Consider the following 121,896-nt stretch of genomic DNA (forward strand, 5'->3'; position numbering starts at 1 on the left):
GCAAAATCCCCCTTTGTCTTCGGTTTTTAGAGAAATGTGATCTGGACACGTTTCATGAAGTTGGCCATTGTATAATAGTTAAAAAACTTCGAGCACAGAGCTGTCAACACTGCAGTAATTGCGATGTTTTCCACTGAGTGTATTTTTACATGCTCAGGGCTGGAGTCTCAGGTGCATTCGACTGCTCTACAAAACACCCCCCCTCCTCCAGCAGCACCTGTAACACACCTGCCGCATGGAAAACAAAGAGCCTCTGTTCTGCCCCACGGCGTCGGATTCCACTGGGAATCATGTCCATTCTCAGCTCAGATTATACCTTGATTCTCTCCATATGCTAACCTGAACCCTCCTTCTCCCCACTGTCATATTGCACTTACTTTGTGCCTGGAATAACTCATGTTATGTTTTATTTTGTTGTTGCTGTATCAGGAGTAGGGCTGCTGTGTGCATGCGTGTGCGTGTGTGTGTGTGTGTGTGTGTGTTTTGATTATAGACATCCACAGTTTCATTGCCCCCATCCCCAAAGAGAGATACCTAAATAATAGATATGGGCAAGGGCAGGGAAACTGTCATCTACTCGCAGGAGAGGAACAACGGCGCTACATCCAGCTCATTGCATCTGTTTCCCTCTGCAGAAACGAGAAACCAGCAGCACACATAAATCCTGAAAGCAAAACCCACACAACCTCTGACAAATGTAAGTATACTGGACCTCCCATGAGTTCAAATATAAATACTTAATAATATCCACCTTACACCTACACACACACACACACACACACGCACACACACACACACACACACACACACACACACACACACACACACACACACACACACACACACACACACACACACACACACACACACACACACACACACACACACACACACACACACACACACACACACACACACACACACTACATTACCTGAGTGAAAAAAAGTATACTTTATTGTATTTGAAATATGTTTTTCAATAGTACACTGCAAATATACCAACAAACATTTGTACTATCTTTAAATATATTAAAAGTATATTAGCATCATGCTTTTACCTATTTTCACTATACAACTTTTAACACAATTTAAAATAATTTTACTTTAGTATATTTTAGAAAAATATATTTTAGAAAAATATACTACAAGTGAAAATTCATTTTTTTTTTTTTTTTTTAAGTGTATTTATTTGCACTTATAAAAATAAATTTTAGGTCAATTCTAACCTGCTGGAAATTATCATTGTAACAAAGTATACTTTCAAAATACATTATAGTATACAGTATTTTTGTGCAAAGTATAGCTAAGTATTATTTGTCTATTAATGTCCATCTGTTATTGAAGACAAAGTGTGCACTTTGTAGTATACACACACAGTCTGTGCCGATAGCCTCGTGGGCAAGTGTGCCGATGTAGCGTCATTGTGGAGACTTCGGGAGACTTGAGTTTGAGTCCCGGCTCATGGACCTTTTTAACACACACACAAAAAAAAGGGTCGACTGATTTGATACATCAAGAAGAAACTGTCTTGGGATCTTTAAATGTCTGCAACACCAAACAAAATTATGATGGATTGTTATCAAACAGGTTTCTCAAACACTCCCCCCATTTACCATTGTTCAGCAAGCGGATCCTTCCAAAATGCAAAATATTCCATAAATTCATTATACTACAGTTTAGTATATCGGAGAGTTTCAACTTGTTCTCTTGAAATGGATGAGATGGAATTTAAATTACAATTTTTCTTTCTGTCTGTCTGTCTGTCTGTCTGTCTGTCTGTCTGTCTGTCTGTCTGTCTGTCTGTCTGTCTGTCTGTCTGTCTGTCTGTCTGTCTGTTTGTCTATCTATCTATCTAGCTATCTATCTAATCTCAGAAGTAGTTCTGCAGTGCTAAAGTAAGTATCGGTTCCTCGCATGCAGTGGCTTTGCACGCACAGGTAACATTGCTTTTTCAGAAACTCAAAAGACTTTGATCATCTTTGGATGGAAGGACACACTGAGCCAGGACACTGCCAACTGAATGCCTGAATGGAATATTGATCTGAGTGACTCCTATTAAACGATTAGATAAGAGGAGACGTGTTGACATTGTGCTTTGCTGCCCTGCGTTTACAATGAATGCGGAGATCACAATTTTTCAGACATTCTTTTTGGCAGGCCGCCTTTGCAAGCACACATACGCATCAGCTGACGCTCTTGATTTATGGCTTCCATGTGTGGTTTCGTCTATCATTTGCTATGCACTGTTAAGCTGTAAACCTTTGAGTTGTTTTTTAACTACATGCATGAAGTAGTTGCAAAAGCAAATATTTCCTAGAATTTTGTGGTAGTGTGAGGGTGGTAGAAGTGGATGTGCATGTATATTTAATGGCAAACATCCCTCTGGCCCAGCAGAACTGTAGATGCTAATGAGGACTGGCAAGTTGAGAACAGAAAGTGCCACTCGTCTCTTCCCTTGATACACACCAGAGAGAGAGAAAGAGCGAGAGAGTTTAAAGAAAACATCTATGCCATCGACGCACACAAATCCCGCTACAGGGAGAATCCAGACATCAGTTGAGAATAAAATCTTTGACACGTGAACTGCAAAGCTGTTTACCACCATGTAGGGAACAACCGTATCAATGGAGTTTTAAAAGGGATAGTTAATCTCAAAATGAAAAATTTGCTTGATATCTGGCATTGTTTCAAACCATATCACTTTCTTTTTTCTTTGGAAAATGTCCAAGCTGACTTGGTGCTGCATTCATATTCAAATGTGGAACATACTGTAAAAAGAAAAACACATCATGCCATTGATATAAATGACACCAAAGCCATTGGTTCTTGGATTCTGAATTGTCATGATGTGCCAGTTCAGAATATGGGAAATTGCACATTAGATTTGAGAGCAACAGTAGAAGGCAGGATTTTCAATGAACAATAACTTAAATTTGAGTGTTTTTAGGCTGAAAAGTATGACATAAATACATTACTGCTGTAGTATTATTATTATTATTGTATAGATTTTTTTTTCTTAAAATATTTTTTAACCCAGTTTATTGTTCATTAGGCCTACTATTAGTATGCCATTCATGCGTTTATCTCCCCCAAAAGTTCAAACATTGAGGAGGCGTTTACACAACACAGTTGTGCAATTAAAAACTGAACATTTTATAGGTGTTTTGGCCTTTAATTTACATTAAAACTGCATTTTGGTGGCCTGTAAACTCACATTTTTGAAAATGTGCTTCAAATTTAAGGAGTTTAACTTCACATAATGGAATGATTTTCTATTTAACTACGTTCAAATTTTTTTTTTACTGCAAATAAGTCAATTACAGTGGACATGTAATGGGTTTTTTTTTCACTCAAGTTAATGTATGGATTAAATTAATGAGGTCTGAGTTTGCCTCTTAAGAAGAGTTTTAAAAAAAAAAAGTCTGACCATCCATAAAGAGAAACTCATTCTGTTTGTTAAAACATGAAAGGGATTGCTTGCAATTTTTTTGCACAGCTTATACCGAACATGAGAGCTACGGTTTCATTGTGATTTCACGACTTTGTTCTGTTAGCTTTGATATACTAGCAGCAAAATGAGATTCAAACACAATTACAATATTAAAGCTAACAATTGTCCCACTAAAGCTAAGCAGGGTTGAGTCAGATCAGTACCTGGATTGGAGACCTGTGCTTCCTTCGAGACCTTCGAGCTGTGTTCGAAACCGCCCCTGACTCTCTATGGTCATTACAAATCCATGGCACTTCTCTTAAAGATTAGGGGTGTAACCCCGGTGTCCTGGACAGATTCCCTCCATTCAATGATGGCCTCCTAATCCCCATCCCTTAAAGCCATGGCTCTATCACTCTCTCTCCTCTCCACCTATATGTGTGTGTGTGAGCGCACTGGTGGCGTTGTATCATCCGGGTGAGGAGAAACCCCTGATATGATTGTGAAGTGCTTTGGGTGCACAGTTAATAGTAGGATAGTAGTAACGGGGATAAAGGCACACCCGCAGAAAAAAAATTGTTTCACTACTCCAATAGTGCATGATTGCAGAAAAAAAACGTTTGTATTGAACAACATGGAGCAACAGATTTTGTATGAAATTAACTCATAAAAGTGGATTTTTTGTTTGTTTAAAATGGTTAGGTCAGGCAGCTTTTTATTATTATGTAAATTATTGTGCCTTATTATTGTTAATTATTGTAACAGCAGGGGTGCCTTTTACCCCAAATACCATACTTTTACATATTCGTCCATTATTGAAGAACTGTTGCTTTAATTAGATTGAACAAAACTGAAAATCATTAAGAAGACCATTGTCCAAAAGACACTGAACAAAATTAAAAACGCAACACTTGTGTTTTTGCCCCCATTTTTCATGAGCTGAACTCAAAGATCTAAGATCTTTGTACACAATATGTACACAAAATCCTATTTCTCTCAAATATTGTTCGCAAATCTGTCTAAATCAGTGTTGGTGAGCACTTCTCCTTTGCCAAGATAATCCATCCACCTCACAGGTGTGGCGTATCAACATGTTGATTAGACAGCATGATTATTGCACAGGTGTGCCTTAGGCTGGCCACAATAAAAGGCCACTCTAAAATGTGCAGTTTTATCACACAGCACAATGTCACAGATGTCGCAAATTTTGAGGGAGCGTGCAATTGGCATGCTGACTGCAGGAATGTCCACCATGAGCTGTTGCCTGAGAATTTAATGTTCATTTCTCTACCATAAGCCGTCTCCAAAGGCGTTTCAGGGAATTTGGCAGTACATCCAACCGGCCTCACAACCGCAGATCACGTGTAACCACACCAGCCCAGGACCTCCACATCCAGCATCTTCACCTCCAAGATCATCTGAGACCCGCCACCCGGACAGCTGCTGCAACAATCGGTTTGCATAACCAACGAATTTATGCACAAACTGTCAGAAACCGTCTCAGGGATCCTCATCGGCGTCTCGACCTGACTGCAGTTCGTCGTCGTAACCGATAGAAAAACTCTTAGATCTTTGAGCTCATGAAAAATGGGGGCAAAAACAAAAGTGTTGCGGTTATAATTTTGCTCAGTGTTTATTCAATAATTTAGCGATTCTCGTTTGCTACTTAAATCTACAAAATTCTAAAAAAAAATAGATCAAATAGCACAACATCAACTTTGCGCTGCTGCGTCAAGGAACAGTTTAATTTTCACGTGCATATTGAAAGCGGATGTTTTGGAAAGTGTGCAGCGCCATCTAGTGGATTAGAGGAGAATAAAATCAAAGGTGCCTTTTACCCCGTTGTACCCTACATAAGAACAACGCTATATAAATGCTTTATTCTTTCAAATTGCAGATACATTTGCACCCAAAATATTGTAGAATTTGATTGCGCGCACTGCTCTGACATCAACTGTAAAAACTGAAAGACCTATATATTTTGCCATTGTAACTATGCAGAACTATATGGTTAGTTATAATTATTGGATCCACCAGTTCCTCAAGTTAAGAACCAATGCTATAAAATGATCTTGAAGGAATATATTGTTTGTTTCTTCAGCTACATGGCATTCGCAACAAGCGTATGCCATGTAACTGAACAAACAGTGAGTTGTACTCTAGAGAGAGCACATCTGCTGAACCAAAGCACTGACACTGCGAGGAATTACCTAACCTGTCATGACAACTATAGAGTTGTCTCTGCTTACAGGAATGATGGTACAAGGTCTTGTGTAAAAAAAAACTTTGAACAGCAGAACTCACAATTTGTCGTAGCATTTGTTCTTTTTACTGCCATTACTTATAAATACTGAGAATATTTACTGTACATGTAGATATAAAACAGTTGATTGTATCTAGATATGTTCCAACATATTGGCATGTCCCAAAAATGTACAGAGTTATTTCAAAATAATCTCAACCTACAAACCTGAGACACTAGAAAAAAATACAGCAAGAACGTTGCCAAAGCTTTGCTACATAGTAGCAATTATGGCTTCAATGTGTGCATTGGAGCCGATACAACCTTCAAGTCAAGACAAAACCAAGTATACCTTGCACAAAATAAATCTCAGTACAGTGTAGATCCTCATTATACACAATGCAATATCGGCCACATGTGGCTTATCAATATGCACAAGTACAGTAGCTAAGAAAAATGTTTAACATTTATCATAAGATGTCAAATTCAAATAGAGACATCCAGGTGCTTAAGCTTTTCATAATTCCTTGATGCAGTCCTCCACATATTCTTCTTCAGTCCCGATGGTACCATCATAAGTTGCTTCCAGGCAAAATATTGGTGATGGTCCAGTTCTGGCCAGTGCATTTTTGGAGGGTCAGCTGATATCCGAACTCATTGTCATTGTTCTCCACGAGTTCAAGGCATCGCTTTGACTTTGTATTCTGGATGGAGCCTCCCTGAAGAGCAAGGAAAGAAAATAGATATATTTCATTACAGACTCCTCCGACTGTCCCCAGGCATGTTCCTGTATGGATGGAGCTGTCAGGGCTTCATCCATCTTCCCCCAAAATTCCCTTTCAATGAGGATAACCTTTCACAATTCATGATCAGAAAAATCTCATCTCATTACAGTGTGATCTCATAAGAAAATGCAGTCATTCATACACAGCTTACACATACATATTTGTGTTTGTGATGCTGAAATGTAAGATTTGGACAAAGTTACAGCATTTAAAAGGTAATGTACAGACCTTTTGAAATCTTTAGCACAAATGTATTTCTATAGGCACATTTTACAATTATGTCAATATTTTTGAGCCCCTAACCTCAGGCCTAAACCACTTCTCAGCTATAAAAACATACATTTACAATTGACAAAAGAGATGAAGTTGAAAATCATCCCCAGATCTTGTCCGCCAATGTAGTCACATCTCATTCATGGTATTAAGATGCGTTTTGGTCGATCGGATCATAAGCAGACGAGGAAGACAAACTCCTGTTTACTCCTGGTGTTTCAATCCGACTCTTTTGTCGACTTTCAACCAGTTTTGTCATGATTTCTTCGAGGGGAGGGTCTATGGGCGGGTTAATGTGTGGGCTTTTTTCAGATCTTTCGATCTAAAGGACAAAATAAGCTCACGCAATTTACATATGAACATGACCAGAGACGCCAGAAAAACATACAGAGAGCACGCGCTTTCGTTTCTGCTCTGGATCCGCAAGACCAGCCAAACGCTGTGAGTGTGTGTATTAGACATCAGGAATGGTGAGATAACATGGTACGTTTTCCGTCTTCAAACCAAACTCTGGTCTCCAGCCGACAAAGTTTAAATCCCGTCAAGCTGGAGCTCTTTCCAGAGCTTCTATAGGAAGCTGATAGATTTAAGATTCCTTCTATAGGAAGATAATGATTAGATAATGTAAACATTATCTTCCTATAATGTTTACAAATTAGATCAGTAGACGGAGAGAAGATGGTCGTTTGTGGCTGTTTGAACACATTCGACCACATGAGCGTTTACACTACGAAAGCAATCCGGTCAAATGTGTTTTCAACCTCTGGAAGTGGTCAAAAGTTTACTTACGATCGGTCTACTTGTGCTCCGATCAACAAAAACGCAGCTTATTACCAGGTGTAAACAGGGCCAAAATGATTTGAATGCCACTTTGTCAAAAGTTGGACTGTTGCAGTTGGTCACAAGACACGCATGAGCCAATGTATGTGATGCCATTTACATCAAGCCTGTGGTGTAATGTTTGAGGCTGCAAATGTTGACCATTTCAATTAATGCACTGTTTGAGTGGGCTTGAGTGAAGTGGATATTGAAGATTAAATTATAGGCTCTGGTTACACTTTATTTTAAGGAGTCTTAGTTACAGTGTAATTATACATTTATGTACTGAGTAATATTAATCAACAACATGTATTTACTACAGGGTTAGGGTAGGATTAGGGCTTGGGGTTGCATTTTACTTTACAGTATGTGCACTTACAGTGTACTTAGCTTTGAAAATACTGGTAATATAAGGTAACGGCATGGGGTTAGGTTTGGGGTTAGTACTAGTTATTACCCAGTTATTGAAATTACTATAATAAGTACATAGTATGTACATGGGAAACAGGACTGTAAGATAAAGTGCTACTGGGTTTGGCATAGGGTTAGTTGCAAATAATTATGCATAATTTACTGTTATTACTACAGTAAGTACATGTAACATATACGTACAAAGGGCAGTGTAAAATAAAGTGTTACCAGGCTTTTTAGGTAAGTGCATTACATTTGATGACAACGAACACATCTGTCACCGATAAAAATAAACACAAAAATAAACCTTTTAAACCTAACATGATTCATAACATTTCACATCTCTAGTATTGTTAATCTGTCAAATTAGTTTAGATTCTGTTGATACATTAAACATTAATTTCAAATTGGCTCATGAAGAGAATAAAATGAGCCGGTTGAAGGTTTGGGTCAAACTTTAGAGACATCAGGCACATCAAATTCATATCCATCTTTCATGTCCTCCTCTGAAAAGGGCTTGATAGAGTCGCAGCTGGTGTATCTGCGAGGGAACAGCAGCGCTGCAGGCTTAGACATGAGAGAAGAGGCTAAAAGCTGGAGGAAAGCATCCGCACTGATCTCAAGCCGGGGAGGATGGGACTGCAGGACTGAGATAGGGTGGCTGAGTTTTTTCCACTGCCAGCATTCATTTTAACCCGCTTTTCACAGAAGAGAACGCCTGTGGCCTTAAGACCCGGGTTTATGCGCTCTCAGTCCCACAGACTCTTTGAGAGGTGCTCAAGGCGTCTGACACAGCTGTGGTCAGGAGGTCTGCAGGTAGAGGCTTACATTCACTATACGTTTCTTTAAGAAGGGTTATCTGAAGCCATACTGTGCTGCCTCTAAGTTTACGAGAACAAGATATAAAGCTACAAGCATTAGAGTTTAACAGGTCAATAGTATCCGTGCTATGTTATCCCTGTGAAACCTTCCCGAACAACTTGTGGTGATGTAGGTGCTGTCTGATTATTTGTTAAGGCTTTCTAACCCCAAGACTCAACTATTTTCTACAATTCTCTGATAGTCTTTGGCCACTCAAACTTTCCTCCTTGCCGTGCATTAAAGGGACTTTATTTTATTTTTCTACTATGGAAGTCAATGGGACCAGTTAACTGCTTGGTTACTGACATTCTTCAAAATATCTTCCTTTGTGTTGTTCAGCAGAAGAAAGAAATGAATACAGGTTTGAAACAACTTGAGGGTGAGTATATGATGACAGGATTTTCATTTTGAAGTGAACTATCCCTTTAAGACAATATAGACACGTCCTCTTCCTGGCAGATTAATAACATCTTTAGTTGATTGGAACTTCTTAATTATTGCCCTGATGGAGTTTTGTGAAGCTCAACAATCTTTTGCAAGTGCAAGACACCAGAACTTTCTGGTAGAACTATATTCTTTGGTTTTACTCATTGTGACGGATGATTTATAATATATTTTGTGTTACCTCATATTTATACTCTTGTGAAACAAGAAGTCATGGCTGGATAATTTTATGCTCCTAGTCAGCCTGGTGTGCTAAAAATTGTAATTATGAAAGAAACTATACTTCAGATATATTTTACTCATAATAATTCCTAGGGCATGTGTATTAGAGAATTTTTTTTTTTTTCATAATGTGATTCCCTCCCCCACATTCATTATTTTACTTGAATGAAAGATTAGACTTTTGTGATAAAAAAAGAAAAAGATCAAAGGGATAGCTTTCTTTGATCATGTTAACCAAGGATGCCAATAATTCTGACCACAATTGTGTGTGTGTGTGTGTGTGTATAATTGTATTTCAAGTAATGAAAATGTTTTATGGTTTTAGTTAGATAATAACACTGGCTACAACTTCTGAAATAAACTATTTTGGATTGACTGTTCTAGTGTCTATTTTAAGTGCTAAATTCTCTTTCCCAGTTCTTCCTTTACAGATAAAACAACTTCTATTATTATTATGTTTTAAATTACAATGAACACCTGTAAGTCAAAGATAAAACCAGAAAAAAAAAAAAACTGGCATGCGACTTCAGTGTATCTCATGATGCTTTCTTCTGACATTACAGTCTTTAAAGTCCCAATGACTTTTGATAAAAAATGGCAAGACTCAGAATAATTCATAAAACTTGGCAAGAAGCCTCAGACGTAATAAGTAACGTCGCCCGTTGACAGTTTATTGATTCTGCTGACAGTTGAGCAGCTGAATGCTTTGAAAGTTATTGATTTCAAAGAATTATCCTCAACTTTGAGCTTGAATCATCAAACTTTTTGAGGAACTGGGGGTAATTTCATCATTAAGGGTTATTTCTGACGGCTATTTCAACATCTGAGGGTTTCTTCATTGTTTTAATTTTCTTTCTTGACAAATGCAATGACACTTTAGGGGCCCTATCTTGCACCCAGCGCAATTGACTTTGTACGCCGCCGCATGTATCATTCCTATTTTGCAGCCGACGCACAGCAGACTATTCCCTCCACAGACGCACGTCGGTAAATTAGGGAATGAACTTGCGCTCGGAGGGCGGTTCAGTGAAAAGAGGAGGCGTGTTCCGGCGCAAACGTTCCCTGGTGATATTTTGCAGTTCCAGAAAACAATGCGTTGCGCGTGTTATTTATATGGTATTTTAAGGGCGCATGCTTGGCCATAATGTAGCGTGTGCACAACGCGCATACACTTTGATTCTTCTAAACAGACGCAGCAGTTTTCATTTTTGCAAATCATACATTATTTCAAGGAAAAATATTACCACAAAAGGGAAATCATTATTGTGTCCTTGAAGATGTGAACAAATAAATCTAGCTTACACACTTACCCAAATTATTATATGCCTGTTTAACCGAAGCTAATTTGTGTGGGTTTCTCCCATCATCCCCAATGTCACTTCTCTGTGTTTTACGGCCCTGACGAGAACGTCGGTCTCCTCGGCTGTGAACCGCTCCTGGCGTGCGCTGGCAAATCCGCCGTTATAATAGCAATCCGCCATGGAACAAGCGCGTCTGCTCTTAAAGGGAATGTGAGAGGACGCTCTGATTGGTTTATAGCACGTTACGCCCAAACCACACCTATGAATAATGAAGCGACTTCAGACCAACCCCTTTTAGATTTGCGTCGGGCGCAAGAGGCATTTATCCCGCCGGTATAATAGCAACAGCGCCCGAGATCCGCCCACAAATTACTTGCGTGTCAGATCGTTAAAATAGGGCCCAACGAAACAACACTAGTTAAAGTTGTCTTTGAAACTAATGAAATAAGCACAAAGCAAGATGTTTTTTATATTGTTTTTGCATATTGAAAATGCTCCTTTGTTTGTTCTCTGGAAAGAGTTCATCACTTTATCCTAATTTGTCATGGGCATGTGCTCTTGTCTTTGTACATCTGCTAAAGCTGCCCGAGGCACAAATGTTCCACTCATAATGGTGCATAAAAAGTGTGTTAAAGGTTACAGGTTTCCAAAGTCTTTAAAGTGATTCATTCAAGCATGATAAATGTAATGTGGCAGTGTGCATCCAGCTGTGGGCACAGGGTAAATATGAAGGGCAATGCTAAATCAGCCCATCACTTGAACTGTTGCGCATCACTGGCTGATGTCGACATGAATGATCTCTCACAATCCCAGAGACCCAGGCCTGTTTCCAGACCTACTAATCAATTCAAGATAAAGATTTGGTCAGTTGGCTGTTTTGAGAATAGCCCTGTACTCTTATATTAGGTCTAAGAAGTCGACCAGCATGGGAATTTGATATTGATCTGGCCTATTTCAGTGATGATGTGTGCACAAGCGTGAGACTGAGATTATACTGGAGCATTGCCTTCAGCCATAGCTAATGTGAGGTACATACATACATACATAAACACAAAATGCAGCAGAGATATTTCATCATTGGAGAAAGGAGTTACAAATGGCAAGCGATAAGACTAAAACTAATTAACGGGAGTAACTGACACACATTTCAATGAGTAACATCATCATCTGTCCTATAAAAAGCGAAAACAATTCTAATAAACACACGCTCACACTGAACTTTATGCATCTCATACGAGCTGGTAAAATCAGTATTATTAAAAGTAATCCATCAACCGTTTATTTCTAGCCCCCTTCTTGTTATTAAAGAAAATGGCTTTTTAAAAGTTATATTAAAACTGTAAAACACAATGACTTTTAAAAGTGTAAACAGCCGCCACAAAGTACAGGTTCTGTATAGACCCCGACATATAAGCCGCTGATATTAAAATCTATAGTTTAATTGCTTAAACTTACATTTTTAAATAAAATCAAAGTTCAGTGCATTTTTTGTCTACACTAAATTCAATTAATAATGAATAAAGTGGAATAAAAACTATTTTCCTGAGAATAAATTACATTGTGAATGGCAAAGCGAATTACATTTTTACAAGTGTATGAAATTACAATAATATAATGTAATATAATATAATATACAGTAGTCAACATTTGAAGTGGATAAAAATAATAAAATACTATAGTGAAAACCTGTTGTGTGGTTGACAGTAAGTTTCCTCACTATATACAGTGAAAAACTGTAATAAATCTAACAGGACATTTCATGTAATTTTTGTACAGTAAAATACTATTAAATTTACAGTTTGGGTGGAAAGTGGAAAACCTAAAATGTTGCTACCATATTTTTTCATAAGTTTTTTGTATTTTATGTATTATGATTATGATTATAGAAGGCTGCTATATTGTGAATATATTGCTCCAGCTTTCTGCTAGAAGATGATGGCTGCTCCTGAAACCTCAGGCAACTGTCTTGCTGCCTCACTTCCCTGTCAGTCAATGAATAAACAGTAAAACTGCTTTCAGACATCAGGCTTCCAAGGCACCATAACGTCATACTGATCTAGAACAAACTCAAGAGCTTTAGAGATAACAGAGAAAATATTTATAGACTACAATGTTTTGTTCTTGTCAATTGTTTTCTGGTAGATCCAGATTCAGGTGTGCCACCTTTTTACCATTGTTGTTTTAATCATATTTATATACAGTACTATTACAATTTTCAGTAATAATTTTTTACGTTTTCATATTATTTTAACTTTTTTTTATTTTGCTATCTGCTTTTATTTTTATTTTAGTTTGAATTATTTGTATTTTTTTTTCGCACAGTAACTAACTTGAATTTCAGTTAGCTGACGAGGCAACATTTCAAATTTTTCATTTAATACTCATGTTTTATTTCAGCTTTATTTTATTAATTAACACAATGTTTTTAATTGTTTTAGCATTAATATTCCTGCTTCTTATCTCCGTTTACTGCATGAAAGCTTTTTGTACATTGCAAAGAATGGCTTTAGATGTCAATAAAATACTGATAATAATATGTTATCATGTTTTATTATCATACGCCTGAATCACTGGATTACAGTCCTCACCAATCCAGTCATCAAGTTTGATCATCAGTCTCTCAGCGGTATACAGTACATGATATTGTATACTAGTCTATTTACTGTACACATGGAGATCTTGTGCACCTCACTGTTTTTTAGCGTCTCACGTCACATAAGTGTTATCAACACATAAGTGTTGTGTTTTTAAATATTTATTTAGGGGGGATCATTCATTTGCATTGAACCACTTTTTTTATAATTAATCACAAAATTGACACATTAAAGTGCCCTAGTTTCTAGAGAAATTACTTTTAGCTGTGAAAATAGCATCTGTCATATTATAAAATATGTACGCATTTTGTCTCCGGATCTCAGAAGAGCCCTTTAGTTTGATGTGCCACTTATTTTGTTTGGGAGAGTTTGAAAACACAACTCTTTCGACTATTTACTTATCCAGCAACCAAAGACTAAACCAGACCTGTTGACCGTTACCATCACGGCTTATTTACATCATATAAACATGTGAACTGCCATGAAATCACAGGATTTAGGAAAATAATAGAGTTGAGAATGCTTTTGTGAGGAATGTAAAGGTTGTGATGCAAAGGACATCAACATTATTTTTTATTTATTTATTTGAAGCAGTGGTTAATATTTTAGTCTTCTCAAGGCAGTTTCTGCCTATTTAAAATGCATCAATTAAATGATAAAAGTGAAAACTAAAACCAGATTAACCATTACATTATAGAAAACTATGCATAATATGTGACAAAATTGAAAATGAAATGAAATGTTGTCAAAGTTGAGTGTTTAACTCAAGTACTCTGCTCGACTGAATTGTTGTGTTTTGTTAGCATTTTCTTTTCTTGGCTGGATGACTAAAACATGAACCTTATCAACATCAGCTTCAATCATGGCAGTCACTCTTCCACTTCACAAACAAGCGCTGCAATGTCCCAGACAAAACATGACATCTCAGTGGAGCAGACGTACAGAGACAGCAGCTTAAAACCGCAACCTTAAAACGGCAATGTTGCTTAGTTAAACAAGAAACTTATATCCCAGTGTGCCACCCCTACCTTTTCAGAAACATAACCATTTGTATTTGACCTTACAGCAGCATTTACTAAACCAAGGGCAGGATATCTATCTATGTTCATCAAACAAAATGTCACTGCTCCTGTTATTCAAATAAAAATAAATAATCCACAAATAAGATGTAGTCAACAAGTATCTTGGATGAAGCCAATGAGCATTTAGTACAGATAGAAATTCATGAAAGAAATGAGCCAAATGTCTTGCTCAATTTCTTTTACTTTGAAGAACACAGCCATAAAAACTCCATACAATCATCTAAATTGCATCTAGTGTTAATGAAAACTGTCCAAACCCACAAGCTTTATTAGTGTTTTTTTTGTGTGTGTGCTTGACAGACAAAATGGCACACAGCAATATAACCGTCACGGATTCATCCCTCATAAGGTAAATAACAAGTTGCTGTTGATTCCCTGATGATATGAAAATTTAAAACAGTTTTTACCCCAGGAGTGAGACGCTGTTGTGAGAACGCAGACTGTATTACCTGAGTATAATGCCAGTGGAGCTTCATGCGTTTAGCCGCGGCGTAGCTGCACTCAATGAGCCGTGGCCGGCCGTTCACATCCACCAGGCACTTGTTGTCATCATCGTCGATGGTGGGGCTCAAGATGCCCACGAATAACTGCTGAGTGCTGGTGTAGTATACATTCTGCAATGACAGAGCACACTCGTGAATGAAACCAGGCTACAGAGTAAGCTTGTGAAAGAGCACATCTTGCAGCAAATAGTCACTTTACATTTATAAGCTACTGTGGAAGATTACAAGGACAGGCACTTGAAGCTTTCAGTAAGATCAACATCGAAATCTCATGTCCTGAGACATGATCTCCACGCAGCAGACCATGACATACACACGCTAAACGTGTGATTTCAAATCAACCCCAGACAGAGGGCACATTTTTATGCTTTTAAACTTATCCGTGAAGCATTCTGGTGCTGTGCACTTTGCAAATTAAATTAAGGGAATTTAATTTGCAAAGAAAAAAAAATCACTCAGAAAATTGCTATCAAATTTTACAAGTAATTAGAAAAGAAACTGCAAGTAACACATTGGTTTAAATGCTTTCTTACTGTACTCCGTACTACTCTTTGTTTTATTTACCTCAAAATTTAACTCTGAAAAAACAGAAACATGCCTTAGCAAACACACAGAACTCCCTAACAAAACCTTAGCAACTGCCTTACAACCACATAGTGCCCGGTTTTGCCACAGCAAGCACCACTTACATTTATTCAGAAAATAGTTATTATTATTATAAACATTGTAGTTTACATATATGAGTTGCAAATAAAATGAAGGGAAAAGGGACATAAATAACAGAGCACATAAAGAATGACTCAGTCGTGCAACTCATATAGCCTACAGTATGTAAAACTTGGCACTATGTGGTTGTAAGGCAGTTGCTAGGGTGTTGCTAGGTGGCTGTTAGGGAGTTCTGGTTGGTTGCTATAAAGGCATTGCTAGGGTGTTCGGAGCGGTTGCTAGGGTTGTAATATGTGGTTGCTAGGCTTTTAATAATAATAATAAATTATTATAAAAATACACCTTGCATTCTTTATAGGACACTTTTTTTTACTGTTTGCTGCATTTTACGCATTTTGATTTTTCTCAATTCACAGTTTGCAAAGCATTTATTTGCGTGTTAATGGTTTGATATATTTCACATCTGGAAGCTCTAAATACTGTTCATTAATCATTGAATAAGGTTTGGGGATATGCTAACAAACTTCTTCCACTGTTTGAGTGCCAGGGTGCCTTTGTGGTTTTTTAGTTTTTTGATTTGCCATTCTAGTATACTTCTGTTTGTTGACTAAACAGTGCATTATTCATGGTATACAAGTGAGAGCCAGCATTACGCATTAGACACACTCGAACAGAACCTCGCCGCATTAACACTTTAGAATAAATGGTCACATTTAACCTCTACTAAGTGCCTAAAACTTTGCAGAAAAAAACACACCTTTATGTGGTATTGAAGGGGTCATGTATTTTTCATGTACTTTTCCCCATGCGGTTATAAACATTAATCCAGGGAAATGTGCAAAAAAAATTTGTTTAAATCACAATATAATTTTTATGACCATCTTCCAACATCTGTCTGGCCATTTGAATTGAAAAGGGTATTTTCTGAAACGCAGGATAACTAAAAAAAATTCTTAAACACTTAAGCAGTTTCAAGCTGAAGTGAACACTAGAGGCAGTAAATCAGCAATAGAGCATTGCCACAATGCAATAGAGCATTAACCTTTTAGCACTGTCTCAACTTATGAACTGCTGTGTTAAAAAGCCAATGCGTAACTTGTTTCCCTTTTTTTGTGAATTGGTGGCTAATTCGTATGAATTTGTACGATCTCATGCATATGTTTTCGTACGATCTACACACAACCTAGACAGCTACATAGTGTTGGCCCAGATCCGGCCCACATCTGGTAAGCGTGGAATCCACATGGACCAGATATGGCCCGGATCTGGGCCGAGACTATGTTGCTGTCTGGGAAAAAAATTGGCTTTAAAACAATTTTCACTCAGAAAATTGCAAGCAAATTTCACAAGTAATTTGAAAATAAACTATATTAAATAGTATTTTCGGTTACACTTTATTTTAAGGTGTCATTGTTACAGTGTAATTATATATTTAAGTACTGAGTAATAATAATTAACTACATGTACTTACTATAAGTTTAGGGTAGGATTAGGATTTGGTTTAGGGTTAGTTGCATGTAATTATGCATAATTTACTGTTATTACTCTGGTAAGTACATATTACTTGTACTTACCAACACTGTAAAATAAAGCGTTACCGTAATTTCTTGTAAAATGTAATCCAATCTTTTGTTTCTCTAAATTTAACTTTGAAAAATCCGTTTTTACAGTGTACTTACAGCCCAGTGAAGGTTGTTTAGGATTTGATCTTCATGCTTACTTTTTGTCTAAAAATAATGTTTTCTTATGATTCAGATTGTACAAATTAATACAAAATGATCACCTCGTAGTTATGTTTTCCTGTGAGATCGGGTTATAACCCTCACTATCAGTCTCTCTACAAGACCTGCATTATCTGGACCGGATCACAATATAATCCAGGCTGAAATGTGGCGCACAAACTGTTATGATCAGACTGAAATAATCAAGGAGTGTTAAAAAATAAACTTCAGCCTTTCCTTAAGTTGGAAATCTTCAAAAGCAGTAGAAGCTAATAAATAAACTGACAACTGACAAGGAATGAACTAATCGGATGGTTTCAGGTTTTAATTTGACAGGAAATGACTATTGTGTCACGGAGGCCGTGCCAAATCTGTCCAGGATCCAAAAGGAAGCACTGCTAATTGTGTTGTTGATGTAATTTCCTTTGATGGGACGGGTGTCGATGTGTGAGCCAGAAACACCAGTGGCATCTGTCTGAAGAATCACCGGCAGTCACTCCAGATGGCCCTTCACTGACATGTATGATGAAGAGACTTAGCGTGTGTAGTGCATGTTTCTGTGTGTGACTGAACGTGTGTAAAGAGAAGGTGAGCAGAAGGAGAGCAGCCGAGGGGCTGAGGAACATCTGGCAGACGTGTCAGGCCTGTCTCTTCAGGGCTAGTTTGGCCGAGGCAAATCGCTGTTTAAGTCACAAACTTAACATTGCTTGCTGGCTCATGCATAAAAAAAAAAGAGTTCACCCATGAATGAATTCTTCAAATGTGTCACTCTAATGGAAGCTCTGAAGCACAAGCGGAGTTGAAAAGTGTGGAGCGCTCTATTTGTTGCTCCGCGAGTTTGCAGAGAACCGTGAGAAGCGGATTGTGAGGTTTCTCCTGAAGGATTCTCACTTCGAGAGTCCTCTGGCCAGCTTTAATTTCAAAAGATAACATTACCAATGTTTTCTGGTGTAAAACTCTTTCTTTTGATGATATTTGGTTTGAGAACAGTACTTCAGGCATTTAAACTATAGTCCCAGGTGGGTACTAAGCATTATTATACACATTAAAAGCTAAGAATTGTTGGATGTAAAGAAAATGGGTTAAAGGGCACCTATTATGGAATTTTTAAATGTACCTTTCATTCGGAGTCATTTTTATGAATCGTTAGAAGACCGAAGCTTTTTCTCTGACTAGATGACGTCAACTTGTCAAGTTATTTGAATACGATACGCCCACTTATTGCGCTCCAAGGCCAGGGAAAATATCATGGCGACGAGACGCTGTGTTCTGAAGTGCGACACAAAAGCCAACTTTTTTCATCTGCCCAAGGAGGAGCATATGAAGACTAAGTGGCTACAATTCATATATACAACTATACCACAGAAGTATAGTCCGAGCCTTGTGCTTTGTTCGCGCCATTTTGAAGACGATTGCTTTACCAACTTCAATGCAATCAAACTTGGATTCGCGAGCTGACTGATATTGAATGCACAGGATGAAATGAGGGAAGGAACTAGACACAGGTGGAGGAAGATCAACTAATGAGGGACTATCGAGAACAGGTGCAGACGAGACAGAACATAATTGTGACAGGAATTGAATAGTGCCCGAGTTTTTGAGGCTCCAAAAAGCGCATCCATCCATCATAAAAGTAACCCATACGGCTCCAGTGGATTAATAAATGCCTTTTGAAGCGGGTTTTTGTAAGAGAAATATCAATCTCTTCAAAATCATTTTACATTTTTCTTTAAAACTTCTCATTTTAGACTTTTAATTTGTGACAAGTGTTTTGTTTTGCTCTGTCCTCTGCTCTTACGTTCGTCAATACGTAATGTGTCACGGTCACGCGGGAACTCAACTCTCTCGTGAACGTGCGTCCAACCATTACCAGAAAGCAGTGATTATACTTTATAAAGTTTTAAATATTGATATTTGTTCTTAAAGAAACCCCATCGCTTAACTTCAGAAAGTATTAACCCATTGGAGTCATATGGATTACTTGTATGCACTTTTTAGAGATTCAAAAACTCTAGGAGCTGGGAAGAGCCAGAATATGATTTAATATAACTCTGATAGTGTTCGGCTGAAAGAAGATATAATAATAATATACACATATGGCTTGAGGGTGAGTAAATTATGGGATAATTTTAATTTTTGGGTGAACTATTCCTTTAATCTAAAAGTTTACAGCAATAATAGGCAATCGCATTAGATTTGAAAAGGAAGCATTGCCAATAAATTTTTTTTTACCTTTTTGTTCATTATAATGATCAATGAAGAAAAATACATGTACAGAGAGGTAAATCTGAAAGTCAAACAACAAATTACACTATCATGAAGATTAATGAAGAGCACAGCCATTTATGTAAAATCCCTGCCCTGATCTAGAACATTCTGGGAAAAACAAGGACAGCAAGTCATTGCAATTTCATAGCAATTATCATGCTGGTTGGAGTCATATTCTCAATCCAACAAGTAGATATAAGGCCTACATCATTATGGCAAAAATCATAATTGGTAACTCTTTTCCTTTGTTAACTGCAATTTTCAAAACATTCAAAATATTTTCTGCAATAGAACGTTTTAATGGAAAGTATCTTCATGCAACCGTTCAATGCCATTAAATACCTTTTAAGAGTGTGGCTTATTAGTTACTTATTGGCAAAGTTTAATTCCTGATTTGCTGCTACATGTAAGCACTCAATAGATGTCTGTGATTGGTTACGCCGCTCAATCTCTGAAAAAAAGAACATTTGAGTCAACGGTAGTAGAACTAAATGCAGTCTAGTACACATTTATATTAAATTAATCGCAGAAGCCATATTCATAATCTCAAATAGTATTTAAGTTAATTGTCAAGCAAATGCCAGCATCAAAAACTACTGCAGATTGGGTAACATTTTAGTTTACAGTGTCCTTGTTACATATAGTTACTATAGTGACTACCAACTACTATAAATTGTCCATAATTACATGCAACCACATCCTAATCCTCCTAACCCTACAGAAGGTATATTATTACTCGGTACTTAAATGTATAAATTGCACTGCAACACGGATACTTTAAAGTGTAACCGCAGGTTACCTAGCACTGCTGTTTCACAAATCTTTTCTGAACAGTGTGCTATTCTCCGAACGGCGGGAGCGAAGGGTCTGAAATAATCTCCTTGGGAACAGCTCCGTCTCGCAGTTTTCTACATGTTCAGTAGTGTGTTCATGTGTGCATGGATTTGAGACATTTGCTAAGAACGTCCTGTTTTTGCTAGGACTCCATTGTCAAAAAAAACCCCCAAAAAACCCCCATCCCTGCTTTTTCAAAGAAAAGAAAAAAAAGTCTGCCTGCACTGACTTTTGCTTATACTTCAGAAGTTAGGAAGGCAAAACCTTGGGAGGACACCAGATACTGTTTTTAACAAACATGGAGTGTACCGTATACAGTACGTATACTCAAACTTACTGTATATTCACAGTAATGAAGAGGTGTTGTAGTTGAAGGTCCATCGTATCTGACATTATGACTTTGGCAATAATGCTATGAGGCTAACGACTTGAAAGTAAGCTAGCCAGCGTCAGCATTTTTGATCATATTCACAAAAGTTTCATAGCCCCCAGAATATTTTGTTGTAAGAATATGTAAACAGTCAATAGTACATCAAAAGAAAGAACATAGCCTCTGCTTTTAAACAAACACATTTTTTTTTACATTTCAACACTTAAATGTGAGTGTTTCATAAAAAAAGAAAAAAAATTCAAACAAAAAGCCAAAGCTTGCGCAGTCTTATATCTCTTAATGGATTTGACATTTAACTTGGTAACGTAAGGCAGATTTGATGTATATGCTAAATGTTTGATGGTCACGTTAGCTTGTGCGTGAGCAACTTCAATCCACTCCTTCTGGTTTACGCAGATCTTTTTGGATCGAGATATTCGATACTCTTTCAGGTTATGCGTAACATCATATAACAGTAAAAACACGGATTGCTGGTGTAACTCCTCCGGTTCTACTCGCTCTGCTCTGAACGGGATTCGAACCGGTGTTTCCAGCATGGGAAATAATAATTATAATCGAATAATAATTAAGTCTAATAATTATACATAGACTAAAACATTTAATTATTTCCCCCCCCCTTCAAATTTTCAAAACCAAAAGGTTTCCTCAGATAAATTGTAATTATTGGGGTTCTTGGTTAAATATAGCTATACTTCCTCTAGTTTTGTTTGTTATTTTGAACTTACAGAAATGCTGAGGTTTTTCCACAATCAATAAAGCAATAAAAACAAGTGTACTGGGAGTTTAAAATGTACACTTTTGTAAATCTGGCTCTATTACTGAATTATCTATGAACACTGAAAATGCATTAATATGTGTTGATGAAATGTAATATTCATGGTTAAAAACACACACAGTATCTCTCCATGGTATATTAATGTGTCAGAAGTAAACACATTTACACATCTATTGTGTTTGTAGGTTGCACTACAAATAATTATGACCCATCATTTTGATGTATGGGTTTTACAAATATCATGTATGCTTTATTATTCATGCTCTAACTGTGATAATTAAATCTTTTGTCATTTTAAATCATATGCTGCCTTAAAGTGCACATGGGAAACTCTAAGTTGGAAACATACAGTATGGAAGGAGCCATATATTGAGAACAATAAACCCAAATACTATATCTGAATTTAAAATGATGAATATTATTGATTTATATCACTTATTTATACACAGTATGAAAAATAAACGTTTGTTATACATAAAAGCAAATTGATAAAGTTGAGTGATTATCTTCGATATGTCGATATATGTGTGACGTGTGTGTGTGTGTGTGTGTGTGTGTGTGTGTGTGTGTGTGTGTGTGTGTGTGTGTGTGTGTGTGTGTTTGAAGAGCTTATAAAATGTGTAAAGGGTCAAAATAGGACCAGGAATGCCTCCGTTACACACAAATGAAGATCTGCTGCAAAGGGACGGTGTGTATATTAATTTACAGTTAACATCACCGCCATGCATTAACAAAATATTCTATAACACATTGTCACTCAAACATTAATAAACACCGTTGTTATAATTTCATATTTTGCTGTGATGTTTGGCCAGCCTCTGACTACCTCCAGAGTCTCAGAGATATTGGTAGAAAGCTCTGGAAAATCAAACAGCCACCCCTGCACAAAAACACTTATGACTGTCATCCCAGCCCACTCTATTGCAGCACTATTGTGTCTGACTCTGTATAGTGTGTCTCATATAAAGGAAATGTGCAGTTTCACTAGTTTTAATACTCATAGTACACAACAAAAATAAAGCAATAACCACCCAGAGGAACATTTTTATTGCCTCATTATAGCTCAAGAGACTTAATGGAGTTCTCAGTTACTCCTCATTTCATCTAAGACATGTCTAAATAACAATAATAATAATAATAAACCTCTCAAAATAGTTTTAGCATGTAAATGAATATGCCAATTTTAATGTATTTAGTCCTGGGGGCTGAGCATCTAAGATATGAAAACGTACAAAAAAAAAAAAAAAATCCCATAGCAGATCTAGGCAGGTGGAGCTGGGGAGGTGGAGGGTTTCAGAGTAACTCTGATAGCGTGCTGCACGACTTACCCACAGCAAACACTGAACCAGACTAAAAGTTGACTTTAAAGACTTTAAGATTTTGAAAGTTGAGTAAGAAATCTCATTGGCTGCAGAGGCAAATCTGCTTGTTCCATGTAGTTAATGATGTGATTGACAGAAGATTGCATCTAAAGGACCTATCAGCCTGTGAGTTTCATGACTTATATGCCATGTTCACACAGCAGCAGAATACAGTTGTCAGTCCTGAATTTGAGTCCGTAATATGGTTACTTTCACCCAAAGTTCAGTTATTTAGGGAAAATCACATTCTATAACAAACACACCCATACATTTTCAGGACTCATAACCGCATTTTTGGAAATCCCATGTTGTGTGGACAGAACTGAATTCGATAGTTGCCTGTCACGTCATACAGTGTGAAAGGGCCTATGGTTACTGGTAAGAGAATATGGGCTTGACTCCCATTGCAAGTTCATACAGACAGTATTCGAGACGCTACTGTAAGTTGCTGTTTGAACAGGACATTTCGTGACTCACACCTCTAAGTAAATGCTGTTGTCAATCCCCAAAACTGACAGTGTGAATGTAGTCACTGTGCATTTTTTATAATACTGCACCCAAATCTATTGTTTCGTTTGTGCTTCCATAACCTCTTCCCTTTCTTATTCAGCCTTTTCTCTGCTGGGCTCAGGTATGTGAGTGGCATCATCAGCTCTAGTGCTGTTCTCTGACTCTCTCTCTCTCTCTCTCTCTCTCTGAGGATATGAGTGCACTGTACGTCCCTTCAGGTCACATCTAAAACCTTTTTAGTTTACTTCCCACCTAAATATATCATCTTTCTTTTATTAATATAACCATAACGTTTAGTTAATCACTCTTGGTCTTCAATGTTTTTTGGTCAAAATCACTGTCTCCTGACAGAAGCTACGATAAGGATTTGCAGGGTGTTTTTGAAACAAGTTGGCCATGTCAAGACAACCTGTACTCTACTGAACTGCCTTCCTCAGCGGATGGACGAGTGAGAACATAATTACAAAGAGCGATTTCCCAAATGTGTAACAAATCTGTGATATATTTGAGTGCACCATTGCCTAAAAAAATTATTTTGGAGTGTTTTTTTTTTTTGCATTTGCTGTTCTTTCTTCAAGGAAATCTGCTTATAGATAGTTTTAGAATTCAAAACTAAAACAATTTAAACATACATAAGTGTCAGTGTTTTAATGTTTATTTTCAATTTTCCTCCTCAACACATTTGTACTTTTATTATTTGTCCGAACACAGACGCAGCCATGTCAAGATCACAGTGGGTCATTAACTCTTAAAGACCTAGAACATTTTTGAAACACCTGACTACTGTTTTTTTTTTCTCTTTTTTTTCTAACCCATTATAGCAGTCAGCATCAAGTGCCATATATCATTTTAAACAGGAGAACTTGAAGTTTTCATCTAGCTCATTTAAATTCCCAATTGTACATTCATTTTGTCTTGGAATGGATGAATTTACCAATTTAAGAAAAACGGTAGCACATTTTTTGTGATTTTTTTTACTCAACTCAAACAAATCCCCCTTAAGTTTGAATTTTTTACTTTAGAAAGTTTTACTTCTGTTTGGCTCAGAGAAACAAACCGCATGGGTTTCTTTGACGAATCAATGCTGATCAAAACCTGATGACGCGATCACATTTACTACGGAGTCTCTGAATGTCCAAACCCGATCAACATAAAAGCCGCAAATCTCCTCTTTACGGGACTTTTTAAAGCATACAGATTGGATTAGCGGTTTGAAAGTAATTAAACATTTAAGAACAATAGTTATTTTTAGCCGCCGACGGCTGTATAGGTCTTTAAGGGTTAAATAATGGTGCAAGACTAGTAAATTAACGAGGGCAAACCTTACTAAATCATGTTTTGTGATTTATATAAATTCTCTCCTCCCAAATGTTGCGTCTGAAAGGGAAATTCCTACAAAAGCTCATGCAATGCAAAAATAACTGTCCACTCCTTTTTATTGCTAATTTTAACAGCGTGTCCTGACAGTAGTTTTTGAACAGCAAAAGAGGGTTTGTACTGGTAAATCTGGCCCTAAACGCATTCAATTGGCAGCCTTAATAAAATACACAGAGAAGAAAACCAATGTCACAGCCACTCCAGTGATGCATGTGAACAGAGCGAGAAAGGCCACTCACCTGAGGTGTCATCCCGTGACAGAGGTAAAGGATGGGAATGTTGTCAGTGTCCGGCCCTTGGTCGAGACACAAGTCGGTCTTCAGAGAGTTTCTCAGCTAAGAGAAAAATGATACTGATGGTTAAGCATCAGGAGAATTAAGTACACAATCAAGTGCATGTCATTCGTTGTTGTTGTCGTCCCCCTCTCTCTCTATGTCTTTTTCTCATACAGTATGTACAACTTAAGGCTGTTTCTCACTTGCATCGTAATTCTCCTCCTAATTACAGGTTGTAATTATAAAATTCATTTTCATAAGTGTATGCACACTCATGAATCATCTAAATTATATTCCAGCCGAAGTCCTTGGCGAAGTAGAAGAGGTGTACTGTCACGCCTTCCACAAATAACTTGAACTCGCCGCGCTTCTGTTTACCTGGTTTTCCCTCCGGAGTATAAAGAACCTATTAGTACAAGCACTTCATGCAGAGCCTCCAAAACTATTTTATTGTAAGTTTAAGTCTAAGTTTATTGTAACTGCTACGTCTAATGAAAATAATGTTGAAACAACATGGCTGTATCAGTGACAACAGAATTCCTAGCGGAGGACTTCAGTGGATCGTATCTCTGTTTTGGCACTTTCCGTTGGATTCAGCCGAACACTGCTGTGTCTTTTATCACTGTGTGCTGAATTTCCAGCCAACATGATTGACAGGCTCATCAAATGCAGTCACTCAGAGTAAAGTAATGAGGGCGAGAGCTATTTCGGAGCCCTTTACTCCCAGAATTCATTTCAATAAGGCTGACCTATTTTCCACAGTTTCTTCCTTTTAAATTGTGCCTATGAAAACACATATGATGAAATCAAGCACAGAAAAGATCACCTCCGCCAGACAGCCTGGTTCTGCATCAGTACTGAGTCAAGTGCATTATTATTTTGTCTAGTATAGGAAATAAAAAGTGAATGAATTGTTTGGACTTGACATGAATGGCTTATATAAACAGTTTGGGTGCGCCATGCTTCACTTTGTCAAGCAAATTGGAAAATCCTCTTCAGACGCCTTGGACGGCACGGCGAGTGGGTGTCACACGTGGCAAGCGCCGCTTCTCAAATCCAGCCTCAATGGTGAAATATCTGGGCATTCACAATGAGCCGTGGCTTATTCAGCACTCACAGGAGCCACGCTTAAAGCTTTAGCTGTGTGGAGAGAAACTGTCTTGCGAACTGCCACTGCTCTGGCTGGACTAATATTTTCACTTGCAGGGTTTTATTACAACACGATCTGATGCCAGATAACACCGCACTGCTGGGAAATGATTTAATCGGACGGAATACACACTGTATTTGAACTCTTTATTTGCTCTTTTCATGTGCTGAGCATTCACGATTGCGTTCGCTTCGTTGGACTTATACAAATACTCACCACTCCATACGCGATGGTGTCTGTGTACATTCTCATCTCAGGGTAAATGTTCACTAGATACCAGCGGAAGGTCTTGCACTGCAGTTTTTTCCTCAGTGCTTTTCTTTCCGTGATGTCACCGATGTCTATCCCTGAGTCCTGATGACACACAAACACAAACATGTATAGTTGTACTCGGTTCGGTTTCATTAGCTCCCGAATCTTACTATGCAGTACATTTTTGTATCATCCCATATGCATTTATTTCTAACAACTGATTGTAATCCTCAAGGCTGATTGGAACTGATTGCAGCACAGAAATGTGGAGAAAATGAAGGCGAAATACCCTTTTTTTTTGTTTTAATTTAGAAATCAAACCTAAACTAAAGAAAAAACATTTGTTCCATTTGTAAGGTAAAAGTGAATCCACATCAAAGCTCAACAACTGAAATATCACCATTCATATTTGAACAACAGTGAGGACTAATGCACAGACCATAACAGACCAAATATAACATGTACTGTAATATTTAGTCTGCAAAGCGTGGAAATAACCGTTTTATTACTGAATTACTGCACATTACAGTTCTGTTTGTATTTCCCAACCATTTTGATGCAGAATTATGGATCAATCCGTTTCTGTAAGGCTGAAAGTCTTCCACGCAGTCTTATTTTATTGTTGAGATATAATTATAGTTTCTATTAATAGTTTGAATTAGTTTTTATAGTTTACATTTACATTTTTTGTAAAAGTTTCAGTAATTTCGTAGTGCTTTTGTCATTTTTTTATGTGTCTATAGTTTATTATAATAACCCTGATTCACAAATCGCGAAACCTAATAATAGCAAAACATTAGCATTCAGTTCAGAGAAAACTAAATAGGCCCATTATTAAATTTCCTTTGAACTCAATGCGTTTGTCATCAGTTGAAGAAGATGAATACGAAGGAGAGTTCAAAAAGAGTTCAAAACCAGTCCTTAACGTGTCCATACAAATCTAAGTAGTTAGTAGTCTTTTATCATAATTAAGTGAATGTATGGGTTCATTTGTAATAAGTAAATGACTTTATTTTGAGCAGATGTTGCTATTTTGCCCGGTCACTGGTTGCTGTGCAATAAATTCTAATAACTACTTCATTAAGATTTTTTTCTTAAGTGAAGATGTTTAATAAAAAATGTTTTAATTGATAATCGATATAAGCTTTTTTCCAGTGTCCTCAATATTTCAGTCTTTTGTAACTTAACCTAAGCCAGTTATTTAAAGGGCTAGTCCACCCAAAAATGTTGCACAACATAAGGATACATTGAAGAATGTTGTTAACTAGACAGTTTTGGTTTTGACTTTTATGGACTAAATAAAATAAGTCAATAGGAAAGTGTTTGGTTATCAACATTCTTCAAAATATCTTATTTTGTGTTCTGCTGAAGACAGAATGCATGCAGGTTTGGAAAGACACAAGGGTAAGCAAATTATGACAGAATTTTCATTTTTACATTACTCTGAAGGAAGTTACATGCAGAAAGCTGAAAGTTATATAGAAATTACAACATACACTCTAGTCTAGAAGAAAAGGTTAGAATCTTAAAGGATTCTGTCAAGGGCTTTATATATATATTGTAGGGGTTCCCGTCCAGTGATCATTTTATGGATTTAGTTTTAATAAATAAATTTTGTTTTAATCCATTTTATATTTAGATAACATTTTTTGAATTAAACAGCTGGTAAACATATCACTTAAAAAATAATAATAACCAGTTAAACATGAAAGTATTGTGCAATAATTTCAGACATTTCTCCTTATATAGAGCCTTTTTGGCATAAAGCCTTCTTTAAAATTGAGTCAAGAGCCCCAGGGTTCTATTTAGAACCTTTTTTTCTAAGAGTGTAGGGATTTTCAGAGTTCAAAAGGCACCGCATTACCGAAATGACATCCTTAATAGCACACTGCACCAGCAATGACCTTTATTCATGACTATATTAATAATATCGCACAAGTGCTTTGTTGTTTAACGTAAAAGGATATTATTGGACTGGAGATATAGACTCAGGCCGATTTGCCATTTATTATTGCGGTGATTTATGAAAATGCAGCATTGAACTCCATATATCACTGGAACTGAAATAGAAACGAGCATCTCAGCTCATGTTGCTCAGCACACTGGAGTCATATCTTTGTTCCTGCATCAACAGTCACTTCCCTTTCTCCCAGTTCCCTCCTCTCAACATTCAGCTTGGGTCTGGGAATCTGCTGCAATCTCACGATGCCTTCCGCTTTCACCCGATCTTAATTGCTGTCTCGCTGATAAATGCACAAGCAGGGCCAACGCTCCCTAAATAAATTGAGCACTGTAACATATGGTTGGAAGCAGAGCGGAGTGCTGCAGAACTATAAATGAGGTAATGGTTGTTTAATAGACAATAACAACTGTATTTCTGTATTCTAATCACTTTTCTACAGGCTTTATAATCAGATCTGCTTTGCATTTATTCAAGTTATGTATGACTGTACAGTATTGACCAGGCATAATTTTTATTTCCAACAATGGAAACAGAGTGTTTATGGGCCACTCCTTTTCTGTGGCACATTTTTAACTCTGTAACAACAACAAAACAAAAATGTATGCTTGTGGATATAATTAATAAAAGTATGCTTTAGAAAAGGGTATTTCAGACTTTCAGAAATATTTTCTTGGCTGCGTCCGAAATCGCATACTCTCTTCACTGTAAACAAAATATGTTTATGATTTGTTATCACAACTTTTAATCTTTTGTCAAATCAACTTCGATAACTAATGTGTGAAGATAACATACTATTTTGAGTTTCTGTTTATCAAACCATTCTTCTTCATTGTATTAACTCAAATTTTGAATTACAACGAACTCAAAATTTTAAGGCAACAAGGTAACTTGCTTTTTTAAGTTAAACCACATTTTTTTTTTACAGTGTTGATTTGGTACTTATTTTGAAGTGATTTCTCGACCGCTAAAAAAGTATGTTCTGTGTAGTAGTATGTGTGTGTAGTATGTATGTAATCCGGACGTATTCGGCATGTTGTCATTATCATGATGTGACCCACTAGCGTCAGTTACGCCGCTACACTGCCATTCATACATCCTCTTCCATGGCCTCATGGGATAGTAAAAGTGTTCATCGTATGCAAACTTGAGAATCTCGCCAGAAGTAGTAGGTCATCCGGGTACTTTTTGCCTACTCTTTTATATGCACATGAGTATTACGTGTTCAGTCTAGAGGCGCATATTGTTTCTTTACAAAGTGACATCACCAACTAAGGGCCTGGCAGCGTTTTTAGTCGTTTTTGCGGATCCGTGTGAATATTTTTTTCTGTACGTGAAAAACACAAAAGGAAAAACTTTACTGTTTTTAGTATCTCATTGATGTGTAAAAGTAGTTTATGATTCCGTTGTCCTTGTTCATTAGTTGCCATGGTTTTTGATTCACCTGTGTCTTGTTAATTATCTTGTTTAGTCCCTAGTGTTTTACTTTGTATATATAGCCCTCATTTTCAGTTGTTCTTCATTTCTTAGTCATGTTTGCTGGTTGTTCTGTTTGCATTTTGAGAAGTTTTGAGTTCCAGTGCTTGAGTATTTTACTAATAAAGACTGCTGTGTATAGAACCTGCTTTTTTCTTCCTTTTTCTCAACCAGTGCTGACAATAAGTGCGGAGATTAAACAACTACAATGCACTCTTTAAAGTATTATCAGCAACACCTATCAAAAGGTAAAGCGGATTTAGGACACATCCTGTTTAAGATATACCGTATTTTCCGGACATTAAGTCGCACTTTTTTTCCATAGTTTTGCTGGTCCTGCGACTTATTGTCAGGTGTGACTTATATATCAAAATTAATTCATAATGACTGAGATGAATCTTTAATTGATAAGGATATCTTAGTAAATTAAGTAAATCAACTCTTGTCATCTCAAGATTGGACTCCTGCAACAGCCTGTTGTCTGGCCTTCAGGCATGCAGTTACTCTACAATGATCCAGAAGGCAGCAGCACACCTGGACTTCAGTGAACACAAAAGAGCTCCCCACCCACCTCCTTTGTCTCGCTACACTGGCTGTCAGTGTCTATCCACATCAGATTTAAGCCATATAAAATCTCCACCGTCCCACATACACCCACTTTTACACGTCTATGCTTCTCTGAGACTGCTGGGGTCTGTGCTACCATCGCAATGAGGAACAAAATAAATTTCTAGTTCATTCACATTCACTGATGTTGGAATATTGCAAATGTCCCCAGAACAACCCTATAAATCCTAGACTTTGAGCACGTGAAACTTCTATGAACAATGTAAAGGTTTACCCACTTTACTGCTATGCTGCAATCCTGCAGATTTAAGAGGAAAGAGGAATAATTCAATTTTTCCCTTTTACAAAGTCTTGATTTTATTTTTGGGGTCTACTAGAGTAGTTTTTTATGCTTGAATGTTCAAAAACACATTGTTTTTCACATGTTGTACATTGTGGCAGCTCCTCTCTCTTCCCAGTCTGTCAGTAACGCTTTGCTCACTACGAAGGCACTAATAATAGCAAAAAATGCAATGGGCTCTGATAGGTCGGCTGGATCAGTATGTTGTGATTGGTCAACTGCTTCGAGTGTGTTTCAGAAATGCCACGCCCCTTACCATGACAGCAGGTTTCAACACACTACTAACGCAACTCAACTCAACCAGGCCTCACCTCACCTTTTTTTTAGGTGTATTGTGACATGGATCTTAAGACTACAATCCAGGCACATCCGCATATAATTCCCTTTGAAATGGACTTTGTGCTTTGTAACTATACAGACCGTTTTTATGCTCAAACAGCAACATTTCACACTAAATAGAATAGGCCTTCTTTAAAGTTTACATTCTTTTAATTTAGCTAAGAGGTCCTATTGGTCAAACGTCTTCACATGATACAAATTCGCAGGGCAGAGTTCACCAAACTTGAACTTTGGAACGCAGTGAAATTCGCATAATTTAGCCTGTCTCACGCATTCGCATGCATATGAATGAAAGTCAATGGAATGAAAAGTGTATTGTGATCGCCCCTTAAATCTTTTAGAAACATCTGAAAACACGACTCCTCCATGAACATTTTATTCAACTTTACTGACACAAATTAATTATAATATAAACAATACTATAATATTTTGTAAGTTTTGGAACTTGTATTGCAGATTTTCTAGTGTTACTGTCTCGTTTGGATGAGTTGTGTTTTATCATTCCTTATTTATAAGACAAATTTCTAGCGGTATGTAGCTGACATAGACTCACCTCTTGTGGAATGTTCCAGGCCATGTAGACGTGGCTTTTAAACTCATCCATCCACACTTCCGCCACCCTCAGAGCATTTCTGCGCACGTGGGCAGTAAGATCCTCCGTGTAGGGTTTGTGGGCGCGCTCGATATGAGCGATTCGGGCACAGGGCAACACCTCAACACTTCCTCCACACTGCCACACCTACATACACACAGACACAAAAGAGTCTAAATAAAAGTACATTTTCACACTGAGAAATAGAACATGCAATTCTTGGCAAGAAACATCTACTCTCTGGCTCAGACTGAGGAGCTAAAAAGTGCAGATGCTTTGTATCTTGCATAACAGTTGTGTCTTTTAAGAATAACGCTAATTTGGGCATCTTAAGGACACCCAGACCCCCATGAGACCCTGAAAGGGGATTTAATTTATGGCATGTGCAGTAAATAGGATACATTTAAAATACTGATTCATCTCAAGGGGAAAAGATAATGCATGTGTCCTTGCATGTGCACACACACACACTCGGTTCCGAAACCTAGTGAGACAGCGTCTTCTATGGCTGTTTCCTAACACAGATGGAACCTCATACGTGACTGATTTGGAAAAACTCTACATAGACAGCAATATAATTCAAATAGATTTCCACATGTGAAGCACATGGGAGACGTGAACCACATCTACAACAGAGTTTAGAGTTAGCATGTTGCTAAGCTAACCATCAGCCTGTCAGGCAAAAATCAGAGCACACTAACAAATACTGCTTACATGGTCAATTTGAATTAAGATTGAACTTTTTTTTAAATATTTCTTAGTACTGAATAGTGCTAAGCAACGATTAATCGCATCCAAAATAAAAGTTTGTGTTTAGCCTACATAGCCAACTTTTATTTTGGATGCAATTAATCGTTGCCCAGGACTAGTACTGAGTGCACTTATTACAGAAAGAATGTACTGAAATGCAAACAGAATGTAAACTTTTTTAGACACTTAAAGTATATTAATTGAAATCAAATGACAATGTCGTATAGTTTGAATTCAATTATCAATGTTGCTTCAATCTTTTGGAACAGTATTCTCGTTGGTGCTGCACATATGATGTCTCAAAATGGCACCTCCATTGGCAGCCAGGTGTTGAAATATAACTTACTATGTCTTGATGAAAAGACCAGTGTGAATTATGACCCGTGCTATTCCAACGCATTCTCATCCTAGTGTGTCATATACTGACACTTGTGACAAATTGTCTACATCCAACACACATGGCACCCTTTAGCGTCAATATGACACGCACAGTTATGGTTGGGTGTAGGTCTGGGGTAGTGTTAGAGTTAGACCGCTAGGAGGCGCCTTCTGGCCCATTTCTATCTGCGTGTCATATTGACGCTAAAGGGTGCCATGTGCGTTGGATGTAGACGATTTGTCAAAGCGTCAGTATATGACGCCTTGGGATAAGATCGGGCTGGCTATTCACCAGCAAACATATTTGAAAATGTTGGTTGACCAATGAAGTCTTAGTAATTTATTTAAGAAGCATGGTGAGGACTAGCCTGGCTCCGCCCTCCTTCCGTTCAATTTTCATTTTCCTTCAGTACTAGGTCTGGGATTGTGGTATATTCTTGGGTTTTCTACAGTCAATTTTTTACAAGCTATGCTGTTTTGTATTTTTTTTTTTTTTATTATAAAGCTGCATAGGGCAAAAAGCTCTTGCAGCAACTAAAATAAGGACCCTAACTACTATCTATATGTAGACAACATTTCCTTACTTTTTCAAGATTAGAGCTGCATTTTGAAGCCATTGTTATGGTCAGCCAGTTTTCAACAACCACGGTCTGTGGAAAAGTATGACAATCTGAGAGGTCAGGACTTCGCTTTGAAGCCAAAGGAAAGATTTAAAGATTGTCTGGAGTTTATTTTAAGGCTGAGCAGAAGAAGCTATCAGGGATGCTCGATATACGCTTCACTCCAGCAGGCACACTCTGCTCTCACTGTGGGGAGGAAGATGAAGCTGTCATTATACCTCAAACAGGACTCACTATCACTGTATTGCTGGCTCTTAAAGGGGCGTTCACACTGACAGCGAATCCAAGTGACAAAGCCACATGAAGTCACTCATTTTCAACGAGAGTTGGCAGTTCCCAGAAACATGAGTGACTGTTGGAGTTTCAAAATAGTTACCCAGCAAAAGTCTGAAATAATTAAGATTTCTTTAAAAAAAATGTGAAAGATGTCTCTAATGCTCACCAAAGCTGCATTTATTTAATCAAAAATACAGTAAAACTAATAAAAGCAGTAATATTGTGAAATATTATTACAATTTAAAATAACTTTTATTTTAAATACAATTTATTCCTGTGATCAAAGCTGAATTTTCAGCATCATTACTCCAGTCTTCAGTGTCACATGATCCTTCAGAAACCATTCTAAATGCTGATTTGCTGTTCAGTAAACTTTGGGGTTACTCTTTTTTTTTTTCAAGAAATTAATATTTAACAAGAACACACTATCAGGGTTGAGTGGTTGCAATGAAGCGCACGACGATAAGGATATAACATACTGTATATCCTTTAATATTACGAAATATGTCTATTTCAAATCAATGCTGTTCTTTTGAACTTTCTATTCATCAAAGAATCCTGAAATTCGTCAGAGAAATGTATAATGTTTTTCAAAAAAATATTAAGCAGCAAAAACTGTTTTCGACATTTATAATAGAACATTAATAATTGAGCACTGATAAGAATTGATAAGAATTGAGCATCAAAACCAACATATTAAAATGATTTCAGAAAGATATGTAATGGCTGCTGAAAAATTCAGCATTTCTAGAATAAACTATATTTTAAAATATATATAAAAAGAAAACAGTTTTTAAAATTGTAATAATATATCAGAATATTTTTATTGTAATATACTTGCATAATATTTTACTGTATTTATGATCAAATAAATGCCTTGGGGGAGAATACGAGACTTCTTTCAAAAACATACTAAAATATGAATTATTCCAAGTGTGTGCAAATGAGAAGTAAGAGGGAGTTGCTGTATACAGTTGGATACAGCGATCGAGTGTGAACGCCTACTAGCAGCCAGCAGCACAGAAACACTGTGACCTCCAGCCATTCAATCGCTGTCAGTGTGAACACACAGTTAAGCGAACAGGAGATTTGGTCAAGCACACATGCCAGTCACTCTCGTGAGGGGACCTGTGTGTATAGAAGTAAGTGGCTCTATGATGTGCTCGAATGGGTCGGTTCAAATCTAAAGTCACACCAGGCTACAGTTATAAGCAGGAGCACAATTATGCCTTGCTTTGAATATGGGGAGTCAATTATAGGTAGCCCTCCATTGAAATCATCAGTTTCTATGACAATGGCACACCAATGACATGCAGACATGGAAACAGAAACCGCATAAAACATCTAGTCCCTTGGTGATGTCTGAAAGCAAAAGGTCCAAGGACAACTGGCTTGGATGGTTTCCCAGATCAGAATGGTGCAATTAAAAGCACTTACTAGTATATAATAAAGCAGCAGTTGTTAAATTGAAAGAAACGATTCTCGGTGTGGGTAGAATTGCTGTTGTCATGGTTTATTGTCGTTGTTGACCATAGCATACATTAGCAGTCGCGCTGCCCTGATATTTACTCCTGTATAATTTATCCTTGTCAGACTCTATGTTTGACAAGTGAGTAACATGCGCAGTGAACTGAGTAGTGGGTGGTTTAAAAATGTCTGCGCGTGTATATGTGTGAATGTGCGACCGCCTGCTTTTATCCCTCTTTTCTGCCTGCCAATCCTCCCACGGACACACACGGTTCCCCGAAACTAGAGCAGCGCTGACGCTTTCAGTGCTAAATTTTGTCTTCCTGTTTTTTGTGTGTTTTTTTATACTCCAGTGTGCTAACATTTACTCCCAAATGATCATCCGAACGCTTGAATTTGATCGACTGTGATGACACTGATTGGAGAGTACACTGGTTCATATTAACCCAAATGTCATTCATTTCCTGGTGCAAACATTTGTTCAAGAGTGCTCCATTTGGAGTGCACCCACTCGCCATCGCAGAGAAATGTTTGGGATAGCAAGAGTGGCAGAAAGCTAATCAAACAATGACCAGGTCTGAAATAATATATTAGTGTATACACTGAATATTGACTACTATTTAAAAAAAGAAAATAGGGTATTTTTGTGATTATGACTTTCTGGCTATACATTATCCTGCTTATTATACAGCAACTTTCCAATTAAATTGGCATTAACTACTAATTCGTTTCATAATGTGAGAGGATTATTATGAATATTTAACATTAGATTGTGGTGACCAATCGAAATTTAGGTTAGAGAACTGCATTATTAATTCTTGGACATCCTTTAAAAAATAGTCATGAGAAAAATGTGTTAAATGATCATCAACAATCGTCTTGCTATATGTTTGGTGTCTTGTTAGGCGGTTTAAGGTGTAAGGGTCAACAGTGTAATTATAGATGCAATTAGAGAAATGAATTACAGCTGTAATTACATGCAGTACTGTATACGGTAAGTACAATGTAAATATGTACACAATAAGTGCATTGTATCAAGTCATTGATTGAAATATTAGTACATAATAGTATAAAGACACTTAATTTAAATTGGGACTGTTTTTCTCAAAGAGTATAGATGCTTACTAAAGAAATAGTATGTGTAATTATCCATTTCCTCTTGTTTGTCAAGTCTTAGACAGTGCACAGAAATCTGGCATCAACGCTACAGATAACGCCAACATACTGTGATGCGCATGCTTTGCACAAAGTATTTTTGTATCTAATTTGCAACCCTGCAAACCTCTAATGAAAAGGACTCACGTGGATGACATGTCTATAAATACCTCCTCATAGTTTATGTCACCTGAACTGCATAGCAAGTCAACAATCCACATCTGAAAACCTGAGCCATTGTTCACTGTGTAAAACCAACAGGATATGGGAATGTATGTAAAACAACATGAATTAATTACTCTCCAGCAGCCTCGGACCTTTGATAACGACAGCAGAGTGTGCTGACATGACTCTTTATCGTAGCTAATGGTAGCTATGTTTTATTCCAGACTAGAAAGGCCATCTGTTTCAACTTCTGAGGTGCTCCATCAGCAAAGCCTCATTCCCTTCGGAGAAGAACAGAAAGAGCCCTCACACAATGCTGCTCGATGCCCTTCAGACCTTGGCCTACTGCAAAAATACCTGCAACACACTCTCATTTTCCTTCATCCTTTATCTCAATGCCCTCTTAAAGGAGAGTATGTACTAAACATGCTATGAGTTTACGTACCAAAGTGCAGAAATGTTCTCTGATATTATGAATGAATCGATAGAGTTTAATTTACTTAAGTAAGCAAACAGTGACTCATGAGCAGAATAGCAGAATCCAGGTGGACTTGAGTAGAACTAAATGAAGAATAAATTTGAACGTTACTTCTATTTTATACTGCTACTCTGGGGTGCGTTTCCCGAAAGCATCGTTAGCCAACTATGGTCACAAGTTCCGTCGTTATCAGCATAGTTCAACGATTTGGTGTTTCCCGAAACCATCGTTCCAACGAACGTTCGCAAACAGCATCGCAAACTTGTGTGGTTGGAACGACAGCTCTCGAGCTGTGGTTAGAAGCATAGTTTCTAGTTTACATGAGATGTAGACTGAATAAATCCTTATCTTTAGCAAAATAAGCAAGCGGACATTCAGTACAACCTGTGTTATTTATTTGGAATACATACAAATGTAATTTACGTCGTTTAGTTTGTCAAGAGATTTAAAGCACCGTTTTTGAAGACTGCGCATGTGCGAACGTGCTCTACTATGTAAGAACGAGCCAAATATTGAGTCTGGTAATAAAGCAAAATAACTAGAAAAAATTTGAAAAATTTGAAATGGTCTTCAGATGCCATGTCTGTAACTTATATGACAAAATCTAGCGTTAATTCGATCTCAAACAGATTAAATAAAATAAGTTATTAGTCCACCACGTGCGAGACGTCATAAACCAACGTGGTTGAACGATACTTTGCGACATACGGTTTCGGGAAACAGTCGTGACTAGCTAGTTTATTTCTCCAACGATGCATCGTACTATGGTAGTGAAGCAGCGAGCTATAGAGTTGTACGGGAAACGCACCCCTGGTCTGAAACGTTGTGAACACGGGCAAGTGGAGGGACACAATCAGTGAAAAAACAGTCTAACTGTTTATAATATGGAAGATTAATTCCACAAAACCATAAAATGTGTTCAGGTCATGTTTCAATCTATCTATAATAACGAAAGGACAAAACAAGAAATTATATTTTGGATAAAGAAATATATATTTTTTCCCATGGGAGAAACAAACTAAAACACTAAAAACATCTTTATGGTCCAACAATTGTCTTCTTTTCTTCATGCAAACTTTAATATTGCAAGTCGTGTTATCCCACCTCTCCCAGAAGTTTTCTTTGGATTTTAGGTTGGAAAATTGACATTTCTAGACCACCCAGTTAATGCTTGTGGGCCACAATAGTCTCTTTGAATGTTTTATAACGAACCATCAAATCTCTGCATGGCCTATTTATTTTATCTTGTACACTGTAATTCGCTTACATGTTCCACATAATGTCCTTTATCATTTTTTTCTTCAAGTGATTCAGTGTATGAGAAGACTCCATCTGCATATTGCATAAATGCTTGATGAGCTTTATCACACAACGCTCTAATCTCCGTTTATCACCTCAGAAGGTTTCAGACATGTGATTCATTTGCTTTTCACCAATTTAGAATTTAACGACATTATTACATTTACCTTTATATAGAACAGCAAACATATTTCTATTTGAAACTAATCTTTGATATGCGTAGATTCGAAAATCGTTCTCTCTTTTGAGACTTTAATCTGCAGACACACAACTCATCATCTCATTGTCGGCGTAGTGCTGCTGTAATCCACTGCAGACGGATGAAACCTACTGGGAATTATGGGTAAAGTGAGGTATAGCGCCTCTAATCTGACTAAAACACCTCAGCAGCCTGTCTTTTCATTGCTTTTACCATAATCTGGAATAAACAGACATGAACAAATCTAGCACACTGTGTCTCTGCGTGCCTTCTGGTGCAATCAGATGATTCACTTTCCATTTATCCACAAACCAGTGAGGGACAGTGAAAAAAGTATGTCTCTGAGAAAATTGTGCATGCTTTCAGAGAAGAGCAATCAGTGGTCCATTATCAAGCATAAAAATCTTAAAAGCATGCCATTCACTGAGGGAAAATTACCAGGGAGGGAAATGCCACCCTACTCTCCTCTCGGCTTTAGCGTGATTGATGATTATGTTTCACTGTGCTTGGAGAGACTGGTCATAGCTTCGAAAGTCAAGCCATTTTAAGGCCGTGCTGACTCACGGATAGAGGACAGGTAGGGACAGCAAGTTTGCCCTCTAGTCTCTGAATTTGATATATTATACTAAAAAAAATGATGTGTATTTTTATTCTGTCATCAGCAATGCCCAATGTCAGTAATACATTTTTAAGTGTGGCTTAAGTGTCCAAATACTTTTTGTGGACACAGTATGCTTGAAGGTTATTATTGTCTTCCTTCAGGGATTATAATGGCTCTCTTCTCAGGTATACGGCATATTCATTACGCCTGTGCTGGGATGGAGAAACAGACATATGTGAATAAACCGGAAAATAACTGCAACTGTGTAAAAGTAAAGGAAAGCAAACAGGGTCCGGAGTGCGACAGTCATACACACTACTGGTCAAAAGTTTGGAGTAATTAATATTCTTTAATGCTTTTGAAAGAAGTCTCATATGTTTACCAAGGCAAAAATGTTTACCAATTTAATTGAGTAAAAAATACAGTTAAATAAATTAATATTGTGAAATATTATTAAATTTTAGATAAAATTGTTAATTATTAAAAATTCAGCTTTGCATCACAGGAATAAATGACATTATAAAATATATTGAAATAAAAAAAAAGTTATTTTAAATTATAATATTATTTTACAATATTACAGTTTTTATTGTAGATTTGATACAATAAATGCAACCTTGAGAGATTTACAGACTCTTAATCATTTTGACTAAATTACAAATCCAAAATTGGTATTGATATTTTTATTCCTAGCACAGCAGCTTCAATTTAAAGAGATACTTTTTTATGCCACACGATATTCTTTATGAAAATGAGCTGAAATATGTATTCAGGCCCACATGTCCAGCAGATTAAAACTAAATTCTCAAACACTCGCTAGTGAATCAATTAAAAACCACACATTTTCTAACTGAAAGCCCAAAGGGCACTGGGGCTTACAGTTTATAATGAGTCATTATTCAGGTTGTAAGTTTGAAGGGCATCTCTGAAATGAATACTAAAGAGATATTCTGTGAAGTTAGACATTAAGTAAAACAAATACATAAGTAAGAACAACAATAGCGAGTAGTGTTTGTAATGTCCCAGCAGGCAATGCTAGTTCAATTATAGAGAAATGGAAGCTGAATCAAACCACCCAGACATTGCCTAGGAAAGGTTGCCCTAAGAAACTCCTTGCTCAAACAGCAGGAGACTTGTGAAAGCAGCCACATAAAGGACAATGTTCGCTTTGAGAGTTCAGTATCTGAAAACAGAGTAAAGGTGCAGCAGTCGACCATATCAGGAAATCTGTATAACACTGGCCTGTATGGGATTGTGGCACAGGAAAAAAGAAATATGTGAAGCAAATGTGCAGTGCAAATCTAACACTGCTCAAATCTAACACCTTAAAAAACACCATACCTTCAGTGAAAGTGGTACACTCTAAAAAATGCTGGGTTGTTTCAACCCAATTTTGGCTAAAATATGGACAAACCCAAACATTGGGTTAAAAATGTAATGTAAAAATGTAACCCAAGGTCTGGGTTTGTCCATATTTTACCCAAAATTGGATTGAAACAACCCAGCATTTTTTAGAGTGTAGTTTTCATGCTGTGGGGCTGCTTTTCATCAGCAGAGACCCGGTTTTGTGATTTTTCAATATTACATTTAAGCAACAATAAAAAAAGAAAGAAATAAAAAGAACAGAGAAAAGGTCTGAACATCTTTGCAAAGCTAAATCTAACAATTCACTGGTATAGAAAAAAATATTGATAAAAATGTAGTGTTATAAAGGCATGGAATGCGTTGATGTGTCACTCTTTATGTTAGCAAATGGTATACCAGTCTAACTGGTGTTCATTGCTAAGACACTTGAGCCATATTCAACCAAGTCTCTACCTTTCTCACACAGAACAACTTCCTGGACAACAACCTGGTTTCAAAAGTGGCCACTCAACCGAGACTGCCCTGCTCTAGGTTATGCCGAGTTCACACTGCACTATTTTAGCGCCGACAGGTATTGGGAAATCACAGACAAATGCCCGAAATCATAGGAAAATCGGTGCTCGTTCACTCGAGTGACAATCACACAGTGTGAATGATCAAAGACGCGATCTGAGAGAATCGCAGATGAGTCGCAGACGCCCGTGAGATTTTTGGCATGCTAAATATCTGGACCTGTCTGCGATTCAAAATCCTGCTTTGTGAATGTGTTATGACTGAAAACTACAACGGCGATGACCTACAGCCAATAAGAGAGCAAGAAACAGGACAGCGGGATGTTCGGGGAGGAGTTAGACCAGAATATCAGTGTTTTAATAGATATATCAAACAGAGACAAACCACAAACATTTGCTTGACCAGAAGAAACCGCAGCACATTGCTAAATTATTTATTTAGCCCAAACTATCTTTGCAGAACACACAGTCATTGCTCCCCTCATCTCCCCAACCATTTCCTCCTGCATAATCTGTTTTTCTTTTTCTCCTTTTCGCTGCAAATCAGCCCACAGAAATCTTCTTGCAGGTTATCATATTTAATAACAATTTCAGTCTCACGCACGTGTAATCTTGCGTTATTTCCTTTGCATGTGCATTTGGTTGTGTAACGTAGTTTGCGGGCCAGACAGAAGTTGTCTGCGATTCATTCTTTTGTAAAGTCATGCAGTGTGCAACTTCCTGTCGCTGATCCATCATGCAGTGTGCACACACCAGCAACTGAATGTTACCGCAGAAAGACATGCGGTGTGAAAAGAACAGTGACTTTACTACTTTAAAAATCGTGCAGTGTGAATTCTGCATTATTGAAGCTCTGAGACTGGCAAGAGCAGCTTCCAAATCTTCAGTACTCATCTTGCTGGATCTGTCTGCTGCTTTTGACACAGTTAACTACCAGTTTCTCCTGTCAACCCTTATGACAAAGGGCATCTTAGGAACTGCACTCCAGTTGTTCAAGTCTTACCTCTCAGGTACAGTAGGTCCTTCAGAGAGTCTTGGAGGGGTGAGGTGTCTTAGTCGCAACATCTAGCTACTGTAGTGCCCCAGGGCTCATTGCTTGGACCGCTTCTCTTCTCCATCTACATGTTATCACTAGGATCTGTCATTCAGAAACATGTTTTTCCTATCACTGCTGTGCCGATGACACAAAACTCTACCTCTCATTCCAGCCAGATGATCCGACAGTAGCTGCTCGCATCTCAGCCTGCCTGACAGACATTTCTTGCTAAATGAAGGACCACCACTATCAACTCAACCTTGCAAAGACAGAACTGCTTGTGGTCTCAGCCAACCCAACACTTCCTAACACATTCTGATAGGTTCATCAACCGTAACTTCATCCAGGACAGCAAGGAACCTTGGAGTTATGATCGATGATCAGTTAAACTTCACAGACCATATTGCTAGAACTGCCCGGTCCTGCAGATTTGCATTATACAACATTAGGAAGATCAGGCCCTTCCTAGCAGAGCATGCTACACAACTCCTTGTCCAAGCGCTTGTTCTATGTAGACTGGACTATGCAGGCCTTTAAGAATGTATAAGATCTATACTGTCAAACCTCTGCAACTGATCCAGAATGCTGCAGCAAGATTGGTCTTTAACAAGCCGAAGAGAATGCACATCACACCTCTCTTCATAAACTTGCACTGGTTGCCAAATGTCACTCGCAACAAATTCAAGGCACTGATGTTTGACAACAGAACAACCACTGGCTCTGCACAACTATAACTTAAACTCACTACCTCAGACCTACGTGCCCTCCAGAAGCTTGCATTTTGAAAGTGAACGGTGTCTTGTGGTGCCATCCCAAAGGGGAACAAAATTACTTTCACGGACCTTTACCTGGACTGTTCCCTGCTGATGTCCTAAAGATGCATCTTTTTTGTCAACAATTGAACCATTAATACTAATACTGGTACTTACTATTCTATTTCAATTATAAAAAAAAAACATTTTATTTAAAAAAAATTGTGCTATGTGTACTGTGCTAGACTACCTGAGACTTGTCACAGTACTTACATATTGTTGCCTTAGTGTTGGTTTTATTACTTGTATTGTTTTCCTCATGTGTAAGTCGCTTTGAATAAACGATTGAATACAAATGTAACTAGATAATTTATTAATAAAACATTGAAAAAATAAAATTGTATTGTTAGTTAACCAAAATCAGGGGGCAATTGGGGAATGTAATATTTATATTGATAGACTAATAAAAAAATTTTTTTTAATAAATAACAATCAATAGATTAATAAATAGGAAAAAAAATATTGTTAGTAGCAGCCCTAAATTCACACAGTGTCTTTTCTTTCTATACTTCATCTGAAACAATTTTGAGCATGTTATGCATAACAATTACAACCCGATCAAAAAATGCGTTTTGACAGGGGATGCCGTAAATGGTGCCAACTTGAACTTTCCTGCCAAGAAAGGAGGGCCATTAGAGTCATTAATCCTTCAAGAGTGCATCCATTATCTTCATTACCCCATAGCCTGTACAGATTGATATAGTTTCTCACCCTCACACCCAGCTCCACATTCTCTCCTCCGTAAATCTCCATGCCTTCATCCAGCAGACCGATCTCTGCGAAGTACTGCCTGTCCACCACAAAGCAGCCAATCAGCGCAGGACTCCTAAAGATGTATATTACATAATTACATTCATTGAATATATATTTATATCAGCCAAATCATAAAATTAATTAATGAAATAAATAAATGTGCATTTCCAAATAAATACATAAATAAATGTGCATTTGCAAATAAATACATACATAACTGTGCATTTTTAAAACATAAATAAATAAATACATACATGCATACATACATAAATAAATACATACAAAAATAAATGGATGGCTGGATGGATGTGCATTCCAAAATATATTTAACAAAATACCTGATTGGAGCAGTGCTGTTGTTCAAGTTCCACCAGGATTTTGGTGGGTTCAGATATCGGCACCACAGTTCCCAGTCATAGCCCTGAGCAGAGAGTGGGTACTCCTCAATCTCAAATGTGTCATATTTGATATTGTCAAAAGATGGGGATATAATCCTGGTTCTGTCTTCTTTGATCCTTTGGAGAATGGGCTCTGCCCTGTAGACATAACAATAAAAACATTTACCATGCAGTCAACATGCTTTGTTCCAAAAAAAGAAAAAGAGAGAGATTTGAGTATGACACGTGAGCCTGAACAGGCAGTGTGTTCTCAACATGATTAAATAGAGACAAACAGACCGAGCCTTTTCAGACAGTTCATCCTCTGTACTATTTTAGGACTATTTTAGAAAGATGCAAATTGAGCAGTACAGTACAGCTTTAAAATCACATCAAAGCTGATTAAAGGCAGAAAAATTCTGGGCGTTATTCAAATTGCACTGACATATCTGGGTCAGATTGTTATGAGCCAAACCATGGTGTGCCAACTGTAAGATCCAGAAATTCTTTTGATGATGAAGGGCATCTATATGATCTGTGTTCTAAAAGAACCAGGATCGTTAATAGAATCGTTCATCCAAGAATGAACTTGATATGTCGCCAAGTTTGAAAATGAAGCATGAATGAAATTTGAAAGCTAGTGTTATATGTTCCCTATGTCTTGTTTGGGACATTTTGGTTACTTCCTGTCCCGAGTGCCATGTTTGTTGTTCGTTGTAGTTTTCCCAGGAGTGTCTTGTTAGCTTGTTACTCCCTTGTGTAGAGGTGCGTTCACGCAATGTTGCAATTCCCCTAATTACGAGAGTTCAACCTGTAAAAAGCTTTCACGTCCTCGTAGATCATGTAACTTTTAAGCTTGGAATTTCCTGAGAGATCCTACTTGTACCACCTGTACCACCTGAAAAGCTCGGAGTAGAACGTCACATGATGTCATCTCAAAATTACGGTAATTACGGCATGGCGTGAACGCAGCATATACTGTAGCTCTTGTATTTCTCATGTTCAGGGTCTGGTGTTGTCCTGTTTAAGCAGTTTCGTGTAGAGATGCACCGATTGATCGGCTGGTGACTGGAATTGGCCGATTTTCACGTGATCGGCCATGAGCGGCCGGAATCGGCACTCAGCCGGTCAATCGGTCAAATGCACTCGGGCGCCGCATGATTAACATCGCGCAACATCAGCATCACACATGCACACGGAACGCACATGAACTCGTGAATTACGGCCGTTTCACACCGCAAACGTGAGCGGTGCATATTTTTTCCGCCGTGCATGTTAATCAATGTATTCACACCGAAGCGGGGGTTTCGGCGCTGAGTCTATTTTTCCTGCACTGCTCACGCTCAATTAAAGCGAAAGCACACTTTTGATGAACAAAATAAATATGATTTCACACAAAAAGTGACCAAAATGCACAGAATTTGCATAGTGTGTTTTAACAAGAACTGGAGTAGGCTATGTAAAAAATGTTTTTCTCTATTTATAGAAAATGTACCCATTTAATGTACCCATTTCAGTTTGGGTAAAAGTATATGGTGTTTTATTTGTGTGTGCTGTAAAGTGGTTAGCAAAAATGAAATTGGTATCGGCAGGTCAAACTCAATGGAAATTGGAATCGGCCTAGAATATTATAATCGGTGCATCTCTGTGTTTCAATTCTGTTCCTGGTTCAGAGTTTTCCCTGTTTTGAGTGTTTTATTTCCTTCAATACATATTCTTTACTGTTTTGGATCCTATTTTTGCATCCTCATCACGTTACAGCTGGAGAGGACTTAAGTTCGACTTCAGTTTCAGTCTGTTCTTCACATTTACAACCCCAAATCATTAGAATGTGCCTGTGCCATTTCTCTAGAGTAAACAAAAGTCGGCACACTGCCACTGCTGCTTCCGAAGAATCGATTTATTGAACTATACAATGTTTCGACCCGAAGGTCTTCATCAGGGATAAAAACAAGTACACAGCAAGGTATCAACGTAATCCATCACACCTGATCTGATTAAACAACTCATTAACCCAAACATTAATTAAACTGAGAGAAAAAATACTAAATAGCCACCCATATATAAATATTAATTAAAATACAAAATAGTAACCAACATTCAGATCAGGTGTGACAGATTATGTTGATATAAATCATACCTTGCTGTGTAATTGTTTTTAAGCCTGACAAAGACGAAACGTTGTATAGTTCAACAAATTGATTCTCTGGAAGCAGTGTGCCGAATTTGGATCTGATCGCGCACCTGCCTGAAGTTTTCTGGATGTGCGCACACTACCTTTGAGTGTGGAGACATTTCTGCAAAATGATTTTAAGTTGCTTCTTGCATGTTTTGCAACACTATAGTAAAATAGATGCAGCACATTAAGTCTTCATATGGATATAATATATATAAATGGGCAGTCTGCCTAACCTGGAGTGAAGTGAACATTCAAAATTCCTTTTTTGTTCCACGGAGGAAAGATACTCATACACATTTAGATGGGCTAAAAATTATTTTCAAACCTTTTTAGGAAAAATGCCTGCCACTGCTTGAACAAGAACAGTGATGCTTTATAGAATTCGATTGAAAGAAGCAGTAATTACAGTCTGCCCATGAAGCATAGGAATAGCCAGAGTTCTCATATCACCCACCAGCCAGTGTTGAACTCTACGTGGGCGTCAAACAGGGCCACCACAGGGGCAGAGGCAGCTCTCCAGCCACTCACACGCGAGCGGATCAGGCCCTCCTGCTTACTGTGCCGCACCATTTTAATGAAACCGGGCTGCTTGGCGTTGGTGTCCTTCACAAAGTCCTGTAATTTCTCCTTTAACTCGTCTGAGAGGAAGAGAGAGAGACAGAGAGAGAGTGAGAGAGAGAGAGAGAGGAAGAGCTATAACATTAAAATGGCTCCTAAAGGACTGTCCTCATTATCCCTGGTCACAGCAAAGAGGATGTTGTTTCTCTCTCTATCTCTGTGTGTGTGTGTGTGTGTGTGTGTGTGTGTGTGTGTGTGTGTGTGTGTGTGTGTGTGTGTGTGTGTGTGTGTGTGTGTGTGTGTGTGTGTGTGTGTGTGTGTGTGTGTGTGTGTGTGTGTGTGTGTGTGTGTGTGTGTGTCTGCCAATCTTGTTCAACTTGAGTAAAACACTGTGCTCTCACACCAAACAATACAACATACAGAGTTCATCACACCTGACCTCGCTCCATTCAGCACCTAAACAATGTACTGTGTGTACAAAGATACAATGACTGATCTGGTGACCTATTATTATTACATAACTGGTGCTCAATCATTAATCCATCCCCAAACCTTTGAATGAAAGTGTATCAAGGTTATCATATTAATATTAAGCTGCAAAACTGTTTACAACATTGATTTATAAAATCTTCTTGATGTTTCTTGAGCACCAATTCAATATATTAGAATGATTTCTGAAGGATCATGTGACACTGATGATTGGAGTAATGATGCTGAAAATTCAGCTTTGACATTACAGGAATATTTATATAGAAAACAGTTATTTTAAATTGTTATAATATTTCCAAGAATTGTTGTTTTACTGTATTTGTGATTAACAAACGCAGCATTGGTAAGTAAGCATAAGATACGTATTTTAAAAACATATTGTTTAAAAAAACAAAACGTAATTATTCCACACTTTTGACCGGTAGTATATAACTAGAAGTGCAAATGTAAATAATTTTTACTTGTGGTCTTGATTGTATATCACCATTAAGAACCACCAACCACAATGTCAACGCCACTAACATCTACAATATTGATAAAACTTTAACAATCTGGCAAAAAGTCAAAATGAAGGTGCCTCACATGAATATATAATGCAAACCAAGACGCAGTGTCATTAAGTTTTCATTTGGGTCCTCTCATGTCTTACGCTTCACTGTTAAATTGAATTCCTATGATTTATTTTTAATTTCACCTTTTTCTCCCTCTCAGAGAAGAAACTGGTGGAAGAGAAGATGAGATCTTGAAGAGACGGGATGTTGATGTGAAAAGGATAAAGACAGACTCTTTCACATTTCATACAATGTGTTCATTACTGTAAGTCAGACATTGCTGGTGTACAGACTGCAATGAATCTATTTGCAAATGTATTTCTCTAGATATCCGGCCTCTATATTCCCTTCCCAGGGGATGTCACAATACTTGTTTGGAACAGTTGTACATTTTCATCAGGGCAGCCGTAGTAAAAGAAAAAAATCATAAACACTCAAAATAGTCATCAAGGACTAGAATCATGGGCTCCGAGAGCCAAAGCTTTTTTTTTGGCAGTATTTACCAAAAAAAAGGGAAATATATATTCCAACTGGATATTAATATAAAAAGGTAAGATCATGGGCCCTATCTTGCACCCAGCGCAATTGACTTTGAACACAGACGCATGTATCATTCCTATTTTGCACCCGCGCACAGCGGACTTTTCCCTCCACAGACGCACGTCGGTAAATTAGGAAATGAACTTGCGCTCGCGGGGGCGGTTCAGCGCAAAGAGGAGGCGTGTTCCGGCGCAAAACTTCCATGGTGCTATTTTCCAGTTTTAGAAAGCAATTGCGCCACTGAACAGGAAAAAAACAGTCTAAAGACAGTGGCGCGTTGCGCGTTAGTGATATGGTATTTTAAGGGCGCGTGCTTGTCATAATGTTAACGCGCATCCACTTTGATTCTCTAATATAAACAGATGCAGCAGTTTTCATTTTTGCAAATCATACATTATTACAAGGAAAAACATTAACACACGAGGGAAATCATTGTTGTGTCCGTGAAGAAGTGAAAAAGATCTATCTAGATAAAAAAAAATAAAAAAAAATCTAGATTAGGCTACACATTTACTACCCAAATTATACGGCTGTTTAACCGAAGCTAATTTGGGTGGGTTTCTCCCATCATCCCCAATGTCACTTCGAGAACGTCGGTTTCCTCGGCTATGAACCGCTCCTGGCGTGCGCCGGCAAATCCGCCGTTATAATAGCAATCCGCCATGGAACAAGCGCGCCGGCTCTTAAAGGGAATGTGAGAGGACGCTCTGATTGGTTTATTTCACGTTACGCCCAAACCACACCTATGAATAATGAAGCTACTTCAGACCAACCCCTTTTAGATTTGCGTCGGGCGCAAGAGTCATTTATCCCGCCGAGAAAATAGCAACAGCGCCGGGATCCGCCCACAAAGTTACTTGCGCTTTGCACTTTGACACTTGCGTTTCAGATCGTTAAAATAGGGCCCCATGTGTTTTATTGGGCTTTAAAAAAAAAAAAAATTATTATTAATATTATGCATACTATTATTACATTTAGACACTTATGTGCACAGAGAAGGCATTGGGACTGAGAAAACATACAGGGGGAGCAGGGTTTATCTCATGAGGAAAGTATGGACCATTTTTATATTTTGCTCAAAGTAATAAACTACTAAAAACAAACATACATAATATAATAATCAAAACCCTAATCATGAGCAAAAAAAGTTAGTTATTTCAACGTTTTTTTGTCTTCCCTTGCCATCTCTAAATAATTTTCCAAATTATAACATTGTTTATTATGAAATGCTCAAAATATGTTTGTTAATAATGCTAAATGTGTGGAAAAAAGAAAGCTGCCACACCTCACAAACCTGGTTTAGTTAAATAGTTGTATTTGCTGAATTCTCCTTTTCTGTTTTTGTTGGTGTTACTCCTTTGTTTTGGTCATCGACATCGTTCTGAATCCGTTCTGAATGAAGTCTTAGAAAAAAACTTGATTTTCTCAGCTTTTTGCTCAAAATGTTGCTTTTTTTTAAACTTACCCACATTTAAGTGTTGATAAAAAAAAGAATGCATGAGTCTAGAATAAAACAGTTTTTTTAAAAGGGTCCTATTATACCCTTTTATAAAGTCTTGATTTTGTTTTTGGGGTGTACTAGAATATGCTTTCATGATTGATTGTTCAAAAAACACATTATTTTTCAAGTTTTACGTTATTATAGCACCTCTCTCCCCAGTGCGCCATCTAGTTCGTCTTTCGATGAAGCCCCTCCTTCCGAAATACGAAATGTTCTGTGATTGGCTAGCTGGCTCAATGTGTTGTGATATCAAGGGTAAATATCACAGCCCTTTCCATAACCGTAATTTTCATCTGCTCAGATGTAACTATTAAGGATGGTTCAAACCAATCCAAGCCTGATTCCGACTTAAGAATATGTTAACAAACAAGAGGATTGTCCAGAACGAAATTCTCGGACTTTGCAAGTACGGATTTCACAGGATGTTTCAGAGTGGTTATTTTCTTTTTAGAAACATTTTAGATACGTTAAACACAATTTAATCATGATATTTGTCAGAAGACTATGGTAATACATACAGTAATGTGAACTGTTTCACAAAAGTGAGAGGTTACAAATGCTACAGTAAACACTATATCAACACTAATGTTGGCTAGTAGGCGAACAGAGGCAAACAGCGTTGCCCTATATTACATTTCTTGCTTACCCTTTTCTTTTTTAGGAACTACAACAATGGTATTGGCATGTTTTTTTATATACGTTTGAATTTTTGGGGAAAAAAAAGGTATCCAAATAAAGTAGTGTGAATCATTTAGTTAAAAAAACATGGTAATACACCTTAAAGCATCACTGGTACCATGTTACTCTTTGGTAAGGATTTGTGTCGTTTATTCAGTCGACGGCCTAATCTTCTAATTCCCTGTTTGCTGAGGCTAAATTGACTTTCTATTAAGTTCGCATGATAAACATGTTTGATGATTTTGCAGATGGTATAGCCACAGGACAGGGAGAAAATGAATAACACCAACTCAATTATCTATTGCTGTTAAAACAAATAAATGATCACAAAGACTTCAAAAACAAAACCTCATCCAGACAAGGCCCAGTGGTACACAAATGTTTTTAAAAACCTTTTAACGGCGTAATATAGGCAAATGGCTCATCAACTCTTTGAGTAGAAAATTAGTTTCTGCACATGGCAGGATTTAGTTTTTCCCCCCCTTGGCACAGTCCCTTAAATAACAAATTCATAAAATTATAAGTTGTGACATCAATTCTGCTATTTGAGTTTCAAATCAGGTACAACTATAACACGCATTACGTGTCCCTTCCACTTTCAGATCTATCCTAAAGCTCTTTTAAAAAAAATATTTGTAATTTTTACAGACAAAAACTGCTACAGTAAAATCTGTTATTGGTTAACTGTAAGTTCCCTTTCGGATAGGAAATTTGACGCTGCGTCATAGCATTGATGCTATAGGGACGCTTCCGTGTATTTAACCAGTGGCTGATTTGTTGTTGATTTGTTTTAGTCTATTCAACAAGTATCTGTGCAAGTGTTGCACAGCCTTGATGGGTAAGCATCCCCCTCAGCGTGGCGCCATTGCTATAGTCGTTTCTATAGCTTTAATGCCATGGCGCAGCGTCAAAGTTTCTTTTCAAAAGAGGCGTTGCGTCCTTGATACAACAGAATCTGATGGCATGTTTTTCAGGCATCATTTAGTCATGTTGACTCGCTACGTAGCGACCAAATGCCAGCTAATCAAGAATTGGCGTTTACACACATGCTTCAGACACCGGCTCACTGTAAGCGTTTTCATTCGCTATGATGCTGCGTCCCGTTCCCTCTCAGGGAACCAGGTTGCATATGTAACCGTACCATACACAGGGAAGAACTGCAAATGGTTTAACATAGCATTATATGTAATTTTATTGTACAAATTTATTTTACTGTAAAATTGTATTGTCAAACTATGAATTGACTTATAATTTACGGTGGGGAAAAAAATAAAAAAAATTTGTTAGTTCAAGTAGATTAGTATATTAACTTCATATGAGTTATCAGTTGTAAAATATACAGACACCAGCATGCTTTCCCGTAATACCTGAAACAACATCAAACATTTTTGCCAACCAGAATATTTCAGGATATTTTTAGGGGCATAAGCGAAGAATGAAATCCCTGATTGAAAGAGATGATGGTGTAACTAAGTATGTTCTTCACACAGAATGATTCCAGTAGGTGAAGATTGACCGAACTTGTAATACTGTAATACCAATTGCAGTGATTGTTATCTGACAGTTTTTTTTTTCTCAATTGTCTTGCTCTTAATGTTCATAACACTGTCCACAGGTATGACAGAAGCTAAAGGTCACTTCTTTTTGCCACAATGCATTTCACCTTGCCCTTGAGTGGGATGTTGTGTTCAGCCAAGCTCATGCCTACAGAGTTTATCCTTGAGCGATCACTGTCCCTCATCGATCACTGAGATTACACAAGTGAACGTGAACAGAATGTCTCTTTCAAAAGCCAGAGAACATTGGATATGAACAGCTTGTGGCTCGACAAATTGCTCTAATGCTTTACCCCCGCCTGCAAATATGAGTTTTATGATTGAACCGGGAGACACTAAACGAAATCTGTCTTCTGATTTTATTTGACAGAAAAAATTCTCCCTTTATCTTCAACCTCACTTTCTTCAAAGCTTATTAGAACATAACTTTCATCTCTGTCAAAAATTCCTGATTGAAAAAAATAACAAATAGCAATTGATTGGGAAAAAAATAAATAATAATAAAACAAAAGCAAAACAGGTCCATTATCTCAGAACTGTTCATGACTGAACGCATCAATCTTTCATCACCATTATCTCAAGTGCATTTCTTGTTTCAGTCGATAGAAAACACTAAGCTTGTCTGAATCTACAACTACTAGCCATTTTAATATGAAGGAAGACTGACAAGCTAAAGGTCTGTAAGCAATCTTATTGGGTATCAAAGCTTTAGAGGAAACATTTTAATTAAGTTCTTGGTGTTAAATGACTTAAACCGATCTTCTGTCTTTCCCTCTGCTGAGAGAAGCAAGTGTTTTTGTACGGTTTGGTAAAACCTAAGAATTGAGTCTCTTTTCATTTCTAAGTTGGAATTTGAATTGTATTGGCCAATGCAGTATAGTATAGATCCATCCATCCATCCATCCATCCATCCATCCATCCATCCATCCATCCATCCATCCATCCATCCATCCATCCATCCATCTATCTATCTATCTATCTATCTATCTATCTATCTATCTATCTATCTATCTATCTATCTATCTATCGTTCATCATAAACAAGACGTACTGTATACAGGTGAGAGGTATATATAAACACCTCCATTTAATACATCTCTTGAAGGACAACCTGTCTTCTCTGTCAATCTTATAGAGACCCGTTGGTTTATGGGTTGCCTCTTTTGGAAGATGTCCTCATTTTCCCTAGGCTTAGAAAGAGAATAATTTAATCTTTGCGTATGTCAATATAGACTCTGGGATGGCTAAGCTGTATTGAACTGAATGTGAAGCTCTCAGCCAATATAATACAACATTCATGAAATCAATCCATCACTCCTTCTAACAGCTCAAAACCCACAATGCCCAGCAAGGACAGCCTTACAAAAAAAGTACTGTGGCAGTTCTTTAGGCTGCATGTACAGATGGTTCCATTACTCCAGATTTGCACAAAACTTTTGCAATATTTTCTAAATGTCGATAAAAAACTATTGTGAAATGACGGCGTTTCCATTAACCAATGTTATGCGACTAAAACATAATTTTTCCTTTCACGAAAAGTCATTCCAAAAATCATGGCGACGGATGTTGGCAGGTTTATGTATATTGCAGCCACCACACTAGCTATTATTTTTAATCGAAGGAGACGTACATGTGTTATCCAAGCATTATTGGCAGTGGCCACGTATGAGGTGTTTCTGGGTGTTTCTCCGCCATATCTGCTTCGAGGACTTCATGTGACATTTACGTAAGCCAGTTGACTTGTAAATGCGAAAAAACAGTTTCCACTGCAGTTTTGCTAAATATTCCCTTTTCAAATTGCCTGAAAAACCACCTCTTGCGAGCGTAAAAACTTTTGTGCAATATATGGGAGTTTTCGCAAAATTTACGTGTTTCCATTGGACACATTTTCAATTCGCAATTTCAATTTGCGTAATTTGAAGGGTAATGGAAACACAGCTAATAATAATAACAATACATTTTATTTGTAAGCGCTTTTCTGAATACTCAAAGAAACTTTACATAGAATCATAAAAGCAGCAAAACAACATCAAGAAGTAAAAACACTAAAAACACAAGCTAAACATTAAAAGCAATTTTAAAAAGGTGAGTTTTTGTCAATGATTTAAATGTTGGAAGGTCAGTGCAGTCACGGATTTGTTTGGGAAGAGAGTTCCAGAGGGAGGGGGCAGCAACAGAGAAGGCTCTGTCACCCCAGGTTCGGTGCTTGGTCCTGGGAGGTGGAGTCAGGAGGTTAGCATCAGATGAGCGGAGGCTGAGAGACGGGTTGCGGTGGTGTAGCAGGTCAGTGAGGTAGGAAGGGGCTGGTTATGGAGGGCTTTGTGTGTGAGGAGAAGGATTTAGAATTGAATTGGTTGTGGGACCGGGAGCCAGTGGAGATTCTTTAGAACAGGGGTGATGTGGTCACAGGTGCGGTTGTGGGTGAGCAGACGAGCAGCAGAGTTCTGGATGTATTGGAGTTTGTTTAAAGTTTTGGATGTTGTGCCGTACAGGAGGGTAATGGAAGGTAATGGAAACACTTTGACACATGCAGTCATGAAATCTGTGACTCTCATGCATGCTACACTAGCTGAAACATATATACATATAAAACATATATAATGAAAAATAAACTTAATTCAGTATATATACTCCCTGAAAACAAGTCTCATTTGTGTATGCAGTTCTGCTTCTAAAGTTAATTTATCTTTCATTTTTGGCTTAATATTTGAATTCACAACTATCTACAATGATAAATGTACTTAATTGATGTGTTCTCTGAAAACACATCTAAATAAATGATGCAATTTAGCTTTTTATGCAGTGTAAGTCATTTATCTCTCTCTCTCTCTCTCTCTCTCTCTCTCTCTCTCTCTCTCTCTCTCTCTGATGATAAGATGGTTATTCATCAGTCGTCAGCTGAAGAGGCAAAGAAATTCTGTCAGCTCATTCTCAGGTTTTGAGAAGAACGAGATTACATTTTCTTTGGCCTTCACTGAAGGTTGACAGATTCTCTGTTGGTCCCACTGTTGACATAGTCTCATGTTGAGTGTAAAGATAAAACTGTCAGAATTCTCATGATTATTGCAGCTAAAAGAGTGGGCCACTGATGCTCAAAATGGTACAATTAGTGAGGAGTCACCTGGGTCGCTTTACTCTCTTTCTCTTCATGTCAGTCACTGTGTCTGCAGCAGTGTAATATAGAGTAAGCTGAACCCAGAAGTGGCTCTCACATTAGGAAGCGATGTTGAGAGATACTCAGCTAAAGAACCAGGCAGCCTCTGCAGAGCCGTGGGGGTGACGACAGTTAGTGGCGATAAGACTGCCGATTCTAGCCGTGATGATGACACAAGTAAATCAGTTTCTTCAACAGGATTGACACACACTATGCCCTGACACACATGATTGAATGACAATAAAAAATGATGTATATTATGTATAAAATAATGTATTCTTGCAGATAATACAATATTAATGAAATAAAAGGCCACTTAACTGTACTTTTAAGTATACTTTCATTTATGTTTTCTAAACACAAGGTAAACTTTTAAAAGTGCACTTTGTAGTTTTCACATTAAAAAGTTTTATATTACAGTAAAGTACATTGTTTAAATAATATTTTGTCATGATTTAAAGTATTATTGACTAATACTAAAGCACATGCTGTTTTGTTTTACTGATATTTCATTTAAAGTACATTTTAGTATTTTATTACAGAAGTAATTATGAAATTATATAATGTACTAATTAAGTCCTACTTAAGTGGGTCAAAACATCACTCTAAAGTTCATCTAACTGCATTTAACTCTTTCCCGCCAACGTTTTATTTTTTTTAAGTTGCCAGCCACTGCCAGAGTTTTTGATAATTTTCACAAAAGCTTCATAACCCCCAGAATATTTTGTTGTATGAATATTTGAATATGCAATATATTAGAAGAAAGAAGAGACCCTCTGCTTTTAAACAAACAAACAAACAAATAAAAATAAAGATGTATTCTAGTTTCATGCATTCTTTTTTTATAAACATTTGAAAGTGGGTAAGTTTCATTAAAAAAGCAACAATTTGAGCAAAAATCGGAGATCATATTAAGAAAGATCATCAAAACATAGATCGAGTCCATCAACACCCCTAATGCTTGCACAGTCCTATAGCTCATCCTGAATCCACATTTAATTTAGTAACATTAGGCAGTTTTGATTTAGATGCTGTTTAATGTTGATGATCGAGATATTTTACATATGCATTTGATAACACATGATATCGCTTGTTTCTGCGTCTTCTTCGCACATGTTTTTCTTCATAGCACCCCCTACCGTAAAACACTGAAAACACGGAAAGCCGCAAAGCGTTGTTTCACAAATGGCGCAAATTTTCATCCATACAGGGGGAAAAGTGAATCTCACTTTATGAACCAATGTCTTTGCTGCTGACCTCCGATGATCCAACTCAACAATACGAATAAGCAAATCTGACTTTAGTTAAACATCACAATTGTGTTTCTTTTTTTTTTATTGCATAAGAGTGTGTCCTATTCCTCTGTGATCCAGAATGTGAGCACAGCTGAAAGATTTGTTTGAGCGGCGCCCTCAACTGTACAGACGTGAATATGCATTTCCTTCACCCTGAGGCTTATTCATTTCACTTTGGTGTGAAAGGGCCTTTACATTTGCCAAAAATATTGCGTTTGGGAGTGTATAGATAAACATTAAAGTGAGTGGTGGTTGACCGAGTTTTTAACCACTGAAAGTAGAAGACAGCGGATATAATTTAGATATATTATATTTAATATAATTCAACTTATTAATAAATTGGGAAATGACTTTCATAGCATTGCTGAAATTAATACTTATTTCACAAAATATTAACATAAAATAATTGGACAATTGATAAAGAAAAAAAAAAGAATGGTGGAAATAATGCAATACGGAGCAAGACACATATAATATGCTTTCTATTAAAGGCTAGCAGACAAATCCACTAAATGCATCATCAGTCCAGAGCATGAGGCACATGGTGTCGGGGAAACAAAGCAATTCATCACGTTTCTTAGGTTTAATCTTTCTGGGGTAAATATTTCTCAGTTTTCAGCTGATTAGTATTCTTTCACCAATCACTTTAATCCATTGAGCAAAGCAGCTAATTAAGCAGACGGAAGGGTTAGATTAAAGACAGAGCGTTGAGAAGCACATTCAGCGCTAATAATTAACACTATAAGCCCCACACGGAGAACTAGCTGGTCCAACACAAGAGAAAACTAAAAGGAAATGAATGTTGTTGCCGCAGCTTAAATGTGTTCCAGTCTCACAGGAAGTAGTTACACCAATCCTTCTCATTAATGGCAAACACAATACAACAAACAAACATGTTAAGCGATTTGTGCTGTGTGTAAACGTACCGTTATTGCTGTTGTCATCTACCAGTATGATCTCTTTGAGCAGCTGGTGGGGGGTTCGGTTCATGGCCGAACGGATGGAGCGTAGGATGACTGAGAGCGCCTCATTCACAAAGATGAAGACTATACTAACCTGCGGGAGGTTGGACGGGTAAGACATGTTTTTGCACCTGCGGGAACAGATGAAACAAAAATGTTAATATGGGAAGGCATTTCCAAGAACAGGGAAAAAGTGCTGTCATGTTAGTTTTTAAAACACAAATCCCATGGAAGAATTGTTAAATAAAGCATTACTAAAATGAACCAAGCTAGTTTTAAATAGCCTACATCAAATGTATTTTGGGCCAGTCTCGCCTTAGAGGTCTTGACTTTCTCAAATGTATCCAACCATTACAATTATTTAGAAACTACATTTGAAAATATATTAAATTAAAATTTAATTAAATAATCAAATTAATTTGATCATGCCTATCCATTCAACCCTGTTACTCAAGTTGTAACTGCTGTGTAAGTGGGGGTAACATGATCAATAATTATTTTATGGGAAATATAAGTTTATCAATAAGTACAATTCAGTATTTTGGTCCCCCCTTTTTAATCTGTATACTTATTATAATATGTATACTTAATATGTATACTAAAAAATGAAAATAGCCCGATGATTTACTCACCCCTCAAGCCGTGCTAGGTGTATATAGTCTTCGTTCAGACAAATACAATAGTTATATATAAAAAAAAAAAATCCTTGCTAATCCAAGCTTTATAATGGGAGTAAATGGCTGGTGAAAATTGTAAGCACAAAAAAGAGCATCCATCCATTATAAAAAATATTCCACGTGGCTCCGCTGGGTTAATAAAGGCCTTCTGAAGTGAAGCCATGGGTTTTTCTAAGAAAAATATATTATTTATAGCTTTATAATCTAAATAACTAGCATTCGCCAGATGACCGTATGCATACTAGGCAAGTGGACTTGCACCACAAGAGTAACCTGTGACGCGTGTATGACTTACGATGCCTCTCGCGGTTTAAACAAATAGAGCTGTGCAACAAACTGAAGCTTCTCTTCTATTAGTACAGAAACCCTCCGACATTTCTCTTCAAAATTTCTAATCTGCAACCGGTACGTTTTGTTTTGCTCTTTCCTCTGAGCTTCTGCATTCGTCCTTATGTCGTGCGTCGGGTCAGGAGTTAGTCTTCCACTGTAAATCGATGTGTACGGCCGTCTGCCGGAAGCTAATATGGGTATTTTCCTTACACAAACGCATGGTTTCACTTCAGAAAGCCTTTATTAACCCCCTGGAGCCATATGGCTTCACATTTTCACCAGCCATTCACTCCCATTATAAAGCTTGGAGGAGACAGGATATTTTTTAAATGAACTCAGATTGTATTCGTCTGAAATACTTATATTTTTAATCTTACAGTTAAATCCGGCCTCTAGTTCATAACCGCCAGAGGAGAACTGGCCCCCGACTGAGCCTGGGTTCTCCCAAGTTTTTTTTTTTCTCCATTAGGTCACCTGATGGAGTTTTAGGTGTCCATTAGGTCACCTGATGGAGTTTTAGGTGTCCATTAGGTCACCTGATGGAGTTTTAGGTGTCCATTAGGTCACCTGATGGAGTTTTAGGTGTCCATTAGGTCACCTGATGGAGTTTTAGGTGTCCATTAGGTCACTTGGAGTTTTTCGTTTCCGTGCCACTGTTGCCTTTGGTTTGCTCAGTTGGGGATATTCAATTTAATTAATCAATGAATAATACTATTGATTAGCATTACCAAACATGGATGTTTTATTATTAGTTTAATTTAATACTGTGAAGCTGCTTTGATACAATCTGTATTGTGAAAAGCACTATACGACTTGACTTGACTTGACTTGACTTGACTTGACTTGACTTAAGAATGTCATACACACCTGGTTTGAGGGTGAGTGAATCATGGGCTAATTTTCATTTTTGGGTGAACTATCACTTTAAATGTTCTAAGTGTTGTGTATTTAATTTTTGTTAATTTAAACATTATTGCTAGAAAATAACAAAATCACACAAATCAGTGTTTGAAACTGTATTTAGACATTGAGACACATTTTAGTGACAGATTTGCAGAACTGCAAACCTCATGCAAAATGTATTTTAAAAAAATAAATAAAACAGCCCATATAATATTTAGTTTGACCTCCTGAGGTTTACAATCAGCATTTTATTTCTTTGCTGACCACTTGTTTTAAAATGACTAAGAGTATTCTGCTTTCTTTACGTGGCAATGCATTGAAATACAAATGAAAAAGACAAAAGGCAATTAGAAAAACAAGACCTTTTTGGTAAATATGGAGGTCTTTTACAATGATAGGCAATGTTTTGATGTTCTTGGCAGACTGGAGTTGATAACAAGTGGGTTTTCAACGTTTTCAGACCCAGGTACTCAATAGCAATTTGGCACCACGGAGAGAAAAGAACAGATGTGATCAGATGTGAAGGAGTTCTTTATGTTGCTGCCAGCAAGACACATCCAGTAATTACAGGCTATGGAGTAATTATGTTTTTCCACACACACCTCTTTCAAAGCCTGTCAAAATAGAGTCGGTTGGTGTAAACTGTATGTTGCCATGCTTTCAACCCATAACAGACTGAAAAAAAAAAGTAAAAGTTGAAAAAATAGATTTTTTTTCCCCAGTTACAGTACACATGCAGAAACGGTAGTTTATATTCACATATCATACACAAAGTAGTGGCCAAAAGTGATGTTCAGTCTAAGAAATTTGACATCTTCCCCTTTTATTTAAATAAATATTATTAAAAATTGCGATTTTGTTAGGATATTGCGTAGCTGCATCCCGCACAGGCTTAGACACAATAACGAGAGAGAGACGGATCAGTTCAAACGGGTTATTAGCGACAGCCGAATTCACAGGTAAGATGTTCAATATAATGTAGAGAAGTGCAGCACTGGTAGTCTTGATAGTAATGTTGATCGTATCCTACAGGTTTACTGATCACACACACACACACACACACACACGGGAGAACTATAGTGAGTTACAACTAGTTGAGTATCACATGACGTTCTAGCGGGTAATTAGCAAGGTAAGTGAATCTGTTGAATAAGGACGAGGCCAGAGAAAGTCTGAGGTTGTGTGTGTGCTTATATGTGTGTCAGGTGTGTGTGATTCATTCACCCGTGTGGGACGGAGAGCCTGGCGTGATCGTGACAAGTTGTGCTTGGGGTCAGTTGTTTCATTTGTGATCATTTAATGAAACATGCCAAATTGTGCAGACATACAGTAATTGTTCACCAGGCTGTCATACAAAGAAATTATGCACACAGGCAAAAACAAGAGAGAACCAATGAAATATTAATAACCGATTATGCTGTACTCAATGTATGTTTTTTTTTCTCCTGTGAGCTTTTTGTTTTTCTATGCATTTTTATGTATTTTCTTTCAGATAAATAACTGTTTAGTGCTTTGTTTTTCCTTCATATAAAAAATATTAAATATATATATATATATTCATATTTTGACCGTTTAATCGACCTTGTGGCAAAAAAAAAAACTCGGACATCAGTACTGTCTCTGTATGTGAACTGTGCATTACAAATTATTATTAATTGCCAATTGTTTTTAAGTATAGACATCATTTTATTCAAGTTTTCCAGTAAATATTTGCAGGACATCTGCTGACTGCAACTATAGACTTGTGCTCAACAATCACATTGGTTTGCACAGGCATTTGCTGTGACAGTGAGTAAAGGTAGTCTTAAGTCTTGTCAGCAATACACTCACCCATTAGGCCTGTAGTCTGGGATGGGTCTGTCCATGGAGAGGCGGTCGCTGAGATAACCGTTGTAGCCGTAATACTGAAACATCTTGAGGGCCACTCGACGGCTCTCTGGTCCCAGATCCTGGCCCCAGTGGTTGAACAAAGACGAGTCGGCAAAAGATCGATCTTCTTGATTGTCATCTCCTTTCAGCGGGGACTCTGTGAGGGTCAGACAGAGAGACGGTTGGCATTCCCCTGATAGTCAAACATGTCAGAGTCTATAAAAGGAAAATAACAGGGTCCATTTACATGCACAGTCTTACACCGATTGTGCTCAACAACCCGACAAGTGTTTAAATGCCTTCACTGGTGTTCTATTTTCAGCTAAACCCTCTGTGGAAAAAGAAGTATGCTTAGTTATATTGAACTATTAAAATCATAAAAGTATCATTAAAAAAAAATGGTACAAATAATATAACATTAATGAAATAAAAGGCCAACTTGTTTGCAACTCTGTATAGGGAATGACTAAAAAGACGTAAATTACATTTGTATGTATTCTAAATAAAAGATACAGATTGTACTGAATGTCAGCTTGCTTATTTGGCTCAAGATAATGATTTATTAAGTTCACGTCATGTAAACTAGAAACTATGCTTCTAACCACAGGTCGAGAGCTGTCCTTCAAACCACACAAGTTTACGATGCTGTTTGCGAATGCTCGTTGGAACGATGGTTTCGTGAAACACAGACTCGTTGAACTGCTGATAACGACGGAACTTGCGACCATAGCTGGAAAACGATGCTTTTGGGAAACGCACCCCTGGACAGTCGTACTACTTTGTTGAGCTTTAAAAATATATATATATATATATTAGGGATGCACCGATATGAAAATTTTGTCAGATACCGATAACCGATAATTATTTATATTCGAAAGCCAATAACCGATATATTGGCCGATAAATCAAGATCCAAATTTTTATTCTAATTACTGAGAGTCTAATTACAAAAATGAATGTCTCACCATTAAAGTACCCAATTTTAATAAGTGGGGATTAGTCATATTTGTGTCCCAAGCACACAAATATAATGTTCTCATTATAATTGTATGCAGCCTATATGACCGCACTTGTTGCACTTAACTGTATTTTCTTCTTTTTTTACTGATTCCAATCATGTTTCAAGCAATTCAAGACCATCATGACAACCAGTACACATCTGAAGTGTCTCAGCTGCTGGAAATAATGCATTATTTATCGGCTGTAATATATCGGCCAAATGTTCCTATCGGGCAAATAAAAATAATATAAAAAATTAACATATATCGTCCGATACCGATATGGTGGCCGATATATTGTGCATCACTAATATATACATATATAATTATATATATACACACACATCCTACAGTACATACATATTGTTTGGTAACAACTGCAATCTTGTATATGTTATGCTGCCCCTATCCTAGATTAAAACAAATTGAAAATCCTAAACCATTCATTTAAATAAATAAAGCTAAATTTCAGTGTGGTCTCAGACTTTTGTAAAACACTGTACATGTATTGCTTCATTGACACATTGTAGGTAATATTTACAACGTGCCAAATTCAGTGCAGAAGTAACCACCCCTACAGTATAATAGAATAACTGCTGCGGTGGAACAATGATTTGCAAACCTGAAAGACAAAATAATCTACATGAAAATGAAAACAAAATCTCAGGAGAACATTATATTAAGGGAAACCAATGTTTCACAGAAACAATGTCCTTACATAACGCTCCCATTGTGAATTGTGTATCAATGTCACTTTGATTGACCTTTGTGTTTGACTGTCGGTTGCGACCTTTCCATGTCTTGCAGCACGAACCACACGCTAACATGCAACAGTTTATAGATATAAAATAGAAATCAGAGCTGCATTAATACCAATATTTCATTAACACCAACTATATTAAAAACAAATAATTACACATTAAACTGCCCCTATTATTCTAATTTAAAAGTGCCTCATTTGTTTTGGAGATCTCCTACCATTGATTTACATGCATCCAAGGTAAGAAAAACAAATCATAAAATACATTGTACATCACCTCATAGAGTCTGAAACCGGTAAGTTTGAAGATTCAGTCTTTCTAAACCTCAACTTTGTGCAAGCCTACTCTTCTTAGATTGGTCAGATGCCTCAGTTTGTTGTGACTGGTCTACTCAGCTCTGATTGGTCAAATGACCCAGTCTGTTGTGATTGGTCTACTCTGCTCTGATTGGCCAGATGACCCAGTCTGTTGTGATTGGTCTACTCTGTTCTGATTGGCCAGATGACCAATCAAAGTGTATTCACAGTGCAGAAAACGGCGTCTTCTCAACATGTCAACAACATAAACCAAACTCCTCCAGTCTCAGCTACAGCTACAGTGTTTGAGGAGCGGGACAAAGTAGACTTTTTTAGTGGGAAGCCTGGCTGGCATTATGCAAATTTGTTACATTGTTACGTAGGAACGTAACAGGAAGTGAGACTGTAATTGCTGATGAATCATTTCAGGCCGTTCAGAATCTATTATTTTTCTTAGGGGACACTAACTTTATTTGTCGTGCACCATTCACAACAAGAACTTGTCACGAACACACACAGGAACAGGTAGATCCAAGAGCAGTATTTATTATAAGGGTAATCCGTACTCACAATCAGTCCAGGCAAAGGTCAAAATCCATACAAAGGCAATCCGAGGAGAAACAGGACAACAGGACAACAGGACAACAGGACAACAGGACAACAGGACAACAGGACAACAGGACAACAGGACAACAGGACAACAGGCTCAGAAGCATAACGGAAGTGTGGGGACAATATACAAGGACTCCGTGACAAACACTGAAACAGACAGGGTATATACAGTACACAAGTGCAAACAAGGTGACGAGAAACAGCTGAAGGAAATGAACAATCAGTGACAGACAGGATTATGGGAAATGTAGTGAAAATGCCTAGACACCGTGAAAACTGAGACCTCTAATGTTAAACCCAGGGAACCACCAGACACTGTGACAGAACTACAACGATAACTATATTAGCGTTTCCCTCAATGCACGATATTCCATTTATGATAAGCGTGCTGCAGTTTTGTCACCCGCCGCATTAAATGCTCGAGCTCTTTTCTATTCAGATTGGCTGTCAATGTTTTTATCATTCATCAAATGGAAAAAATATATATAATTCTGAAAGTAATTCCAACGATGTTGTTTTTCTGTGCCAGTATCATTATACTTGTGGAGTGGAACCTGCTATTCTTTTACATTTTAGAATGATTTTTAGAACTATATCTTTATCTTTATTGTTATAGTTATCGTCCTTGGTGTGAATGGCCTATATACTCACACAGGCCTCGTATTACAACTCAAGTCCCTATCTCAAATAATGTTCACACTCCTCCTTAAAAACAACCCTTCTACAATATTTCAGGCTGTGGGAACTGATCGCAAGAAAGATAGACGGAATGGGGAAGTGGCATTGTTGGGAGCAACAGCATTGCAACCTGGACCTGTGTGAAATCATGACTACAGAGTCCCCAGTCAGAAAACTGATACTGAAGGGGTCAGTCTGGATCACTGACGGAATCAAACACGGCTCTGTTGGATACTGGCTACCAAGAGGGTGAACACCCACCCAAACGGCAGCTCTGAATAAACACTGGAGCCGCGCTGCTAACACGCCACAGGCTGCAGCGTGTCTAAGCACCAGTGCAGGAATGTGATTTATTGGACCCTGCGCACAAGCACGCAACATCTGACTGCTGAGATGGAATATCAATATTCGGTATTTCTGCTTGCTGATTGAAAATGAATTCTGTTTCATGTATTTCACTTTTACCTATTTTCCTTATTAAGGCCTTTTGATATAATTCTCTTAAGACATTATATAAAAGGGATCTCAAAATCAATCTCGCATGACCTGGGGATGCAAGGCAAGGGGTGTTCTCAACAAATACAAGTGGTTTTACAACCAAGAATTTAACTATATGCAACTATTGGTGGAGTTATAGTTGTTGATACATGGACAGGCATTTTTCAAGCATAACAAATGCAGAACATTAAAAATGATTTGTAGCTACTCTATCCTGGGGGGCAAAAGTTTAAGACCCTTGAGGGTTGTATACTAGCACTTAGATACAAGTTCCACAATAATATTATCCCTTGTGAAAAACAAGATGACTTGATCATACTTTTAAGAGTACTTGCAGTATACAATACGAGCTTTAAAGCATGACAAGATTAATAAAACAATGATTTGAAATGTACATCAAAGTACAATTTTTAAAGATTTGAAGTGCACTAAGTATTCATTCAAATACAATTAAGCGCACTTCTTTTTCACAAGAGATAACTGCTTTGTAAGACATTGTGTGCTTGTCAACAGATCAGGGCTGTGTTTCCCAAAAGCATATGTCTAAGTTGATTGTAGAACAATCGCCACCAATGGTGTCTACGATCAACTTGGCTCACAATGCTTTCGGGAAACGCAGCCCAGATTGGGAAATCAATTAAGGAATAATAAAGGAGTACAATATACATCAATAAATGGCTTGCATTTAGGTGACACGTAGCTAATTTATCTGAGCTCTCAAACTGGATGGTAACATCTGCTGCTGTAATGTGCTGGCTAATAAAATGTGCAACTGTCATTTGGCAAATGTATGATTTGGCTATTTATGCATTATTCTCTCAGCAGAGTAATTGCTTTGACAACCAAAATAATAGATGACTGGCCTTGTTCTGAGAAATATGCTATGTGCCATGAAACCAGAAGCAGCATGAACACAATGCCTTGTTAAAATGCTTTTCACCTGGCTTGCAAATTTATTTTGGCAGTGTTTGGTGTACAAGATGGACTAAATGGAGAAATGGTCATTTTAAAAGCAGTCTTTGCACACCGAGCGTGAAACGGAAAAGCATTTTTGTTAGGCAGCTTTAATGAAAGATACACGCCATATTAAAGTAACATTTATATAGATAATATTTCATGACAATATATCATGTTTAGCCAATGCCTGATTCTTTCTGAAGGCTCTTAAAAGCACAAAATGCACTATGTCCCTGCCTTTCACGTCACAATGTGCGTGACCAATCATACATTTTAATAAATCATGATAATTTGGAATGGTGATAAAATAGTCAAATAAACTATAAATGTGCATATGTATGATATTGCCACATCAAATCATGTTGCCGAGTCTTTTTTTTTTTAAAGTTACAACAATAACCTGCCAAAATGAAAAAATGAAAACTTCATCAATTACTCACTCTCATCGTGTCTCTTCAGAAGACTTGGATTAAACTGTTCATATATATATATATTTATATAGATATATTTTTTTACAATCTCATACTTCCAATGGAGGGACAGAAATCCCACAGATTTCATTAAAAACATGAAGATGAACAAAAGTCTTATTGGTTGATGGGTAATGATGAAATAATTTTTTTAAGTGAACTATCCCTTTTAAAGGCTCACTGAAGTGCCTTGAAACGTGCAGTATTACTCAATGTATCAACATAATTTCCACTGAAACAGGAAGACACGGGGCGGCCCATATCGAACAGCTCCTCCTTTTTTTTGAAATAGCCAATAGAGTTCAATTTATGTCACAGCTCGGCCAGAGCCAATGAGCTCAGTAAAGCACTCAGTTTCCTCTTAATCTCTAACCGTTTCTCCTCCTAATCTCCTCCATATCGCTTTAAAATACAGCAGTCTGTGCTGAATTCAAATGGATACGTTTTCTGGTCTGACTCGTGTAAATGATCCGCTCTGTGCTATCGTGTCTCTGGACTGGAAACATGAAACCAGACTTTATTCGACCCAATGGAAAAGCATATTTACACTCTCTGAACTGTTCCATAGCCACTATATCAGGGATAGGCAACTCCGGTCCTGGAGGGCCACTGTCCTGCAGAGTTTATCCCCAACACTAATTAAACACACCTGAACAAGGCCATCAATGTTTTCAGGATTACTAGATAGATACAGGCAGGTGAGTTGTTATCAGGGCTGAAGCTAAACTCTGCAGGACAGTGGCCCTCCAGGACCGGAGTTGCCCTGCCCTATATAGTGCACTATGTGCAATTCACCATAGAAAATAGTACGTGTCAACAAGTGACCGAGTTCAGCCACAGCTTCAGCGTCTGAAATTATGTCTCTTTATAATGTAGGGGGCGGGGCTTCAGATTTGAGCATTTGATTGGAAAGAAAATCTGATTAGAAACTGAAGTGCAGAGCAGATTCATCAAAATCATGGATTCATATTGGCGGAAGTTAGAGACTGTACGAGTGAATGCTTATATCTTCTAAATGTCATTGTTTTTGGAGCACACTAGATTATAGATAACATTCTAACAAACTTCATTTTTTGATTTCATGGGTATATTAAATGAGAATATTTTAATAATGGCACGATCATAAGCATACACATCCCCATGATATGTGCCTGAGGGTCAGTGATGTGACAGTATGTCTGGCTATTAATTAGAAACCACGCTGGTACGGTCAGGGGTGGCTTTTGTAGACTTCGTAACCTAGGCAACATCTAGTGGCTCAGCCTGCTCAGCATGTTGTCCCAACGGCTCTTTGTTGATAGAGGAATTCAGTCCGCAAGCATGCAGGCCAGCTATCAGAGCCTTTCAACTCAACAAAAGAGACATAGGGCTTCAAGTAATGGAAGTCCTTTCACAGATATTAAACGCAGCTTTGAGAAATGGCAGAATTTCATAAGCAGACTGAGAATGACCCTACATCAGTGTGTGCTGAGCGCATCACAGCAAGTACACATGAAAAGGTCAGGAGTTCTGCCGCAGCCAATATGCTGCATGACAGCGATGCATTCTCGAGGATAAAATCAACGTTAAATGGCTTTCTCATCCCATTTCACTTCATAATGTAATGAAAATGGATCTTTTACTCAAGGAAAAAAAAGTAGGATAGGCTGTAGGTCAAGTTATTTGCTTTTACCGCCGCTTCATTGATTACATTAACGTTATGTTGTTAAATGACTGCATTCACTGCTGGCATTTATTCGTCAAAAGTTTTATATAACAAGTCTGTAACGCTCACCAAGGCTGAATTTATTTGATCAAAACGACAGTAAAAAACAGTAATATTGTAAAATATAACTACAATTCCAAATTACTTTTTTGACTTTTAACATATTTTAAAGGGGTGGTTGATTATGATTTGTCTTTTCTAATTTTAGTGTGCAATGTTGCTGTTCACGCATAAACAACATCTGCAAAGTTACAACGCTCAAAGTTCAAAGCAAAGAGAGATATATATATATATTTTTTTTTAAACTGCTGTGAAAACAACAACAACCTTGCATCACAATAAGTTGGTAACTTATTTTTATTAAGTTTACTGACAACATGTTACAATGTTTAGCTACATGGTTACAATTACTGGCAGGTTACGGTATTTATTATTGCTTGACATCTTGATTCAATATCGATTCATTTTGATAATTATTAGTTACGGTAGATACATGTTAAAAAATAAATCACTAATGCTGTAAACTTAGAGAGCCCAAGGTTATTTTTTATTAACTTAAATGAAATATAATGCGTTCTTTATAATAATAACAACTTTATAATATTTTAATGATATAAGTAAAAATATAATATGTAGCCTAATATATTGGACATATTTAACAAAACTCTATAGCTAATTTTTCCAGCCTATAAATGGTCATTAAATTGCTTTCCTGATGTAAATGTAACTTATGTGACATTGATATAGCCGACCTGTTTTATTGACTTCTTACCGCGGTTGAAAAACACTGATTGATCCGAGGCATATACATTTCGGTAAGTTCGGGTTTATTTACTAATAGTAAAGAAGAGCAGAGCTGAGAAGAGTTAGAGTTGATCGGTTCACATGTCGCTTGAACTGAGGCGCTACCGAGATCTGTCACGTCACATTTACAAGCGCCAAACCGGTATTTATTGTTTGAATTGCGTAATAAAATTGACACAATCTGAGAGCTGATAATTTATTTTATATCAAAAGTAACCTGCTTTGTCTTGTCTGTCGTTGTCAGTGTCCTCTTTGCTTCGCAATTTTTTTCTGCGTGAGAAAATGGAAAGGGCCAATTGTGGGCCAACAGCGTGAGTCTCACGCTCAATGCGTGAGAGTTGGCAGACCTGACATAAATTCATCAACTAACCATGCAGAAATGTCCTGTTGCATTCTACATGTTGTCACTTCTTTTTGAGTCTCTCCATCATTGTCTGACTCCGGTTTGAACATAAAAAGGCTAAAAGTGTTTGAAATTTTCAGTGCGTGTCTGTGTGAGGTAAAAGGACACAAGCTGTTGAAGCTCCATACGGGACTTGCGACTGCAAATACACACACGACACGCTGCTGTGAGTAAGACATGTACAATATAGCGTACATGAATTACACGTAGCAGCTCTAAACAGGTGGAGCTGGGGAGGGTGGAGGGTTTCTGAAAGTGTGCTGCACTAAATGCTAACCAGTATTTGAAGGTTGAGCAGCGAGTTCATTGGCTACTGATACAGCAGGAACCAATCAGCTGTGGCCTATAGAGAATGATGTGATTGCAAGCAAATTGAGTGAATGACCTATTAGTCTGTGCCATCTAGAGTTTCATGACAGAACTTTGTATTTCAGAATATTCTTCAAACACAAAATTGTAAAAAAAAAATATTATTATAATAACAGAAAACACCTGTATCTTGACATATACGTGCACTGTGATGTAAAATTAGTCACTCTCTATTAAGTGTCTTTGTTTAGTATTTAGTATTTCAGGACACTTTATATAAAGAGGCTCAAAAACTACTAGTACAGTTATATAAGATTTGGGCCATACCATCCACCTCCCAGAACACACATACTTGCCCTCAGATAAACAGAGCACAGCCCTTCCTGAAGAAGACGGGACACAAGCACCGAGCGAGGCCCAGAGGAAGCCAATGAAACAAATGTGACTTCCTGAATCAGAGTATGGAAACAATAAGAACCGTTTCACAGAAGGAGGAAGAAAGTGTGTGAGACTTTACGAAAAAAATTACGAAATGCATATTTATAGATACCGTAGATCAAGGATAATTGCTGCAGGATGAAATTACACCACAGTGAAGGGCCGGTTCATATCCGAGCTCCTGTGACTGCTCTGCGGTGTCAATCAGATTTCCACACTGATGGCTTCTCTTGTTCTACAGGCTGTAAAGCCCCGGTGGCTCTAAACACATGCTCTCTGTCAGGTACATTATCAAACAGTCAGGTTGGCTGAAACAAGATGAACTTCTACAAAAGGCCTCCTGCATAAAGAGACATGTCTGATGAATGGGTGCCCAGATTGATTTGCCTTCACACAACTAATGTGCTCACAAAAGAAAAATCCTTACATCCATTGTTTTAAAAATCCTATTCCACACCTACATATAATAACTCATATGAATTATATTAACGTTTAAATTTGTTTGAATTTTATTTCACAGTAATTCATTCAACCTTTATTTTTGTTTAGCTGGCCATAAATATCCATCTATTTTTAGTGCTTTAAACAACATTGATAACTTTTAAAAAATTGTATTTGCATAATGACTTCAATGAATTGGTTGGACATGACTTGATCTTAACTAGAAGATATATAATAATGTTTTATCGCTCTGAAAAAACAAAAAATATTAAAAAATATATATATTTATATATACAGTACATTCCATACTGATTATTGCCTGACAGATTTTATTTATTAGTGATGATCAATATTTATAGTGTATGCATTACAGCCAATATTGAGTATTTTATTATATTTGATGAATCTAATATTACATTTAGATTAACTTCGCACCACAGAACACTCAAAGTTAATCTTTAAAAACACGAATAGTTTATTAATACTGCTAAATGTACTCTAAACTGTAATCTAATCTAATCTGTAAGAAAATCTCAAAATTAATATACATTATAATGTTAAGAAGCCTAAATTCACTTCAGCCATTTTGTGAATGATCTGATTATTGGCTTATCACATGTCCCAGAATGTTCATATCAGTGCTTTCCTATTACTCATTACTTTTTCCTCTCAAATGCATCAGTGGACTTTATAAATGTATCACTGTGAGACATTAAATTAACAGTGGGGGGAAATAATAGGGTGAATTCAGGTTGGTTGGACTACTCCAAGTCTTCAATCCAATTCATCTCAAATGTAAAAAGTGTCCCACTACTCTGAATTCACCCTAGCTAGAGAAAGAACATTTGTAGCAGTGCATGGCCTCTTCCTGCGAATGTTTCACACTGGACACACAGAAGCAGACAGCTCTGGACATGCAGTTTAAGAGGCGGGATGTTACGGAGAGTTTATCGTGCTGAAAGAGGTGTCAGGGTGCAGGGAACACAGCGGCTGGTGTACCCGTACTGCAGGAACATGTGACCAACTTCATGTAACCAATAATAAGCGCACACAAAGCATGCTGCCAGATCACTTCCCACACAGGCGTATTAATAACATCTGCTGTGCAGGGAGCATTTTATACTGCGCTGCGAAAACAAAGGCGTTCGCCAATGTTGCAACACGTTCATCATACCTGTTCACGGACGAGAATGAGAAGAATGCAAGCCCACCCCTAACTCTCTCTCTCTCACGCTATCCACTTTTCCAAATGTCCTTCCCTCACTCTTTTCCAGTGAAAGGAAAGAAAAGGATGTGATGTTCATGCGCTCTCGAGAGCCTCTCTTCCGTTCAATGACACATAAAATGAATGCTTATACAATATTCAGGATAATGCCGAAAGAGCTATTCTGTACTATAATATCAATGAATAATGTACAAACTACAGTCTCACATAACCAGATCTATAGTCTATAGTCTCAAATATACTTTTTAATCAAACTATCATAATAGTGTCATGATAATTATACCTCAACAGTCCATTATGCTGCTTGATGTTGGAACTTGGTATTTGTTATCATATTATTTTAATTCATTATCGTATATAAACAATGGTTTGTTGCACAAATTGTTTTATCGTGTATTCACCCATATCAGCTAATAAATCGAACGTCTAGCACATTCACAGAAAATAGTTTATTTCTGCATTGAAAAATAAGATCTTACATATTTCATAACGCCTTCTTTATTATTTCGCTATTAGTACATGAACTGTGTGCATCTTAGAGCCATAAACATGGATCCATATTGCACATCTGTCACAACAAGCCCACTTAAGGAAAAGAAAATGCTGCAGTATTGCAGGTGTTCAGGAAAGTGCTGGAGTGCTGAAAAAAAAACTGTATTATCCGTTTTTCAAGGCTTGCACCTTGGAACTTATTTGATGGTTTGCGTTCTCGAGACACCGGGCACTGTTTTGTGCAAATGAGCGGCCGGATCGCATTAAGGGTTTTCTGTTAGAACGGTGTCGTGTTAGCGGACCCTAAGTTAATAACTAATGATCGTTGTGAGGAAGTGAATCAATCAAAAGCTGGACAATAACCTCATTCTAAAGCTGCTATAAAGCCAAAACAATCGCTGTTACTTTAATTTCATATTATCACTGTAAAGCTGCTTTGAAACAATCTATATTGTTAAAAGTACTATATAAATGAAGGTGACTTGACTTGACTTTTAGTGGTTTTAGTGTTTTAAGAGAAAATCTAATGGGGCTTTTACACCCGACGCCCTTTAACCCCACTGTACCCTATAATATAGAATGGCATATGTGAAGGGCTAAATCTTATAACTATTTTGTAGAGACAAAATTTGGTAATAGTAGATTTATTAAGATGTTCTAATCTTTACCAAAAACAAGTCAAAAATGGCACAAAGACCACTATTTTAAATAAACTTACAGCAAGCACCACACAAAACCATTATAATAATTATCATATCGTCACTGTCGGGCAGAAAACTTGTATGTCCAAAACTGCTACTATTCAGGAAACTTATTTTCAAAAACTTTTAACGCGTTGATTTTGTGGTTTTACATATGGTCCGCCACTTGTGTCTCATATTATTAACATTTCACCAAAATCAAGCTCAAATGGAGCTACAAGGTCTGAAGCAGTAATACGTTCTCATCAAATACAGGTTATAAAGTTTACAGTAGCTATGTGGGCACTTTTTTCTGTAATTTGGCCAAAACCTCACTTCATAAAAGATGAAGTGTTTTGCACAAAGACACTCTTGGCTTTGACTCGACAACACATGCTAGACTCTTCTCCGCTCCTTACTTCAGCCTTTATATAGTGGTTCTTGAGTAAAGACAACAGTAAATATTTTCACTTCGATGCTTTTGAATTATAAATAGTTGCAATTATCAATGTAATAAAACACTTAGTTTGACTAAATCTGTGATGGTGACAAAAACAAAAACAGGTAAAAACATTTGCTATTAATGGATTTTTCTCAATAAATGTGAAATATTAGACTGACTGCACTTAATAACTTCTTTAACAAGGCCATTGTGTGCAGTGAGTATAGGAAAAAACATAACATTTTGTCAAATTGTGTGTCGCAGCATGTAAATAGTGTTTCAAAATAACGAGCAGTAACAATCCTCAACAGAGCAGCCGTAAACTAATACAGTAAGACTCCACTCAGGATCATTACTTATCATTTCTAAATAAGGGGTTTCTGCATGCCTGCACACATATGCATGACAGCACACGCTATGTAACAGTTAAGAGGCAATTAGCATGTTGTAAGGACTGTGGGTGTGCATTCATTTACTCAGAGGCCAAGCACTGAGAGACTGTGTACTAGGGTAATCTTTAAAGGAACAGTTCATCCAAAATGTAATTCTGTTATTTAATCACCCTAATGCACCCTAAATACAAAAACAAAACATCTCGCAAAACATCTCTCAGAACAAAACATCTCACAATTTCACTTTTTATCGCAATACAATTGTGATTCTATAACTTCTATAACGGAAACGATGTGAAGTGAAGAGAAAACGCAAAAGTGGAGTTGCGTTATCACTTTTTATTCTGCGTTTAGACGAGCGTTATGGGGTGGAAATCTGCGTGCATATGGTGACGCAAAAGTGTGTGAAATTTGATGTAGTGTGCACTCCAGGCGGCTAGTGGCAATGTGAAGCACTGAAAGTGAAAGAGAGACGCTGACACTGTTTTTCATGTTTAATACGGTAAAGCTACTGCTGTAACCCTCGGTGCTCTTCACGTGTCGCTCAAAAATGACAGAATTTTTAAAAAAAAATTGTCAATGAAATTAATGCTATATTTTAGTTTGATAATGTTTTTTTATTTTCCTGTACTGGCGCATACCTGTGACGTAAACGCGTACGCAATGCCTTCACTGTCTAGCAGCATTTTTACCCTTTAGACGGGAACGCGATGGTGGAGCGTTTTTAAGATTTCCACTCTGGAGTGTGGTTTCACTTTTTTGCGTTTTTAAGCCCCAAAAACGCCGTCGTCGTGTAAACGAAAGGCACATCCGATAAAATATTTTTACGTTTTCACCCGAGGCAAAAACGGGCTTCCATCTTACACAGATATTGCCGGTAACACTTTACAATAAGGTCTCATTTATTAACATTAGTTAATGTGTTAACTAACATAAACTAACACTGAGCAATACATTTGTTACAGTATTTATGAATCTTTGTTGATGTTTGTTAATAAAAATCCAGCTGTTCATTGTTTGTTAATGTTTGTTCACAGTGAATTAACTAATGTTCAAAAATTCAACATTTGATTTTAATAATGCATTAGTAAATGTTGAAATTAAATAAATGCGGTAGAAGTATTTTTCTTTCTTTATTCATGTTAACTAAATTTGATAACAAATGAAACCTTCATTAGTACATATGTTACCATATGTTCCATTCAAACACAGATTAGTGACCACTAGCTCCAAAAAGACAAAAAAGTCACGTTTAAAGAACCATAAAAGCAGCGTGTGCATTATATTCGAAGTCTTCTGAAACCCTATGATAGCTTTGTGTGAGGAACAGAAAGAAAATTAAACCATTTTTCACTGAAAAAGGCTCCTTCTAAATGCGACGTGCCAGTTAGAAAATGCATAACGAAGAATGGCATTTGAGATCTGAAGCAATCTCAGATTTTCAGTAATAAATTAACATGATTTTACCTTGTTACTCGCATGAAGCATCGTATGACTCCAAATATATTCGTATAGACTATTTATAATGTTTATTTCTCCTCTCCAGAGCTTGACAAGCCCTGGTCACTATGAACTATGAATGCCATTACACTGAAAAGAGCATGAAGATTTTTAAAAAATTCCTCTTTTTGTGTCCCACAGAAAAAAATAGCAGCATTTGGGTTTGGAGCAATGTAAAGGTGAGTAAATAACGACATTAATTTCTAATATTTTGCAGAAGACATTTCTCTCATTAGAAGCAAGAAAAAACCCACAGGGATGGAAACCTTGAGCATGGTTGGAGAGTGTGTCGTCTGTGTGCGCATTCCAGAAAGAGGAAATCAGAAGGAAAGTAGTTGAAACGCTCCATTTTTCCTCATTAAAAGAATAAAAATTAGTGCCTTCAAAGGTAAGAAGTCAATGCAATTCCCTTGCTTTCTGAATTTGGGCCAGTTCATTCTCTCCAGCTCAGAACACAAGGAGCAAAGCACGGGGCGGATGTGGGTGGTCTTCAAGGTCTATTTTCCCTCTGTCCAAAGGCAAAACACCCACTTCAAATCAGATTTTGTTCTAGTACTGAGTGTTACAGTTTTAACTCAGCATGGACAATTGTTTTTCAAAGATCTTTTAAAGCCGAGTTCCCTTTGAATGCTGTGATCGCCTAAAGCACGTGTGAGGGGCAAACTCTCTGGGAGATGGTTAAAAGGTTGCCGCTTTCAGTATTTTTTCTTTCTTCCCAGTTTCTTCTTTCCTTCAGGGCTTTGTCTTTGTAAGCAGGGCCAAAGATATGGTCAGTTTATGAGGGAGAGAACGTAAGAAACCAATCAAAATAACCTAGCAGTGCCCTGAGGGAAACTTCCTTCTCTTTCAAAAATGACAAGACATCACACTGACACCGGCTCATCTCATTAGCTCATCTCATCTGCATGGACAAAACCTGACAAACATGATTATAATGCTATTAAACCCATTCATTAAAACAGATCAAATGAGGCAGATCAAAGGCATGATATAAAACAGCATATTTTACTGCACTTGCCTTGCCTGATATTTTTTAAATAATTTAATATTTATGAGAACGTCATTTCTGGATTCAAAAACAGCTGGAGAAACTATCACAGCAATATTTGACAGTCTTGATTTTGTTTTTGGGTGTACTAAAAAAGGTTTTCATGCTTTTTTCATTATTTTTCACGTTTTACGTTGTTGCAGCACCTCTCTTCCCAGTCTGTCAGTAATGCTCTGAGCTGTGTGTCCCGTACAATGGCATAACTCGCAGATTAACTACCATAGTATGATGCATAATTGAAGAAATCAACTAGCTAGTCACGACTGTTTCCTGAAACCGTATTGTCACAAATGTGTTGTGGAGGTTGTGGAGTAATAACTTATTTTTGATTAATCCGTCTGAGATCAAATTAATGCCAGATTTTTGCCAGAAGTTACGGACATGGTAGCTGGGGACTAATTAAAAATGGTCTCAGTTATTTTGCTTTATTTCCAGATTCAATCATAGGCTCGTTCATACTAAAGAAAGTTCGCACATGCGCACTCTTCAAAAATGACGCTTTAAATCTCTTGACAAACTAAAAGAAGTAAATGACATTATAAAAATATAAAAAATCAGGAGTCATGCAGTGCAATATCTCCACACATCTAACACAAGCTTTACATTTGAGTTTGCACTTTCGGGCAGGTGTACATCCACAAAGATGTTGAGTTAAATATGAGAGAAAATAACAAACATCCCAAAATGCATATGCATGTGGAAGATCAGCAACATTAACATATGCTAATTAATATTCATGAACTCAGCCTTCACCACAGCTCGTCCATCTTTGGCCCTTTCACTGTCCCAGACACAGTCAGGCTCCATTCAAAACTATCAGAAAAAAACTAATTCAGAATGAAATACATTTGTAAATAAGTTTCATCGGTTTCATCTGGTTTTTCAACTGTAACATTTATAGGCATGTTTTTTCATTTAATTTCAAGCCTCATATTTTAATTGGGTACAAGTTAAAACTTCTTCAACTTATCAACTAATGAACCTTGTATGCCATTGAAAATTCAGTGTAAATTGGATGCACAAATTTTCACTTTTGTCAAACATGGCAAAGAAAGTGTGAAAAGACTCAAATCTAAAAGTTTGCTTAAAAAATATCTCCCAGTCAAGTCTTTTGCTGGTTTTAAAGAGAACTTGTCAGCTGATCAAACTGAGAGACCAGCTTGGCTAACTAGTAACACTCAAAACCAGCTAGTCGATTAGTATTTTTATTAGATTTTTTTGGGTAGCACTTTACAACAACCTATCATTTGTTATCATTAGCTAACTAACATTTAAAAGACTAATAAATACTGTAACAAAAGTATTGATCATAGTTAGTTTTAAAATGTTATTTACATTGCGTTTTCTTATATATTTGTATGTTTTAATGCTCTCACTGGCATGCAAACAGTGTGCTCTGCTTTAACTGTTAGACGGTTTGCATGATAAAACTCACTCAGAAAATTTGCGTTTTCAATTCATCCCCTTTAAAGCATATTTGGCTGTTGCCTCTCTTGTTTTTTAAGTGTTCTGGCACGAGTGTTGCATACAAATGTCAAGTTGAACAGAAGACACCTACATTCTAATCAATTTCATCTAGCTGTTTTCCGACCGCAAGAACACGCATTACGTAAAACGGCCCCCAGAAACGTGTCCAATTGCCAACCTAATTATACAGTGCTTCCTGAAGACTGCAAACCACAGACTAGTTGATATGAATATATTTTTGTTCATCCCTAGTGTAAACCTGTTGTACTGTATGTGGACATGCGGTGTCCTTCACAACTGAAAATCTTGATGGATGTGGAGAAGGGGAACGTTCATCACAGAGCAGTTATTTCAACGTGTACTGCCTCCCATTAATAATTCACGAGCAGAGACCGTTTCAACCTCTATGAGAGAGAGAGCTGTTGAGATTCTGCAGGTCAGTCGGAGCTCAAGATGCAAGCGTCATTTATGAAATAAGCATTTCACTGTGCAATGCACCCTTGGCCATGAATCACCTCAAATGCATTAAATAAGACAGAGGAGATGGCAAGTCGCACTTTTTGAACCTGCTTCTGTAGAAGGTGGCGGCAAAACAGCCATTTCTTTCTTTATCTACTGATGGGTTTTGCCTCATTTAGTCCTTAGAATCAAGCACTTATCAGCACTGATGTCACTTCGAAAGCCATTTCGTATAGATGAATTGCGCTGATTAACCTAATTTACCACAAGAATGAAAGATCCACTCAAATGTAATCTTAGAGCTTTCTTCTCCTCAAGTACAGGAACAAGCAGGCCCTCCAAAATAACCTTGAACAGGTATGAAGTTTGCAATCGTGTAAATCTAATTTCTCGGCTTGAGCCCTGAAAGGCTGTCTAAGTCTACCAAATGGATCTTGAAGTGAGTGGGACAATCTGAGCCCTTTAAATGAGCTTTCCATCCTCCCAATGTCACATTGAGCTAGCAGGAAACGCTCTGGTGGCTGTGGATGCTCCCCTGGGAGGGCCCATGAGCACTTCCATTTTCCCAGATGAATCCTCCTGCTTTCCTCAATGAGTTCGCTATCTGCACTCCGAGAGGCCATTAACTCGGTGGCCGGTGACGATGGGAGGAGGAGTTGTTAAGGATGGGCATTACCCGTCCTTTATTGCAGACCTCGCTGAGCATGCTCGATGTGGCAGAACCTCATATGCTTTTCCTAGCTTGAGCAGTCTGGAGATGTCCACACACACCAAACCTCCACCATTACACGGCCCACAGATTTAGCATCAGCAAACTGCAGCATGCATCTTAGCAAAAATAAGTGTGAGATGATAAAAAATGTTGAGGCCTGAAAATATGTACGCTTGTTTTCAGCACAGTTTACAACAACTTATTTGTATATATATATATATATATATATATATATATATATATATATATATATATATATATATATATATATATATATATATAAATCAATTTTGATTTTATAACGGCAATTGAGAGTTTTATGATGACAATTACAATTTGAGAGAATTATGATGAAAAAAAGTCAGAATTGTGAATTTAAATCTTGCAATTCTGACTTTTTTATCATAATTGTGAGAAAATGGGTTGCGAGTTGTAAACTCGGAATTGCAGGAAATAAAGTCAGAACTGTGAGATGCAAACTCGCAATTGCGAGGAAAATCTCAGAATTGTGAATTTATATCTCGCAATGCTGACTTTTTTTCTCAGACAATGTGAGATATAAACTCGCAATTGCAAGTTATAAAGTCCGAATTGTGAGATATAAACTCGCAATTCTGAGAAAAACTGTCAGAATTGAGGCATATTGTCACAGTGTCTGGTTTGAGTTCCCTGGGTCACCACTAGATGTCCTCCTTCCCCACGGTGTTTGTCACATTCTGAACTACATTCCCCACGATCCTTGTTCTTCATTGCACTCAGCTGTCCCTTGTCACTAATCATTGCACTCAGCCTATTCCCCATTAGCATTGTTATTTCCCTGTGTATATAACCCTGTCTGTTTTAGTATGTGTCACGGAGTCCTTGTTATGTATCACGCCACTTCCGAGTCCTGTTGTCTGGTTTGTTCCTGTGTTGTTTCTTGTTTTGATTGCTTTTATGGTTTTGACTAGTGATGGGCAGATCGAGGCTTCGTGAAGCAATGAAACAGTTGAACCAAATGGTTCATATTGTTTCGAGGCTTCGAATCAATCCGACACCCGTCTCCACGGTGACACCTAGTGGTCACTTGCAGGTGTTGATCCTGAAACAACCTTGACGAGCCATTAAAAAAAATGTGTTGTTTTTTTATTATTGTATTTTTCTAATATGTGAAGCTTGTAACCTAGGCTCATCACTGTGCATAATGTTATTTTGGTCCTGCAAAATGAATATTAATAAAATAAATCAAGCCACAATGTCTCACTTTTTTAGATATTTTTATTCAAAAATATTAATTTCTCTGCTGTGGAAGGACTTAGCCTACTTCTTTTTTTACAGATAATTTCTCCAGCCTTTGAAAAAATCCTCACAAGAGACACTTGTTGCTGGTATGCAAAGACATTTTTTAGCCAGGACATACAAATGAGGAAAGATTACTGCTCTCTCTTTCCAGTAAGTTAGTGGATCATGAGTTCTGGGCAAATACGCATCGTTGATGTATTTTTTCACTTCCACTGTGGCATCAGCTCCTCAAATGGCGCATCATGGATGATGTATTGTTGCAGTAGGCAAGCTGCCGATCACAATACACACATCTCACTTTATTTGGGGTTTCTAAATGGAAATGCTCCCACACCACAGATGTACGGCATCTCTTCTGGGGAGCCTCCATTTTATCTATCTATCCAAATCTATCTAGATATGTATCTACAATCTATCTATGTAATTAGATATATAATATGTATCTACAATCTATCTATGTAATTAGATATATAATATGTATCTACAATCTATCTATGTATTTAGATATATAATATGTATCTACAATCTATCTATGTATTTAGATATATAATATGTATCTACAATCTATCTATGTATTTAGATATATAATATGTATCTATAATCTATCTATGTATTTATATATGTAGCCTATTTTAATCTATCTATATATGTATCTATCTATCTATCATCTATCTATCTATCTATCTATCTATCTATCTATCTATCTATCTATCTATCTATCTATCTATCTATCTATCTATCTATCTATCTATCTATCTATCTATCTATCTATTAATCTAGCTGTCTATATTTATATCTATGTATCTATTAATGTGTCACTATATGTATACTCTGTGCCTCTAGCCTATCAGTCAATGTGTTGTGTAAATTTAAATGTAAGCCTAAATATAACTAAACAAATCGCACTATAAATGTCACTATATCACCAAAAATCCGCTATCTCAAAATCAAACTACTCTCACAAAAACCCACGAGGTCAATATGCGTTAATTTCACTTTTATACAGATGTGCGCTTGTGTGGTCTGTTCCCGACCGTGTCAATCAAGCGCTGATTCGGCGGATCACACCTGATGAAACACTCGTGAAACACTTCGAGGCTTCGTTTGGCCATAGTCACGTGACATGGGTGTTTTGAATCTCGCTTCGGATCAGTGTTTCGAATCATCTGCGCTTCGGGATCTCGCAAAGCTTCGGAACGACTGTTTCGCGTCAGCCATCCCTAGTTTTGACCCCTGCCTGGACTGGTTTACGATTACGGATGACCCATTAAACACTGCACTTGGATCTACCCCTGTTTCCTTGAGTGTGGATCGTGACAGAAGGACTCCGTTGCGAAAGATCCAGCAGTATGGGTTCCCGTATCCTTCCCCCCGCTATGAAGAGGGAGAAGAGACCGCAGAGGCGAGAACCGTCATCTGGGGAGTCAGAACTTCGGATGACGCTGTTCGAATGCTTCGCGCTGTGGGCTGGGAGGACTGAGGAGACCATGGCGGTCGCTTCCACTGAGCCCTTTTCCGCTGGTTCCACAGAGGCCTGGTCAGCCAACACCATTTCCCAGAGAGGTTCTTTTGAGGGAACCCGTCTGGCCAGGTTTCGTGGAACCCGTGGAGGCCGCAGGGGAGGAGGTGGTCGAGATGGACCCCGATACCATTCCCCGCTTCGGCCACTCTTCGACTCTGGACCAGTGGTTTCCAGCCCAGAGCCTGCATCTCGCCATCGAAAACGGCGGAGGAGGAAGACTTCCTGCCTCCCCAATGGCCCGGAGGCTGTCCCCTCTGAGCAGCCCGCTGTCGTCCCGGAGGACGTCCCCTCTGAGCAGCCCGCTGTCGTCCCGGAGGACGTCCCCTCTGAGCAGCCCGCTGTCGTCCCGGAGGACGTCCCCTCTGAGCAGCCCGCTGTCGTCCCGGAGGACGTCCCCTCTGAGCAGCCCGCTGTCGTCCCGGAGGCCGTCCCCTCCGAGCAGCCCGCTGTCGTCCCGGAGGCCGTCCCCTCCGAGCAGCCCGCTTTCGTCCCGGAGGCCGTCCCCTCCGAGCAGCCCGCTGTCATCCCTGAGATTGTCTCGGAGCCGCCCACCATCAGTCCTGCCACAGCAAAGAAGGCGGTCTTCCTTTTTTATGCAGTAGCAGTACTGCGTGCTTGGAGGAGACACAGCATGCCTGCCGAGCCTGAGCTTCACGTCACGTCTGCCGAGCCTGAGCTTCACGTCACGTCTGCCGTTCCAGAGACTGTCCACGTCACGTCTGCCGTTCCAGAGACTGTCCACGTCGCGTCTGCCGATGCAGAGATGGTTCCTGTGCCGGAGGCTGTTCCCGTCAGTCCTGCCACGGCCAAGAGGGCAGTCTTCACCTTTTACATGGTTGCTGTCCTACATGCCTGGGCTGCACACACCACCAAGATGGCAGCCTCCAGTCTGGTTGGAACCCCGGACACTGTGCTTCAGCCGGACTGTTCCTGAGCCGGTGTCGTCTCCGCCCTGGCCGCCCGAGGGGTCGTCTCCGCCCTGGCCGCCCGAGGGGTCGTCTCCGCCCTGGCCGCCCGATGGACGGTCTCCGCCCTGGCCGCCCGATGGACGGTCTCCGCCCTGGCCGCCCGATGGACGGTCTCCGTCCTGGCCGCCCGATGGACGGTCTGCTCCGCCCTGGCCGCCCGATGGACGGTCTGCTCCGCCCTGGCTGCCCGATGGACGGTCTGCTCCGCCCTGGCCGCCCGATGGACGGTCTGCTCCGCCCTGGCCGCCCGAAGGGTCGTCTCCGCCCTGGCCGCCCGATGGACTGTCGGTTTCGCACTGGTCGCCGGCTAAGTCGTCACCCCTTGTTCCTGTTCCCCTCCATGGACCTGGCCCCCCATCCCGCCCCCTGATCCTCCACCATTTCACCTCCCGCCTGGACTCTTGTTTTGTCTGTTATGTCTTGGAGCGTCTGGTAGCCGCTCTGTAGGAGGAGGGTTATGTCACAGTGTCTGGTTTGAGTTCCCTGGGTCACCACTAGATGTCCTCCTTACCCACGGTGTTTGTCACATTCTGAACTACATTCCCCACGATCCTTGTTCTTCATTGCACTCAGCTGTCCCTTGTCACTAATCATTGCACTCAGCCTATTCAGCATTAGCATTGTCATTTCCCTGTGTATATAACCCTGTCTGTTTTAGTATGTGTCACGGAGTCCTTGTTATGTATCACGCCACTTCCGAGTCCTGTTTTCTGGTTTGTTCCTGTGTTGTTTCTTGTTTTGATTGCTTTTATGGTTTTGACCCCTGCCTGGACTGGTTTACGATTACGGATGACCCATTAAACACTGCACTTGGATCTACCCCTGTTTCCTTGAGTGTGGATCGTGACACATATAAACTGATGTGCGGAAACACTGTAACAGTCTCATATTTAAGTACATCATCATTGGAATAAAGGTTTAATGCAAATATGGATGTTGGTCAGAAAATGGTATCCATTCAACTGATGTCAAAGAATGAATTAGGTTAATAAGTTCATAATGAGTTTATATATAAGTGGACAGAAACCAGGAAATCTTAAAGGGATTGTTCACCCAAAAAGGAAAATTCTGTCATCAATTACCTATAAGAATCCTGCTGATCTTCAGAACACAAATGAGATATTTTTTCAATTATCACTTTTTATGATTAACGGATTAAATATAGGCCTATATTCGCATATAAACAAACATTGGTTAATGCACGTACATAAAGCACATCCAATATGGTAAATGCAAGTTCAAAGGTGCTTGCTTGATGTGCGAGAAACATTGAAGCTCGTCCTCAAGTCTCGCCAGGATGTTTTGAGCTTCTGCAAGAACCAGTGAGATTTGTTCTTGCATGTCAAGCAAGTACGGTTGAGCTTTCATATACCATATTTGATCTCTTCAAAAGATGTGGATTAAGCAGAAGGCTGCACTCACTTTCTCATAAGACACATTATGAATGAATAACTTGCATGCTGTTCTTTAAAAGAAGCAATGAACTTAGGAAAAATGTTCATGCACATGGATGTTGTAAAAATCGTTCATAGAAACATTATAATATGTTCATAATTAGGATTAGTATACATACTCTATTGCCCCTTTATTAGAAAAAAAAAACAAGCAAATCAGATAATGCCGCAAACACAAAATGCTAAATGCAGTTCTGAGAATCAAAAGGGGGAGGTCTGAGAATCATGGAGAATGCAAACGTGGCACAATTCAGCCTTTAGTGTTCGATAAATAATCCTCCTATCCTCCTAAATAATCAATCTGCCAAGCGCTTTCGACTTCCTTAAAAAGTTCTTACATTGCTTTCTGACAGTTTCACAGACACATGTAGTTTTTCTTCCAGCACATCACAAATGCTGATAGTGCTGATGGCATATCAGACGAGTTGTCTATCAGCACTACAGAGCATAGCGTGAGTGTAGAAAAGATGAATGAAACATTTGATTATGCTAGGATGACAGAAATATTCTACAAATATTCTTGTCTTCTTGGCACAGAAATGGAAGAGTCAATGTCTAAGGTTAGATCTGAAGTTTTAAAAAAAATGCTTGATTCTGCAGAAAAAACGTAAGTGCCTTAGATTTGACAAATTAAAATCGACAGTGAGAGAGAGGATTGGAAGAACGTCAGTTTGCCATTGGCTAAGTGGATGGGAGTAAATACATTTAAAAGAGAACTCAGTATATATATATATATTTTTTTTTATTTTTCAAACTACAATGAGTTTGGAAGTATTTAGACATTTAAAAGAAGTATCCCTTGAAGAATTTGTTTTCTGTTCATTTTATAAAGTGGATCTTGTGATATTTTTATTTTTTTAATTATTTTTTTGCTTTCTTTTCTTCTTCTTCAAAATGATACATTTCCCAATTTTTTTCTGATTTTATTGTTGGATTTTGTTTAGAGGACAGTGGAGAACTGGCGGAAGCATTTACACTGTAGTTAAAGCAGGCTTGATCCAGTCCTGCTTCTCCACCAGTGTGGATTCACCAAACCATGTAACACATCTGTGATCACGGCCTTGCAAACCGCACTGTTTTCCAGGCACTGCCAAGTTAAAAACACAGCCGTACACCTACAAAGCTCTGTGTTCTCTCAAGCTACTTCCTCACAGACCCAATACATTATGTTTCTATGAAAGAAATCCAGAGAGAATCATTTTAGTACTTTGAAAAATAATGTGCCGCACACCCTGGAGCTATTCATTTAAGCAAGTCCTTCCCTTAACAATATTACCAGCTTGTTTTCATTCTGCTATGAGACTTGCTATATGCGCACAATGTGATTTAGCCAAGTAGGACATGTTCCTGTATCAAAATCATTACCTGTTCCTGCGACAACAATCATATTGAATAAGTATATCCCAACCGCTATTCCCAACCCTAATCTGCAGCCCTAAGTGTTCACATAAGCCTTCTTCTAAAATATGGTCAACTGATATATTGGTGATGCTGATGAATTGGCCAATATGTGGGATATTTTCTAACTCAAAATATATGAATCTACCTTAAATACATGCAGTAGTTTCCTAATTACATTGCAATTACATACTATTACACAGGGATAAGCTACGTAAAATAAAGTGTATCAAGAATGTACTTAAGTTTACTTCAAGTGTATCTATAAACCTTATCCAATTTGGCTTGTTACATATGTGTAACAGTAGCTGCCTATTACATGTGCATAATTACAATCTGTAAGTTCAGGCTGTTCCATAACTTAGTTACTTGTTAATTACATTTTGATACATGTTATTACAACGTCTACAACTAAGTAATGAATTAAGTAATTACTCTGTATCACGAACACTGTAAAATAAAGTGTTACCCGTATAGTAATAAAATATATGTCAAATGTAGCTCCACACACATCCAGTGAGATATTCTTATGAAAAGTACACTGTATGAGCCCGAAGCAAACCTGTGTCCCTCTCAAATATTTTGTGACGGTCCAACTGTGAGACTGACAGCAGCTCACCCGGGACATGTGAACTAAATGGTCCTCACTGAATATACACCAGTATTGCAGACTACATAATAAATAACAACCATATAAATACCAGTTGTCACTCTATATCTCCCAATAATAGGTCTTAGTAAGATGATAGTTTTATGATCAATGCTCTATTTTATTTAATGCGTGGGGGCAAAACATATAATGCAATGCAATACAATGATGATTCAATAAATAAACGCTCCTCCAAAGCCTAATGTATTCAATTTAATACTCACATTTTAACAAGATTTTTCTGAAAATGGTGTCCAGTAAGTGTTCACCTAGACATATTACTAGCAATATAAAATGTATTTAATACATTACTCATTACACTTTATTTTACAGTACATGTACTTAAAGTGTACTTACTGTAGAGTACCGGTAATATAGAGTAACTATAGGTTAAGGTTACGTTTAGGAATAGGTTCAGGGTTAGTACCTAGTTATAACCCAGTTATTGTAATTGCTATAACAAGTAAGTTCATGACCAACATGTTTATCCAGAAATGTGTCATACTTGGTTAAATCACATTAAGCAAGTCAGATCCAATTTTATTGTGCTTTGTGTTGTAGTTCTTCAGCAATGTTGCAATTATATTCCAGAAGTCCTTGGAAATAAATGACAAACAAGCGGTACAGCTACGAGGCGGAGTTTTGTGTGAGGCATACGTTGGTGATTCATGGCTTTGTTGAAGAAAAGAGGTGGCATCTTCTGAGTTCAGATGTAATTAAGCATGAAAGATGTATCACAGATGTCAGCCCTCCCTGTACAGATATGTCAGCTGGTTCTTCAAATTTGCTAGCACGAAAAATGAGGCCAATTTTCTGAACAGAAACACAAGCGCTGATATTATCCCCAATGCTAAAACTGTTTATTTTAGAGGCCTCTGTGTTTCAGCGGAGGAGCTGCGGCGCAAAAACAAACAGCATTTAAGCATATTTTTGGTGAATACTTAATGTACTCCACTCACAGCATCGGAAACATGAAGTGATGTCTATTTTTATGTTTAGATTTGCATTCTAAGGGCAGAGAGGGTTGTTGGAGGCGTCGATTCCACATGGACCTGCTGCCTTGCCTTGACTTCTACTGCAGTGACCTTTTTGAGTCAAGCTCGATTCAGAGTGTAAAGTAGAGCTATCGGCTATATGCAAAAGCAAAGTACAGAGAAAGGAGGATGAAAAAAAGATGGCATTAAGCAAAGTTAAAGATTGTGATGTGGGTGTAACGGTTTGCCTACAAGATGTTGTTGCATAAAAACATTTGTGCTGGGCTACAAAACCATTGAAAAAATGAGCAGTCTTGCTATCTGCCGTCTACATAGCCAGCCCTCATTAGAGACTGATAGGAAATGCTGTCCACGACAGACTCACATGACATTCATAAGAAAATCAACTCGTACAGCTGATTCTAATAGTTTGCTGTTAGCATATGTTGCTAAGTTAACAATGCCATGCAAGCACAATACAGATAGAGTACACTGGATTAAATGTGTGCAGTTTAAATGAGACAGATCTTTTTTATCAATATTTTTAGACTTCAATATGAATATGTTTGTAATCACCCTTTTTTTTCAATTTGGCATTCTGGTATTTTCTTAAGGCGAGACACTACAGGTGAATAGGGTACAATTTAAAAATAATAGATATCACCATGAAACTTCCTCAGTTGATTACTTACACAAGTTCATGAAAAAATGTATTACAAGTTTTTAAAAATGTTATGTTTAATTATGCAAATTAGGTATTATCTGATTAATTATACACACTTTTGCATAGTTAATTTACACAAACAACATAAATCCACTTACATTAACATGCAGTATATAACTAGCGTGCACTTTACACCCGTACATGTGGTTCATTCAGCAGCTTTCTTCACAAATGTAATTTCTTGGAAACGCTACTGTAACAAACCTGGCATCTGAGGAATACTTCACTATTTCTGATCCCCACGTTTTGCTTTATTTTATGTTTTATTCATTGTTGGTTCCCTCTTATGTCATACTCCTCTTACACTATACTCTTCAAAAATGGTGCTTATTGTAGACACACTAAAATATATGAATTGTAATGTATATTTATTTAAATGGAATTAAAAGGTATGGAATGTTAGTTTGATTATTGTGCCCAACAGAAGTGTCTATTTAAGTTCATATGTCATATTATCAAAAAAATCTATGCTTTTAAGCACATGTCGACAGCTGTAGTTCAAACCACACATGTTTGTGAAGCTGTTTGCAATTTTTTTTTGTTGGAACTATGGTTTTGAGAAACACTGAATATTGGTAATGACAGAACTTGTAGCCCTAGTTGGCTAACAATGCTTTTGGGAAACGCACCTCTGGCCAGGCTTTGGGCATTAGTTGGTCTGGTGGGAAAATCACCTATCCGGCTAAGCAAAAGCTTGGCCAGACTGTGAAACAACAAAACAAAACATCGGAAGCACAGTTTGGCAAGGCTGGGAGACCATCTTAAACCAACCAAGACCAGTAAACCAACTTAGCAACTTAGGTTGAGGTTTTAACAGGAAATCGAGATATCTTAGCATGATTTATACTGTTTGAAATAGTCTTTTTGTCAATAACAATGCTTAAAAATGTTGTCTAGGTAGGCAGCTCACTAAAGTTTGGAACGGACCCATGGTGAGAACCTAATATTCTGCAAAGTGCAAACTGTGCCACTTTCCATTCACTTCCCTTAGCTTTCTCAGTGTATTATAGAAAAGAGCTTGTTTCAACCTCAACCCCTATTCAATGAAAATGTGACCTGTGTCAGTCAAGGACGCTTAGGGGAATTGATGGATCACCTGGATACCTGCCACTGGAGACAAATCCAGGGTATACTGAGGTGTAGGACAACTGGTTGCTAGTCACAGATTGGCAGCTACATTTTTCTTTCTTTCATTTCTAGAGAGCATCAGTTGTGGTAAATTTATACTGACCATGCACTCACTTTCATGCACATTCATAATAAATAAAAAAACGGATCAGACAACATGAATCTGTTGAAATTAAAATCTGAGATGCATGAGTTGTACTTTCAGCTGCTCTCAGAAAATAGCTCCAGAAAGACTCAGTAACAGTCGTGCAATATTTCACACTTATAAATGTGATTATGCAAACACGCTCTCAATTCAAGTGGAACTGATGCAACTAAAGTGAAACGTTGTTGCTTCAAAAGGCTGTTTATCAGCTCCTCACTTAATAGTTTGGCACTTATAAAAGTATTAAATAATTGCTTTCTGATAACATTCCATGCCAAGCCAACATCTGTCACTCAACTATGAATGTATCCAGGATGGACATGATGGACAGATGCTCTGCAGTGCTGAATAACAGTGTTCTCATATTAAAACCACTTAAAAATCTGGAAAATAAAACAAACAAAAGATTAAAGTGGAAGATAAAAGAGGAATTCGCAGATCTTAAAAGTACTGTATTTTAGAATCAACCTTTAATGGGGTGGTATAATGCCTTTTTCACAAGATGTAAAATAAATTTCTGATGTCCCCAGAGTGTGTATGTGAAGTTTTAACTCCGAGTACTCCACAGATATTTTTATATAGCATGTTAAAGTTGTCACTTTTTGAGGGTGAGCAAAAACGCCTCGTTTTGTGTGTGTCCCTTTAAATGCAAATGAGCTGCCGCTCCCGGCACAGGGGGCGGAGCTTCAAGAGCTTGTGTCGTTTTACCTCACACAGACATGCACTGAAAATGTTAGCCTTACAAAACTTTTAGCCTTTTATGTTCAAACCGAAGTCAGACAGTGATGGAGAGACTCAAGAAGAAGTGACAACATGTAGACAACATTTCTGAATGGTAGTTGATGAATTTATGTAGCTTATGTGTAGTTATCTTCTAGTCATTGATTAGCATATTCTGTCTGGATAATCTATAAATCACATTCCCGGCGGGCGGATTTACAGTATGTACATTTTAGGGTTATTGGGAGGAATGTCGTGTAGTCCCTAACAGCCGTTTGTTGTAGTCCTTACAAAACGATTTCTTTAAAAGCAAATATCTCCCTTTGTTTTTAACTTTGAGCGTCGTGACTTTGCAGATGTTTTTTATGCTCAAACAGCAACATTACACACTAACTAAAGTTAGAAAAGTGAAATCATAATCAACCATCCCTTTAAGAAGATTTCTTAAAAATTAAACAAAAAGATCTATGCAAATTTTTCATTTTTATGGTTTTAAATTGTTCATTGTTACATGCTTGATCTCATTTTTTTATCGGCTTCATTTCTGTGCCTGCTGGGATGAGAGAGAATGAGACTGAAAAACAAACCTTTTTTTTTCATTTTTTGTTTTACAGTGTAGGCGTATTTGAACTCAAAAAAATAATTTCATCCAACTCACGTTCTCTACTTGTAAATCAAGGGAAAAATCTTAAAAAACCTACACTGAGAGAAATGACTTGTTTTCCAAAGGATGTACACTATATAGTGATTATATACTGTAAAGATCAGGTTATTATATGGTTATTTTCAGCATTTTTTACTCGATCTAAGAATCTTTTTATTTAAAACAGAAATGTCATTCAAGCTAAAATAACTAAAGCACATTTATCCCTGAAGCGCCAAGAGCCTCTAGATATCTAATCACAAACAGCTGTAATGAGGTTGGAAAAAGGCCTATGAAGCAATTCCCACTTGGACTCAAAACAGAGATGCTCAGAGAGATTGGCATCATTCTGTTTGGTGAATACACTTTGTGGAAAAGCTGATAAGACATCTCAAGCGATTATGTTGTATTCTCTGTAGGTAAGCGTCCCCATTCCTAAAACATTTATTTGTCTTTGTAGGCGCTTTGCTGAAAACGTCAAGATTTTAAGTCATTGAGAGATACAGATGCATCACTATGAAACTGTTATTATTCACAAATATCATTCAATAGATTCTGAATGAACATTCTACAAACTACACTACAATGTAGTCCATCGATCATTTAGATTATTCTCATTAAATGAATGCACATAGAACCCTCCTAATGTTTCATGAACTAAATCAAAGAGGACAGAAAGCATCATAAAATCCTGTAATGTGGGTTTTGGGAAATTACTTGAGTATATTTTCATGCTCCAGGATGTTCAACGCCTTCACTGTAATTTCAACACAGGCAGTTGAGTTGTCATCAAACAGTGTAAACCTGTGGGTGATCATCACGCCTATTTACAGCTTTCATAGTCTTTCCTGTTGAGTCACAAGACAAGACAACACTAATCTTCACTTTGATTTAAAGGCATAAGCAGCCATACAGCCATAAAGTGGCATGTTTCTGAGGAAAATTTGTGATAAACCTAAATAGTTTTAAATGTTAAAGCACAAAAGCTGCATATGAAAAACTGCTTGAAAGGAATAAGGTTAGGGTTTTTGTCAATAACAACTTTAATGTCCTTCTGTTCCACACACAAAGTTACCGTATGGTACATATAGAAGACATGGTGCATTTGTTGTCATCTACTGTATGACCTTGGCGCCCCAGATCCCCATTCAATTAATTTAATTGATTTATTAAGCACAAATAAACACAACAATAATTAACCATTGTTCTGTACAGAAGAGAAGTTCTATGATCTCACAGATATGGGAAGACTGTTCCATAATAGGTCATATATAGCCTGGGTGCCAGCCCGAACCCCGCCCACAACATTTTTTGGTCGGGAAGTTCTGTCTGGACTCAATCCGTTGAGGAGTAATTATGCTCGGCTCCCAGAAGGCCGAGCCAATCAAATTGCCAGGGCGGGCTTTAATCGATGATGGACAGATGATCTGCGGTTACGTAATCACCCACGTCATCAAAGAGCGGTTGGGTTGAATTGGTTTTCAACAAAGATGACTGCAGCTGGAGGATTGAGATGTTTAGATTCGGCTATCGCATCTGTTATAGAATAACTCGACAGCGCATTAATTTTAAAAGACGAACAGAGAACCGCAATCAAGGCATTCGTCGATCGGAAAGATTTGCCGTTCTTCCTACGGGATTCGGCAAAAGTTTAATTTATCAGCTGGCTCCGATGGTCGCTAAGAAGATGGGACGGAATGAAAACCAATGGAAGGGATGTGCTCACGATCTCTTTTCTCTGAAGCCTCAGATGAACACGCTTCTTCAGCATGGTCTCGTTCGGTTAAGACACGCCTCATAATCAAAGCCCTATGGAGCAGTATCAGACTCACATTCTGCCCAGAATATGAGTATGACGAAGTCAGGCTAGGTCGTATAGATCTGGCATCAGAAATCACAGTCAACTCTCAACTTCAATCTTGATCTCGGATAGGAGTCGGACAGAGTATTTTCCTGTGGATCGCAAGCATCTGACCGGCTTATTCAAATTTAAAAGATCAGACAAATAAGAAAGCGCCAGACCATTTACGGATTTAAAAACAAGCAACAGTACTTTAAAATCAACTCATGTAAGTGTAAAAAATCCAAAGACATCCAAGATCTTATATCAGCTAAACAACCAAGCAAGGTTTCTAAACCTTGATTGTCAAGTCATGCTTTAAAGGCAAATAGATTTGGGTGTCATCTGCATAAAAATTAAAATACACTCCATGCTTCCAAAAATGTACCCTTCGCAGGGAGTTTGATTAACAGGCGATCTGACCAATCATAATCCGCCATTTGCCGAATCCGCCATTTTTGTCCGACAAAGCAGTTAGAAGAGTTAGTAGATAAGTAGTAGTAGTAACGTCTTTCCACGGATAAAACAACATTCCTTCTGATGTTCATTCATGTTTATTTGATGCTATAAATGAACTAGAAGGAAGAGATGATCGGTTCACGAGCAGCTTTAACTGAGGCTCTACAGCGATCTGTCAGACACATTAAAGAGCCACAAAATGGTATTTATTGTTTAAATTTCTTTTAAAAATTACTAAATAGGAAAGTTGAGACTTTGTTTCATATAAGTAACCCGATCTGTCCTGTCTGTCAGCGCGTTGTCAGTGTCCTCTGCTCCGCGATGTATTTTTCACTGCGTGTGAACATGGTGTGTGGCGTGAGAGCGGTGTAGCTTGTCAGACATAGCAACAGTAACTAAAGGGGGCGGGTCTTTGCAAACGGTCAATTGAAACTAATGGAAGGATGCACAGAGAAAACAAGGTGGGAGCCAAAATGGAGCCTTGAGGAACACCACAGGTAAGAGGGGCTACGGATGAAACAGAGCGTCCAATGACTACTGAAAAGTTAATGTTACTAAGATAGGATTTAAACCAGCTAAAGGCACTTCCTCGGATGTCCACACACTGTTCAAGGCGCGAAATAAGAATGCAATAGTCAACAGTGTTGAATGCTGCACTCAAATTTAAAAGTACTAAAGTTACTGAGTCGACAGATAGCAAAAAGTAATTTAATAGAGCAGACTCAGTATGTTTACAATGAGCTGGAACAGACCCAGAGAAAAGGCTCTTGTTTACAATCGATAGGATCCATGTCCCAACACTATTGAATATCTGATTAAAAACGAACAATATCAAGAGAAGAAGTGAGAGGCTTCAACTAAGCAACTATATACAATGCATAGTAATCGGTTAGAAAAGAATAAAAAAAATAGTGGAAATCAGTACTATTTTATCCACATAGAATCTATAAAAAGTGGAAGATTCAGCAAGATTGCCTGTAGGATTACAAACAGATTAAAAAATATTAAACAAAGTCGGCCACAGAATGATAGATAAATAGAAAGTTAAGACAGACGGACGGACAGACGGACGGACGGATGGATGGATGGATGGATGGAACTTAAAGCGTTAAAAAATGCAGTTGGGTGGCATACAGATCAGTGAGAATCACTTTATTACATATAAATCAATGGCTAAAAATAAAAAGATGAGACAATCTGATAATCAAGCATATCTGTATCAAGTGTACTCCTTCCCTTCCAGCTGCACAGCGGTGAATAGCGCCACATGAGCCTGTGCAACAGACAGTGAGCTCATTCCAAGCGTGTGTCTCTTAAGTTCAAAGAGTGACTGACTTCCTTTAGCTGTGCTTACTCAGAGATACTGCGCTCCGCTTGGCTCTGTCTTAATTAATGACTAATTACATCCCATTGCTTCTAATTAGAATCACAAATTCAAGAGTGCCGAGGACAGAAAGCGAGTCTGAATCACAGGCATCATCTGCTTCTCCTCTTTTTCTTTCTCATACAAAAAAAATAAGGCACGGGCAGCAAAACGTGTTCCACGCTAATCTCCTTTTTTGCTTGCTTAGACAATGCCAGAAGATAAACTCAGGACTAAAAATGTATTAAAGACTCAATTATAAAAAAGGGATATGATGGAATTAAAAATAATAAATGTCTTTAAATTATAAAATAACAAAAGACATAAGCCACTCAAGGCCAAGGGTTTGTCTAGGTTGAGGTGGTTTTAGGCACTTTGAGTCATACTTAACATCCCTAAGCCACAGTAAAGTCACGGTTACGCACAGTTGCTAATAGTGTTTATAAAACAGCAACAAGAGCAATATTTGAAAAGACTTTGGATTATTCAACCATTACTTCTGTATCACAACCTTTAGATATTATTCAAATATGCTGATTTGGTGCTCATTTATTACTGGTCCTCAATCATTAATAATAGTTCTTATTATTATCAATGCTGAAAACCGCTTTTGTTGCTTAATATTGTTGTGAAAATCATGATGCATTTTTAAGGATTCTTTGATAAATCTCTTTTCAACATTGACGCAGTACACATTATCAACAGTATCAACAACATCAACACAGTAAGCATCATGTGACACTGAAGACTGGAGTAATGATGCAGAAAATAGCTTTGGTCACAGGAAAAAAAATGACATTGTAAAATATATTTAGATAGATAACAGTCATTTTAAATTGTAATAATATTTCACACACATTTGCGCCAGCGCAAACCCTATTGGTGTTCCCTTTCGTTGTCACTTCGAGTTACGTCGAAATGACGACGAATGGGGTTCGCTTAGAAGCCTATCCTCTCCGAATATTAATAAAACGAGCCAATGGCAAGCAAATGCCATGGGTCTGCTGAATTTGCATAGCGTAACTCCGCCCCACAGTGTGGGTATATAAGGAAGTGAGCCGGCAACATGCAGATATGTTTTCGCTTTCGGAGCCAAGTTAATCCTTCACTCCACAAGCCATCCTGAGTATCATCTCTTTATTCCTCTTCGAGACGAGCTTCCCTCCAGGTGTTGGTGTGACAGCGAGTTCCAGCGAGTGCACATTCCCTGCGATCTGAGCAGTGATCTGCCAGTGTGTGTGTGTTCTCTCCCTGGTCGCTTCAGCATCTGCGGGGATCTTCCTTCTCTCTAAAAGAGCAAAGCGCGTGGCACGTCTTTTTAAAGATGCATCGCCCGTGCCCTTCTGGTTGTGGTCACTGGCTGTCTGATTTAGATGGGCACAATCGCTGTTTTGCGTGTTTGGGCTTAGAGCACGCCAAAGCAGCGCTTGTGGATGACTCATGTTTTCATTGCGGAAACATGACCATCGCGACACTACGGTCGAGACTCAGTGATCTCGAAAGAGTGAGAGTCCCCTCATCCACACCCCGATCTACCAGCTCTAGTGCAAATAGAGCTGGTACTTCGGCTGGTGGCCAGGGTGACCTGAGGGTGACGGTGTGGCAACAACAACCGACGATTCGTCCTCGGGCCACATCCCCCTCTCAAGTGCCGCAACCCGCGAGCCGACCAGATGATGCGCTCGATCAGTCCCGGCCAACGGTCGGCGGCGGACCGAGTGCGCCGTCTGGCGCTCCTAATGACGATGCTATGTCGATCACAGCATCACAAGGTGGGCAGGAGTCCTCGGGAGATGAGGGGTCGGCTGTGCTGCCGCCTCCGGGCGCGTCAGCATTGCCCGATCCTGATCCCGAGCTGACGGCCATGCTTTCCCGGGCAGCCGCGAGCATCGGGTTAGAGTGCAATCCGCCACCCTGCCCCGAGCGCTCGCGTCTGGACGATTGGTTTTTGGGGGCGGCCGCCGATTCACGTCGGCGCCCAACCCCAATGCCTTTCTTCCCGGATGTGCATGAGGAGGTCTCGAGGTCCTGGAAGACACCCTTGTCTTCCCGTGATCGCTCGGCGACCTCCTCCGCCTTCCTCCTCTCGATCAGGCGGCTGTTTACGGGTACACTGGGGTACCTATGGTTGAACGCTCTGTTGCGATGCAACTGTGTCCACAGAGTGCTTCTTCCCGTGGTGATCCTAAGCACCCCTCCAAGGCCTGTAGGTTTTCGTCGACCCTGGTGGCGAAGACCTATAGAGCTGCGGGGCAGGCAGCCGCCTCTTTGCATGCCATGGCCACTCTGCAGGTCTACCAGGCCCAGATGCTCAGGGACATGCACGAGGGGAGGACTGACCCAGGGCTCTTCAATGAGCTGCGTGCCGCCACTGACCTCGCTCTCCGGGCGACGAAAGTGACCGCACGCTCCCTGGGCCAGGTGATGTCCACTAGTGTGGTCCAGGAGAGACACCTCTGGCTCAACCTGGCCGATATGAGGGACGCTGAGCGGACTCGTCTGCTTGACGCCCCCATATCCCAGGCTGGCCTCTTCGGCGGAGCGGTTGAAGATTTTGCCCAACAGTTTTCAACCGCCCAGAAGCAGACTGAGGCTATCCGTCATATTCTGCCCCGACGGCCCGCTGCTGCCTCCACCCAGCCGTCGGTTCAGACGCCTCAGCCTGCTCGCCGCCGAGGGCGCCCTCCCGCGGCTCCCGCCCCTCCCGCACGGCCCCAGCAGCAGCCTTCACCCGGGCCGCGTCGTGGAGGACGCCGCAGGCAGGCGCCCCAGCCCTCTCCAGCCCCGCGCCCCGCTAAACGCCAGGCCAAGCGGCGCTCCTGAGACGGGCTGCTCAGAGATGGCTGTCAGTTTTTCTCAGGAGATGGTAGCAGGACCACTCCTTCCCCCGGTGGAGGGCCGGGGGAGAATCTTTTGTTCTCCACTCCCCGCTGCTCACCCACGGGTGGGCAGCACCCTAATGTGGTTAAAGAAAGAACTGATATCCCCATCTCTGAGCCCCCAGAAGGGAATGACAGTGCGCGCCGCCCACGGGCCCCGCCGCTCTCATCCCCTTCTGTCGCCAGACCCCTGCCAGAGCACGCCCCCGTGGAACGCTGGTCCTTCCCTGGCTCCCTCTGGCAGGACGCGGCTAATGACCGTGCCCCCACACCGGGCCGCTATGCCACCCACGTCCGGGCCGGTCATGCCGCTTCGCTGCACCCCCGGGGGGACGTCTGTCGTTCGCATGACCCCACTGGCACAGTCCTTGGGAGCCTGGTTAGAGCTTCCCAACCTGTCCCGCTGGCTCGCGCGAACCATCAGGCTCGGCTATGCGATTCAGTTCGCGCGGTCTCCTCCCCGCTTCAGGGGAGTCCGCTTCACTATGGTCGGTGGCAATGCCCCTGTCATGAGAGCGGAGGTCGCCACCCTGCTGGCGAAGGGTGCGATCGAGACCGTCCCTCCAGCCGCAATGAGGTCCGGCTTCTACAGCCCCTACTTCATTGTCCCCAAGAAAACCGGTGGGTTACGGCCAATCCTGGATCTGCGCGTCTTGAACCGTTCCCTTCACAGGCTTCCGTTCAAGATGCTCACGGCCAAGCGCATTTTCGAATGTGTGCAGCCACAGGATTGGTTTGCAGCGATCGACCTGAAGGACGCCTACTTTCATGTCTCCATTCTTCCTCGACACAGACCGTTCCTACGGTTTGCTTTCGAGGGGCAGGCATACCAGTACGCGGTTCTCCCATTCGGGCTGGCCCTGTCTCCTCGCGTCTTCACGAAGGTCGTCGAGGCAGCCCTTGTGCCGCTACGGCAACACGGGGTTCGCATCCTGAATTATCTCGACGACTGGCTAATCCTAGCTCACTCTCGGGACCAGGTTTGCGAACACAGGGACCTAGTGCTCCGGCACCTAGCCCGTCTGGGCCTTCGGGTCAACTGGGAGAAGAGCAAACTTTGCCCCGTGCAGAGGATCTCTTTTCTCGGTATGGAAATCGACTCGGTCGCCATGTGCGCGCAGCTTACGAGCGAACGCGCGCAGTCACTGCTGACTTGCCTGAGACAAATCCAGAGCAAGAGTGCGGTTCCACTGAAACTTTTTCAGAGGCTCCTGGGGCATATGGCATCTGCAGCCGCGGTAACGCCGCTCGGATTGCTTCATATGAGACCGCTTCAGCACTGGCTTCACGATCGAGTCCCGAGGTGGGCATGGCACCAGGGCAAGCTCCGAGTACCAGTTACTCCGACCTGCCGTCAGACCTTCTCCCCGTGGACGAACCTCAGCTTTCTACGGGCCGGAGTGCCCTTAGAACGAGTTTCCAGGCATGTTGTTGTGTCAACGGATGCCTCCTCCACGGGCTGGGGTGCCATGTGCAATGGACATGCTGCCGCGGGCTCCTGGACAGGACCCCACCGCCTATGGCATGTCAATTGCCTCGAGTTGCTGGCAGTACGTCTCGCTCTGCACCGCTTCCGGGCGCTGCTCAAGAACCAGCACGTACTAGTCCGATCAGACAATACCGCGACAGTAGCGTACATCTACCGACAAGGTGGTCTACGCTCCCGCCGTATGTCGCAACTCGCCCGCCACCTCCTCTTATGGAGTCAGAAGCATCTGAGGTCGCTTCGAGCCATTTATATTCCGGGAGACCTGGACTGTGCAGCCGACGAGCTCTCACGGCTTCAGCCTCTTCCTGGAGAATGGAGACTCCATCCCCAGGCGGTCCAGCTGATTTGGGATCAGTTCGGGGACGCACAGGTAGACCTGTTTGCCTCCCACGACTCGTCCCACTGCGCCCAGTTTTACTCCCTGACCGAGGGCACGCTCGGCACGGACGCTCTGGCGCACAGCTGGCCCCGGGGCCTCCGCAAGTATGCGTTTCCCCCAGTGAGCCTTCTTGCACAGACCCTGTGCAAGATCAGGGAGGACGAGGAGCAGGTCATATTGGTTGCGCCGCACTGGCCCACCCGAACCTGGTTCTCCGAACTTGTACTCCTCGCGACAGCACCTCCCTGGCCAATTCCTCTGAGGAAGGACCTCCTTTCTCAGGGACGGGGCACCCTTTGGCACCCTCGTCCCGATCTCTGGAACCTCCACGTGTGGCTCCTGGACGGGACGAGGCAGGTTTGAGTACCCTACCACCAGCGGTGGTGGCTACCATCACTTCCGCTAGAGCGTCGTCCACTAGACATGCCTACGCGTTGAAGTGGAACCTCTTCGTCTCTTGGTGCTCTTCTCACTCAGAAGACCCCAGATCATGCCCGATCAGTGTCGTGCTTTCCTTCCTGCAGGATGGGTTGGAGCGAAGGCTGTCTCCCTCCACCCTGAAAGTATATGTTGCCGCTATCGCCGCACATCACGACGCAGTTGATGGTAAGTCCGTGGGAAAGCACGACCTGGTCATCAGGTTCCTGAGAGGAGCGAGGAGACTACAGCCTCCTCGCCCTCCTCTCGTTCCCTCTTGGGACCTCTCAGTGGTACTAACTGCCCTGCAGAGTGCTCCCTTTGAGCCTCTGCAATCAGTGGAGCTTAAGTTCCTGTCAATTAAGACAGCGCTCCTGGTTGCTCTGGCCTCCATCAAGAGGGTAGGGGACCTGCACGCATTTTCTGTAGACGAAGCGTGCCTGGAATTCGGGCCGGCCTTTTCTCACGTGATCCTGAGACCCCGGCCTGGATATGTGCCCAAGGTTCCCACCACTCCCTTCCGGGACCAGGTGGTGAACCTGCAAGCGCTGCCCCTGGAGGAGGCAGACCCAGCCTTGGCATTGCTCTGTCCAGTACGCGCCCTCCGTGCTTACGTAGACAGAACGCAATGTTTCAGGACCTCAGACCAGCTCTTTGTCTGTTATGGTGGGAAGCTGAAGGGAAGGGCTCTCTCCAAGCAAAGGTTGTCTCACTGGATAGTGGACGCCATTGCTTTGGCTTACCAGCAGCAAGGTCGACCGTGCCCCCTTGGTGTGACGGCCCACTCCACCCGGAGTGTGGCCTCCTCTTGGGCTCTAGCGCATGGCGCCTCGCTAACAGACATCTGCAGAGCTGCAGGCTGGGCGACACCCAACACATTCGCCAGATTCTACAATCTCCGAGTGGAGCCAGTGTCCTCCCGAGTACTCGCTTCAACCAGCCGGTGCTAGGACCCGCTCAGGTGTCTTCGCTTGCTCGCCATTCCACTCCACGGACTGGATACGTGCGATATTCTCCTCAGGTGAGCCTGATAAGCCCTGAGTTCCTCCAGCGCTGTTGACGTCAACGCCAGAGTTATGCCTCCGGCAGCTTTCGCGTTGGCTAGGTGCCACCATGTGCATGGTTCCCCCGCTGGGCGACCCCCACGTGTGTATTTCCACTGTAAGCCTCCTTCGAGCATGTGTCTTTCCCTTGGCAAGCCAGTCTGCCACCCCTGGGGTTGAAATACTCCACCCTACGGGCTGGACACCCCAGTGTTCTCCGTATGCTCCCCCCTCCGGGTCATATGTGTTTTCTTAAGTCCCCCCCCCCTTCGGGCGGGCACTGATTCCATATTTCCACTGTGATATGCTTCCCAGTGTACCTTGGTATTCCTGTGTTAAGTAGGAGTCCTTCGTCCGTGCTAGTCTCACGACAGGGAGCTCAGACTTAAGCAGGGCACTGGAAGACAGCCGAGGTGGCGTGATTGGACTGGGAACCCCATTCGTCGTCATTTCGACGTAACTCGAAGTGACAACGAAAGGGAACGTCTCGGTTACGGATGTAACCCTCGTTCCCTGAGTAGGGAACGGAGACGTTACGTCTTCCTGCCACTTCCGCTGTACCGCTGGAACAGCCTGAGTTCAGCTTGGCTCCTTCAGCGAAGAAACATATCTGCATGTTGCCGGCTCACTTCCTTATATACCCACACTGTGGGGCGGAGTTACGCTATGCAAATTCAGCAGACCCATGGCATTTGCTTGCCATTGGCTCGTTTTATTAATATTCGGAGAGGATAGGCTTCTAAGCGAACCCCATTCGTCGTCATTTCGACGTAACGTCTCCGTTCCCTACTCAGGGAACGAGGGTTACATCCGTAACCGAGACGTTACTACTGTCAGGATTGTCACACATAGTGAAAAACTAGCGCTGAAAAGGCATGGACAGGGTTATTACTGGGGCTGACCATATTGCATATGCATTTGTAGGAGTTTCCCTTTCAGACACAAAATGTATGGGAGGAGACTATTTAAATGAATTACGCAACACGATTTACTGAGGTTTGCGCTAGTCAATTTATTGCTGTTTGCGCTGTTATTTAACGGCCAAAAATTTCTTAAACCAGACTTTAATTTGCGCTGCTCTTGGTAGATTGCGTTGGTGATTATGGAAATTATGCGTCTGTGTTCTTTAATTTGCATGTCGTCAGTAGATCGCGCGCAGAACTTTATAGACATGGATAGAAATGTTCCGTCATGGTTCCATTGAGGTGATCACTCAGAAAATCTCTATATTGGTTCCCAGTGACCCTTCCCTTTGAAGGGACAAGTGTGGATCCAAACCATGCCAGCCTGATGCTGCTAAATCCAACTTTATTAATCTGTCTCAGTGCCATGACAAGCAAAATATTTATAGTTATGATGTCTTTCCTCACAGCACTCTCAAAGGCAGGCAGGCGGTGACTGTGCTTTATAGTGAAACATGACCTCAATTTGCTCTTCAGCATGCCAACTGTTCCTCCTGCACCTTTAGGAGTTCGGATTCCTAAATAAGAAAATTTGCACTTGTGCATTTTTCGCAGTGTGGCGGACCCTGATATCAGCAGGTTACTTTCTCTATTAGAGATTCAGTCGACATTGCAAAATAAGGTTGACTACTGTGATACCATGTTTTGACTCCCCTTAAGCTTTCCAAGCATAACATCTATGAATGTTTTGAACATGGATAAATATTTAATGAACTGGATTTTTTTTTTTTTTGTCCACACAACTTCGTTAAATCTGGGTTGAACAGACATGCAAATCCACTTACTCTAGAGCGCTATAATGAATGCAAATTTTTATTTTGTTTACATCAAGGTATGTTAACTCTGTCCTATTTTTTGTAGTTAGGTCAAATAGTTTATTCCATGAAAAGCAGATGCATGGCACAGAACAAGCAGGCATTCGCATTGTGCTGCTTTAATTCTAACCTATTCAAATCATCGCAGCATGAAAGCTTTTGAGATACTGCATAACCTTCCATTGTGCATGAGTGTGCACTCAGCATGAAGAGCAGGAAAATAGTGTGTTATTGTCTTTACAGAACTGAATCGAGAAGACAAGCAGGCTAAAAGCATTTGTCTTACACAATACAATAAAAACTAAACAGCATTACTGTTGTAGTTATGGCTGCAGATACAAAAAAAAAAAACATTTAAGGCTTATACCCCTGGAATGACCTGTTTTAAAAGGGTAACAGATCAGCCGGATAAAATGGTAGGTTTTATTTTTTTTACTGCAAAGTTCAAGGCAACGAACAGAGGCAGAGGAAATGAAGCGAGCAATTCTATTCATGAAGTCTTAATGTGTCGCTCTAACACCCAATTACAGCCAAGCGTGGCTTCTGATTATATTAGATATAAAGTACTGGCTATTTGGTTGTTGTTTTTTCATTCTGTTAGCAGCCTTCTCTGATTTAATTTTCATTATCATGGACTTTTAGTTTGTTTTGTATCATATCCTACTGTCTTTGTTCGAGTTTCGCGCTCTCTTTAGTTACTATGGCAATTAATCTGATCATCACACCTGTTAGACTTTTAGTTCGTTTTCAGTGTGCACTTAAGTTCTTTGTTTCCTCAGTTCAGTGTAGTTTGTGTATTATGCACACTGTTACTTTGTCCTGGATTATCCTGTGTTTATTATTTTATTAAAACCTTTGTGTTGGAAATCTCTGTAGACGTCTAGATCTGTGATTTTAAAGGTTCCTAATGTTGTTTTGGAGTTCCCAACAAGGGGTTTACATGCATCCAAGGTAAAAAAAAAAAAAACGTAAATTTTCTCATAATATACATTGCACTTCACCACTTTTCACGATACTGAAACAGCTCGATAAGAGAGCGTCCTCTGCTCTGATTGGTCAGATGGCCCAGTCTGTTGTGATTGGTCTACTACCTACAGCACGTGTCGTAAAAGGAAACACTATTACCATATCTGAATTTCAGCTCCGAATCTTCCTCAGCACCTGTGATACGAACCCTAATGGTGCGTTCACACCGGACGCGAATAGCGCGTCAGGCGCGAGTGATTTCAATGTGAAGTCAATGCAAAGACGCGTTATGCGCGTAAAAAAATCCTGCAGCGCGAATGAGGCATAGAGTGCGGCGCGTTAAGCGCGTTACGCGTGAATGATTCATGTAGTGCTTTTTGTGCATTCATGCGTTTGACGCGAATTCGCGTCGGCCGCCCGAGTAGAAAAATCTGAACTTCTGCATCAATTTGTGCCGCGTTAACAAATCAGGAGCCTGCTTGCTTCATGTGGCATAAAGGGACATAGGATTATGATCGCTCCGATGCGGGACAGCAGGTCATCAAACTGGGCGCGGGACAGGAGGAAGTGAACCTAGGCTCTTTTTGTTAATCTACCCGAGTCAAACATTCGAGTAAAAGCATAATTAGAATGGAAACGCCACTTTTAAGATTGACCGTATTTTCGTTTTAGGTCAAAATGCCTTTTGAATGGGAGTGCATGGGGCACTACAATGATAGAATCAAAATCGCTATTTTTAAAACACTAAGAAGGCTCGACACAACATGAAACTGTGGGCTCTACACATGAACTCCATCATTGAATTTATTGTTTGTGTACACAAAGTTTCCTAAAAAGAAAGGTTGTGTACGACTTACTTTATCCGTTAGTGTTTCCGGTGGCTGGAATTTTGTCAGTCAAAAGTAGTCGATCTCCGAATGCAACGTAACACGAGGAGAGTAAAGATGGAAAGCTCCTAAAGCTTGTTTCCATATAAATTCACGGATAATTTGTTGTTTTGTCGTTAGTGAAAATCAATATTGACCTTGTATTTGAAAAAGGATCCTCATATAATAATGAAATGATTCAGTGATACAGATCGACTATTTTTGACTGTTCAAAAAACCTTTCATTTTAGTAAACTTTGTGTACACAAACAATGTAGTCAATGCTCAAGAGCCCCTGGTGATACTTCGAGCACAGTTTTATGTTGTGTCGAGCCTCCTTAGTGTTTTAAAAAATAGCGATTTTGATGCTATCATTGTAGTGCCCCATGCACTCCCATTCAAAAGGCATTTTGACCTAAAACGAAAATACGGTCAATCTTAAAAGTGGCGTTTCCATTCTAATTATGCTTTTACACGAATGTTTGACTCGGGTAGATTAACAAAGAGCCTAGGTTCAATTTTGGCAAAAGTTACCCTTTAAATTACCACTAAATGTAATGTAAAAATAGGAGAAATGAGCAGCACAATTAAATATACAGTATCGACCAATATGGATCAATGTCAAGAGCTACTGCTACTTGAAGTTGAAATTGAGTTTTAGAATATGTTGCTGTCAATGCATCTGAATTCAACAAGGCCAGATTTAGCATATGGGTATTCGGGCACCGTACAGGATTGAATAAATATTTTCAAACAGCGTTAGATATGGCATAATGCCCAAAGTCATTGCCTGCTGAGGCACAATGCCTGCTGAGTCCACCAAACCAACATTGCACAGTGACCAGAGGTTTCGCAGACGGGGTGTCCAGAGGAACAGCGACGCATTATTACACCGAATAAGCCTATGGTACTTCATCTTGCTAAGTTACAGAAATTTGACTTATACAAAACACATTGAGAGACCACAGTATAGAACTTAGTTACTACCCAACTACTTTTTTTCAAGTGCTAAGTGTGTTAAAACACTATAAATTCATGTCGTATGTGAGCTGTACTGATTAATAGCCTGTCTTTCTGGATCAGGGGCTTTGCCGTGTCTTTGTTTAACAGAGCTCATTGTGATTATCACAGGATAAACCCTCCAGCGAGGCCATAAATCAGCCGTGCCGAGGCTCCTCACGCACACAGCCATCTGTCAGTCAAAAGGCCAGATGAGGGCAACGTGAAAAATTTCGAGTCTCTTCCGAGGTGTGCCGTGTACAGCATCTCTGCTGCGTTTCCATGCCTTTCTGTTGAGGTAATTAACCCCAACCCGCTGCTTATTAGAGGAGACTCGTAGGGAGCGGAGGATGAGAGGAAATGAGAAATCACAGCTTCTTGAAAAAGCAAACGCAGTCCTTGGAGACGGTGTCATCCGCTTGACTCTTCAAATCAAATATTCCATAACATGTATTCCTTCTGACTACATCACAGTTAGTTAACGTTCATAAATAGGTCATACAGCTCAACATTTCTCACCTACGCCACTGAAATATGTGACCCTGGACCACAAAACCAGTCACATGGGTCAATTTTTAGAAATTGAGATTTATACATCACATGAAAGCTGAATAAATAAGCTTTCCATTGATGTATGGTTTATTAGGATATGGCCATATTTGGTCGAGATATGACTATGTGAAAATCTGGAATCTGAGGGTGCAAACAAATCGAAACATTGAGAAAATCTCCTTTAAAGTTGTTCATTTATGTTTGCGATTTTGCTGCATTCACTCACAATAAATGTTTTATATATTTACGGTAGGAAATTTACTAAATATCTTCATGGAACAAGATCTTTACTTAATATCCTAATGATTTTTGCCATAAAAGAAAAATCAATCATTTTGACCCATACAATGTTGGCTATTGCCTCAAATATACCATGTGACATGTGACTGGTTTTGTGATCCAGGGTCACATATAATAAACAATAGAGAAAAATCAGTTTGCAGTCATTTGTATCTTTCAACACACTTTTACATTAACCTCAATAATAACACTGACTGCACATCATAACTTCTCAAATGAATTTCAATGTGACCTGCAGCTTTTCTTCATGTCCGTTACATTTATGTTGTAACAAGGCTTTCTTAATGAGCAAAATGTAAAAATAATAGTGTGTTCCCTCAGGTTCTTTAAAAGCTACACTTCTAAAAAGTTTTTAAAAACGTGTTTCTGATAAAAAACCAAACTAACCTAGCTGACAAACTTATTCATAGTCTAAGAATTGAATTAATAACTATTTTTGTCAATTGCTTACAACTTACTGCTTTGATGTGGGTGTTTTTAAAGTGGTAATACCATAACTAACTTCTAAAATAAATTCTGTCCATTGTGTTCATATATGTGCACTTGAAATCAGAACGGATGAACCCGGAAAAGTGAAACAATGAATAAACAATAAACAATGGTGAGAATTTCTCATCTAGCCAACAAACTGTCTGAACAAGTGGACTAAAGTTCAATAGCCAAGTACAAATATGCAAGGAATGTTTCGGTAACGCTTTACAATAAGGTCTCATTTACATTAGATATTGAATGAACTAACATGAACTAACAATGAGCAATACATTTGTTACAATATTTATTAATGTGTGCTTATATTAGTTCACAGTGCATTAACTAATGTTAACAAATACAAATTTTGAATTTAATTACGTATTAGTAAACATTGAAATGAACATTAACTAAGATTAATAAATGCTGTCGAAGTATTGTTTTTTTCTTGAAAATCCAGTATTCACAATTCGTCACATTTTCGAATTTCATATTGACTTCAACATTACAGTTAAAAAATGTGAATACTTTTCTGTTCTATGTCAAAGAGTGTTTGTCATAATCAATAGCAGGATCTAGAAAATGTTCAAATCCTATTCCACAGCAATTCTATTCCTGCTTCTTCTTCTTCTGCAGAATTGCATCCTTCAGCTGCCATGAAATGCTGTTTTCTTGATGTGTTTAAATGTGGCGCAGCACTTTGCATAAAAGCTAAATGCAAACGGTATGAGATAAACAGAATGTTATGAGCTGAGAATATGTCCGCTTCCCTTCGCTCCTCTACACAATGTAACTACACAATTGAAAGAGGGACTAAGTGATTCTGTTGTTCTTTCTCTTTGGCTTTCAGCAGAAAATCCACCACAGCGCTAAAGAGCTGCTGTGCAGAAGCGTGCTGCATTTTCCTCAGCTTGAGGATGACAGGGAGATCAGGCAGGCCATCCTCCAGGCTGTTTGTACCAGGTGGTGGAGCCACAGCTGGCATGCACCTCTTCCACATAAATCATTCATTCTGGAAAACACTTGTATGCAACAGAGAGAGAAGCGATGTAAAGTCTGGGATCATGAAGTGCAGAGCAACCTTTGTCGGCACTGTATTGTAAGATACAGATTTGGCGCTTAACAGTGGACTAAAGTCATTCTGCCCTTTGGAAGATGAATGCAGATAAAGCAATATTCTGGTAAAGTTAAGCTCAATGTTAAATACCACTCATCCCTAATTTTCTTTTAAAAATCAAGGTCACAATGAGGAACTTACAATGGAAGTCAACGGTGCCAATTGTTAAGCAGAAATGTGAAGCGTTAAAATGTTTCTTACATTAAAGTGGTCATGACATGTTTTTATTTTTATTTCTATATGTTCCCTGAGTTTCACTGTTGATACAAATTCCAAATTTATTCCAAATTTATAAAATACATATTCCAAATTTATAAAATAACAAATATATTCTGACTCTCTGTCTGAAATGATCAGTTTTTAAGGGTTTGTGGTAAACGGCCACTCGTCATTGCGTAGGAAACATTATCAACGCCCATTCGCTATTTCATGCGAGTAAGTGTTTTGAAAACATTATCATATAAAACCGTCCTTTACTGACAAAGCATTATGAAATCATTTACTTACGGTTTGTGATGCAGCTGCTGTCAGATCCAATACAATTGGCTTCATCTGCCAACAAAAGTGTCTGATGTGATGCGAGTCAGGCAAATGTCATTCATTAAGGGACTGAACGCCAGTGGGCGGGGCCTACAGTGCAATGATGTAAAACTATTCGTCTTGCTCTGGAGCCAGTCATATGCAAATGTTTTTTTTGCCTGTGTGATGTCACAAATCCCACGATATCAAAATGAGCCATTTTTGGAGCTTGATTGAAACTTGCAGGATGTTTTAATGTTTGGTACAAAGGCTTCTTATATGTGACCCTGGACCACAAAACCAGCCACATGGGTCAATTTTTTTAAAATTGAGATTTATACATCATCTGAAAGTTGAATAAATAAGCTTTCCATTGATGTACGGTTTGTTATAGGATAGAACAATATTTAGCCCGGGATACAACTATTTGAAAATCTGGAATCTGAGGGTGCAAAAAATGGAAACATTGAGAAAATCTCCTCTAAAGTTGTTCTCCTTTAAAGTTGTTCATTTATGTCTGCGATTGTGCTGCATTCCCTCACAAAAATAGGAAATTTACTAAATATCTTCATGGAACATGATCTTTAATTAATATCCTAATGATTTTTGGCATAAAGGAAAAATCGATAATTTGACCCGTACAATGTATTGTTGGCTATTGCCACAGATATACCCGTGCGACATGTGACTGGTTTTGTGATCCAGGGTCACATTAAAGCTCAAGACTCTTGTCATGACCCCTTTAATTCTTTTGTGAGAAAATGTGCATAGTTTGAGCTGTAAAGTTGTTCTGAACATTTGTACAGTCTTTTTTATGGGTTCACAGCAAATAAGTTGTAAAAGTGGATATGTCTTTACATAGAAAACAGCAGTAAGTGATTTAACGGCAAGGTCATATAAAGGTTGATTCCCAGGAAAAGCTGATCAATTGTATGGTGAAAGCATTAGTGTGAATGATTTGTTCACACTAAAATCATGTAAACACATGTTTATGTATAGTGGAAAACTATTGAAACCGTGAGTATTTCAACACTTCTCGGCATGAAAAAGAAGTTGCGAAGTTGTGATCGTCTTTTCTTCTCTGTTGTCATGTATATCTGAGTGAAACAGCTTTTGGAAAAAAAAAATTATGCAGGGCAGGAATTGATTTTGTCCATGGGGATAATGCTGAAGGGATGATGTCAAAACACAGAAGAAGAATTTGCCAGTGGTTCACTTGGGATTTTCCAATGCTTTTATAATGGGGTTTTACAGATTAGGAGTGAAAAAAGATCTATGGTAAGCATAACTTGATACTTTGACAATTTTTACTGTTTACACCTGAAGATGCGTTTTGGTCGATCTGATCACAAGTAGACGAGGGAGACACATTCCTGTTTACACCTGGTGTTTTAATCCACCTTTTGTGTCCACTTTCAACTACTTATGTCCTGATTTCTTCAAGGGAAGGGTTTATGTGCAGGTAAATGTATTTTTTCAGAACTTTCAATCTAATGGAGAAAATAAGCTCGCGCAATTTACATATGAACCCAACCGGAGACGACGGAAAAACATACGGAGAACATCAGTTTTCGTTTCTTCTCTAACAGCCGCAAGACCAGCTGTGAGTGTGTGTGTGTGTGTGTTAGAAACCAGGAATGGAGAGATAACATTGTGCTTGATATGTTTTTCGTCTTCAAACCAAACTTGGGTCTTCAGCCGACAGCCGTCTGGCTAGCCTAGCGCGCTTCCCATAATGTTTGCGCATGAAGTCAGTAGACGGAGAGAAGACGGTCTTTTGTGGCTGTTTGAACATATTCGATCACATGAGCGTTCCCAGCAAACAATAGTCGTCATTTCACCGTCTAGTTAACTATAGACCCGCTATAGTCCGCCTATGAGTAACCCACTTCTAGCCAATATAACCTTGAATAATGTTGTTTTTGCCAAAATAACTTGTGATATGTATGATATTCCATCATGTAAGCAAAGTCAACAGTGATAAGATGTTTGGTTTCATTTCTTTGACATGTTCATGTTCTATTATTGGGCTATGGTTTAGACGTCTATTAAATTTTCATTGACAACCCAAATTTTGCCTTGTTTTAGCCTAGACACCAGGGCTGTGTTTGGACGGCTATTACACTCTAAAAAAATGCTGGGTTGTTTCAACCCAATTGTGGGTCAAATATGGACAAACCCAAACATTGGATTAAAAATGCATTATAAAAAATCAACCCAATGGCTGGGTTTGTCCATATTTGACCAAAAGTGGGGTTAAAACAACCCAGCAGTTTTTAGTGTAGACGTCTTTTAAATGCAAAATTATTTGCTAGGTTTACACTACGAAAGCAATCCAGTCTAATGTGTTTTTCACTACCTGGAAGTAGTGGAAAGTGGACAAGCTCAAAACATTTTAAGCCACGTTTCCACCGGAACTTTTTTCCCAGGAACTTTTTTTGCCCCAGACCGGTTGCTTTCTGCGTTTACACCGCGGTCTAAAGTACCGGGAAGATAATAAAAAAATGCGCGCAACTGCTCCTCCCAGTCTGCGACGGACAGTAATCAGTTTTGAGCGCCACATTTATAATAATTATGGAGGAGATTCAAACTGTGCTGTAGTTGTGTTTGTGATGCGGACATTGAATGTGAGATGGCTGGGACGAACGCGCAGAAAATGTCCTGTTACACAAATAAGCTTAATAAAGCCTGAACCTCGTCGTCGGTCCAGCTGTGTTTTTTTTTATTAAATATTTGCAGACAGACAACTAATGCATGAAGCCACGAACCGCAATAGATTTTTAAAAATGCCGGTTAAAATAGAATGCTGCGTGGAGTCCTCCAGTAAAAATGCGGCGTGAACACAACCAATCAGCATGTTCAGCGCACAAGTCCCGCCCCTGAAAGTTCCTGAACTTTGAGAAAGTACTACCTCGCCAGCAGGGACTTTCGGAGGGGGAAATATTTACCCGGAACTTCATTTAGACCCTGGTTCCTGCGGTGTAAACACACCGAGTACCAGCCCAAAGTTTCTAGTTCCTGGGGAAAGTTCCCGCGGTGGAAACACTTTAGACCCAGTTTACATCTGTATTTACACTCTAAAAAATGCTGGGTTGTTTTAACCCAATTTTGGGTAAAATATGGACAAACCCAAACGTTAGATCAAAAATTAAATTAAAAAATGTAACCCAATGGCTGGGTTTGTCCATATCTGACCCAAAATTGGGTTAAAACAACCCAGCATTTTTTAGAGTGTAGCATCGCACACTTTTGATCCCATCGACCAAAATGCATCAAAATCCACCAGGTGTAAAAGGGCCTTTGATTTCATGGCTACCCATTCACTTCAATTATAAAAAAAATTATTACTAATCTGAAAAGACCAAGGTATCTCAGATAAACGTCAACAATCCATGCCATGAAACAAAAGATCTAGTGTTGAAACCCAAAAATGCTCACTAACGCTCTTCTCCAAGCCCATTACTGAAGCCCACAGCCGTTGCCAAACAGCTCAACGTGTCTGCGTCTGTAGCTCGGGAATGTTTGCTCTAGTTATCATCTGTGGCTGCCTCTCAGCTCAGCGAGGTTTGTTTGCACCCTTGACTCAGTTTGAGCGCTACACTGCCTGTCAGCAACCCATATCAACAGTTAGTAAGCACAACAGAATCATCTCTCTAACAATGAAGTGTGTCTTTTATGACAAATCACAAAAGGATGCCATTAATAGAATTATATTGAAGACTTTCTTGAACAGCACAGGATTTCTATTCATAAGATATTCAGTGAAGCAGACAAATCATGCTGTGCATGTTGTAGACTAATAAAGCAGAAACAGAACAGCAAATTGCTTGTGTTCTCTCAGATCTGCAACAAATTAGTACTTTCCGAAGTAGCTGAAAACGAATCCGGAATAATGCTTGTGCAACAGTGAGAAACTACAAATGCTTTCTTGTTCATTTGGCAGATGCTTTTACTGGGATGGTGGGTTAGGCTGTATTGCAAGAGGAAGAATCCACCATTTGCTTTTGCACGAATATGATAAAGATCAAGCAATATATTCACAAACGACCCAATTTTGACCTCAAACATGTAATTGAAGTATCCACTCTTAAAAATCAAGGGTCCAAAAGGAGGCCAAAGAACCTTTTGGTGAAAAGTTCTTAAAAAAAAAAAAGTTATTATTGTGAAGAATATTTAAATAATCCAAAGAACCCTTTTCCACTATAAAGAACGTATAAAGTGCAATGCATTGAGCTTAAAGGTTATTCGTTGAACCCTAAATGCCAATTAAGAACGCTTATTTATAAGAGCGTATCAAATAACAAATGGATTGAGGATGAAAGAAGTGCTGAAAATCTAAACTATCTGTACAGACAGAAGCAATCAGTCACTTTTCATAATTAATGTTCAGCCAGTGCCAAGTTCATTAAACAAGAGTCTCTGAAGAGAGAAGGAGAGGAGTTTGCAATCATCAGTGGTCTTTGTGAAGCTGCCAGATCACGAGTGGAGGTCACACCTGCAGAAAAGTGCCATTAAAGAAGAGGCAAGGTGCAATCAACCTGATTCAACAGGACAGGACAGATGTTCAATTGATATTCAGGTCATGATGATGGAATTCCATAGATTCTTCTGTTTATCACCTGAGAGGAAGAAACTCTCCACAATGGACTGCTATTTCAGAGCAACCCTCTCTCCAGGTCATGTATGTCCACAGTACAGACAAGTATGTAACCACAGTGTCTACAAAATACTGAAGTTACTATAGTTACAGTTACAAGAACAAAACATATATCCCATACTGTATAGTATATTTACAAACTTGTCATATTTGTCATTGTATAGAATTTCTTTTTCTTTGCCTGCTAAACAGCATTACCAAAGAATTTTGAGGAAATTATGGCTACTAAAAGGTATTTTTCAAAGAGCAAATGCTGTTTAAAAACTGTACAAAAAGTCCCTGAAAGCTTAATGCACACGGTTTTAGTAGCTACAATAAATGCTATACATTTTGCAGGTAACTGGTTAGCATGATAAGTCTTTGTAAGGGCGAAAATTCTGTTGAATTATCAATGAAAGGTTATATATATAGGAAAATAATTCATAAATGGGATATAAGATATGATATAGTGCTTAATAGTGTGAAAATAATTGTAAATCTATGAGCATTTTGGCCAGTCTCACTTTAGAAGTCTTTGATTATTTATACCAGTTCTATAGCTTGGTTGAAAACAAATATAGCCTAGGCTACAATATGAATATCTCCGTTTTTAGTGTTGACTGCATTAATCAAGCTCAACTATACCCTAGCTATTGTTAACCGTTAAAAACTGTTATTTAATGTATTATTTATTTATTTGGTCCAAAACTAGTTAGCCCGTGCTGTGAGACATATTAATCTTGCATATGCAAATTTCTATTTTATTTATTTTATTCTAATATTTATCTAAACACCCCTTCCAATCACCATTTGCTTAATAAAAAAAAACGTTTAAGGTCCTCTATTCGTGGAAAGTGGCATTTAACTTATTTTTTGGCACATATTGCTGAATTTGTGGTTGTCAGCTTTAGCCAATTCTCATTGTGAACATTTTTAGACGTCATATTTGTATGCACAATTATTAACCACACATTGTCTTACCTTGTATATGCTGATTAACTACAATCTCCAGTCGATCCAGTCGCTCTATAATCCGCAGAGTTTCTCCTTTCCTGTCGCCTTCCAACTTTTTGGCTGGGACAGGCATCGGCACTTTGATGTACACATTAGCGATGTAATTAGTCACCCATCCGACGTACAAAAGACACACTATGTTGGTCATGCCACTTAGTATCACACATGTAGACACCAAAGTTTTGGTTCTCCTGGTGCAAGCCATTCCGACATCCCTCCATATAGAGTCCGAGATACAGCGGACAAGTGCGCCTGTCCTCAACTCTGCATGCGCTCCGGTGGAGAATCACGCGCTAGTTCGGTCCTCGCGCCTGACGCAAACACTACAGCCCGCGCTGCATTCTGCCACAGATTCCAACGACTTGAAATGTGCAACTATCGTCTTGTTCCAACACGACTCGCCGCGTCCTCCATCTGCAGCGGTATAGGAAGGAGAGTGAAGGTGCGCGAGTGTGTGTGATTTGATCCTGAGCCTGTTGACCAATGAGATGAGCTGTAATCTATGGGACCAATTGCACAATGATCCAGTAACAGTAAGGAGGTGCTTTATGAAGACAGAAACTCCCAAATGTTTCATATATATTTTTGTATATATATATATATATATATATATATATATATATATATATATATATATATATATATATATATATATATATATATATATATATATATATACTTAAGGTTCAACACTGTGTAACATTTATATTAAACATTTCGGTTGGACTTTATTTTATGGTGTCATTGTTACAGTGTAATTATATATTTAAGTACTGAGTAATATTAAAACATGTATTTTCTATAGGGTTAGGGTAGGATTAGGATTTGGTTTAGGGTTAGTTGCATGTAATTATGCATAATTTACTGTTATTAGCTACTATGCGTATGTAACATGTAACAAGGACACTGTAAAATAAAGTGTTACCAACATTTCACACAAATCTATTTTACATACATGTTTTTACTTTTTACATTGTTAAAAGTAATATCTATTTTTTAAATGTCTGCATGTAATTATAGCTGTAATTAATTTATGTAATTACATCTATAATTAAGCTCTTGGCCCTTCCCTTACACATTAAAGGAATAGTGGTAACACTTTAATTTACAGTGTCCTTGTTACAAATCTTACATTTGCTTGCCATAGCAATATCTGTAAATCATGCATAATTACAGTACATGCAACTTGCCCAGACCCTAAACCACCCTAACCCTATAGTAAGTGCATGTAGTTAATCAATATTACTCAGTACTTAAATATATAATTACACACAATGACACCTTAAAATTAAGTGTACCCGGCCGGAATAGTTCACTCAAAAATGAAAATTCTGTGTTACACTTTATTTCAAGGTGTCTTTGTTACATTGTAATTATACATTTAAGTGCTGAGTAATTATAATTAACTTCATACCAGGGTTAGGATGTAATTATGCATCATTTTATAGTTTTAATTAAATGTAACATGTAACAAGGTCACTGTAAAATGGACATTCACTTAACAACACTGGGGATGACATAATAATAATAATAATAATAATAATTTGAATAGCACAATAGATGACAAACTTTTATCAAATTGAAAGTGTCCATGTTTTAGGTTGTAACAACAGCAGACTTTATGCTTGACATTCATTTACACAGTTTAAGAACAAGCTGTTTATTTCTTGTAGACTTTGTTATAGCTGATAAATATAGGAATATCACTTGAGACACATATCACAAAAAAAAGTGAATTCAGATCCTGAAACCAAACGCAAGTGTTACTTAGATAAAAACATTGTACAACACAGGGACCATCATAACAGGATTTTGGCACTTAGGAAGTGTTGGGTTGAAGGAAATCATTATTTATACAAGAAGTCAAGCACACTTGTAAGCAACAATATATGTAATTGTCTGTATAAGCCATTAGCATTATCTTTGTGCCCATATTTATGGATACAATTTGCCAAATTATTTGGATTTGAGAATTACATTTTCCATGCTTCCATTCTTGTTTTGTTAGAATTATTTAATAATAATAATAATAGTTAGTGTGTGTGTGTGTGTGTGTGTGTGTGTGTGTGTGTGTGTGTGTGTGTGTGTGCGTGCGTGCGTGTGTGTGTGGCCAAAGCAGATGCAAAAAATAATAAAAATAATGTGCAGGATGAATTTTATGTGGGATGCAGGATGAAGCCTGTATTTTATGTCCACCCCATGGGTACAGTCTCAGGAAACTCATTTTTATCTCATTATATAAATCCCATAGACACATGTGAGCAAATAATGTTTGATTCTACTGGGACATGAATAGTGGTGCTCCACGAATAGCTTCAGATGAATGAGATACCATCAAAAAGCATAGACAATGCAAAATTTAAAATATCACTTTAAGCAACAAAAGGGCTAACTTGGTCTCTAAAGAGCTACTACAAGACATTTATGAAGAATTGATTTACATAAGCCATAAGTTTCATGTTGCATATATACACTGCAAATCCACTTTTGTGGTGCTACCCAAGCTTCACAGCAGTATGTGAATGTTGCTTGTACAATCAATGTTATAATCAGCAGTCAACAGATGGAGTGTTTCACAGAGGACTTGCTGCGGCCCGGGATCTCTTCTCTATAAATCAATCAGTAAAACGTGATTCCTCGTTTAAAAAAAAAAAAAAGTATATTGAATAAAGATACTGAAAGTATCTTGAAAGAGCTAAGCAAATTATTTTGACATTTTGGTTTAAAACTGCCGAAAGCTTTAAAAATGAGGAAGATCATGATCATATTTGATCACACTCAAATTCACAGCAGGACATGTCTTAAAAATCCAATCATAGTCTACTTAAAGGTATCTTGGTGAATACAATTATAGCTTTATTATATATTACTTCTTTTTTTTTAATAAATAACAGGTTATCCCAAAGTTAGCCATTGGTGATTGAGAGTTAGCTTACATGAAGATGCTTTTTTTTTTCCTTCTTCTTTTATTATGTTTTAATGGCTACAAAATGGCAGCATATGGTCTAAATAGTGAAGATATTTATATTTCACCCTGATGTTTTCAAGACATCTGAGATAAGTTTCTGTAACGAGTATACCCTGTTTTGTTGTTTTAATTTTTTGGTTCTGTTCTGTGACCTAGGCTACGTTTACACGTGGACGGCTATTTTCATAAACGGACATTTCACCCCTCTCCGTTTTCAAAAATGACATCGTGCACACCTGTCAGTTTTCAGATAAGTGTTCGTTTACACGAACCCGTGTATATGCCGTCAAGAGCATGCCAAACCTGTAGCTGGCAGTGTAACGAGAAGCTCAAGCCCACGTAAGCCAATCAGAATCCCGAAAATAGTCACATACTGTGACGTCGGCTGCCTAAAACTCAAAACTTTTTCTCAGTTTACATGCAAACGTGCAAACAAAGTTTTCCAAAATCTCCACTCTGTGGAGACAATCATTTTCAGAGGCGAATTCTCAGTTTTCGTGTAAACGAATGGCACAAACGAAGGGAAATGTCTCCGTTTTTCAAAATAACCATGTACGTGTAAACCGGGCCCTAGTTTTCATCAGTCTGTTTAATCAGTTATCCCATTCACCTGTGCCTTGTCAATCACCTCGTTAATAATCTTGTTTGCTTGGTGTACTTAAGCCTTCAGTTCTCCCTCTTTGTCAAGGGTAACATGTGTGTGAAGTATATTCTGTGATATTTTCCTGAGTTTTGTTATTGAAGATACCTAATGTTTCCCATTCATCATCATCTTTGTGAACTTTTATCAACATGTTTAGTGACATAAAGATGGACCCTCAAAGTGAGTAAACCATGGACTTACTTTTCTGCTTGGAATAGGAAAACTTTCCCTCGAGGCTCACACCCGTGTGTTCATGGACCTGGCGTGCCGCACCACCAGCTTGAACGCAGAAACTAAGGCACGCCTGCCTGGGCTAACTTAATTTAGATATTTATTATAGTCATTCCTATTATATAGTAGCTAAATATAATGGTAAGGACAGTGAATTACATTTTCTAAAGAAAAGTTAGTAGTGCTTCACAAGGTGCCACAACTATACTTTTTTTCAGTGTGGTTACTTGGGTGTTCAGGTGTGGTTGCTATGCTGTTAAATGTAAGAATATGCACTTCTTTATTTCCATATTTTCAGGTTGATTTAGTCATATAAATAACATTTCTAACCTGAATAAAGACCAGTTTAGATGTTACCACATACACATTTTTGGTTACCTGACTGAACACATTGTGTAGGTGTTTGTAAGGGCGTTCGGGTAAATGTTCCTAGCAAGTCAATAAAGTCCAACCCTAAGTCTATGATATTCTGTTCTCTAGATCTGGCTCAGGTTCCTCCTTCAATGTAAGCCTACAGGATTTACCATATCATCTGCCAGTTGAAAATTGCCTGATCACCTATAAAAGTGTTGTTTAACGCACGTTATCCTGCAACAAACTGTGCAGGACAAGTAAAACATGGGGCAATAGCGATAGTGATGCTTAGCATTCAACACTAATGATTACGAAAAGTACTTAGGCAAAATAAAATATTTTTAACAAAGGCAGAGAGAACAATGTTTCCATACAGTAAAATCTCTATCACGTTGACTGTGGCAGAAACGTTGCACTCTGATTCAGAATGACACTGATCTCCCCGTTCTTTGTGTTGAAGCTGATATGTGACACTGCGGCAGTATAAATGCGTGTTGGCGTTTTCCCCACCGCAGGGGAACAAGCATCAGGCCTTGTCTACAGCCTTGAAGTGGGTGGCGCAAAAGATTGATGCCAGTAAATGTGCTGTGATGTACAGAATACTCCTGAAATATAAGTACCAAGCCCTAAAGGGGGTCAGAGACTCACCAGTGCTTCATTATTTTTAATCTTTTGCTCTGCCACCAGTGCCCTCCACTTACATGCTTGGTAACTCAACATGTCAGTTCTGTGCTCTTTCATGTGTATGTGAAATTCAAGTGTGAAAATGAAGCAAGCTAAATAGTACATTCGTTTTGGTCATGCTAAAGTATTTACTCACTGCTTAAGAAACCCACTCTAAATCAAGCACTTTTAGAAAAGTACAGATCGGCATCACATCTTCCATTTATTGCAAAAACACTTGAACGAGTCATGTTCCACCAAGTCTATACAGAAAAACCTCCTGGACAACAACCAGTCTGGTTTCAATAGCAGCCACTCAACTGAGATTTGGTTATTGAAGCTCTAAGACTGGCAAGAGCAGCTTCTTGCTGGATCTGACTGCTGCTTTTGACACAGTTAACTACCAGATTTTCTCCTGTCAACCCTTATGACAAAGGGCATCTTAGGAACCGCACTCCAATTGTTCAAGTCTTACCTCTCAGGTACAGTAGGTCCTTCAGAGTCTTGGAGGAGTGAGGTGTCTTAAGCCCCTTTCACACAGCGCGTTGATCCCGGGAAATTGCCGGGAAATTGCCAGAGTGCCTTCTGTGTGAACGCAAACACGTTGGGGACCTAGTAACATTGCCGGGATCAGTCCCGGAACGCGCCCTGTGTGAACAAAAGCCAGGATCAATGCCGTAAGGGGAGTATCGTACTGATGACGCACATGCCATCGTGCGACTCTAGAAAGTTTGTGCTCGTCATCAACAAATATGTCTGCAAACTGGAACGAAGCAGAGACCAGGGAGCTCCTTACTATCCGCGCTGAAGCCGAGATCGTTCGCTTTGTGGAACGATACGCGATACGTTAAAGTACATGTTTTCGACGCATACGTTACACGTCTCATGCTGACGTCACATGTCTTTGCGGGATCTTATCTGGATGTGTGTGGACGCACTCACAGATCCCGGAAAATCACTGGCAGTGTGAATGAACCAAAATCAAACGATCCCGGGACAAATCCCGGGTTACATTATCCGTGTATTTTCCGGAATCTCTGTGTGAAAGAGGCTTTAGAGGCTCAACATCTAGCTACTGTAGTGCCCCAGGGCTCATTGCTTGGACCTCTTCTCTTCTCCATCTACATGTCATCACTGGGATCTGTCATTCAGAAACATAGTCTTTACTATCACTGCTGTGCTGATGACACAAAACTCTACCTCTCATTCCAGCCAGATGATCCGATAGTAGCTGCTCGCATCTCAGCCTGCATGACAGACATTTCTTACTAAATGAAGGACCACCACTATCAACTCAACCTTGCAAATATAGAGCTGGTTGTGGTCTCAGTCAACCCAACACTAACACATTCTACTAGGTTCATCAACCATAACTCCATCCAGGACAGCAAGGAACCTTGGAGTTGTGATCAATGATCAGTTAAACTTCACAGACCACATTGCTAGAACTGCACAGTCCTGCAGATTTGCCTTATACAACATTAGGAAGAACAGTGCCCGGTTGCATAAAGCACCTTAAGTGAAATTTTCCCTTAAGTTTGCCCTTATGTTTCCCTTAAACCTAAGGGTGTTGCAGAAAAATACCCTTAAGTGTTACTTAAAGTTTTTTTTTAAGTGAAACATCATAAACACTTAGAATTTCCCTTAAATGCTGTTTTTTCACTTAAGTAATCCCTTAAAAAGCGTTGAGTGTTGCATAAAACCCCTTAACGGTCATTTCCCTAAGTATAACTTAAGGTTTGGAAATCGTAACCTTAAGAGTAACGCGGACAAAAAATAAGACGACATGGCTGAATTTATGGAACCAGCTGAAGATTATTATGTGCCAAGAATCATTTTTAGGGATAGGGAGAACCCTTTGGACCATCTTAGCGATGAAAAATTGTTGCAAGAATACCGTTTTGATCGACGCGCAATATTTGACATCACTAACAAACTAGACGGCGACCTTGACCGTGTCACACATCGCAACCACTCTTTACCTGAGGTGTTACAACTGCTTATAGCACTGCGTTTTTTTGCAACTGGGAGTTTTCAGACGATAGTGGGAGATGTTTTCCACGTTCATAAATCGTCTGTCAGCAGAGTGGTTCACCGGGTTGTGGGGGCTCCTTCCCGCTAGTGTTAGTGTTTTGCGTATCTATGTCAACAACAGACTTTTATAACGTGAATCCAGGATCGCTGTTGTGAAACACTTAAATGTTTCCCTTACCTAAGAGAATCGTTTAAGAGATTATATGCAACACCCTTAAGTTATTCTCTTAGGTAAGGGGAAATCGCCCCTTAAGTGTCATACTTAAGGGAAAAACTTAAGGTGCTTTATGCAACCGGGCACAGGCCCTTCCTAGCAGAGCAAACACAACTCCTTGTCCAAGCGCTTGTTCTATCCAGACTGGACTATGCAGGCCTTTCAGCATGTATACTGTCAAACCTCTGCAACTGATCCAGAATGCTGCAGCAAGAGTGGTCTTTAACAAGCCGAAGAGAACGCATGTCACACCTCTCTTCATAAACTTGCACATCCAAAAATTTGCAATTGCCGCTCGCAAAAAAGTTCAAGGCACTGTTGTTTGCCTACAAAACAGCCATTGGCTCTGCACCACAATAACTAAACTCACTACAGCAGACTTATGTACCCTCTAAAAGGTTGCGTTCTGCAAGTGAAATGGTGTCTTGTGGTGCCATCCTAAAGAGGCACACAATCACTTTCACAGACCGTTACCTGGACTGTTCCCTGCTGGTGAAATGTCCTTCCTACAGTACTTCCATATTGTTGCCATACTGTTGGTTTGATTGTTCTCATTTGTCTCTTTGGATAAAAGCGTCTGCTAAATTATTAAATTTAATGTAATGTATTTACAGTTAGGATAGGAATATATATCTGCCACTTAGTTATTAGCCAAAAACATTATGTGGCTGAGTTTGTCAAATAGTTTAGAGTACTTTTATCAGACAGGTTGTGAGTTTTGCATACTGTTACTGAAGGTCATGCCCTTGTTTGATTTCTGTTGTATTATTCATTCCCTTAAAAAAAGATGATTTTAAATCATATTCAAATAGCCAAATAGGATTAAACTCATATCTGTCACAGAGGAATCAAGCTGCTACTGTAGATTATGTGGAGTTTCGTCATTTACTCACCCTCATGTATTTCCAAATTTGTATGTTTTTCTTTCTTCTGCACAACATAAAATAAGATATTGGAAGTTTCTTTTGGCTGGTTTGTCCATTCTATAACAGTCAATGGAGATGTCAG

General features: G+C 38.9%; 1 protein-coding gene across 1 annotated transcript; it reads right to left on the reverse strand.

Annotated features, from left to right (window-relative positions):
* Nucleotides 1-5,537: 5,537 nt before the first annotated feature.
* galnt18b (UDP-N-acetyl-alpha-D-galactosamine:polypeptide N-acetylgalactosaminyltransferase 18b) lies at nucleotides 5,538-114,302 on the reverse strand. Its single transcript, XM_079588250.1, has 11 exons — nucleotides 113,749-114,302; nucleotides 61,267-61,462; nucleotides 57,491-57,657; nucleotides 46,698-46,881; nucleotides 44,026-44,223; nucleotides 43,646-43,760; nucleotides 31,783-31,968; nucleotides 26,512-26,649; nucleotides 25,110-25,205; nucleotides 14,914-15,078; nucleotides 5,538-6,391 (listed from the first exon to the last, which is right to left on the reverse strand). Exons 1-11 carry the CDS (start codon nucleotides 113,984-113,986, stop codon nucleotides 6,245-6,247), a joined length of 1,830 nt encoding a protein of 609 aa, XP_079444376.1. The 5' UTR covers nucleotides 113,987-114,302; the 3' UTR covers nucleotides 5,538-6,244.
* Between the last annotated feature and the right edge of the window lie 7,594 nt (nucleotides 114,303-121,896).

This window comes from Phoxinus phoxinus, assembly GCF_949152265.1.
Source record: "Phoxinus phoxinus genome assembly, chromosome: 2".
Lineage (NCBI taxonomy): Eukaryota > Metazoa > Chordata > Actinopteri > Cypriniformes > Leuciscidae > Phoxinus > Phoxinus phoxinus.

Coding starts and splice junctions, on each gene's coding strand:
- galnt18b (XM_079588250.1), bottom strand. CDS start 113,986: ATGGCTTGCACCAGGAGAACCAAAACTTTGGTGTCTACATGTGTGATA. Junction 61,463..113,748: donor AGTTAATCAGCATATACAAG/GTAAGACAATGT, acceptor TGACCCTCACAG/AGTCCCCGCTGAAAGGAGAT. Junction 31,969..43,645: donor ATGTGGAGCTGGGTGTGAGG/GTGAGAAACTAT, acceptor GTGTGTATGTAG/GTGTGGCAGTGTGGAGGAAG.